The following is a 143882-nucleotide window of genomic DNA, read 5'->3' as shown; positions in this document are numbered from 1 at the left end:
TACCCACACACACCACACGGTTTATTTTTTTGAATGATATTTATATTGTGGCGGGGTAGAGGAGGTAGAGAAATCAATAGCGTTAGGTCACTTGAGAAATCAAATGCATCTACTCCCTCCCCTCTCCCCATCACAAAGATTGTAGTAGGACCATAAAGAGCCCATGCCTCTATTGAACAAGTTTTGGGTCTCTAGAGTCAATAGTGGCGACGCTATTGAAATTTTACCATTGTGGTCGTTTTCAGTTTTGCACTTTGCAGACGGTCCCTAAGGTCGCGACTGAAAGCCGACAGCTCATAGAAGCCAATGCATTTCACCGTTCGCTAAAGACGGCTCGTTTGGATGAAAACAATTTTGTAGCTGGTTCTCTAGGTTACTACACTCAATTGTGTATCAACGATGTTTCACTGATGCTCTATTGAACCGCAAACTCAGAATCTGCCAATTTATTTCCAACTTTATGGAAGTTGCTTTACTCACAGTTGTGTGAATTGACCTGGATATGAAGTGTCTGTAGCGCAAAATAACATTTGTTTCTAAACTGAGCTCTCCTCTCCGTTTATATGCTTTACTCAGGTGTGTGAATTGACCTGGATATCCGTAGCGCACGGAATGTTACATTATTTTGCGTAGCGCAAAATAACGTAATATTGGTAATCTAAAGAGCTAAGCTGCAGCTCTGCTCTTGTTAAGGTGCGTTCAGGGCAGCACTGGGTCGGGGTTAGTGAACTCATCCTGTAATCTAAAGAGCTGAGCTGCAGCTCTGCTCTTGTTAAAGGTCCCATGACATGAAAATCTCAATTTATGAGGTTTTCTAACATAAATATGAGTACCCCTAGGCTGCCTATGGTCCCCCAGTGGCTAAAACTTGCGTTTGGTGTAAAACGAGCACTAGCTGTTCTGCTCGCCTTTGAAAAAACGGAGGCTCAAGCGCGCTGATTTGGAAATCTGTGCTCATGACGTCATGAGGAATCTCAGCTCCTCCCCTTACTCTGCCTGGCCCGCCCAGAGACGTTGGCCCGCCAATGAGACTCGACCGTGCGAGCGCCACATGTGTGTGTGTGAATACACACACTGTAACGCAAGTGTTTCTTGTCGGTTCTTTGACGTGTCTTGTGTTTCCACAACGAGACTGTCGTGGGGGTTATCTGAGCCATGGTTGAGAAGGAATTGGGGGGAAAGGAACTTTGGTTTGACTCGCTGAAGTACATGAACTGCGACATGCCGCCGGTTGCCGCGAGGCACCATCGCCCGGCAGCGGGCAGCCGGCAGCAGGCAGCGCGCGGTTCAGTCGACTTCAGGTTGATGTGAAAGTGGAAGAACCAGAGACGTCGCAGAACCCGACAAAGTCGTTTGTGATTCATGATATCGTCTGGAGGCGCACACAATATGTTATATGATATAGATATCTAGGCTATGTATTATATGATATTATTTAGATATAGAGCTCCAGGACTGTAACGCAAGTGTTGTACACTTCCTTGTTATTTGGATAACCGTTCTGCTGTTGGTGTGATGGCGCATCACGTCGGACTCTCGTCTCTGGTATTTCTACAACGAGACTCGTATTGGGGGTTATCTCGGCCAAGGTTGAGAATGAATTGGGGGGAAGGAACTTTGGCTTTGACTCCCTCAAGACCATGAACCACGACAAGGAGGAGAAAGGGATCTTTGCCGGGCAGCGCTTATGCACCTCCGCCTCCGGCGGTGGTCCCTCAGCGGGGCTCAAGCGGGAGACATTCGCCGCCAACAATCCCTTTCTCCTCCATGTCGTGGTTCATGTTCTTGAGGGAGTCAAAGCCAAAGTTCCTTCCCCCCAATTCATTCTCAACCTTGGCTGAGATAACCCCCAATACGAGTCTCGTTGTAGAAATACCAGAGACGAGAGTCCGACGTGATGCGCCATCACACCAACAGCAGAACGGTTATCCAAATAACAAGGAAGTGTACAACACTTGCGTTACAGTCCTGGAGCTCTATATCTAAATAATATCATATAATACATAGATATCTATATCATATAACATATTGTGTGCGCCTCCAGACGATATTATGAATCACAAACGACTTTGTCGGGTTCTGCGACGTCTCTGGTTCTTCCACTTTCACATCAACCTGAAGTCGACTGAACCGCGCGCTGCCTGCTGCCGGCTGCCCGCTGCCGGGCGATGGTGCCTCGCGGCAACCGGCGGCATGTCGCAGTTCATGTACTTCAGCGAGTCAAACCAAAGTTCCTTTCCCCCAATTCCTTCTCAACCATGGCTCAGATAACCCCCACGACAGTCTCGTTGTGGAAATACAAGACAAGTCAAAGAACCAACAAGAAACACTTGCGTTACAGTGTGTGTATTCACATTGATGTGGACGTTGAAGAACCAGGAACGTCGGAGAACCCAACGCGGTCGTTTGAGATTCATAATATCGGCTCACACAGCTTTTGGCCGTGATAATATATATTATATGATATAGATATCTGTGTAGGCTATATGATAATATTTAGATATAGAGCTCCAGGACTCCCGTGTGTTCTAGAATATTTACAGAACACGGCTAAAGGGTGTGCGCCTCGCCATTGCGATACATCCACTGTAAACAGAGCGCATGGTGGCTGCAAGCTGCTCAGGGCCACACCCCCACCCTCCTCCTTGACACGCCCACCGAAACAGCGCATTTGGGGGAAGCTCAATGTGCGACTGGCTCGGAGTGGCTGTAACTCTGCACCACGGCTGAATTTAGGGAACGTCTTTGAATACTGTGTTAGTTGCCCACTAATACCTATATTAAAGAATACATAAAATAGCATGTCATGGGACCTTTAAGGTGCGTTCAGGGCAGCACTGGGTCGGGGTTAGTGAACTCATCCTGTAATCTAAAGAGCTGAGCTGCAGCTCTGCTCTTGTTAAGGTGCGTTCAGGGCAGCACTGGGTCGGGGTTAGTGAACTCATCCTGTAATCTAAAGAGCTGAGCTGCAGCTCTGCTCTTGTTAAGGTGCGTTCAGGGCAGCACTGGGTCGGGGTTAGTGAACTCATCCTGTAATCTAAAGAGCTGAGCTGCAGCTCTGCTCTTGTTAAGGTGCGTTCAGGGCAGCACTGGGTCGGGGTTAGTGAACTCATCCTGTAATCTAAAGAGCTGAGCTGCAGCTCTGCTCTTGTTAAGGTGCGTTCAGGGCAGCACTGGGTCGGGGTTAGTGAACTCATCCTGTAATCTAAAGAGCTGAGCTGCAGCTCTGCTCTTGTTAAGGTGCGTTCAGGGCACCACTGGGTCGGGGTTAGTGAACTCATCCTGTGTTTGATCCAGACCCCTGAGCGCCTGAGGCCCACCCCCCCCCGCGAGGCCACGGTGCGGACCCGGGCCGCCAGCCCACGCCGTGCTGAGGGACGCTACATGCTGCCCCCCCGTGTGCACCGCTCCTCTGACCCAGGCCTGGCCCCAGGTACTACACTACCCACTAGGGATGAGTCGGTTGCGACCGATTCGTTACAACGAACGAATCCCGAACGTGAACGACAAGAACTGGTTCCCCAAAACAAGAACTGGTTCTTTGATTCTTTTTTTTAAACATAAACCAAAAATATGGTCACGTAAATAAAATATACAAACGAACAGAGCTTCGTCTCCCCGCGACTTATATTGATTGAGTCAACGTTCTCAAACATTCAGCCAATGAGAGGTAGCAATGGTGTTGCAATGGCACCGGGGTAAGCCAATGACAAGGCGGTACCGTCGAATATGCGTGCTTTCTGTCTGACGTATCTTGGGTCATACCATTCGACGTGGGGCCACTCATATATCCCCCTACATTTTTTTCGAAAATAGACTTGACCTCCATCTGTTTATTGGATAAACGCATTTCCCAATCCCAGGAGTCTTTGCTCCATTCTACATCAATTTAAGAACAAACAAAGAAATTAAACTGCAGTTCGTATTTTTTATTTATGACCATACAAGTTCTGTAATGCCTGAACAATGAAGAATTAAATGTAAAGTAAAATAAAATTATAAATGTAAAACCATGAATGAAATATAGAGAGTAAGCAAGTGGTATAAATATTGGTGGGACGTTCGGTTATACTATATAGCAGGCATCTCCAAACGGCGGACCGCGGTCTTGACGGTCCTATCCGGACCCATGACCAATTAAAAAAAAATAAAATTAATAAAAAAAAGTTTTTTTAATTGTTATTTTTTTTAAGACGTAATCTGACGTAACGAACGAATCAAAACGACCGAATCAAATAAACGAATCGTTATAGTGAACTGAACTGAAAGAACTAGTTCCCGGAAAAGAATCATTTTGCCCATCCCTACTACCCACAATGCTTTGCCTTCGCCTCACTGTTTCAACAACTCCTTCACATTTATACCTCCCGCTTGCTGTGTGGGCAGTCCGTACTAGTGTGGTCAAAAATGTAGATATTTAGATAAATATGATACTTTTTTAACCTCTTAATCGTTAAATCCCGCCGGCGGGCAAGTTTTAGTTACCCCACCCCTTCCCCCCAACATGCTGGGTCAATTTTCGGCAGCATTGAGTTGAGTGAATAGTCATGTCATACACCGTTTGAAAGCTTAGAATCTCAGGAATATCATCCAATGTCAACCATTCGGTGGAATAAATATGTTTAGCGAATATAGATCAAATATATCCTAGTGTCTTGGGTCAAAATATCCCCCTCACCCTCCTCCTCCCTTGGTGCATTCTAACTTTATCGTCATTGTGGATATCCTTAGCAATGAGTTGATACTTCATGTTGGGTCTTGAACTGTTGAAGAGTCCACAGAAGTCGAATATCAATATTATTTTAGTTTAATTGCATTGTGTACATGCACAAGCCATCTTATACAAAGCAGCCGAAAAAAAGAAAATCAAAACCCTGCAATGTTTTTTTTTTGTAGAAAGCTGTGATTTAGGGTGTGAATTCCGCTATTGTCATCTGATTCATGGTATCCACTCTATTTGCCAGGGTCTCACGGTGACGTAGAGCCCTCACACATGTCTGTAAGACCAATACTTCTTTGTAAACAAGTCTTACAAGCCAATGAGGCGATCACTATCAAAACGGGCATGTTTACTTTGATTGACAGCTAAACCAGCAGACAGCAAGGGTCGGTGACGGGCCTTAGATATCCTAATAGCCAATGAAAAGACCTTTCTGACGATATCCAGCATGTCAAACACCTTCTCACGTGTAGGTGAGAAAACAACTGCTCAAGGGGTGTGCGTAAAGTAGCAGGCTCGTCGCCTTGGTGCCAGTGTGGAGCAGGTGGTTGATTTGCACGCGTGTGTGGTTTAATTTGTATTTATTTTTGTTGTGATTTGTGTGTGATTATGCCTGTCTCATTGCATATCAGAACATATGGTATGCTATCTAGATGGTTCACCAGAAAGCCCAGAGGGTAACCTTTAATTTGAGACCAAGATTATGCATCTACATAGGTGGTAGCCATAGGTCTTTTTTGGAGTCTCCAAAAGGACCCTGACCAAAATGAAAGGACGTATCATTGCATAAAAGGAGCTGGAGACTTCATCTTTTTATGCTTTGTTGATCTGCTTTTACACACAGCATCACAAGACCTAGGGCTAGGGCTAAGTAGTGTTTCCAAGGGATATGGAGTTACCTAGGATACTAGAATCAGCTTGGTTTTTGAGGTGTGTGTAACCGGCTGGAAGGTAAACAATATTGTAGCCTTCCCAGCACTGTGTCAGTACATGATACAGTTATTCTGATAATGTCTTTCCAAAGAGAACAAGCATGTGATTAGAGGTCATACTATCAAGGACCAGTGCTCTCTAGAGTAGGCGCAGTGCAAAACCGAAAAAAAATCAAAAAATGGCCCGAAGTGGTTAAACTGTTTCGATAATCATTCTCTGTAGTATCGATGCTCTCTTCTCACGGACAGTGAGTTAACACACCGCTACAGCTCCAACCTAGCCCCACCTCCTGTGACTAACTCGCAGTGCGTTCTCCCGCAGTAATTCGGCACTAGTCTCAATGCTCTGTGTGACGCTGTTATCTTAAAGTTAGCTAACACGTGTAGCCAGTTGACAGTTGACATGCAACAAGTGTGTACGACCGGTTTTGGTAGAGAAAGAAAACGGCAGGAGAGCTATTCAGAAGTACTTTGGCTTTGAGGCAAATTACCAAGGAAAGACGCAAAAGTGATGCCCTTAAGAACAAGGTTTTGTGTTTCATAATTATGCAAATGAATAAAATAAAATAAGTCATAATTCTACCTTATAAAAAGTTTCAAAGGCATGTAGTTCTTTGATTGAATATTTCTGACCTTTGTAATAAAAGGTTTTCCAACATTGAAACAAGAGATTATAGCGTAAAAAAACATCTGCAAACATGACTTTGTTCTGTTTCCGTTTTCTATCACTCCTAGTTATGCTGATTAAAGTCTCCTAATGCCTGTCACTCTGCTCTCTCTAAACCCCTCAGCCGAAGAGACAAAGGACAGATCTCTGAGGAGGCCGATTGATGAAGGTTTGCCGAGACTTGGACTTATGGCAGTGCTTCTGCTATTAACGGCTAAATGTCCCCTCTAACCCTGCAACGCAAACGGCTTCTCAGGCTATCGTCACTGCGCAAGACATGCATGGCTGCAAAATTCGCCTAGTGCTTCATGAATACGCTGCACTTCATCAGTGTGTCAGTGTGCTGCTTTAAGGAATGGCTGCACGTGTTTTGAGCTGTGATTCATGGCATCAATAAACAATGTTTTAAATGCTTGTTATTTGCAGAGCTGATGGTTCCTGTCAGTCTGGCTGCTGGGGACAGCTACAGCCATCCCCCTCCGCTGTCACGCCTCCTCTCCCCCCAGGCCGGGCAGTCACTCCCCGTCTCCCACCTGCAGATCTCCCCTTTACTGCACCCGCTGGTGGGACAGCACATCCTGTCAGTAAGACAGTTCAGCAAGGAGCAGGTACAGAGAACACGGCTCTATAGGAGGAGTACACGGCTCTATAGGAGGAGAACACAGCTCTATAGAACACAGCTCTATAGGAGGAGAACACCACAGAACACAGCTCTAAAGGAGAAGAACACAGCTCTATAGAACAGCTCTATAGGAGGAGAACACTGCTCTATAGGAGGAGAACACAGTATTGTTTTCCTCAGTTTACATTTGTTGTGTTTTTTCAGATATCCCACCTTTTCAATGTTGCTCACAATCTGCGTCTCCTGGTGCAGAAGGAGCGCAGCCTGGACATCATGAAGGTAGGGGTGTTTGGGGGGTGGACGTAACATCTGCCCGGTGTGTGCTGTCAGTGCAGCTGAGTGACTCCTGATAACGGCCTTTCTAGAATCTGATTCCACTCATAATGCTGCTGTTGCAGGGCAAGGTGATGGCGTCCATGTTCTACGAGGTCAGCACGCGCACCAGCAGCTCGTTCGCTGCGGCCATGCAGCGTCTGGGCGGCTCGGTGGTACACTTCAGCGAGGCCACCTCCTCCTCCCAGAAGGGCGAGTCCCTGGCCGACTCGGTGCAGACCATGAGCGGATACGCTGACGTCCTGGTGCTCCGGCACCCCAAGCCCGGTGCTGTTGAGGTGTGTGTCTGTGTGTGTCTATGTGTGTGTGTCTGAGTGTGAACCTGTTTATAGATGCAGTGGTTCACTATAATTCTCTTGTATTCTTTCTATTATATCTGGACCTGTCCCCCATTGCCATGACGACCAGATGGCCTCGCGTCACTGTCGCAGGCCAGTGATCAACGCGGGGGACGGGGTGGGCGAGCACCCCACCCAGGCCCTGCTGGACGTGTTCACCATCAGAGAGGAGCTGGGGACGGTCAACGGGATGACGGTAAGGCCGGCCTCAGCCTAGTGTTGGGTCCACACGCATTCATGCTCTACTAGATAGGCGTAGAAAATCTGCATTTTTTGCGTAGAGGACCATTGATTTAGATGCGTTACACGCGCTAAAGCAGCGCATTAGCCGTGTTTTTACGCACCTAACGCGCCCAACGCACCTACAAGCAGAGTTCAAAACTTTTTACGCTCCTACGGGTGACGCTTAACCGCGATAGCCAATCAGCGTTGAGCTTGACCCGACGTCACTGGCAGAGTAGTCTCGCAAAGCCAGACCAAACTACAGCAAGTACAATGGTCTGGAACCACGCTATTTAGAGCCGTCTATCCGGGGGGACACTGGGCTGGCCTGTTTTTATTTCTTTAAACCAATCACAATCATCTAGGGCGGGGCTAACCCCGGGAAGCAGCAGCGGTGTCCATCCGAAATAGTGCTAGAACATCTTTCTTCCTCAGCAAATGCTGTAAGCAAATCTTTTGCAGTTCTTTGCAATTTTCGAGGGAAATAGCCAAACATGCTAGCTTTACAGCGCCGTCAAAGTCCTCTTCCAAACTCCGAGTTTGAGGGGGAGCACAATACGGGAAAGCCAGCAACAGGAAGGGGAGGAGTAGCGGTGGAATCCGACACTAGCGATATAGACGCTGTCCATTTCCGCTCAGCCAGACTACTGGCAGAGAGACGGAGGACGCACAGAAGCAGACATGCACACAACATGGACGACCAAGTCCACGTTCTATGTTGTTATTTTGTTATACTATTTTTTAAATAAAATATTTTTATTAACACTCAATATATGATTTTAAGATCTAGCATGCACGGTCACAAATAAACATACATTTTGCTACTTAATATAACAATTTTAAAAACAATTTAGTAATAATGAAGGAATCATTGCTTTTGTTTTGTGTGGGTGGCTCTTAAAGAGCCGTTTTGGGGTTGCTTGTGCACTGCACTACATGTCGTTCTGCCACGAGACGTAGGAGATAAAGGTCTGGCGGATCCGAATTGCCTCTCTCCCGGCGTTGTTTGCAGCTTCTTTGAACCCAGTTTCTTGAACCCGTTGATGATGCTCTCTGGGGAAACTGCTTCCCATGCTTAGAGGATCAATTCACAGAGCAGACGTTCTAAAGGCTTTTGAACCTTCCAGACGGTGTGGGTTAGGTTAGGGACAGGAGCTACTCTGTGTGTCTCTTGCACAGATTATCCTTGAAGGGCTTGTTAATAAACCACATCCAACACCTGTAGCTGCCTTGTCCTCCCCGCGATGATGACTCGGTCGCCCTTCATAGCTTGCATTTGGGTTTTAACTGGCTCAGTCAAGTGTCCACAGAATGACTCCCACAGCATCATGTTCCTCTCCCTCCTGAGTCCCTCAGGCTGTCTGGGCACACCACCTTGAGCCAGTCCACTGCTGCTCAGTGTCCACCCAGCCCTTTTCCTGGGTACGTTTCATGATGACGGCAGGTATTGCCTCTTGAGGTAACGTCTTGCGTTTTAAAATCACGTACAGGGGGAGATTGGTTCAATCTGCGAGGCATGCCAACATGACGGTGGTTCAGTTCTTTTAGTTTCCGATTTACTTTACTACGTCACCTCTTTTGTCTACAGTAACATGATGGCATTTCAAAATCAACTTGTTTGATCAGCTTTACCGATCTGCTCCAGAGGCTATGATCACACAGCACTGAAGAGACAGAAGCTTTACTATGAAGTCTGAGGGGAAGCGCTTGGCAAGACTTGTCCTGCAGTCCTGGTCCACTACGCTGCATCGTTCTTCTGCTCCATTGATCAACATGATCTTAACATCGGCATGAGAGAACCTCCTCAGTGGTGGTTTGACCTGGCCTACTTTTGAGCCACTTTGTTGATTGAACATCATTCTTCTGCTTCATTGGTCAACATGATCCTAACATTGCCATGAGAGAACCTCCTCAGTGGTGGTCTCACCTGGCCTACCTTTGAGCCACTGTGTTCCAGTCTCTCAATCTTGTTGTGGTGAGGAAGCGCTTCAGTCACATGTGTTATCAGGGGCGGAGGGTCCTTTGTAGATGTGAATTTATATTGATATTAAGGCTATACCCAGAATATGAGACGACCCCATACATTTCAAGGAAAGAAATCTCGGCTTCAATGCAGTATTTTAAAGAGATGTGTTGTTATTGTGCACCCTAAAGAACCTTGTACATTAGTTTTCCACGGTCAGGATTAATAATAAGCTGATGATGACCATCTAACGTGCGTTCTGTGACCTCCAGATCACCATGGTGGGAGACCTTAAACACGGGCGCACGGTGCACTCCCTGGCCAAGCTGCTGACCCAGTACCGCATCACGCTGCGCTACGTGGCGCCCCCGAACCTCCACATGCCCGCCCAGATCCTGGACTTCGTGGCCTCCAAAGGCATCAAGCAGGTAGGACCAGAGGGAGCGTCTAAGACGTGGGGTTGGTGTTCAGGTAATAGAAGGGGGACTCTAGTCCATCACTACTTTTACATGGACACAGGAATACCAATTTGCATGGTGACCAGTTAACCCGTGTCCATAAACCCAAATGGTGTGCATGCTAATCCCTCATCTGAAAAACGACCAAATCTTCTAACCATCCTGGCTTTTCCTTTGCTAAAGTATAAAGTGGTTACTCTAGTTGTGTATGTGTGAGTGTGTGTGTGCATGTTGCTTGCTTATGTGCTACCTAAAGATTTAAAAACCAACTTTCTTTGTGCTTGTGCAGGAAGAGTTTGAGAGCATCGAAGAGGCCCTGCCTGAGACGGACGTCCTCTACATGACCCGCATCCAGAGGGAGAGATTTGCCACAGAGGAAGAGTACAAGGCTGTAAGCAACCTATCGTTTGATACTTATATTTTTTTGCAGAGAAACTATGTGAAAATTGAGCTTTCTCTTCAATGACAAATTGTAGCCAACATGCATGTCAAGAAAGATGACCCAATATAAACTACAACCTTCCTGTGGTCCACAAGATGACCCAATATAAACTACAACCTTCCTGTGGTCCACAAGATGACCCAATATAAACTACAACCTTCCTGTGGTCCACAAGATGACCCAATATAAACTACAACCTTCCTGTGGTCCACAAGATGACCCAATATAAACTACAACCTTCCTGTGGTCCACAAGATGACCCAATATAAACTACAACCTTCCTGTGGTCCACAAGATGACCTAATATAAACTACAACCTTCCTGTGGTCCACAAGATGACGATTATAAGAATTCACTTCATAATTTCCTTTAAATCAGATTGTTTGGTCCACTCACGAAAACCAACTAACTAATCTAAGGGTGGGCTGCCAAGCTAGAACAGCCAATTTTGTGGAGATCTGAATATATTTCAGATGAGCAGGTCAAAGTATGCGCAGTAATTGTGCATGTGTGCGTTCTCTGTTTCAGTGTTTTGGCCAGTTCATCCTTACCCCACACATCATGACCGCCGCTAAACGCAGGATGGTTGTCATGCATCCTCTCCCGCGAGTCAATGAGATCAGGTTGGTCTGTCGCTGCACCACTGAAATAGTCTCAACCAATTGCCACACGAGAATACTAAGGCTTACTTGAATTTGAATCCTCTGTCAATTCCTCCAACTGAATATCTTCTGTTGAACTCTCTTTAACACTATCTTTATTCCACAGTGCAGAGGTTGACTCGGACCCACGAGCAGCCTACTTCCGGCAAGCTGAAAACGGCATGTACATCCGAATGGCACTGCTAGCTACAGTTCTTGGAAGATAGACTGGGCACGTTCTAGGAGATGGGCTACAATTTGAAGAACCTTTTTTTTGTAGGTTATAGATGAAAAATACTTATAGTTCAGAAACTTACATTCCCTGTTAAATCAGTCCTGTAGTCTACTTGGTTGGAAAACAAGTTCTAGAGTATGTATAAAGGAAGTCAGGGTGTTGGGTGGAGGTCAAGTAAATGGAAAATACAAGATGTATTTTTGTTCTCTTTGTTGAACCAAATAGCTAATTTATGTATCTGAAATAAGCCCAAACACCATCTCCATGAAGACATAAGTGATTATGTTTTAAACAACGGTGGGATAGAAAAAGGGAAATGGAGAATATTTGATCATTCAGACGATGATGGGGAGGGGAGATTTTGGCCTGATCCTGGTATTGATCCTTAGGGATTAATTTGGTGCTCCTCATTTCTCATCATGACCTCAGCCCGCAAGATGGCTGATGTGCCCTTGAGTGATGGATAAGAATGTGCCACAGGAGATTAAAGCCATCGTTTTTTGTCTAAATAAAAAAAAAAAAGTCACCCGTTATACGACTTACTTTCTGTTTAGTCCAATTCAATCGCTGGTGAATGGATGAACTTCCACAATTGCATTGAAGATTGAATGTTATGTTATTCCTGCTCAGTGTACACGTGTCTGATTAGACATTCCTAAACCTTTCCATGAAAAAAATGTTGCCTAAAAGAATACGAGAATACGTCATTTTCTATCTCTGATAAGGGCTAATCTTTTTGGATTGATGCATTCATTTTACATTGAACCGATACACAACTATTCTGTTATGTATAAATTATTGCTTTGTGTAAGGTATATTAGCATTCACCAAAACACACTGTACAGTACTATATTTTTTAAATATAGTTTATTGAAGGTAATAAATTCGCAATGATGTATTTTTGTTTTTGTTAGTAAAGAAAATGAACCCATCCCCTGCTCATCCGCTCACTCTGACCTCTAGATGGCGACATATTATTTATACTGGTAATTATTTATATTGCCTTCCACCATTGTTGTTTCAGCTTCAATGAAACCCATTGTTTAGGTCAAATGACCAGCAGGGCAGTGTTCTGGTGTGTACCGGTACTGGTTAATTTACCGGCTTAATTCTTGTTTAGGCACAATGCTTAAAGTTAAGTAAAGTCCCAGGTGGGTTTATTATCAAGGTGCCTCTGTCGTTTCCTGGAGAGAATATATGACCAATCAGAGAGCTGAGCTCCGCGGCCAGATCATCTGACCAATCAGAGGGCTGACCTCCGCGGGCAGATGATCTGACCAATCAGAGGGCTAAGCTCCGCGGCCAGATGATCTAGCTAGCCAATCGGAGGACTGAGCTCCGTCAGATAACGGTACCAGTCAGACCCCGCGACACGGCGTAAACGGTGAGAATATCTGACCAATCAGGGGGCTGAGCGCGTACACGGAGAGAACATCTGACCTATCTAAGGGGGTGAGCTCCGCCGCCAGTCACCGCGCCACGGAGCTACCGGAGCCGGCTACAGGAGGCGGCAGACTGCTCTTCATGTGGACGCGGAGGCCCGTCTGAACACCAAGACCCCGCGGAACGCAGCGTTATACCGGCTCTACTCAGAAGGTGAGCTGACGACACGTTGGGATGAACATTAGATTTTTGTGTGGATAACATGAGACGAGCTAACGGCTACCGCGCTAGCTTAGCGGTGGATCTGGGTTAGCTTAGCGGTAGATCTCAGAGCGTCAGTGACCAGTGGTGTCGCTCCGCTCTGGACCACTTCCAACTGGGTTGCTCGGCCATGGATCTCAAAGCAAGGCACACATGAGTGAGCATCATGTCAGCTCCTTTTGAAATACGAAATGCGGTCAAATCCGTTCTGTCCATCGGTGTCCAGACTACCGCCTCCAGACCAGTGCCTCCCAAACCAGTGGCTGCTCACCATGCCAGAATGAAACGGGGTACCATGCCCTAGGTCCGACAGTCCTTCATCCACAGCTCCTCGGGGCACATAAAACCCTTCATGTAAAGTGCAATAAGGTGTGCCTGTGGGTAACGAGGGCAAAGAAAGGAATGCAATCCTCCCAGTGCAGAGATTAGGAAAGGATTACGTCTTCACAAGGACGTAGCATTGTGATGCTCGGTACTAATGAATGCTGCATTTATTTTCATTCAGAGCTGTACTTCATGCTCAAGGGTTCATCCTAAGACGCACATTTTCGTCAATCCTCAGGCGAATGGGCCCCAGAAGCAGAGAGCCACCACTCTGATCTGGTGGAGCAGAAACATGGACAGCATCTCATGTTTCCTTACTGACGGCTGATGCACAATGCAGTCACTGCTCCTGTCACATAGCCATGTATTACATTGAGAGGCATTTGTTTATTTAGACTACAAAGTGTCACCCGTGTATTGCAGAAGGATCTTCCAGCCCGCGACCCTGAGAGAGGGGGGGGGGGGGGGGCAGGGGCCGGCATAAAGGGGCCCTTAAAAAATAATCGTTTTCAGTTTGCGCGTGATGTGTGTGTGTACTGACTAAGGTCAATTTGTCTTGTATTATCAAACATAAATTCGCTACAATAAATGTTTGCTACACGCAAAATGTATCCTACTGGGGCCTTGGCTCTCCACCGCACCCAGGCCCTGGGGTCCTTCTCCTGGCCCCCAGGCCCGCCTCGGCTCTCTGTGGCCCCCAGGCCCGCCTCGGCTCTCCGTGGCCCCCAGGCCCCTGCACCCTTCTCCTGGCCCGCCTCGGCTCTCCGTGGCCCCCAGGCCCTGTGACCCTTCTCCTGGCCCCCAGGCCCCCCTCGGCTCTCCGTGGCCCCCAGGCCCTGGGACCCTTCTCCTGGCCCCCAGGCCCTGGGACCCTTCTCCTGGCCCCCAGGCCCCCCTCGGCTCTCCTGGCCCCCAGGCCCGCCTCGGCTCTCCGTGGCCCCCAGGCCCTCAGTGGCCCTGGGGCCCGCCTTGGCTTCCTACACTCAGAGGTTCTGTGCGCCTGTACTTGTTTCTGTCCATAGTTTACATACACATATTCACATAAGTACCAGTGTTTCCCCTATATGCATTGGTTTGAGGCACAGACATTTTCGATTTTTCTAGTATGGGTTATGGGATTTTAATGTATAGGGTGGTTTTTGATATAAAATATTTTTTGTTAAATAAATGTAAATAATGGTTTTAAAGATTATACTTGTAATATGTTCAATCTCTCCTTATTTCCCCTGCTCATTACTGTGCACAAATGTACTGTATGTATGTTGCCAGCAGACACATAGAAACCTCCCGGCAGGGTGCGCTTTGCGAGCACACAGAGAAATTTGCGCGCGAAAAACATAACATTTCACCTCCGCTGCTGCAACTCCATCCTAGGGGAAACACTGAGTACATACGCACAAATACACATGAATTAATCCTCACATGCACATAATACACACAGCAACATCACCACCTCACTCTATCATGGGAGTGGCATCATGCCACTGAAGCAAACGCCCCACCCCAGATGATCAGCCCAACAATGGGGATCCCCACCCAGATAACAGGTCAAAACACAGCTTCCTCCTGTACCGCTGGAACACCATCTGGTTAATGTCTGGACATTGCTTTAACTCCACATTCAAACCGTATAGCCTCATCCCACAAATCGATATATTGAAACCTCTCATAGTTGTTCTGTTGCTGAGCCTTTTGAAATTAAATTTCCCCCTTAAATCCTAATGCCGCTCTTTTAAGTTTAACAGTTTTTGGAATATTCCCTGGGAGCTTGCTACTTTTGTCCGGCCAAAACATTGCCTCCGGAACTACCCTTCATACCTCCGTCTGGTTTCAGCGTTATGGATGTTACGCAATAAATCCTCTAGAGGGCAGTGACTGTCGTTTCACAAATTAACGGCATTGACAATCGCAAACATGAGTAGAGATGATTTTGCTTTGTGTCATCCGAAATAGGCAAAAAAAGTGCAAAAAGTGTAGGCCTAGGCGACGGTGGCCGCCGCCGCCTAGGTCATTTAACAACAAAATGTTGTTAAATGACCAGTTACAACTCATTGCCAAAGCAGGGGAACAATAAAATAAAAAGGTCAGGTATATAGTATAATACAAGTATAAAACGTTAAATACAATATATATATATATATATATATTGTGGTAACCCGCTCCTTGAATGAGCCGGGTTCCACTGACAAAACTTGCTTGGCTGTGGGGTTTTAGCCATTTCAGGCATTTATTCAACATCAACGTAACAACAACGAAACAATCAAACGAAAGAAGGAGTCGCGGTCTCTAGGGCCTCCGTGGGCCTCTAGGCTCTCTCCTTGCCACGAGCCCTTCCTTCCTGCTCCCGACCCGTGCTGTGCTGTGCTGTGCCTCCTTTTAAAATGGCCCCCGTGCTTTCGGCCAGGTGTCCCCCAATCACCCTGATTGGGGTGCCGAAAGGGCTGCTCTCTCTCGCCGGCTGGTGGGTGGGGGTGGTACACCCCGTCCTCTACGGTACCCCGGGCCCGTCCAGGCCGGGGACCACGTGGCGGGATGCCACACTCCTCCACCCTTTGTCCAAGCCCCAGGTAGCCGAGGGACCCGCCCAGGATGGTGTCTCGCCGGGGCCGGGTGTCTCCTGCGGCGCCGGCTGCGTCCCTCGCGTCGGCTGCGTCGTCTCCGGCTGCGTCGTCTCCGGCCGCGTCGTCTCCGGCCGCGTCGTCTCCGGCCGCGTCGTCTCCGGCCGCGTCGTCTCCGGCCGCCTCGTCTCCGGCCGCCTCGTCTCCGGCCGCCTCGTCTCCGGCCGCCTCGTCTCCGGCTGCCTCGTCTCCCGCCGCTTCGTCTCCCGCCGCTTCGTCTCCCGCTGCGCCGGCGGCAGCTGCCTCTCCTGCCGCGGCGGCGACCGCATCTCTCCTGCCCCGGGACTCTAGTACCGGGTCCCACCACCGGCGGAAAGTCGGACAGTCCCTCCCGATTACCACGGGGACCGGTAGGTGGGGGACAATCCCCGCCCGGATTGTAAACACACCGTGTGTGGTGCGGACAACCACGTGACACGTGGGGTAGGTCCGGGTGTCCCCGTGGACGCAGGCCACCTCCATTGGCTCCCCTGCCTTCCCACCCGCCAGGTCGGGGCGAAGGAGGGTAACCGCACTGCCGGTGTCCAGGAGGGCCTGCGTGTCCTGGTTCATCACCCGCACCGGGATGGTCGGACTACCAGATGTTCCCTGCGCCCAGCAGGTCGCCAGCATACAGGGCCGACCCGTCCCCACGTCCGCGCCGGCCGGCGGCGCAGCCCCGTCCCGGCCTCGCGCTGCGGCCTTCTTTCGCGCTGCGGCCTTCTCTCCCGCTGCGGCGGCGGCGTCCCTTGCGGCAGCGGCGGCGTCCCTTGCGGCGGCGGCGGCGTCCCTTGCGGCGGCGGCGGCGTCCCTTGCGGCGGCGGCGAAGTCCCTTGCGGCGGCGGCGACGTCCCTTGCGGCGGCGGCGACGTCCCTTGCGGCGGCGGCAACGTCCCTTGCGGCGGCGGCAACGTCCCTTGCGGCGGCGGCGGCGGCGACGTCCCTTGCGGCGGCGGCGGCGGCGACGTCCCTTGCGGCGGCGGCGACGTCCCTTGCGGCGGCGGCGACGTCCCTTGCGGCGGCGGCGGCGTCCCTTGCGGCGGCGGCGGCGTCTCTTGCGGCGGCGGCAGCGTCTCTTGCGGCGGCAGCAGCGTCTCTTGCGGGGGGTCGTAGTGGGATCTTCTTGCCTGCATTCTCCACCATATGTGGTAACCCGCTCCTTGAATGAGCCGGGTTCCACTGACAAAACTTGCTTGGCTGTGGGGTTTTAGCCATTTCAGGCATTTATTCAACATCAACGTAACAACAACGAAACAATCAAACGAAAGAAGGAGTCGCGGTCTCTAGGGCCTCCGTGGGCCTCTAGGCTCTCTCCTTGCCACGAGCCCTTCCTTCCTGCTCCCGACCCGTGCTGTGCTGTGCCTCCTTTTAAAATGGCCCCCGTGCTTTCGGCCAGGTGTCCCCCAATCACCCTGATTGGGGTGCCGAAAGGGCTGCTCTCTCTCGCCGGCTGGTGGGTGGGGGTGGTACACCCCGTCCTCTACGGTACCCCGGGCCCGTCCAGGCCGGGGACCACGTGGCGGGATGCCACAATATATATATATATTAGGGATGGGCGTGAGGAATCGATTACTCGAGTACTCCTCGTTACAAATGAACTCGGTGGGTGGAAAGGCAAACTCGAGTTTGCATATACAAAGTTTTCTGAAGCAAATGTATCAATTTTCTGTCGGCGCCACTAACGCATGCCGTGGGCACAAAGCAAATTAAATGTATCCATTTCTGTGTGGCGCGTTCTGTGCCGTGTGCAGGCACCCCAGAATTAAAAAAGTGAAGAGATGGCGGTTAAAGCAAAGCGCAGCGAAGAATTGAAATACTTTAAAGAAATAGGAGATCATAAGGTGAAATGTAAAATATGCCAAGCGAAATCGAGCTACCAGAAAGTACTATGCGGCAACATATGCTCCTGAAACACAACGGTGAGTTCGGGAAAGCAAACCCGCAACAACAAGTGTGTCGGCTATTTTCACCGCCGCAAGACGCAGCTCTAATCCCGGCCGTGTAGAGAAGATCACAACGCTGAGTGTTTCCATAGTCCATTTGCTACCGTTTTATTTGCAGCTTTAAATTATTTGGAATGGATAGGCTACTTGTTTCGTTTTTGTTTTTTTAAACTGTTACAGGCCTTGGTTCGACGTGATTTAAATTTTGAGACGCATATTTATTTTTGTAAGGAAAATGTGTTTTGAACGTTTGCAAAAATAAATAATGAATACTCTGATAACTCTGACTGTTTTGATGGAGAATAAGCATTACATGTTTGGTTGGTAATATTGCCGTTCATCATCAGGCCTATTCCTGCTGCAGATGCGTTGCATTCTAAAAATAGATTTGATTAAACAAGTACTCGATTGATCCTCGAGGAATTCCTTTGATCACTCGAGTTTGGAATTTACTACTCGTGCCCATCCCTAATATCTATGCATATCAGATATTATACTTCTCTATCTATTTTCACGAATGGTCTGACTTTTGATACTGCCGCCTCGTTTTCCGGTGGTATTGCTCTGTTTCTCCCGGAGCACTCCGGATTCGTAAGCTCAGAGGCAACGGACCCATTGACGGACGAAACACCTCCGGGACCGGACGAAACGGTCCGTATCCGTATTTACCGTAGGGTGTGAATGGGCCTTTAGCCGATAACCCATACGCCGATAACCCATACGCCGATACCGATTATTTTTTTTTTGCTGATATTTGGAGCAGATAATACCCTGGAAATCCAGAGTTCTCGCGAGAGTACATTTGAATTTGCTCAGCGAATCACTCTGGGAACGCGCAATATACTTGTGTATATTCTGGGCCTCCCCTGGCCCTGAACATTAATCAATCACATCGATGTATCAATCAGGGGTGTGAACGATTACAAAAAATTGTAAATGGTTACACAACCCCTTTTTTTTTTTTTTTCGTGTACACGGTTAACAGTTTTTTTTTTTAATTAAAGATTTTATTTATTTTTTTAAGTGGGCGCAGTCGCACTATAGGGGATTTTTTTTTTTATCAACACGGCGGATGCGCCTGCAGAATGATCGCAAAAATAAAATTTGTTTGACCGGTTGCCATGGTTATCTCTGTGTGATTCATTTGCAGTTGCGGTGTTAATTAGGATGTTGTCAGCTTACTGATTCACTAAACTGTAATCAGAAAACGCGGTTATATGCTATAGACCAGGCCTATTCAACTAGCGGCCCGTGGGCCAAATGCGGCCCCTCTTAATTTTTTCTGGCCCGCAAGAGGTTGCATGCAAAAAATAAATAAAATAAAGGAGAAACATAGTTGCATGCAAATCAGGTTTCTGTGTGTAGCCGGTGATACTAGCCAGTATCAGTACCCCACAATCAGGAACTGGCATCACTTATTCTGACAATGTTTGGCTCAACCGATATGTATGAGTCTAGCTTTTCTCATATGAATGCCATCAGAACAAGGGCACGTTGCCCGATGACCTATGAGAAGCTGCATGAGTGTCTCAGGATGAGCCAAACTAGGCAAACAAGGCAGTGCAATCTTTCTCACTGACTCACTGGCTCAAAATTTCTCATATGTACAGTAGTTCTGTTTTGTGATGATTCAAACAACATTGTTGAATTCTAAATACGTGTCCAAAATATGTGAGAACGAAATCTTTTTTAATGATACGATTAAAAGTGAAGAAGGAAGGAATGCGTCTGATAAGTTTATTCCATGTAGTAGTACTATATATATTAAGTTAACACTACTTTAAGTACGATTTATTTGTAGCGATTCATTGACGTAGTTTTACTCTGTGTGGCCCATGAACCCCGAGTGGTTTTCCTTTTCGGCCCACTTGTTAAGGAGGTTGAATAGCCCTGCTATAGACTCTAAAGTATCTGTGGTGTAAAGGCTGGGATGAATTTCGAATTGTAAATATGTAAACTTTACGTTGAAAGTATGGACCGTCGCGGTTCCCATTGAAACAACGGCGCGGTGATTTTCTTTTCTTTTTTACGGTTTTCGTTTACAGATGTTTCCTAAACGGTTATGATTTACTAACCGGTTACACGTGTACCCGTGCACACCCCTAGTATCAATATAGGCGGGCCAAAAGCGTTGCTGTATTACCGACCGGATACGGCAAGTCTTATCTATTGGTTGGCTCCACCAGTCTGGATACGTCACCCTTTGTATTCTTCTGATTGGTCATAGTGTTATCCCATGTGTGTTATCCAGTGATATTTTGAAATGCATGCTTTGTGCCACCCCTCGAGTTGGGCCATTTTCATTACTCGTTGCCAGACCCTACAGCTTTCTAGATGTGGGTCTGGATTTCCAGGCTAAGCCTCCCTCAATTTACATTATAAAAATGACACGTTGATGATAACAAATGTTAGAATGTCTCAATTTAAAAAAAATGAACATTTATTGAACTTTCTGTAAACCCCGAAAAAAACAAAAAAATAAAATAAAAAAAATCGTCCGATACTGAAAAGAATATCGGGCGATACCGATGCATGTAAAAAAACGCAAATATCGGCCAATATGGTGAAACTAGTGAACAGTAAAGAATGTGGAGTGAGTTGTAATCCAGAAACGGTTTTGCTTTATTTATTGCTGCAATGCTCCTTGATTATTTTTGTACATTATTATTATGTGGTTTCCAATTAATTTGATCATCAATAGACACTCCAAGGAACTTTATTTTGAGAAACTCTTTCAATACCCACCCGACAAGTTTTAAGGATAATTTATTATAATCAAACCATATTTTTTATTTTATCATTTTCTTCATAATGTCATCCTGCAGTTGCTTTAAAATATTTGTATCCTCAGCAAAAAGGACTAATTTCAGTATCTTAGACACTTTGCATATATCATTGATATATGGAATAAACAGTTTAGGCCCCAACACTGACCCCTGAGGGACACCACAGGCAGTGTCCAAACATAAAGAAGCGCAATCCCCCAACTTCACAAACTGACGCCTCCTATTTAGATAACTTTTGTCCCAGGCTAGAACCACTCCCCTGATGCCATACTTTTCCAGTTTATGAATTAATATATAATGATTAATAGTATCAAATGCGTTTTTTAAATCAATAAATCCCATTGCATATTGTTTATCTATGTCATTTGTGATTTCCTCTATTGATTCTATTAATGCAAGTGTTGTTGATCTGTCTGAATGAAAACCATATTGACTTTCAGCAAGTAGTTGGCGCTTTAAATATATCTAACCTTTTATTTAAGACTTTTTCTGATATTTTTGAAAATTGTGGTAGTAGAGATGGGCCTATAGTTTGTATTACTAAATATTTATTAGTAATACAGTGAAAAGAAGGAGAAAATCACATTGGCATGTTGATTTACGGGGTGTGCCCCTAAAATGTTCTGTTTGGCGCCACAGTGCTCCTAGAGAAAAAAGTAAGTCTGGAGCCCTGCTATTGCGGGTGCTTTAATTATAATTACTGTTTTAGCGATAATGCAGGAGGGCTAGATCAATTAGGTTTAAATAGCATCCAGGAATGGTGCATCGATGAGAATGCAAGGAATGAGGAGGACGAGGAGACGTAGCTTGCTTCAGACTATATTATGTTCAGCCTTGTTTATTTAAATACTCGGTAATGTCTTTCAGTTTCGATAAAACAGTAAAATAAAAACACCTTTAGTTCTATGAAGCATAGTAAATAAATAACTACAGGCTAAACAACATATACAGTTATATAGCAAGCCTATATAAATAAATCAAACAGAGCTGCAATCACAACACAGAAAAAAGTCATACACAAAACATGCACTCAGATACCCAGGCGCAGTCGTATAGAGTTTGTTTATTTTGCCTGAGTATCTGAGCATACACCCCGTGCATGACTTCCCTCTGTACCACGACCACAGCTCTGCTTGATCTACCCATATAAATAAAGGAAACAAAGTAACAGGCACTTACATTGTCACAAACTTAATACCCTGAGTATTAACTAAGCTGCCTCATCTGTGGATGGCACGAGCCTTTTGGCCTCTGCAGTCCACTCGCCGTCAGCTGGCACAGAAAACGGCTGTCTCAAGAAGAGGAGGATGTCACCTGAGAGTTTAGGGGAGCTTTCAAATCGTTCCTTGAAGTTTTCTGCCAGGGTCGACACCAGCTCCTTCATTGCTGGATCTTCCTGTATTTTGTCCTTCTCCAAATGCTCACGCAGACGTGGGAAGTGCAACTTTCTCCCTTGAATGTCTCCAGAAGGTGCAGCTTCGACTGGAGGGCTTCAATCGCCTCGTACATGTCAGCAACAGTGTGGTTCTTGCCTTGTAGCTGCAGGTTAAGGTGATTCAGATGAGACATGATGTCACACAAAAAATTAACATCTGCCAACACCTTGGTGTCAGTTAAAAAGCCCAGAAATTCGCGGGCTTTTGGGCTCTGCAGGCTGGATAAAAATGACACAAGTTCATCACCCAGGTCGCACACCCTCTCCAACGCACGGCCTTTACTCAGCCAGCGAACATAGTTGTGCAGCAACAGATCCTTGTGCTCAGCTGACATTTCCTCGGCACCTGCTTTCATAGCTCCACAACTTTTGTTTCGATTTTTTCCTCTTGATTTAAGATTTCACCAGCCATGTGAATTGCACATTGTTTAATGAACTCTGCATCAGCAAAGGGCTTCTTAGCTTTAGCAAGCGTCCAGCAAACGTGCAATGAAGCAGCTGTTGCGCTCTCTTGTGCCGATGCCGTTTTGCATATTGTTGAGACTGACCGCTTGTATGATGTCAACATGCTTGCAATCTTTTGTTTGCGTTGCTCAGATGTTTCTGGGAAACTTCCATTAAAGCTGGCAGCATGCAAACAGTTAAAGTGCCGCTTCAGGTTGTCAGATTTAATGACAGCCACGGTCTGCTTGCATATTAAGCATGTCGGCTTTGCGTTGGCATGGTCCGGTAAAGAAAAGCAATACTTATCGGTCCATTCAGTTTTAAACTGGCGGTTCTCCTGGTCGACCTTCCTTTTCTTGGCAAATGACATGTTTCTTTCATCAATTTTCAATCCGTTGATTTTTGACAGTTGTAAGTCCCTGGGATGACAGACGGATAGCGGGAATGTGACAGCATGTGGCGGCTACTCTCTGGCGTGTGACGCTAGTGAAGTTGAAAACGCACGAAGCACGTCATTACGTATGCACGCAGTAACGTCAACGGTCAAGTGGATGGTGTGGGCTGAGGGGAAAATGTATTTTTTTTTCTTTTTTTTTTGGGACAACATGTGAATGCGCTGGGTCAGTGCGGGCCGGACATTTTGCTCTCGCGGGCCGAATCTGGCCCGCAGGCCGCTAATTGGGGTTCACTGATGTAGGAGAACCCCATTTATCCTGATACTTTTTTATTTCCAGGGTGTATGGGGTGGAGCTGGTTTATCTTTAAAGTGGTTGAAGAACTGTCTTGCCAAGGGACTTTGTTTATCTAGCACCGGATATCCTCCCCTTTCCCATGCAGAATATACTTCCGCATAAAGATATATAGCCAATATTAAAAAAAGAAAGGCTTTTTACTATGACAGTGCAGCAGTGATTCAAGGATGATCATGAAGACCTGTTGTCACCATAGAGTCCTACTGATGGATGGAGATCAAATTGCATGTAATTTTCTTTCCTAAGGAAAGAAATGATATTGTCAATGGAATTGACAATATAATTGTCAATTCCCCTCCATGTCGCTCCCTGGTATATTTCTCCCAAATGTCCTGTTGTTCGTAGAGCTGTTTAGCCGGGTGATTAGGGCTGGCCATTGGCGCTCTGAAACAGATGACGGGTAATCTGCAAGATCATCAAAATGTAATCTTCTTTAGCCAGAGACCGGGACATCGGTATTGTGCTCCACACTCTGGAAGGGCCTTCATGTTCAGCAGTCAATACCTTGAACAATCAGTAAATCCTGGAACATCGCTTGGTGCCATAGAGCAGTCATCGATCCAACTTGGGGGAGGGTTATGGAATGCCATTTAAGTCAATATTAAATAAATAAATATGCTTATGAAATATGCAACGCTTAAAATATATCCTGAAATAAATAAATTCGGCAATAAATATATATGCATTTTATATTATAATTCATTTGTATAGTTTAAAGGTATACTATTGTATTGCATCTATGTGTCAATGGGATTGATTGGCCAATGAAAACAATAAAGAAAGGTAGTTTGACGTGGTTAAGTAGCGTGGGAATATGGTAGCAGTGCCATTTAAAGCTATTCTCTCAACAGCTCTGTATGGGAGTCATCGACACCATTACCATTGTCGGGGAAAATGGATTTAACGTGTCTCAGAATAATGTTCACAGAGAGTGTGAACATTATAACATTGCTCCAAACTCGTCACCTCTCAGCAGACTCACTGATTTTACCACAAATAGGGAATCCACGTGAATTCTGTAGATCTGCTAAATAAATCCATTGGAGGGAGGGGGGGGGGGTTCTAAATTTCATCCAAGTCATCGAGTACTAGCCAATGAGAGGCAGAGTAGGGCGGGTCATGACTTTGCCATCCGTCCATCCGTGCGTCTGATAGGCCGAATCATGTCGCTCGTTTGCTTATGCAAAATGCTAGCGAGACATCCGGCACCCATAAGGTTAGCTTGTCAACTGAAAGAGCCAGTATTTCTCCTGGATTTAAAACCCATTTTCTAGATTTTTGGTTGAGAGGTTTAGGTAAAGGGGGCTTGTTAGTTTAAAGTACAGTTTTTGTAGCTAGTGAAGTTAGCTATGGAGCTTCTCCATTGACATAGAGCCGTATAAAAAAGAAATCCAAATTCCCTTAATTTCTTCCCCAAATCCGTTTTTTTCTTCAGAATTCTATGTTTCAGGATTTGTCCTAACTTTATCGTCAGAAAGAAAGTCTATTTTTGTGAATTAATAAACATCAACAATTGAATAAGATAACGGTACATTTTTAATGAGGCACCTAACATTGCGGCATTATGAACTATGGAATGATAGTTCGCTAGTTTGGGAGGCAGACTTTCACCACGGAAGCTGGTCGTTTTGGAATGGTAATAAGCATGCGGACAGGACTAATAATAATCATAACAATAATAACACATTTATTTAGCGTCTTTGAAGGTCCTAAAGGAGTCTATACACATGAAAGAAAAAATGATACATTCTCCAAATAACCATTTCTTCAATGGTTAATGGGAACAAAATCGTGCTGTATCAGCTGCTTGTAAATTAAGATCGTGTTTATAATCTCCTTTTTGGAATTTGCCTTATTAACTTTGTTTATTACAAAAAATTGCCTACACATGTAATTAAATTCATGCATCATCTGGAAGATGTGTGAGGTTGGTTTTTGGAGCTAATGCTCTGGTAATCTATATCAACGCCAATGAAATCTCGTATCAATGTAGAGTAGTGCATGTAAGAATATAATGTCACTCTCTGGGGATCTCACATTTATCTCAAAAATAAATGTGTCAGGCTTGGAATAGCTACAGTAAAACTTACTGTTTATACATTTCAAATAGTGCCTATTTCCTTAGTGTTTTTAGTTGTAACGTCTACTGCATGAATGGCCAACACAGGGTGAAGGCAGAGGAGAACCATGGCAGAGCCGAATGCCAGCCGTCCCCAGAGGAAGATGTCTACGGCCGGGGAGAGTCTGTACAAGGTGCTGGGCCTTGAGAAAGGAGCTTCTCTGGAGGACATCAAGAAGGCCTACAGGTAAACCTCATCTCAAGGTCTGTAATTGAAGACGTCCTCATAGCTGGGTTCCAGATTCCTTCGCTAGGTTGGATGTTCATGAGATAACATCTTGGTGAACAATGTTGCGTAGGAAAGATAACCATTCTTTGTTTGTCCTGACTTGCCACCCCAAAAATAAATCTCCCTAAGTAGTGAGTAGGTCAACATTTCAAACATTCAGAATAGTGCTTGATGTCAAGGAGACAAACACACACACACACACACACACACACACACACACACACACACACACACACACACACACACACACACACACCTTGTCCTTCACAATCATACTTGTCAACACACAGGAAGCTAGCATTGAAGTACCACCCGGACAAGAACCCGGACAACCCCGAGGCAGCAGACAAGTTCAAGGAGATCAACAACGCCAACTCCATCCTGAACGACGACACTAAGCGGAAGATCTACGATGAATACGGCTCCATGGGGCTGTACGTCTCCGAGCAGTTTGGAGAGGACAGTGTCAAGTACTACTTCCTCATGTCCAAATGGTGGTTCAAGGTCAGAACAAACTCTGTCTCTCTATTTCAAGGTCCGATGTTTCTTCTCTCACAAAGGTTGTGGAAGGAGACCAGATATTAGTTGATTAATTTGGCTTTGGTTGAATGTGGCTATATTGAATATTTTAAAAGTTAATGCGATTTTAATGCTTAAAATATTTGTTATTGATTTGTATTTATTTAAAAGTTATTTAATTTCACATTCAAAACGGTTGATATCCATTTATTTCTGAACTTTATCGACAAACCAAAGATGATGGAAGGAAACTTATTACCGTATATTGGTAGAATAATTTTGTTTTTTGTGCAGGAATATTAAGGGTGTGTGTGTGTGTGTGTGTGTGTGTGTGTGTGTGTGTGTGTGTGTGTGTGTGTGTGTGTGTGTGTGTGTGTGTGTGTGTGTGTGTGTGTGTGTGTGTGTGTGTGTGTGTGTGTGTGTGTGTGTGTTCAGAGTCTGGTGCTGTGCTGCACAGTGTTCTCGTGTTGCTGCTGCTGCTGCTGCTGTTGTTTCTGCTGTGGGAAATGCAAGCCGCCAGAAGACGACGGGAACTACCAGTATGTCGACCCCGAAGACCTTGAGGCCCAGATCAAAGCTGAGCAGGACGGAGGTACGGATGTTTGTGTGTGTGAAAGATGACATAGAGCAAACAGCAGCTGAAGTGGCTGTAGCAGTGTTCCCAGACCAGGTAGCAATGTGTCCCCCCCCTGGCGCTGGGTGGCATCGAGGGTCACGGTGCCGCTGCGGTCGGTCATCAGGGTGTGTGCAGCGTGTTAATATACACCTGTATGCTTATCTATTGTCACCTGCTGAGACCATTTTAAAGCTACAAGAAGCATTTGAAATTATTCCGCTCAATCTTAATTCATTGAATTGCTTAAAGCCAGTTATTTAAGCGAAGACAACTATAAAAAAAAAATGCCAAAACCCTGCCTGGTTTCATTCCTTGCCCCAACTCCATACATTACAGGGCAGGGCAGTAGAATTAGTTTGCTCATACAAATACCTGGACATTATTTTGGAGGCAAACAATAAGAATACTTAAATTGCATTACATCAAGGAGGTAATTAAAAGCAGCCCCCAAACTATTATCCAATGAGCATATTTCCAACACTTTAGATATCATCCCATACCGCCGCTCAAGTCCTCCTATCATGATCTATGAAATCCAAGACATAGACGTGAAACGCAAGCAAAAACCACCTGTTCCCTGGACCAACTGCTACTGACCTGATTATAAACTTAATACAATAAATAATCTTACAATAAATTATAGATAGTAATCATAAGTTAGAGTAGTTATATTATTTTTTTACTTGAAATAGCGTGCTACTGTTTAAATAATGATCACTATTATTAAACTGATTTATTCCTATTATTATTTGAAATAAATAATGATTAAAGTGATGTGTTACTATTAATACATGAAACTAATAATGATGGTTTAAGTGATTTATTTATATATTAAATAATTAACGATGATTAAAGGTACATTTGTAACTTTGCCCCCGTGTGTTTTAACCATCACTGATGGTTGCGAGATTCCTTAATCATCGGCATTGCAAAGTTGTATTTTCCCTGTTGCAAAATATCTAAGTGTTGCCGAATATTCTTTGTGAATAGGTCTTACTGAGTTAAGAGTCCTCTTGAGGGCTTTTAAGCTCTCCTAGACTTAGTTGCTACCTTTAGGTCTAAAATACAAAGTTAAATAAATTAGGAGTCCTAAATTTAAGGCTGACACGCCCATTATTTTGAGGAGTTTCTCTTATGAGCTAACAAGCTACTTATGAGCTAATTTTATCCCTTAGATTATTTGTGAATACGGCCCCTGTCTTTTAAGTTTCATGTTGAGAATTACTCACCATAATTGAGGTATTCTTTACCTGAATTGTTATACTGAACTCAAGACCTACCTCAACCAATATCGTGTGTGTGTGTGTGTGTGTGTGTGTGTGTGTGTGTGTGTGTGTGTGTGTGATGCCGAGATGAATGAACGGAATGATATTTATATCATTAAAATATATAAGATTATATATTTCAAAATTGTGTGGGAAAAAAACCAACTGAATCAATTTGTGGCACTCTGTTGATTCTGTGGCGCTGCGCCGCACATTGGTCTATGTATGGAAAACACTGTAGGTACAATTTTAAAATGGAGAGGAGACAGATGGATGCCTTCTGGTTGCTTATTGGCCTTTTCTCTACCACGTCTATTTCACATCTCCTACGCTTCCTAGTGTAAACAGAACCCTTCTGGTAATGCAGGATAATTTCTCAAATCAATTGAGATGGAACCAAAATGACTCACGACGACGGAGAGGAAGGATTCTTGTTGTTGCCCACCAGTCATTCATGGAGAGCGCCTATGTGGGAACAAGGGTTCACTGTTTCTGGTGTTCTGACCCCCCCCCAACAGGGAACACCGTAATCATAGTCCAGCCCCCGACTAGTCCCAGTTCAGAAGACCCAGACAGCCAGGCCCCCCCTGTCCATCCTCTGCCCATGCCCCCTCTCTCGTCGCCCACCAGCCCGGCGGGGGCAGAGAACCCCAGCGAGACGCTGCCGCAGTCCAAATGACTCGTGAGAGACACCTCGTCGTTCTGTGTTTCATCTGTCTGTGCTTTCTGTTGCCGCCTAAAGACCATCTTGCATCCCGCATTACACCGCTCAGTCCTCATTCTTTTGCCTGGCCTTTCCTCGCTCCCTGGTTGGCCTTGTTGGATGTGGCATGTGAGGCACCACATCGTTCCTGTTGTACCGTTTGCAAGTTGCATCATGTGTTTGTATTGGTGTGTTTGTTAATGAGCAATGGCATCTGCTTACATAATGACATAATGATTTGGATCCTAGAATTTCCTTCTGCTATCGTGTTCCTATACCAAGAAAACTGTTCCTCTCCCTGACCAGACAAAAGAAGCCTATGAGACGCACAATAACGGAAACTCGTACTGTATCATACACAATGTACACTATGCTGCACAAACACAGCCTCTTACCTACTCACACTACAGTAGATCGGCAAACTGGAATGGTGGCGTGCTTTTTTGCTGAAACTACTTTTAAAGGATTACTTCTTTGAATAACCAGCCTTGAACGCTATGCTGATCAAACGATCCATGTAGCCAATTTAGCAAGTACGTTTAAAAGGTAGGGATGAGGGAAGTGATCTATACATGTGTGTATCACCATTCTTTGCTTCCGCAATACCTGTTTTTTGTTCAGCCAGGGTTGTCTTTGTGCTAGGGTCCGCCCTACAGAGGCAGCTGTATGTAATCTGCTCTGTCTGTCCACATCCGGTGGAGGACACTTGAACCCCAAACCATAACATGCTGGCCCACATTTAGTTTTATCTCGTGTTGCAATATTGAGGGAGTTGCAATGCGACTCCGGTACTTTCCCTAGGTACTAGTAACCTGTGGAGGAACTTGTGTCAGTGTCTTAATCAAGTTCCGGGGACATTATTTTACCCCCAAAAATCATTTTACCTCCCTGCTTCTGGTAGCAAATTTCCAAAGTACAGGAAATTTGAGAGTGGGGTTTACAAAGATGGACATTTTTGATTAGTCGGGTTATTTTTCTTTGTTCACTTCAATATGCAGTAAATCACTCACAGTACTTATTGCATCCATAGTTAGTAAACTACATTCATATAACTAGTATTATTGGCCAGGCTGAAGGAACCCTTTATGCCCCTTTTCCTCCGACAGTGCCAGCGCAACTCGCCACGACTTGGTTTGGTTCCAGGCACATCGTGTTTCCATCTAGAAAGTACCTCTTCAACGTGGGCGGGTCGGACTCTTCATAGCACACATGCGCGAAACTGCGACACATACGCGACACATATACAGACAGGGTCACAGCGTCTCCACCTTTGTCACAGTCCACGGCGTGTTCTTGCGTGCTGATCCTGCCATATTCAATTATCAATCACTGTTGTTGACTGAACGCTGATGCTAGTATTTAAAGATGCCGGGTGTCAGGCTCGGACGTCGCGTTCATCATTATTCGTCCAGTGGCGTCACTTTGGCCAATCAGTGGCCAGCGGCCTTTTAACGTCACACAAAAGTATCATATCAGCTCTCTTGGAACCTCGACGGAGGTGAGACTAAAAAAGTACCAGGTACCTCATTTTGGCGATCGAAATGCAAAAAAAGCCGGGGCGAGTTGAGCTGGTACTGTTGTAGGGAAAGGGGCATTAGTTCTTTGAAAAGTAGTTCCAGGTACTTTAAGAAGAAGCGTGGCAGTGAATGTAGCAGAGAGAGGATTAGGTCAGGGCCATATTGGTGGAAGAAGCGCAGGGAACCTGGTAGTGTTGACATGCAGCCTGGTGGAGGAGGTGCAGGTAGCCTGGGAGTGATGACATGCAGCCTGCTTCCTCTGTGGTCCACTGGCCGCTGCCAACCATCTGTTCTGCCATTTGTCAACTGGTCTTTAGTGCCACTCTGACTGCCATGCGATGGAATTCATCCCATCCCTGTCCTATCTCAGCGATTGTGATTCCATGCTGATCTTTGTTGCTTTGCAATTCAAGCGTTTATGAAAGAAAACTGTAATGCTTGTATCACAGAAATCCCTTATTACTCCATAAAATAAATGTATGTCCTTGGATTGAGTTAAAAAATAGGTGTAATTAAATTTAGAAGAAACCATTCTTTAAAATGTACTCTTGATAGAAAAATAGATAATCGTTAAGACTTTAAAACGAGGAAAGGTTACTTGTTGCGACCAGACAGGGTGAAAGCCATCCCTGACTTGTCAAATTGGAGTTACAGTGGCTCACATTTTGACTTAATTTCGAAAATGCTTAAGTCAACGGGCAGTTTGTTCAACCATTATTATCTGTTGTTATGAGGGGCTGATTTGGTTTGTGTTTAAAATCATTTGTGATGTCCATCTCACAAAGGTCCATCAAGTGGCTTTAAAACGATTAATAAAATCATAAAGAATCCACAGCTGTTGATGGAGTGAAACAATACACATAGTTTTCCCCAAACTAGAGCTTTGAAGGTGAATAATAACCCATTTCTTTCTTGGTCAAACCGCAACATATCTGTTTGTTGTCACTCATTCATCAGCGTTTTTGTTAAGCAGCTAGATTATAGCTAAAGTACCGTACAGCCCCAGAGTCCTAGACCACCGTACAGCCCCAGAGTCCTAGACCACCGTACAGCCCCAGAGTCCTAGACCACCGTACAGCCCCAGAGTCCTAGACCACCGTACAGCCCCAGAGTCCTAGACCACCGTGCAGCCCCAGAGTCCTAGACCACCGTACAGCCCCAGAGTCCTAGACCACCGTACAGCCCCAGAGTCCTAGACCACCGTGCAGCCCCAGAGTCCTAGACCACCGTGCAGCCCCAGAGTCCTAGACCACCGTGCAGCCCCAGAGTCCTAGACCACCGTGCAGCCCCAGAGTCCTAGACCACCGTACAGCCCCAGAGTCCTAGACCCACCCGGTGTCCTAGACCCCCCCGGTGTTAGGCTAGTGTTAGGTTAGCTAGGCTTGGCTCAGTACTAGCTGAGCCAAGCCTAGCTGTGTTGTTGGCTATTTTCATTGCGCTCAACAAAAGGCTTTTTTCTTTGGTTTAATTATTCCAAATGTGTACAGTAGCACTCGAATTGATGCTGCATTACTTTATATTCTGCACCCGTTTCAGAGCCATTTGCCTTGTTGCTCCGACCTTGCATGTGGATGTAAAGTATGTGAGCCATTAAGTGGGGACAAGAACTGGGACATTGGAGTGGCAAAGCATCCGTACTGTTATTGGTCCCACTGATGACGAGTACTGGTCTCGCATCATTATTTCTTCAGAAAAAATGATGAGACATCAATATGTTAATCTTCAACCCAAGATGCTATCGTACGTTGCTCAGTAAATTAGGTATTGGATCAGTATTCTGCCTTGTGCTGAGAGTGAACGGCAGGGATAAAGCTGTATCAGTGCATGCCCAGCTGGAGCTGAATGTGCTCACAGTCCTGTGTTTGTGTGTCTTTTTGATACCGCTCTCCCTCCGGCCAACAGGAAGATGAGCGCCTGCTGGCCAGGGCAGGTAGGCTTCTGTGGTTCTTCATTATCCATAGTGCACAAATGTTTGCCACCTTATACTCATATTACATCATATTTTCCTTATGTTTAGCTTCTTCCATTTCCTTATTGTTGCCAATTAAATTGTAGTCATCAATATGCATTTTTACACTGCCAAGCCGGTACGGTCGTGGCTTGGCACAACCTGCAATTTCAATGTCTTGCCTGTGTAAAACCGAGGGGGTAAAATCCCCCGTTGTCACGGAGCCGGCTCTCTTGGTTCATTGGAGTAGGCTTCAGAATAATTTGCATACTCCAAATGTTTTTATATATTTTTTATTCAAGCCACTACATGCATGATTGAGTAGACGACATCTCAGTGTAGGCTACTATTTACAATTGCAAAAACGGCAACATATTTATTTTGCTGACCACATGTTTTTTATCCCGATAAAAGCCTTGTAAGGAAAGATCCTGTGTCTTTCTTGTAGATAACATTATCCTTCAACATCTTCTTTAAATGCAATTGCATCACCTTCTCTCCCATTATGGTCAGTCTGGTGAATTTCACCGTCCTTCCAGATAGAACTACTCCTGTTGGGATCGCTGCGTTGTCTCTGTTGTAGAGACAGCGCAGCAACACCTCTACCAAAGTCCCACCCCTGGAACCGCGAAGCTGCATTGGCATGAAAATGAAACCGCCAATGTGTGTAGGGTCCGAGAGGGTAAATTGGGGTGTGAAATCAAGCTGGTGTATTACCCCGGTCAGTCTAAACGCACGGACCTTGCCATATCTGGCGGTGTAAAAACATTTAATATTGATGATTCTGCTCAAAAGGTTTAGGACGTCATTACTTCTAGATGGGTTCTCAATGATGGCTCCCGTCTCCTCTGGAGGGACGTTGCTGGGCACAACACTGGCACTGGGGCTGCCCACACTAAACTAAAAATGTTCCTCATCCCTGTTTGAACCCATGAGGTATTACTTTGAGGTGTGTTCTGAAGAACTGGTTGATCCACCCCTGTTTCTAAATCCATGCGTCTCCTTCTCATCGGCTCTTCTCCCTGCCCTCAGGTGCGCGAGCCCCCATCGTGATCCAGCCGCCTCCCACCACCCAAAGAGGCGGCGAGCCCCCCAGGCCCAACGCCAGCCACCCTGCTGCCACCACACCCAAGACCTGATCCCTGAGCCCCGGCTGCAGAACCCCCTCGGTGGAGCTCGTCCTCGGGGTGCTTAGCCCTTCCTTCTTTTAGTTTTGATAAACAGTCTACTGTCGATATCCCCGTTGTTTCTTTAGGTTGGCTGAGACCAGACGAGTTGATGTTTTGATGGGTCTGAGCGGTGTTCAGACAAGTGGATTATACTTTTTTTAAGAAGTCTTGAGCCACCTGCTTGAGTTCAGTTCCCTAGCCTAGCAGCATGAGATGAGATGAGACACGGATCCAGCTGGGGTTACTCAGAGGCCATCTATCTTCACCCCCCCCTCCCACCTGTACCTTGGTCCTTCCTGGTTACCCCACGGGCTCAACAGCAGGACGGTGTAAGGCTGCGGGGGACCACACCGTCTACCAGGGTGCTTTCCAGTGTGTGCACTGTGTGTGACGCCCAATCATTGTCCAAACTCTGAGCCAGAAGGGGACACGAGGAGAGGAGGCCCACCTATTTGTGCATGTGTGACTTCCCTAAATGCATGCCACCTGAAAGCATGGGACTCCTTTTCATGATTCCTACTCACATACACATGCATACAAGGTATTACCTCTCCCCAAGAACCACACTGCAACAAACATTAACACCAGCCCCAAAATGTCTAACCTGTGCCATCTTTCAGTAAAGAAAATACTCAAAATATACCCGAGAAACGGCCTCAACTCTTCCAGTAATTATCGTCAGTACTAATGAAACCTGTGGGTACACAAAACAAAACGTATGAATATAACGATTCTGTACACACTTTACACTAGGGTTTTAACAGGATCAGTGCATGTTTGATTTTAAACCTTTACTCCTCTAATAATGACCCTGTAAATGTCTTTCCCTCCAACCAAAGCCTCTGCCCTGCGATGCTCCCTGGAGGAAGTAGATCTCCATGATGCTACTTGCAGGATTATTGATTTATTTTTTAGGCTATCAGGTCTATGCACTTAGGTCAACTGAGATGTGGTTATCATTTCTTGTCTTAATGATATAATTTTTGGCCACAGGAGGATTGGTAGTGTTGTAAACTGTTATTCTTCCATGTCTAGGTCTTCTTTTTTAGTGTAGCTTGTCTGTGTTGCAGGTTAAGATGACCAACGGTTGAAATGTAAGGCATTATTTATCTGTCACACCTCTGAGAAATAGAGATTTGAAGCTCTGGAAGAGGGACTTTGTGGCCATTTTAAAATGTCCCACAATGACATACACTAATTGAAATCAATAATGGTACGGTACTTGTATGTCTATCTTTTTTCCAATTGTAAGATGAACTCTGAAGGCCACTCAGAGTATGGTGTATGTGGTCCCTCTATTTTTCCCTTAACTTTCATCAGTAATGACTAGTGGCTAGTCCTTCTCCATAATGTACTGATGTTGCCTCGTCCATCAGTTTTAGCCTAGCTGCTGCAGAACCTTTCTTCAGTGTGTGTTGGGGCCAGGTGTTCGGCTATTGGTGTCCTTTTATAATGCAACGTCCGTCTGTTGGGATTTTATTTGACACCTAATTCATTCCCATGGTTTGGTCACCCATAAACACAGTCACCAAAGCTTAGAGACGTATACAACGCATCACACTCAGAGGGCTAGGAGCCAGCTGAGTGTGATGTTTGTCCTGCTGTAGCAGATGGATTTAAGCATAATTTGCATATGGGAGGCTTGTTCAATGAGCATACACACAATACAGCCCACTAAGTTGATCCATTGATGTAGTTCTGCTTCCTACCCCCTGTTTCCCTGTGGTGAATCAGCCAGTGCTGTATGCGATCTAATTTCATGTCTACATTAGCCTAATTGGTCAACAAAGAATTCAAATGAGCTACAAGAATTTCCCATCAAAAGCTAAACTTCCAAGTCTACTGTAATGACCTCATCACCTCATCATCCACAGACGTTGACATGCTATAGTCGGTATTGTTTAGTTTTTTGATAATGAAATCAAAGTAAAGAATTAATTATGTTTCATTCACATGAATTATGACCATATGGCTAAACTTCTGTCATGGTTTTTTTATAATTGTTTGATAATTGTAAATAGTTTAAGAGTGCATAGATGTATTAAAACAAGATCTTTCCAAATCCTTGTCAATAGAGGTGGTGTTGATGTTTTCTTCTCGTGTATTTATGTCCAATGAAGATAAACGGGGGTTGGGGGGGGGATTTATCATCTCTCCAAGATCAATCACTTTCATACCCCTTTGCCAATGAAAAGCATGAAAATAACGATATAAATTGTCTGAATTCTCAATTTATATAATTTTTTGGTCGTTTTTTTTTTTGAGTTTGTTGAATGAGTGAATGTGCAAGGAAGTAGGGAGACGCACTTCAATGGTGTGGAGGAATATAGTGTTGGGAACCAAGAGGTCAACGGCTCGACCACACTGAGACCGTCTGGTCGTTCTGTTTCTTGCTTTGGTTAGTACAGCTCCTGGTGGACATTATGTCGATGTATTTATATCATGAAAACCGGTCAAATAAAAGGGAGATTTTCTAAGGAAATGTCCATGCTTTGTTTTTGATTACGTGCACGTCGTCTTGTTTGCGTGTCAGTGCATAGTTCAGAGTTAACAGTACAACTACCCTGACACAGAATTTCTCTGAATGTAAAACTTACATTTGTGCTTGAATGACCTTATGTCACAATGCTTGTACTACGTTTTCAGGGTCTCATCAGAGATTAAGCATGTAGGCCTACATTGAAAGGTTATCAGAGATGAAGGTACAATATGTCACACTTGTACTGTACTAAATCATCGAAATTATTCAGTACCTTTCTATGATTGTACTAAATCATTACATCACAGTTCATTTCTGGGAGCCGATCCAGTGAGTGCTGAAGGTCACAGGCAGATGATTTCAACAGGACCATATCATCTGCAAAAAGCAGTGATGAGACGCCCAGACCACCGTACTGCAACCCATCCCTACAGCACGACTACATCTCGATATCCTGTCCATTAATATAACAGGATTGGTGACAAAGCGCGGAGGCCTACACCCAACGGAAATGAAACTGACTGGCTGCTGAGAACGCAGACTCTTCACATCCATACGGAAGGGGAAAAGGATACAAAACGATTGGTCAAAGTTTCTAATCTTAAAGATCCCCAAGAAAGGTTCCCTAAAAACTGACAACTGGCACAGTTGTCAATTCCAAACGAAATACTAGCAAAAAAAGAATTTTAGATTCAATAGACAAGCAGCTCAGAAGAGAACAAGCAGGGTTTAGGAAAGGAAGAGGGTGTGCCGACCAGATTATCACTCAGCGCAACATCATAGAGCAGTGCACAGAATGGCAAAGACAACTATATATCAGTTTTTTTGACTTTGAGAAAGCATTTAACAGCATCCACAGGGACAGTTTATGGCACATTCTACGTTTGTATGGGATTCCATAAGAAATCATCCTCATCATAAAAGGGTTTTCACACCAACTTCACATGCCAAGTAGGAATCATCAACCACACTTTTTAAGCCAAGACTGGAGTGAGGCAAGGATGCGTGAAGTGCGCATTACTCTTTGTTAAGATGTGAATGGCATCTTCACTGTTTTTAAACATGTTTTAAAAGATTCACATGCTCCTGTCTGGCTGGTTAGCCGTGATAGTCCGCAGCTGTGGCTCATAGGCTAATAATAGGCACTGCCACACCCATTCTGGTGCTCTTTAAGAGGGCCAGAGTTTTAGACTGGAGGAGCTGGAGTTGTGCAAGTGACTCGGCAGTTGTCCTGTGTTTTAAGTAAAGAGATGCTTTTTAACAACAACAATGTGCGTGAAGAAAGCTATTTTTCACACTCTTCAATACCGTCATAGACTGGGTGATGCGAAGAACAACCGTAGATCAACCTTGAGGCATCAGATGGACACTATTTACAACACTTGAAGACAGACTTTGCAGCAGCTTGTCACTGGTTTCCCATACCAACCAACATAAGCGAGAAAAAACATCGTGCCGTGGTCGCAGACTTTCTCTCCAGAACAGTCATCGGAGCCGTCCAACTGGGCCTGGATTACATCTGTATGAGCGCGGACCAGGCCTCCGATCACAGAGTCCAGATCATAAGGAATACGAATACGGGTTTGCGCCTGGCGGAGGTCGCGGTTGGTAGCTCAGACGTGAGGCTATGGTGCGTCGTCTCCACAGGCCAGCCTCGGCCGCTGGTCCCGGTGACCTGGCGCCGGCCTGTGTTTGAGGCGTTGCATGGCCTTTCCCACCCCGGCAGGAAGCCGTCGGTAAAATTGGTTTCCCAGAAGTTTGTGTGGCAGGGGCTTAGAAGGGACGTTGGTGCTTTGGTCAGCTCATGCGTTGACTGTCAACGGTCCAAGGTGCACCGCCATATTAAGGCCCCCTTTGGAGAGTTTACTGTTTACAGGTTCGACCACGTCAACGTCGACCTGGTGGGACCGCTTCCCTCCTCTCACGGGTTTACCTACCTCTTCACCATGGTCGACAGGACGACCCGCTGGCCTGAAGCTGTTCCCCTCTCCTCGAGGTCGGCTTCCGACGTGGCGCGCGCGTTCATCTGCACGTGGGTCGCACGCTTTGGGACTACTTCAGACCTCTCCTCGGACCGGGGCTCGCCGTTCACCTCGGAACTTTGGAACGCGGTGGCTAAGGGGTTGGGGGTTTTCACCGTTCCATGAAGGCGGCCCTACGAGCCAGCTTGAAGGACGGCGACTGGGTGGTTAGGCTGCCATTGGTAATGCTCGGCCTCAGGTGCGCCCCTGAGGAGAACCTGCAGTCCTCATCGACGGAGCTGGTCTACGGGCAGTCCCTACGAGTGCCGGGGGATTTTATTCCTAACACCTTGGTTCCCTGGTCGGCGGCCAGACAATGTTCCTCCCTCCTGGGAACCGCCAAGGTTTTCGCGCCCGTTCCCACGTCGCAACACGGCACCCCCGCTTTCCACATGCTCCCCGATCTGCGCGCAGTGGACTATGTTTTCATTTGCCACGACGCCCACCATGGTACCATACGCCCTCCTATAATTGGTATCATATGTATTTGATACCAATATGTATTTCATATGTATGTATATTCTGAGAACTTGCATGTATAGTAGCATACATCAGACAGGGGTAATCATTATTTTATTAGTTTAATGCCCTCAATCATATAAACATTGTCAATATGAGTACAACGGACCAAACTATAACTGCAACCATAATGGGTGGCCTGGCAGTCACCCGTGGGCCACGGTAGCTTGGCCTGGGACATATACACACACACTAAGGTTACCGTTAGTGATACCGTTAGTTATACCATTCTGAATGTGTACAGTTAGCTTGTTGAATAGACCCTAGATTAGACATTGCATCCGCCTCGTTTCTGAGAACGCTACATTGGTGTCAGAAGTCAACAAAAATTTAAAAAGAGCATCTCGCCGGTTAGTCTGCTGTGAGGATGGCTGCCGACGCCAGCATAACTCCCTCATCTGCGTTTCGCGGGGTTTCGACCACTGCAGGACGTACGTCGCTGCTCGAGATGTAAACAAACATGGTGGCGCCAATCACCCTCATGTAATAATAATAATAATAATAATTCATTTTATTTGTTGAGCACTCTTCATTCTAAGCAGAATCTCAGAGTGCTAAAGGACAAAAGGACAGTTTAAGAAAATGTATACATTTTTTAAAAAGTAGGAAATGCCTTTATGAATAAAAAGGTTTTTAGGCCAGTCTTAAAACAGTCTAGTGTCTGTGTTGCCCTTAAGTGGTCCGGGAGGCTGTTCCACAGTCGAGGGGCTGCAGCGGCGAAGGCCCGGTCGCCCATGGTGCGTAGCCTGGTGTTTGGGATCTGCAGGGACAGACTGTTATTTGATCTGAGGGGGCGGGTTGATGTTTGGGGAGTGATGAGTTCTTGCAGGTAAGGGGGGGCATGACCGTTTATGCATTGGTGGGTGAGTAGGAGGACTTTGTAGTCAACGCGGGATGAGACAGGAAGCCAGTGCAGTGAGTGTAAAATGGGGGTTATGTGGTTTTATTTCCTGACTCTCATCAGGATCCTGGCAGCGCTGTTCTGGATGTACTGCAGCTTTTGGATGTTCCTGCCAGTGATCCCAGTGAACAGTGAATTGCAGTAGTCCAGTCTTGAGGAGATGAAGGCGTGGACGAGCTTCTCAGCATCTGGCAGGGTTAAAATGGGGCGGAGCTTGGCGATGTTTTTGAGATGGTCGAAGGAGATTTTGCACAGATGCTTTATATAATCTTTGAAGGTGAGGTGAGGGTCAAACCGAACTCCTAGATTTGTTACTGTGGTGGAGAGGGGTATGACCTGACTGTCGAAGGTGAGATGAGTTATGGAGGATGACTGAACCTGGTGTGGAGTGCCAACAAGAAGGGCCTCGGTTTTGCTGCTGTTTAGCTGGAGAAAGTTGTTTCTCATCCATGCCTTTATCTCCCCAAGACAGGCAGTGAGACATGACATGGCAGCAGAGGGGCTTGGGGCAGTTTTGATGTACAGCTGTGTGTCATCGGCATGGCAGTGGAAGGACATCCCATGTCTGCTGACAACACAGCCGAGGGGGAGCATGTAGATAATAAAGAGGATAGGGCCGAGGACAGACCCTTGTGGAACACCACAGGAGACAGGGAGCTGTCTGGAATTGCATCTTCCCAGTGAGACATACTCAGTTCTGCCAGATAGGTAGGACTGGAACCACTTGAGTGCAGAGCCTGACAGTCCAATGGTGGTGTGGAGGCAATCTAGGAGGATTGTGTGATCCACTGTGTCGAATGCAGCAGTCAGATCCAGGAGGATGAGGAGTGAGGGTGATCCTGCATCGGCTGTCATCAGCAGGTCATTCGTCACCCTGAGCAAGGCGGTTTCAGTGCTGTGGGCTGAACGGAATCCTGACTGGAATTTTTCAAACAGGTTGTTGTGTTTGAGGTGGTCCTGAAGTTGAGAAGCAACTACCTTCTCTAGCACTTTGGACAGGAAGGCAAGGTTGGAGATAGGCCGGTAGTTGGCTAGGACCTCCGGGTCCAGGGTGGGCTTCTTGAGAAGGGGACGGATGACAGCGACCTTGAGAGCCGGCGAGACACAGCCTGACTCAAGGGAAAGGTTGACAATTTTGGTGATGAGAGGACTGAGAGTGGGGATGTGTAACTTGAGCAGAGCAGTGGGAATGGGGTCCAGGGTACAGGTACAGGGTTTCATTTTCCTGATGATTTCCTCAACATGGCTCTCCTGAACCTCAGCAAGATGCAGGGGAGACAGCACACTTGCAGACAGGGTGTTGGCGTCAGAGGGAAGCAGAGATGGAGAGCTGGACATCTCAGAGCGAATGCTGTCGACCTTTGATCTGAAAAAGTCGATGAAGCTGTTACATTGCTCTTCTGTAGCTTCAGTTGAGGAGGATGGTTGTGGTTTCAGGAGATGCTTTATGGTGGAAAAAAGCTGTTTAGAGTTTCCAGGGTTTTCATTTATTAGGCTGGAGTAGAACTGTGAGCGAGCATCTTTAAGGGAATTTGAATAGGCCTTTTGATGCTCACGGAAGGCCAGCTTATGGACTGTGAGCCCAGAGTGCCTGCATCGCCGTTCCAAGACACGCCCAGCTGTTTTCATTTTCCTCAGTTCATGAGTGAACCATGGAGCAGACCGTGAGAAATTAACAATACGTGATTTGACCGGGGCATGGAGATCAAAAACACTGCTCAGTGAGGTATTATAGATCTCCACCAATTCATCCGCTGATGCAGATGCTGGGCAGGTGATGAGCTGGAGATCCATGCTCATAGTGGCTGCGTCAATTATTTTCCAGTTGCGAAAAGACATTTGACGCCTAAGTGTAGTGGTAGGCAGCATAAAAGTAAAGGCCATTGAGACCACCTTGTGGTCAGATACACCAAGATCGTAGACCTGTATGTTATTAATTAGGGCAGTGTCAGTGATGACCAGATCCAGAGTGTGCCCCTTGGTGTGAGTAGGGACCTCAACATGCTGCTGCAGGCCAAGACACTCAAGCACATTCAGGAAATCTGCTGCAAACAGACAGGAGGGGTTGTCGACATGGATATTAAGATCACCAACAATGACAATGTTTGTTGAGATACTGCAGAGTGAGGTCAGCAGATCACTTATCTCTGGTAAAAAAGATGAGTTTGGCTTTGGAGGACGGTAAATGAGAAGCACTGTCATGGGGTATGGATGTTTGCATTTGAAGGCCAGACATTCCATAGAGGAAAGGTCAGGCATTTGCAGAGGAGATAGTTTTAGTTCAGCCCGGTGTATGATGGCCAGTCCACCACCACGACCAGAGCTGCGGGCTTTCTCCATGTAGTTGTATCCAGGCGGGCATGCTTCATTGAGCACGTAGTAGTCCGCTGGTTTATGCCAGGTTTCAGTTAGGCACATGAAGTCAAGCCTTTTCTCTATAATATGGTCATTTATGAGGAGAGATTTATTTGTGAGAGATTGTGTATTAAACAGCTCCATGGTGATAGGAGACAGAGCTGAGGGTGGAAGTCTCTGCAAGCTCCGTAATACGCGGCGATGCACTCCATATTTTCCACTTTGCCTAGTCTTGGGTATTTTTCTATTAGTTGTCAATGCCGGAATGGGACAGCAGAGGGCGCTAGATGCTGTAAGCTGCAGGGGGATCGTAGTTTCCACAGGAGAGGAGCGGAGGTCAGAGGCAGGAAGTCATTTCTGAGCATGGCGACTGCATCTGCATGTGTCTATGCATGTCACGGTATAGTGGATATTTGCAGCTAGCAGGCGTGAGCCTTTCGCGTTTGGGTGTAATCCAGCCCTCAAGTAGAGTGATTGTCTGTTCCAGAAAACATCGAAATTGTCAATAAAGCCCACGTTGGTTTCCCCGCAAGTGTCCCGAAGCCAAGTGTTAAGGCTCAAAAGTCTACTGAAACGCTTGTTCCTGCGCCCAATGGTAGGAATTGGACCGAGACAAATACAGATTTACCACACTGCTTAAGGTAGCTAAAGAGAGCACTGAAGTCAGTTTTTGTGAGCTCTGACTGACAACGGGCAGAGTCATTTGACCCGACATGGACGATAATCCTCAGAATTGTAGATGGGAGAGTTGGTAGCATATCCCGGAGCTCAGCCAGGACATCAGTAACCAAGGTGCCTGGCATACAACGCGTGATAACGTTGAAGAAGCGCAAATGTCTAGTGATGGAGTCGCCGATTATCAGAGTGGATGGTGGGAACAGTGGCTGAATGACTGGGATCTTGGGGCCGGGGATACAGTGTGTGGTGGCAGTGGTTCCAGAGGCTCCCTGCAGCGGCTGTTCCACCGAGGGCTGGAGAGGAGAGGCACTGTCGGGCTCCGCCTCAGGAGGCACCGTGGGAAAAGGTGCCGATCGCCTGGAGACTGCCTCCTGCAGCAGTCTTCGCCGGGATGAGGAATATCCATTTTGCTGTTGGCCTGGTTGATCGGACTGGATGGTAGATGCGGCGACGGACGGATGCTTCACCGGAGGAACCCCTGGACAGCCGTTGGTGATAACTTCAGCCCCCAGGGAGGAATCGACCGGAGGAGCAGCCCCAATCGCCGGGACACTGGCAAGCGTCCAGTGGGAAGTTGCCGGAGGTGATGACTGGGCTGGCGAGGCACGCGGTAGGTCCTGCTGTTCGTCCGACTTGGCCGGTGGAGTGATTGAAGCTTCGACTGCGGCGAGGGCCTCATACCGATTTCCGAGGGGCAGAGCAGGTATGACCGCCCTAGTGTGCCTTCTTCTTCGGTCGCAAACGATGACCTCCGTCCAGGGTTGAGGGCCAGGAGTGGAGGAGACAGGTGCTCGGATGCCTGATGGGTCCCAGAGGACCGTGTCCTGGAGGGCTGCACTGAGGGTGGAGATCTGCTTTGATTGATCGGTTGCGAGATCAGTGAAGCTGGAGAGTAAAAGTTCCTTCTCCCAGAGTTTTTCACTGAAACTGGAGAGGATCGCTTCTTTCTTTCGCAGCTCAGCAGAAAGTCTACGGATGTCATCAGTCAGGTAAGCTATCTTGTTTTGGGCGTTTTGCAGGAGGATTGAGTCCTCAGGTGATGTTGTCATTTTATGATGGGCGGCACGCGGTTATGCGACGGTGTTGCTCAGCTCCTGTCAAAACATGGCGTAAACAAACATGGCGGCGCCCATCACCGTCATGTAAACAAACATGGTGTCACCCCCAACCTGTCACAGTGGTAAAAACGACTAAGTTCTCCGGCAGGTCGGACTTTGAGGCTTTCCACGCCCAATTTGAACTATTACCCCAGCCCATGGTCGATGGAGGCTAAGCGCTGCAGCTGGCTTTGTGCCTAACGGACGATGCCCTGTCCTGCCTTCTACTGCCTAGCCCGGAGGGTAGACATATCTATAGGGCTTTAGTGGGGGCTCTTAAGAGGGGGTTTGGACAGTGTTGACAGCCTGGGCTTCTGCGAAATTAACTGAGCAATCGGTGCAGGAAGCCTGGGGAGCGTTGCTTTCATTGGCCAAGGACATGGAGAGCCTGACTCGGCGGGCGTATGCTCACATGGACCAAGGTGGGCAGAGCGAGCTGGCACGGGACCAGTTCATTAGAGCCTTATTCCCCACTGAACTACGTGTCCAGGTACAGCTGCAGCATCCACAGACTTTGCAGACGGCCTTTGAGGTGGCGGTAGAGAGGGAGATAGTGTGGGGTGGGGTTACTAAGGTCCCCCAAAAGGAGAGCTCAGCTGCTGTAAGGGCTTCGGTGGGGGTGCCCTTAGAGCCGGAGAAGCCGGCAGGGGTGGCTGAAGTGACCGTACTGCTAAGGGCTGTGTCACTGCAGACAGCCCACAAGCCCACGCCCGGGTCCCAGGGTCCGCGGGGGGTGTGGTCACGAGGGCTCAGGGAAACGGCTCAGGGACCGCACAGAGGGGGCCGTGCAGACCCCAGCTCCACCTCCAACCCCATCCCTCACCCCAATGCTACTTCCTCAAGCTGCCCTATTGACAGGAGGGGCCCAGCAGCACAGATGGGAAAGCCAGGCTCCACTTCCCCAAGAAGCAGATGACAACACATGTCTGGGGCCTGTTGTCGTGGTGGGGCGTACCTTTGTTGGGGACTCGTGTTGTGTCCCTGTCAAAGTGGATGGGGTGCTGAGCTCTTTTGTGTGTGACTTTGGTGAGAACAGATGTGGTGCCAGGCTGGACTCAGTTTGAGCCCACCACTGTGCAGCTGTGCACAGTCACGGGCGAGCTGGCGGCACCCCTGAAAAGCAAAGGCATGTTAAAGGCCCACTATGCAACTTTTTTAGCCAAAATTACATTAAGTATGCAGGTTGAGAGTTATGCTGATGGTTCTGCATCCATTTCTGGGTCGATTGGTGGGTGTGTCATTTACCCATGTCGCCTCTCCAGTGAAAAAGCGCATATGCAACTTGATCTGTTCGGACCGACACAATCCGGATGTGACGCAGCGGAAGTATCCTCGAAAATGTAGTCAGATTGTAGTTTCGAAAATGCTTTACGGCACAGACACGCACCCAAACATGGCACCGGCTAGATATAAACAGCCAGTTGCGAGGCAATTGTTCCATTCATCATGGATCAATCGACTAATGGTACGGCCACACCAACCGCGTTACTCGCGTTGGATAACGCGAGTAACGCGCCTAACGTGACGCTTGATCATTGTGTGTCACAAAAATGGTTCAACGCGCCTGTGGCTGCGCTAGAGTCCGAGGTAGGAAACCCAAACGCCGCCGTGTTTGGGTGCATGATAGAGTTTAGGGTTAGATTAAATAATCTCGGATATAAATAACGTTCTCATCTCATCTCATCGTCATCCGTTTATCCGGGGTCGGGTCGCGGGGGGAGCAGCTCAAGCAGGGGGCTCCAGACTTCCCTTTCCCGGGCCACATTGACCAGCTCTGACGGGGGGATCCCGAGGCGTTCCCAGGCCAGTGTTGAGATATAATCTCTCCACCTAGTCCTGGGTCTTCCCCGAGGTCTCCTCCCCAATGGACGTGCCTGAAACACCTCCAAAGGGAGGCGCCCAGTGGGCATCCTTGCCAGATGCCCGAACCACCTCAGCTGACTCCTTTCTAAGTAAAGGAGCAGCGGCTCTAATCCGAGTTCCTCACGGATGACTGAGCTTCTCACCCTATCCCTAAGGGAGACGCCAGCCACCCTTCTGAGAAAACTCATCTCGGCCGCTTTTACCCGCGATCTCGTCCTTTCGGTCATCACCCAACCCTCATGACCATAGGTGAGGATAGGAACGAAGATCGACCGGTAGATCGAGAGCTTTGCCTTGCGGCTCAGCTCTCTTTTCGTTACAACGGTGCGGTAAAGCGAACGCAATACCGCCCCCGCTGCTCCGATTCTCCGGCCAATCTCACGCTCCATAGTCCCTCACTCGCGAACAAGACCCCGAGGTACTTGAACTCCTTCACTTGGGCTAAGGACTCATAAATAACGATAATCGGGTTAAATAACTTCACATGGTGTGTCTGGTGTGTTTCCAACATTCGTAGTGTTGATCAGCAGAGAAATAGTCTGCCAAGACGTTGAGGTTGCTTTGCAACCAGAGACTCTGTCCATGCAAGTGAACGGAGCGTCCACTCTTCGTCATAACTATCAAACCAAACATCCTTCACATTCACAGAGCGAACATTATGAAAGTAAAATGCACATTTCTCGCTAAAAATGTTTCCATAAACGCATTTAATGGCGTAACTATGTTACTATTTCCACCCAGAATAAAGAAAGATGTCGGCTGTATGCTTCTGTGCAAGGGTCACTACAGTAACGAATTGCTTTACGGCACAGACCCCCAAACACGGAACCGGCTCGATATAAACGCAAGTAACTAAGGGATTGTTATATTCATCATGGATCAGCCGACTAAAAAGAGACAGAGAAACCCAATGTCGGAGGAACAGAAGAAGAGAAAAGGGAGACTGACCGACAGAGAGGCCAGACACGAGTAAACGTTGGGCAAGCTTTTTAGGAATAGCGTGAACTGAAAGAAAAAGAAGACTGCAAATCAGACGCCGACTCGGCTGTGTTGCTTTTGAAATTGAAAGTACCCTTGGGTGAACTTTGTCTTCGTGGTATTCTTGATTCTGATAGTCTCTGTACAAATGTGTTTGCTCAACCTGAGCCCTGTAAAAATTGTTTTCTCGACCGTTTTGTTGTGAGCCCTGTATGATTCTAGCTTGCTTGGTTGCAACCATATAAACACCTTTGTTTCCATGGGTGTTTTGCTGTTCGTCTGTCTCGTCCCCCAGATACAGACTGAATCCCTGAATCCAGGTTCTTGTTTATTTTTATGTTTTATGTGATTATTATGTTGGCCAAACCTCTTACACTGATTGTTCTGTTCAACCTAAGATAAAACAATTATAACCTAGGGTATAAATTCTCCCCGTCAACTATAAAAAAGGATGGATTTATGTTTATTGCAATGCAAATACACCATTTTAAAAATGTATAACCTTGCCTACACTTTATGAACATCTACTTCGGACATGGTTCCACGCATTTGCCGGTTTCTTTGAAAACAAATGCACATGGCTCGCGTAGAAGTGCATGGGGAAGGGACGTCAACGAGTTGTTACGACAGTGTTGTGAAATATCTACTACGAAGCTGTAGGGGGCGCTGTGTAGAGAAATGTGCGTGCCAAAACCAAGAAAACAGCGAAGAAATGCCCGAAGTTGCATAGTGGGCCTTTAACTGTGACTGGGAGAGAGGTCTCTGTGTCATCCGGTGTGGATAGCTGCTGTACAGGACCTGTGTATCCTGGGGTTGGACTTTGTGAAGGCTACGGGCTATCAGCTGGATCTGGAGAAGGGCACGGTGAGCTACCAGGGGGTCACTATGGCCCCCAGTTGAAACCCCCGCCATGCCTCCAGTCCGTCTTATCCCTCCAAAAGTACGTACCGCAGAGAATGCTTTCAGCAATCCCCCCTCCTTGTTCCTCCCCCTGTGACCTTTTCCTTGCCACCTCCAGCACCGGTCCCTTCACCATCAAGGGCCACTCAACCCCGGCCCTGCTATCCCAGACGGGGGATGAGGGGCTCTGTCTGCAGTGAGGGAGGTATGGAGGAAGAACTGTGACAGTCTGGACCCCCAGCAGCAGGGACAGCTGTGGCACATGCTGCTGTAGTTCCAAGGCAGTTTTGCCATGAGTGAGGAGGAGATGGGGAGGACCCATCTAGTGCAGCATGACATTGACACAGGGAACGCACGGCCCATCAAGTGTCGTCTTCGCCGCCTCCCTCTGGCCCGTCAACAGGCATGTGGCCGAGCTCTGTGGAACATGCTGCAGGCAGATATCATCGAGCCCTCCGACAGCCCCTGGACATCAGCAGTCGTCATTGGTCCCCAAGAAAACCGGTGGCTGGCGGCTCTGCTCAGACTAGAGGCCGGGGAATGGGGTCACCAGGAAAGATTCCTATCCCCTGCCATGCATCGACATGTCCCTGGACTTGGTCTCGGGGTCCTCCTGGTTCTCCTCCTTGGATCTTCCCTGTGGATGTTATCAGGTACCTCTTTCCCCAGAGGCAAGACCCAAGACAGCCTTCTGCACCAGACAGGGGCTGTGGCAGTTCAAGGTACTAAGTTTTGGACTTTGCAATGCCCCTGCCATATTTGCGAGGTTAATGGACAAGGTACTTTCTAGTATTCCCCGAGAGCAGTGCCTGGTATACCTCGATGACATCCTGCTGCATGGCAGCTCCTTCGAGGCTGCCTTTGGGTCCCTGTGGCAGGTGCTGGAGAAGCTGCAGGCCTGAAGCTTCACCCCAAGAAATGCCATTAATGCAGAGGGAAGTATCCTTCTTGGGGCATAGGGTGGGGGCCGAGGGCATCGGCACCATGGAGGAGATGGTGCGGGCTGTCACAGACTGGCCCACCCCCAGCGACCAGAAGCAGCTGAAGAGCTTCCTAGGCTTGGCCTCGTACTACAGGAGGTTTGTACGGGGTTTCTCTGGCACGGCTGCCCCTCTGTATCAACTGCTACAGAAAGATCGGGACTTTATGTGGACTGGGTAGTGTCAGGGGGCTTTCAGTAGCCTTCAGCGTGCCCTGAGTGAGGCCCCGGTGCTCTCCTCAGCCGACCCTACCTTGCCCTTCATCCTTGACATAGACGCTAGCAGTGTTGGTGTGGGAGGGGTGCTTTTCCAGGTGGGGCGGCAGGGTGAGAGAGTGTTGGCCTACTTCAGTCGGGGGTTAGACAGGGTTGAGCGTCGCTACTGTGTCACCCGCAGGGAGCTCCTGGCAGTGGTTCTGCCAATAAGGCACTTCAAGTTCTACCTGTGTGGCTTGCCCTTCACCTGAGGACTGACCAATCTGCTCTTCAATGACTCATGAAGAGCAGACTTTCAGGGAACCAGAGTGGCAGGTCGCCAGGTGGTTGGAGGAGGTCAAGGCTTCCCAATTCGAGGTGGAGCACAGGGCTTGGGCACGCCACAGCAATGCAGACGCCCTCTCATGCCGCCCATGTGCCACCAACGGGTGCTGTTACTGTGAGCGGAGGGAGACCCGTGAGCGAGAGCTGCTTGAAGAGGAGAAGGAGGAGGACTGTGATGCAGTGCGACAGGTAGAGGTGTTCCTCTGCCAGGAGCTGCAGGCAGTGGATATGGCGGAGTGGAGACAGCAGCAGGAGCAGAAAACCGACTTACAGCCTGTACTGCTGTGGGTGGAGGTACAGCATCAACCACCGTTGGAAGAGGTGGCCGTGCTTTCAACGACGATCAAGAGGCTGTGGTCTAAGTTTGGGGCCCTACGTCTGCATGAGGGTGTGCTGCAGCAGGCGTTGAAGGAGCCAGCCACTGACGGCTGAGGGGCGTGGCAGGTAGTGGTCCCCAAGGGCCTGCAGGAGGTGCTGCTTCAGGCCGTGCATGGAGCAGCAGGGTCTGGGCATTTTGGAGTCACTAAGACACTCCTCCGCCAGAGATTCTGCTGGGGTCAGTTCAGGAGGGACATTGTGGATTTTTGCCGCCTCTGCAATCCCTGTACAGCACGTAAGGGTCCCCCTCTACGTTCACATGCTCGGCTTCAGCAGTTTCCAGTGGGGGCACCAATTGAAAAAGTGGCAGTGGATGTAGTGGTTCCGTTGCCTCGCTCAGACAGTGGTAACCCCTAAGTCCTCTCCGCTATGGACTATTTCACAAAATGGCCAGAGGCGTACACAATCCCAGACAGACAATCCCAGGAGGCAGAGACCATAGTAGATGCCCTGGTAGAGGGAATGTTCAGCCGCTTGGGAGTGCCAGAGAGCACACACAGTGACCAGAAGAGGAACTTTCGCCGTCGCAGATTCCGTCGCACCTTGGGCCAGCAGCTGGCTCACCTCTCGGCACCAGCGAGTCTGGGACAACCATATACCCATGGTGCTCCTGGTGTGTCGCTCTGCGTTCCAGGAGTACACAGCATGCACGCCTGCCCTTCTCATGCTGGGGAGAGAACTCCGCAACCCAGCAGAGTTGACGTTTGGTCGGCCGCCTGATTCCCTTGCCATTCCCCGGTCCTGAAGCCAGGAGGCTTCAGGACCGCCTCGAGTCAGCCCACGCTCCGGTGGGAGGTAAAAGCGTAACTACAAGGGGAGGACCCAGGGAAGGATGAAAAGCTGGAGAGCTAGTTTGGGTCTACAACCCCCAGCGGAAGAAGGGCCTGGCGCTGAGCTCGACCGTCAGTGGCTGGGTCCCTGCAGAGCACTGGAGGGGTTAGGGGAGGTGGTTTACAGGGTGCAGAGGCCTCCCCGGTGAAAGAAGGCGGCGCTACATAGAGACAGACTAGCTCTTAACAGAGGGGTCTCTTCCCCACATCCACCGAGGACGCCGTTATCACCTCCCCAACCCTCCTACTCACGCCCTGCCCTCTCCCCTGTTCCCCGTGGTGACAGCTTCCTGCCAGAGACCTATTTCCCCGTCCCCTTGTCTTCTTCCCCTCCTCCAGTGGCTGAATCCCCTCCATCTGTTCCCTCGTCCCCAGTACTCCAGGAAACTCACCCACGGAGGCAGAGAAGGCCTCCAGGTCGCTTCAGAGACTTTGTTTGTTCCCTTTGGGACAAGGAACTTTCTGGTGGGGGGGTAGGAGGGGGGGGGGGGGGGGGGGGGGGGGGGGGGGTAGTGTAGTGATCCTATTTATATGGGGGTTCTGGGTTCGTGGGGTTGGCCGTCAATCACCCCGCTCTCTGTCAACCACAAGTATGCATTTAATGTTCGTGCTTATGTGCACTTGTGGTTGGTGGAGCAGCAGGGGGCGGAGGAAGCTGGCCGCGTTGCTACGGTGCAGTTTATGTTTTATGTTTGTGTTGTAACGTTAATTTGCATCGCAAGATAAGTGCATTCCTATTTGGATTAAAGTAGGCTCCTCGGGGCTTCCGTAGTTCGAGTTGGACTTCCTGCTATGACCAGCAGATGTATGCCGTGATATGTGCCATACCTATAAAGTTATTAATGGTCACTACGCCTCGAGTATTCTTCCTTTGCAACCCGGCAGCCCGCCTGTATTGGGCAGAAGTTACCACAGTTTGGGTGTAATGGCCGTTTCTGTTTTTTGTTAAGCTCACTTCGACCTGTGATTTGTATACGCCTACCTAGGCACAGGTGCGGGTGATTTTAGGTCACGCCCGCCGCTCTAGCATAGTTGGAAAGTAATGTCGGGCGGCGTGGCATGGTTTTGGGCGAGATAAAAAGATTTTACCACACCTAATGCAAGCATTTTGGATAATGGAAATGGAAAACCTTTGTTAGAACTTCATGCAAAGAAAACCGTTGGAATAAACCGAACCCTTTTTTGGAAACTTGTGTTTGTGCGTAAACTTGAAGCCGAATCCAGGTCACCCACGGCCTTTAGTTTGGAACATTGGAAAATAGAAAAAAGGCCGTTACATTGGGTCTCGCAGAGTGAGATACATTGTTCGCTTTTTGAGGTTACCATTAGGAGTGTCAGTTAGTTGTACCGTTAGTTATACCGTTCTGAATGTGTACATGTCGTGTTCTTTCAGAAAAGGATCGTTGAATCTGGATTGCTTTTAACTCACTTAATTTGGTAAAGTTTCGGTATGATTACTATGAAAATAAAGGAGGGGAATTGTGTAGCATATGCATGCTAGGAAGTATGCTTAGCTGGTCACCTAGGGCAGCGGTCCCCAACCCCCGGTCCGTGGGTAATTTGGTACCGGTCCGCAGAGAAAGATTATTTATTTATTTTAATAAAAAATTTAATTCATGCAAAATGCATGCACACTTAATAAACTCAATTTACTTCGCAATACTGTCACTCTTTTACATGCCATAAGTTTATATGCAGTTGTTAGATTGCATATAACATGTTTGCATTTTTGGCAACCTCTGCGCATCATTATTATAAAATGAATGGCAGCCATGTTTGATTTATAGCAAAAGCAGTGTCCATAGGAACCACCATATAATGATAAAAAACTTAGTATAATAAACTAATTCGTAATAACTTACAAACTAAACATCATATACAATCACTGAACGATTATTATGAAGATAAAATACAAATTACACGCTAGAAATTATATCAAAACCCATTTTAATGCCAAATCTATATTAATATGTTCAATTTACAGAAACACCTTTGATATATTTTAGTACTCATACATTATGCATTCTATGAATACCATATTGATAATCTATAGGCCTATTCATTAAGTATGCATTCTGTATTTGCTTAAGGACAAGGACACAACATTTTACCATGTTAGTGTTTTATTACAAAAAATAACTGGTTAGAGCTTGTTGAGGTCAACTGCTAAAGTTACGTTGCGTCCAACAATACGATAGATGATTAAAAACATGCCTTTTTGTTGTGTTTTTCTTGAAAGCCACGCATGCTGCAGAAGGAACAGGCTACAGACAATAGTGAGCTCTTTAAAACCAATAATCAACTAAAGGTGGAAAAATAAAGACAAGGAAAATATGAAATAAAATAGTAGCCTGCCTTCCTTTCACTTCCTTCCAACTTTTCCCTTAAAAACAATGTCCCAGTTGCAACCAACAGAAAACTAGTGGTCCAAGCAGGGACGTGCACAGGAATTTTGAGGGGCAGTTGCTCTGACCTGAAAAAAGGGCACCCCCCCCTCCCACCAAAAAAAAAAAACTCACAGGCTATATGAAGGACTGAGAATAACAGGGTCTTTATAATATATTAATACAAATAAGTAAAACACTGAAATTACTACTACTAACGATAATGCAGAAAAACATGACTAGAAGAAGAACATAACATGAACACAAACATAATTAAACAACATCCTATCAAGTCACTGATAAGTTTCTCCAAATTGACATTTAAAAAATGCAAAGCTTCAAAAGAGAAGCCTTCAGAACCTCTTCTTTGTCGATTGGTATGTCCTTCTCTATGGACAGCAGGAGGAGGTCAGACAGCCGCTCTTGACCACACTGATTTCGAATTGGCTGCCTCCTTTAGATGTCTCTCTCTCTCCTGAATCCTCCTTTTTTCACTGGGCATTTCGGCTTCACTTAACAATAACAAACAATACCCAAAATAGTGATAAGATTTAGGCATGAACCATTTTGAATGAAAGAATTCATGTGATGCATTACTTCCATCATTTATTCTTCTTTTTAAAATGAAATGTTAGAAACTAACTATCAGCAGACATGTAGCTTAGTTTGCCTACCAAAAAATGTGTAGACTATGTGATAACGGGCTGCTTGTCTGCAAGCTAGCTAGCTGTCTGATTATTTAGGCTAAACGTTACGTGGCATACTGAGCCTGGATTTATGAAGATTGTAATTCATTTCATAAAACGTGATGATGATTATTTGTTTGTTATACATCTCAAATTCACCTTTTCCGAGAACATCAAGGCAGTCGTCTCACAGGTGCCAGTGTTCCGGTCGCGTGCAGCGCTGCAGCCACGTAAAGCAGCTTTCACACGCCGCGCGGCAACTCGCCGCCTCCATTCATTTCAATGGGGGAAGGGCGGCAGCGGGGAGGCGGCAAAAGCGGCTGTTGCCGCGCGGCAGAGTTTGCCCTCCCCCTACTGACTTTCACTCTCCCGAACGGAATTGAATGAGGCTACGCTTACTTTATGAAATGTTTCGAGTGGCGATTTTTATTATCTAGGCCTACATGAAATTCTGCATCCATCAAATGATTAAAAAATAATCTATATATATTTTTTTTTTTCTCGGAAAGGCAACCTGAGTCGAGGAGGGCATATGGGCAGTTGCCCAAGCAACCTGAGCAACCCCCCTGTGCACGTCCCTGGGTCCAAGTTGATAATCAGAATAACACATTGGGTCTGGAACAACATCCGTCATGATTTTGATGTTCAAATTAACATCTAAACAGCGTTGGGGTCATTTTCGGCAGACTGTTCAATCTAGTTTAACAAGCCTCCTTGAACAATTCATGTTTCAATAAATCCTACAAATCACCACATAAAAACCACATCATGCATTCTCAACAACCTATCTGCAACACTGTGGTGAATTTAAGCAGGTTAGAACATGTATGACCAGTAGAGTACTGACAGTAGCTATACACTCCCTCAAAAGGTCTTTATTTGAAGTATATCTTGATCAAATAAAACATATTTTTTTATCGTAATATTTTAATATTGAAGTGCTGGAGAAGTTCAGTTTAAAATATTCAGTGAGATTTAATCCTTTTCAAATCTTTACTTATTGTCATTCTTAAATCTAAATATTTTTTCAAGGATGAACTTGTCCCAGAACACTACGTATATTATCCTCCTCATGATCCGTTAGACTTCGTGAGTCTTCAGCTGAGTTTGAAAAGGACACTGGCAGTAAGGAGTTATTCTGAGCACTAGTTACCCCTAGCAGGAGCTGAGAGGCGCTCAATGGTGAGTCTGCGCTGTTCGTTTCCATGCATCTAAAACCATTTTCTAAACATAGTTTCTAAAACCGACACTGCTTATGCGTGAATGCAGGCTGAAGGCAGATATAGGCCTACTCAACGATGGCAAAATAAATAAAAAATAACTTGAAAGAACATATTGATAGTATAGCTTGTTTCTCCCCATGTTCACCGGGTCTGTCACTTCCCCACCTCATCTAAGAAGTGTCGGTTCATCTCCGCCTGCTCCTTCTCCCTCTCCACCCTCGCCATGTGGATCATGTGTCTGAGCATGTGGAAGGTGAGGTCGATGGAGATCGGCGGCTCCTCGCTCCTCTTGGACAGCCCCCCCAGGTCGTCCACACGGTTCTTCTCGGGCTCACCCTCCATCCCGGGCGCGCGCAGCTCTGTCTCCAAGGTCGCCACAGCACGCGCCAGGTGAAAGAGGGCTGTAGCGTCCATCTGCGCTGCTATCGAGAGCTCCTCGTTGTCGGACCCAAGGGAAAGACTGACCCCCGGACTGGTCCTCTGGATGACGCGCAGCAGCGTGTCGCCGAGGAGGTCCGAGACGGCGCTGAGGAGCGCCTCGTCCCGGGCGGGGAGCGTCCGGACGGCGGAGGGGCGGCCGTGGGAGGCCAGCAGGACAGATGCGAGGAGCAGGATGAACGGGACGGGCTTCATGGTGACCAGACGTCCTGAAACGCACCGGTTAACATCATATATCTCAGTTTGATGTGCACATTTAATATGTACAAACAAACCCATGCTCCATGAGGCGCGATGGAGCGCCGGACATGTCGTGGTCTGACATGATTTACGAAATAGTTACAAGTCTGAAAAATCATTTCCTCAAGGAACCAGATCGCTCCGATCATGGAGTCTTTTGTTTTATTATGTTTTTTAAGCGCGCAAAGTGAAGCGTGAGGTGAACGTGAATCTCATTGCAGCCTCATGAAGAACCGGTCACCTGCTATTCTCTGTAAAAGAAATACGTGCAATTAAATACACTGAGGAATACGCCAAAGTGAAAAATAAAGCGGTCTGTAGCCTATATACCTTGCACAGTAAGCCCCAGTAATCCGCTCTGTGGCCCCTGGTGAAGCAGCCCGTCCGGAGTCCCTCGAGTGACGGTGGGAGGACCCCATAGACCTTATATATGTCCAGCACTGGTCTGTTGACGTCAGTGAAGGGCTGAGGGGCAACAGACAGACAGAAATCTGAAAGGCCATGTGTGTTCAGGGAAGGCTGAGGACAACGCATGATGATGAGTTGAGTGCTGCATGCAGCGCTCAACTATTGTTCTTCTTAGGCTTTATTCTTTCTTTATTCTTCTCTGCAAACTTTGGGACCCTACCCATTCCACAATTTTTCACCTAGACTAATACTCAATTTTTAAATGTTCAGATTATCTTGGAAAGAAAATCGTATTTCTTAAATAGCCTATTCTGCACGATTATTTAGGCCCATTCGCCGACCCTTATGGGGTGTTCCAGATGCCTCGCACACCACCCGAACGAGTTGCAAGTGGGGAAATCTCCCAGCTTTCTTGCGGGATTCCACGGAGGAACGACCCCTTTTTTGTCGGTCCAACACGGAATTCTGAGAGCATACCAAGTTCAGTGAGGCTGACCGTAGGCCTACGACTCGAAAACAAAGCTGCACCCAGAAAGAGATTTATTTCCTTGTATTGTATTTGTACCACGGTTGTCATTTTATGTCGATTTTAAATGTTTTTTTAAATGGTACTAGCACATTTTTTGCTACTTTATTCCGGTCACCAATTTATGCATTGCACCATCGTGCTGTGCGTGCAATACAATGCTAGGTTGTGTTGTTTGTTTTTGAGCTGGATTGCTAAAGAGGCAAATGTAGCTAACATTACCATGACTTGCAATGACATGACACAATCACAAAGAAATCAATACACATCCTCAATGACAGATTATTGATATCATTTATAGTTCTATCAGAATCAGTTTAACAGTTTTATTTCATACCGGCATCGTATATTTTCAGTTGTCTCATTGACTTCCGTTCAGGCTAGAGCGTGAGGACGCTCTAGAGATGACGCTCTAGCCCAAGGTGGCAAAAATCACAAATGCTAACCATTGCAGACGTGGCAGGGACACAATGTCAAGCTTAAACAGTTACGTTATTCCTTGTTACACTGGCGCTAAAAAGAGTAATCGATTGGAAGTATGACTTTTTTATATTGGGTGTTTGTGTGTGTGGACCCTCATTTATATGGCTAGAGGCTAGGTGCTTGATACGTATGCGGTTTACACCCGGTAGAAGCTAAATGCTAATAACAATGCTTAAACAATCCATTTAACGTCATGCTATGTACAAAAACGATATACCATATGAAAGCTGAGACTCAAAGTAGGGCTGGATATGGACCAAAAGTCATATCTCGATATTTTCAAGCAGAATGTCGATATAGATATATATTTGTTGTTGACGCAATAATGGTGCGTTTCCACCGGAGGTTGCGGGTCGGTTCAGTCCGCAAAGGTTCGGCACAGGTTGCGTTTCCACCGCGAAAAGTGGACGTGATCCGGACTGAGCCGTATTACTCCTCCGTTGGGGTACAGAGGCGCCTTAAAGGTTGCCGGCAAGTTCGAGCTAACACGCCGTCCATTGATTGGTTAACAGAATCGCCCTTCCGTGCGACAGGGGGATAATAACAAACCAACACATTATCCGCAAGGTATTTCTGGACAATGGCGAAAGCTTTGTTTATTGAAGAAAATGTCCCGCAAAAGTTTTCCGTCCTTCTTGGACGTCCTACATTATTGATCTTTGTTTATTGTGTCGCGTACTTCTTTTTCCTTGGACTTATTAGCAGGCTACACTGTGTCGGGCTGCTACGAGGTCAGGATGCTAACGTAACCGGATGGCCATTCCCCTCCGGTTTAAACCCTAGCATAAGGGTACTGTCGGCGGTGGAAACGCGAGCCGTAACTGGGCTGCGCCGAACCGCCATTCACTACCCCGCCAAGCCGCACCCACCGGTTGAAATGTGCCAATAGTTGTCATTGCCGCGCTCCAACTCGTCATTCTACATCGGGGCGCCGCTGTGCTTTCATTTCCCGCTGCTTGCGTTGCTGTGCTCGTTACCCTGCCTTGCTGGTTGCAAACTCAGTCCTAAATTTGGGTGTAGGCCAGGGACGGCCAGGGTAGCTAACCATTTTAAAATTAGTCAGTCAAAAACAGTCGGAGCAAGATGTGGCAAATGCGTTTGGAGAGTTAAGCAGAGCAGAGCCTGCACCGGTGTTATTCTGCAAACCCGCACCCGTCCGTAGGCCTACTCACAAGTTTCTCAACTTTTTGACGTAGGCCCTGGAGCCGAATGGACGGACGGACTCACAATGCATTCGCTTGTTCACACTACATGCGTCCGTCGACGGATGACCAAGGGCGTGTCTGACATATGGGGACTAGTTTTTGTGTACGCATGCTGCAGCCAATCAAATTGCTTCCCGCTACAAAGCTGATGTGTGGATATAAATACAAAAGATGACACAAACAGGTGAATAAAAACAATCCTATCATTCCACATTTCTGAAAAAAAATATAACGGCTGGATTTTTCCTACTTCTTCCTGCTTGTTATTGAAAAATGGATCCAGTAGACGAGTGGAGTGTATTTGCATAACCGCAATCTGATTGGCCGACGGATCCGGTGCTGCCTGAAAAGTTGAACATTTCTCAACTTTTTGACGGAGGCCACTGAGCCGAATGGACAGACGGACCCACAATGCATTTCGCGAGCGCCCAATGCAAAGTCAATGAGATCCATCGACGGACGGAGGTACATGCCCACTGCACCGTCAGTCAACGGACGTGGGAAGGCGTGGCTGACGGATGGGGGTGTAGTCTTTGCAGATGCATCCGTCAGCCAATCAAATCGCTTCGCCGGGTTCTTCCCGCTTCTTCCTGCTTGTTGCGATGCAAGATGACCCGCTTTCCAGTATTGTCAGAGCCCGAGTCGCGTCACAGTGCTTAAATTTGCATACGCGATCTGATTGGATGACGGATCCGTCGCTGCCGAAAAAGTTGAACATTTTTCAACTTTTTGACGGAGCCGAAGGCTCCAACTGAACGGACGGATCCACAACCAACTGAACGGACGGATCCACAATGCATTGCGCGTCCGTCCCCATTCAAAGTCAATGGGGATCAGTCAACGGACGGAGGTAGTGGGCACGAGGCGTCCCTACATGCCCACTGCACCGTCACCCTACATGCCCACTGCACCGTCAGTCAACGGACGTGGGAAGGCGTTGCTGACTGATGGGGGAGTAGTCTTTGCAGAGGCATCCGTCAGCCAATCAAATCGCTTAGCCGGGTTCTTCCCTCTTCTTAGTGCTTGTTGCGATGCAAGATGACCCGCTTTCCCGCTTTCCAGTATCGTCAGAGCCCGAGTCGCGTCACAGTGCTTAAATTTGCATACGCGATTGTTACGTCCCCCGCTAGGGGAAGGGGTGGCAACATAAAACCAGATGTCTTTGGTTAACTGGAAGTTGTTTATTTAGCCCAGAGCATGGGATAATCAATTTAACACAAACAGAGGAGGCAAAACTACAAAAGGAAAAGGACCATTGGGTGCTGTCCAAATCAAAGAAATGAATATAACCAAGAAGAAGCTCCCAAAATACATGAGTGGAACAGCACCCCTGCGTCTAGTGTTTTTAACAAAAGTATAGCTGCGAGTCGGTGTTCGATAACCTCTAACAAAACTCTGGCCCAGTTCCCGTGTAGCAATTAACAAGAACCTCGATCAACCAACAAATAACCATTCGAAGACCCAATATTTCAAGCTGCATATCCAAGGCCAGCTGCCGTGAATGTTGAGCTCGCCCGTGCTTTATCCTCCCGGATCCTCGGCCCTCCGATGCAGCAGCCAATCATGTCCGGGGACAGGCACATCAAAATTAACATAATGGTCAACAAATCACACGCGGGGAAAACACATGATCATTACGCCCCGTGCCCACTACCTCCTTCAGTCAACGGAGGTGGGAAGGCGTTGCTGACTGATGGGGGAGTAGTCTTTGCAGAGGCATTCGTCAGCAAATCAAATCGCTTCGCCGGGTTCTTCCCGCTACTTCCTGCTTGTTGCGATGCAAGATGACCCGCTTTCCCGCTTTCCAGTATCGTCAGAGCCCGAGTCGCGTCACAGTGCTTAAATTTGCAGACGCGATCTGATTGGATGACGGATCAGTCGCTGCCGAAAAAGTTGAACATTTTTCAACTTCTTGACTGAGCCGAAGGCTCCAACGGAACGGACGGATCCACAATGCATTGCGCGTCCGTCCCCATTAAAGTCAATGGGGATCACGCAACGGACGGAGGTAGTGGGCACGGGGCGTTAGCATGAGTATCGACAAACTGAGGATTTTACCCATGAGGGCGGGGCGTCAATCCACAACCGTACAGCGATCTGATTGGATGACGGATCCGTCGCTGCCGAAAAGTTGAAAATTTTTCAACTGTCTGACGGAGCCGAAGGCTCCAATGGAACGGACGGATCCACAATGCATTGCGCTTCCGTCCCCATTCAAAGTCAATGGGGATCAGTCAACGGACGGAGGTAGTGGGCACGAGGCGTGACCCTACATGCCCATTGCACCGTCAGTCAACGGACGTGGGAAGGCGTGGCTGACTGATGGGGGAGTAGTCTTTGCAGAGGCATCCGTCAGCCAATCAAATCGCTTCGCCGGGTTCTTCCCGCTTCTTCCTGCTTGTTGCGATGCAAGATGACCCGCTTTCCCGCTTTCCAGTATCGTCAGAGTCTTTCTGACGGCGCCGAAGGCTCCAACGAAACGGACGGATCCACAATGCATTGCGCGTCCGTCCCCATTCAAAGTCAATGGAGATCAGTCAACGGACGGAGGTAGTGGGCACGAGGCCTGAGTCAACAAGTTGTTGCGATGCAAGATGACCCGCTTTCCCGCTTTCCAGTATCGTCAGAGCCCGAGTCGCGTCACAGTGCTTAAATTAGCATACGCAATCTGATTGGATGACGGATCCGTCGCTGCCGAAAAAGTTGAAATTTTTTCAACTTTTTGACGGAGCCGAAGGCTCCAACGGAACGGACGGATCCACAATGCATTGCGCGTCCATCCCCATTCAAAGTCAATGGGGATCAGTCAACGGACGGAGGTAGTGGGCACGGGGCGTGAATGAGGCCTGAGCATGGATGGTGAGGATAAATCTGTCAATCTGAGCAATATTGCGAAATGAACGACCGTGCTCTCCCCACCACGATAACACACCAAAAGAGTCATCTTTAATCTTTTTGTAATCAATGAAAGCAGCAACTTCATCTTGATACTGCGGAGCCTTTTCACTGGAATCGTCTACGTCCAAAAGTGTACTAACCCCACTGACACGCGAGCTCGCTTCTTGGCCGGGGGCACTTCCATATGTATCACTGATAATGATTTTTTCATTTGCATGTGAGGCCTTGAAAATTCCAATCGCAGAACCCGCGACCGACCCGTGCTGTTCAGCCGTCCGTACATTATCCCCCCGACCCCCCGTTTCATTCAAATTGTGTGGGTCACCCGTCCGGTACCCAAACCCGTGCAGGACTCTGAAGCAGAGTGAGGAAAGAGCAGGCGGCAGGGGCGCCTCGGAAAGGCTTTTTCTGGAGCAAATGCGCTGTAATTTCAACGCAAATGAACTATAGGCTATCGATGTTGACGATAGCGTCTCGTTACATATGTCGTTATATTATTGATACATAAAAATATTGATACATCTCAAATATCGATATACCGCCCAGCCCTAACTCAAAGGAGACAAACTGTATAAGCCTCGTCATTCTACTAGATGTGAAGGACAATAATATACTTTTCCAAGTTACACACACACAAACAAACACACAGAACAGCTCAGCTATTCTATATTTTATCTCAAATGTGTTCAAACTTGATCACATGTTTGTTCGTCGTCACTTTATGCGTGCAATGGTGTGCATGTTTTCTCCATTTACTTCAAATCCCTACACTTGATTTAAGCCATTTTACATTTCTTCGCGTATTAAACTAAGTGTCTTTAATATAACATATTTTGCATTCACAATTTCTCCAGGAAATGCATTTTCTAGTTCATATCAAGTTTTCCTAATTACATAACCTGCTTATGTTTGAGAGATTAACGAGTCAGGCAATGGCAGATTAATGTGTAATTTAAGCAGTTGAATTCTATCAACACACTAGTTATCATGAAAGATTGTAGTCTGCAAATTTATTTATTCTGTGTCTTATTTAGACCGCATGATATCCAAGCAAACATCAGAACCTCATTAGACCACACATTTGAAGCGCTAACACCCCTCCTGAATAGCGTCTTCTTCTACAGAGTGGTCAACACAACAGCATAGTTTTATTGGTTTGAGATAAGTCGGACCCTACGAGCATGGCCTCGGCCAAGACAGACTGAGGTTTTCCTGGGTCAATTAGAATGTTAGCGTGGCTGATGTACCACTCTGTCCATTACCAATATAATCAGAATATTTACCTGTTGTTCATGACCACCTGCAGAGTGCCAGCTCCTGACCTCTCCATCGACCGCACCTTCCACCATTGTGTCTCTGAATAAACCATGTGTTGAACATTTACCTCTCAGAGTTGTACTAAGCCAAAGAACAACAATGCCAAAAAAGATTAAATTACGTTTCAAGTCCTTCAATTTTGCTGAGCTTGTCCTCCGTCTAGCAGTAGGATAAAGGTATGCGTTCAGAGTGGCATGCACCCACCTCACCTCCTGCTAATCATCTCAGCAGATCGCTTTAAAAGAAGGGGATCACAGTTCTTTGTGTTGGTAAATTAAGTTGCCTTATATAGCTTTGGTATGTTTGTGTGGGAAACAAGTTTTTATAAAATGGTTAATTTGGTTGACAGCCATGCATGGCATTTCCCCAACAATCCTCTATCACCATCATTCTGATAGAACTAAGAGTACACAACCCCAACCCCTATATCACAATCATCATCTGATAGAAATAAGACTACACAACCCCAATATCACCATCATCATCTGATAGAAATAAGACTACACAACCCAAGCCCAATACAATTATGCAATGCATGCCAAAGTATTTCACATCCTCAATATTTAAGCCCTTTATTATTAAATTGTGTTTTTAAGTAAGTTAGGTTGCAATCACAAGGACCTATGATAGCATATCATAATTGTAAGGTTTTCTTCAATGTATGTGTTATGTATGTTTCCCGGTGTTAGTGATTTGTGTGTTGCCGGAGTGGTGGCAAATCTAATTAGCATGGAGAACAAACTTTCACACTAGTGCAATGCAAGGTTGACTTTCAAGTGTGAATTTGTCACTTTGGGCGGAACATTCCCCCGCAACCTTTACAAAATGACTCAATCACAACATGTCAAGAGTTTCAGGACTGGAATAGAAAAAGAGCAAGTCAACAATATATCACAGCACACATCCCACGACATCACTAGTAATGCTGAAGGTCTTCAGATCTGATTGGCTTTCCAGGAGAGGTAGGAGTTCCAAGAGACGGCTACAACCTGCACAACAGCCAGTCTGCAGAACAAGGAGCGGTGGATTAAATGAGAACCAGAGTCATGGATGTGGCTGATCAAGCTCATCCATGTGGAGCTACAACCAAAAAAGAGGAGTAGCAAAATTTCACACAGAGATTGCAGGACAGGAAAATAAAGAAAAATACATTACAAAACAAATGGATAAGCTCTGAGCTCCCTGAACTGACTAAGTACCCCTCAACTGAGCTCTGACGACCCAGAGCTTCTTACCTGTGATGCAGAGGGACAAAATAAAAGTTGGCAATCTGGACTGGTGGCCACAGCTGAAACAGGGAGCAGAACATGTCAGTAGGTTAGGTCAGTGCTTAACCTTTACGCGGTAAGAACCCACTTTCCAGAGAAAAAAAAAAATTGCATTTCCACCATAAAGAAAATTTGTCATTAATCGCTAACTTACATAGTAGTTTGAGATCAATGCATCAGCATAATCCTGAAAGAAAAAGGTGAAACAGGAAGATGTAAACACGTTAATGCCCTCTACAGTGAGTATAAACCATAATTTAAACGTATAATTGTATCCTCAGTAAAGACTAGCAGGCAAACCCTACCTATAGTTCTCAGTGTAGAGCAAGATGATGAGGAAAAAGACAATCAATCTAAAAACGTTAAGCAATATTTTACCTTTAATTGGACACACACACACACACACACACACACACACACACACACACACACACACACACACACACACACACACACACACACACACACACACACACTTTGAAGGTCAACCTGACATGTTTTGACTTATAAAAACAGAGCAATTTTGCCATTTTCTTTTTGGTTGTCGTTTGCTTTCTGGACTGTGACCACTTTCTAATTAAGGGCAAACAAGGCCTTGTGCTACAGGGGGGAGACAGACACCTGCCAACATGGCCAAATGCTAATGTTGGCCTAATACTTAAAAAAACAAAACAAATTCTACTTGTAAGATGTCATTGTCAAAAGAAGAAAAGTTAATTACTTTTAAGATTTTTCGAAGTATAAATATGTATTCACTTAGTTGATGGAAATTTGTATTTTTTTGTAGTTGTAGACTGGACAGCGGCCAGTCTACAACTGCTGGCAGAGTCTTTGTTGCTTGTTAGACAGCCGGTGAGACGCCCTGTTCACCAGATCTTTATTATAATCTCAAACCTCATTACTGGGACCAAGGGTATATAAACTAAAGAAAAGGTATGGATCCCATTCATTCCGAGTTTAATCCAACCCAGTATTGGGATCTAGTGGTGTTTCAACCGTCATCGCTTCTTCATTAATAAAGCAGGCCTTTAGATATTAAAGAATAACATAAAAACAACTTATCTGACATCTGACTCACTGAGTGATTACAATAAGCTGTGTTTGGTACAGTCCATGGTTTGAAATGTTTGGGTATTTAATGTTAAATCCCCTGACTCCCATAGACGAACCTAAGCCTTAGTGAAGTTTGGATTTACATTTTTTTAAGAAATGTTGAAGTGGGTGTTCTGAAACAGGTTTGTATGAGAGGTCATTCAGAATTTGTGGTGACTCCATTCAGAAGTATCTCAGGAGAGGCTCAGGAGGTAAAGTGGGTTGTCTGACAACTGGAAGGTTGCTGGTTCGAACCCCAGCTCCTCCAAGTTAAGGGTCGCGATGTCCCTGAGCAGACAAGTCACACTATCTGCCCCTGACCAGCTGCCTGAAGAGACTGGGTGGGTGATTTAGGGCAATCATAGAACAGCGCTTTAAGGTGGCCACCGTTTTGAAACGCGCGCCATCAATCTAGTCCACTAACAATTCAACTTACTTAACCTAATACTAGGGCTGTAACGATACATCAACTCACGATTCGGTTTGTATCACGATTTTTGACCCACGGTTGTGACGGTTCGATACATCCCACGATTTCTTTAAATTTAAAAAGCATTCTATTTAAACAACACTTATGTAACAATTAAATTAATGTGACATTTAATAACAAATTATTTGTTATTAAATGAACAGATTTGAACAGAAAGAATACTATTAAAGTATAGCTAAGTTAATAAATAAATAACCAAAGATTGCAGTTGGAGTATGCTTGCAGGTAGGCAAATACCGTATTTTCCGGACTATACGTCGCTCCCGAGTATTAGTCGCATCAGTCAAAAAATGCTCCATGACGAGGAAAAAAACATATATACGTCGCATCGGTGTATAAGTCGCATTTATTTTTCAACATTTAAACAAGAACGTTTAGTCTGGAGAGACTGAATAAAATTGCAATAGCAATATAGGCTATATATAAACATAACAAGTGATATTCATCTCCTTGGCAACTACCTGGGCATGGAGACGCAACTGCACCGTTGATAAGCCCCGGCCAGCAGCACGCTGTTCAATGACCCATCTGTGGACTCGTTCCTCCAGCTCTGGCCATCGGGCTTTCAGCCCCCGGTTAGCTTTCTTTGTTTTTTTCATCGCAATTAGAGTTTCCTTGGCTTTTCGCCAGTCCCGGACAAGTTTTTCACTCACCCCAAACTTTCTTTCTGTTGCTCGATTGCCGTTTTCGGCTGCATACTTTATAATCTGCAGTTTAAATTGTGCAGTATAGCTTTTTCTTTTTGGCAGCATTTTATTTTGTGTTCTCTTTTGTTTTGTCTACGGTCTAGTTTATTTATAATTTATTCGGTGGTGCAGTAGGCTTGCAGCGTTCAGTTATAGGCCTAATGAATGACGGTGCCATCTTGCGGCCGAAGATTATGTACGCACAATTTTGGCATATAAGTCGCTTCGAAATATAAGTCGCAGGGCAAGCCAAACTACAAAAAAACCGCGACTTATAGTCCGGAAAATACGGTACCCTCAACTAGTTTGGTTGGTTTGGTCAAATAATAATAATAATAGATTCAATTTATATAGCGCTTTTCTCACACTCAAAGCGCTTCTTATTAGGCTATGTAGCTTAAATAATGACATAATCAGGCCGTATAGAATGCAACATGTTTAATAGCCTAACTTTCAAAAGATGGGAAAAAACATGAACGTCATGAACGTCGCAATAACGAGGCATAGCGTTACGAGTAGCGTATGTGTGTGCGCGAGAATGGCAGTGTGCGTATGGTTGCGTGTGAGTGACGTCAGCAAGTGAGTGGACGAGCGAGGAGAGAGAGTGGACGAGCGAGGAGAGCGAGCAGTGGCGTGTGTGTCTAGTGAAGAAGCGAACGAGTCCGGTAGAATAAAGTACCCATCCTGTCAATAATGGGTGGCCGCTTCATTCCGACCTATAAGCAGACCAACTGCCGGTCAAATCACACAAAACAATAGAGACAGGGATCACACAGGCATTTTTTTTCCGCTTGGGCCACTCTGGATAAATGTCGCTCATATCACAAATGAGGACTTCGACGGCTGTGGAGAAGTCCAATCCTCCGTAGCCACGGAGAGCTGTCATCACAGAGAGGGCATCTCGTCGCATACTTATGGCATCGATAAGAGGGGGCGGTGTCAGCAGACTATTATTTAGACAAATTATTAGCAAATTTCAATCAGACAATTTGACCGGAGAGTTAGATAGGGCGTATCGCGCTTCTGCCTTCTCACACCGCGAGACAGGTTTGTGGCTTTGAGTATCGCGATTTCGGTTTCGATACGTGTATCGTTACAGCCCTACCCAATACCATTACACCATAATATCATGATTTACCTTTTCAACTGAAATCCAAACCTAATTAGCTAATAGCTGAAGAGACAGGTGATATCTCTGAACAGACGTATAGATGATATAGCTGAAGAGACCTATAGATGATATAGCTGAAGAGACAGGTGATATAGCTGAACAGACGTATAGATGATATAGCTGAAGAGACCTATAGATGATATAGCTGAAGAGACAGGTGATATAGCTGAACAGACGTATAGATGATATAGCTGAAGAGACCTATAGATGATATAGCTGAAGAGACAGGTGATGTAGCTGAACAGACCTATAGATGATATAGGGGTCTTACCCGTTTCAGCTTGGCAGCGTTCTGCTCCATTGTCAGTCCATTCAGAGCCCCTGAGAGACCAAGGAACGCTCCAAGGAAGCAAGGGGCGAAAGCCAGCTAGAAGTGTGGACACACAAACACACAGCAGTCAATCAACATGGTCAATATAGAAACAAGACAATGGATGGAGGGGTATATGTAGGGTACAGGTAGAATTGTGTTTGTATCTAAAAGGATGTTATGCACACACAAGTGTGCTTACTGTATGGCTACAGGTTGAACACACTGCAGCAAAAACTGATTTTCTTTTGCTCTTGTGTGGGGGCTGTTAGTCTGCTATGTGGGGGCTGTTAGTCGGATGTCTGGGGGCTATTCACACCAAGCTTGAGGAAGGATTACATAAAGGCGCTGGAATAAGTGTAAACCTTGAACACAGATATGACGCAGGTGCACCACCGATGGATTCTTTTTATGGCACTATAGTCACCGTGGGTTGACCTGCTCAGGCGTAGAAGCAGACACTTTAGCTCTGCTCAATATTTCATACACCCCGTGAGAAACACTGCTGCTTGTGGGACAAAATAGAAGGCACTCGCGAGGCTGCTGTGACTTCCGGCGCCCTGTCGGAGAGCCTCCTCAGCTGAGCAATACTGCTCCGTCTGGAAATGCATTTCCACATCAATGAAACGCTTTGTAAAGAGGAAGGTATTCCTCCAGATGGACCACCATAAATGCAATACTGGCATTCCGTTTTGTTGAAGGCTCTTTATGAGCTTCAGCTCCCAGAAGCCCCAGATGAACACCTGTCGTACACAACGATAGACTGGGTTTCAGGTTGTGGCTTGGTTCTTCTGAAAGACCAGTCCCTGGAGGTCTATGAAGGTCCATCTTACTCTCACACACACAACATTGAGAGGGAGCACATCATCCAATATGGCAGATTTGGAGGAAGGCATCATTAAGGTGTATTGGTTGGTTCCATGCGACCAAAACATCCTCAAGCATTCCAACTTCTTGAGGAGTGTTGATAGCAACATTTAAAGAATAATCTGTTTGTATTTGGCACTGGTGAAACATTACAGGCAATTGCATATACCAGGGGTTTTCAAAGTGTGAGAGAGTGAGCCCCCCCTCAGAGAAAAAAATTCAGCTGAGCGCCCCCCCCCCCCCCCCCAAAAAGTTCTAAATACCTGTGTTTTGAAAGCTATTTTAATTATTTTACACGTTTTAAACATCTCTGATCATAATTTTAAAACATTTGAAACATTTTTTTTTAGGGTCTAGGGTTGTCCCAGACTCTTAATAATCTGAGTAGAATCAGATCTGCCTTTTCAGTCCGGAGATTCGACTATTCGGCGGAGTTTGTTTACCGGCGTTGCTATGGTGACCTAAATTATTATAAGCAACTAAAAACGATGCCGGTTTGAAACTAAAACTGTGATTCTGAAAAAAGTATAAATGCTATCAAAATTCCGTTTCGATAGCATTGAAGATACAAGTGTGTAGATTTGTTTGAACGATTGTAAACGGTTGAAATTTGATTTAGTTATGTTACTTCTACAGTTGAAGTACGACTGATGATTTGAATCATCGACTTTCAGGTTTTTTTTCGGGTTTATTTTTTTCTCACGTCGCGTCCCCCCTGAAGAACTCTGGCGCGCCCCACAGTTTGAAAACCACTGGCATATACCATGCATTAACTCCTCCACCTTAAACAAGTTGAATGAACTCATTGGTTGTCCATTTGGTTTTTGAACACTTTGGCTCAGATGTTTAGTTTATAATACTGAGCAGCTTATGTGTATTTGATGTGTATTTTGGGAAGTACACATCCTGATCATCTCTTACCTGATCTATCAGCATCTTCTTCATAGCAGCACTTTTACTTCCCCCAACAACCAGCCTGTCCAGCACCTTGTACCAGCCACCTATCACTGGACCCTAGAGACAACACACACAACCACATACAGTGAACCCTCTTAAGGCTGTCCTGCACATACAGGACTGTCCTCCTGCTACTGGATGAATAATGTGTTATTACAGTGTATACAGGTCATACTCAGAAAATTAGAATATCGTGCAAAAGTTCATTTATTTCAGTAAATCAACTTAAAAGGCCAAACTAATACATTATGTAGACTCATTACATGCAAAGTGAGATATTCCAAGGCTTTATTTGTTATAATTTTGAAGATTATTGCTTACAATTTAAGAAAACCCCAAAATCAAAAAAATAAAAATCTCAGAAAATTTGAATATTGTGAAAAGGTTCCATATTGTAGGCTCAAAGTGTCACATTCTAATCAGCTAATTAAACCAAAACACCTCAAAAGAGTTCCTGAGCCTTTTCTCTCAGCCTGCTTCAGTAGGATTCACAATCATGGGGAAGACTGCTGACCTGACAGTTGTGCAGAAAACCATCATTGACACCCTCAACAAGGAGGGAAAGCCTCAGAAGGTAATTGCAAAATAAGTTTGATGTTCACAAAGTGCTGTATCAAAGCACATTGATAGAAAGTTAAGTGGAAGGGCAAAGTGTGGAAGAAAAATGTGCACAAGCAGCAGGGATGACCACAGCCTGGAAAGGATTGTGCGCAAAAGGCCTTTCAAAAGTGTTGGGAGAGCTTCACAAGGACTGGACTGAGGCTTGGGTGCATCAAGAGCCACCACACACAGACGAATTTGTGAAATGGGCTTTCGTATTCCTCTTGTCAAGCCGCTCCTGAACAAAAAACAACGTCAGAAGCGTCTTACCTGGGCTAAAGAAAAAAATAACTGGTCTGTTGATCAAAGTCCTCTTTTCGGATGAGAGCAAATTTTGCATCTCATTTGGAAACCAAGGTCCCAGAGTCTGGAGAAAGATTGGAGAGGCACAGAATGCAAGAGGCTTGAAGTCCAGTGTGAAGTTTCCACAGTCTGCGTTGGTTTGGGGAGCCATGTCATCTGCTGGTGTTGGTCCACTGTGCTTTATTAAGACCAGAGTCAACGCAGCCGTCTAACAGGACATTTTAGAGCACTTCATGCTTTCTTCAGCGGACCATCTTTATGGGGATGCTGACTTCATTTTCCAGCAGGACTTGGCACCTGCCCACACTGCCAAAACTACAAAAACCTGGTTCAATGACCATGCGATTACTTTCCTTGATTGGCCAGCAAACTCGCCTGACCTGCACCCCATAGAGAATCTATGGTGCATTGCCAAGAGAAAGATGAAAGACATGATGAGACCGAACAATGCCAAAGAGCTGAAGGCCGCTATTGAAGCATCCTGGTCATCCATAACACCTCAGCAGTGCTACAGGCTGATCCATGTCATGCCGCATTAAGGCAGTAATTCATGCAAAAGGGGCCTAAACCAGTACATGAGTACATATGCATGTGTATACTTTTCATAGGGCCAACATTTCTTTATTTAAAATCCTTTTTTTATTGATTTCATGCAATATTCTAATTTTCTGAGATTTTGAATTTTGGGTTTTCATAAACTGTAAGCCATAATCTTCAAAATTATAACAAATAAAGGCTTGGAATATCTCACTTTGCATGTAATGAGTCTACATAATGTATTAGTATGACATTTTGAATTACTGAAATAAATGAACTTTCGCACAATATTCTAATTTTCTGAGTATGACATGTATATCAGGAGGAACAATGCGTTATTCACCACAAAGCAGAAACCAATGGCCATCATCCGGACCGTCCGCCGCCCGCTGTGATTGGCCAACCCTCTTCTCTCAATCAGCTGCTGGGAAATGACATCACCGGCACCAACCAATGAGCCTGGGGAACATAAATTCACATGCCTAAGTCATCTAAAATCATTTTCTAATTGTACGGCCAAGTATGACCAGGTATCTGGGGATACGAGCTATATATGATGTTAAACAGGGATTATTGTGTCCCTTCCTCAAACAGTATACAAAGGCCCATTGACATTACCAAGTGGAAGAGTGGAACAATCAGTATCAGTTTGGCCAAGACACAGGATCACAGGACCAAAAACACAGGACCTTCTCCTGTTCCTGGATTTCACGTCCACAAAACGGAAGCCCGGGCGCAGGACTCTGGCTGTGGATGTTTGCATGGCATTTTCGGTCTCGTTTTCAGAACCGTTAAAAATATTCAAGTTAAATGCACCCTCTGCCCAGGCGAAAGGTGTCTTTCAACTTTTGCCAATTTTTGCTCATTTGTCAATGAGCAACCTGTCCAAGTATTTGTCAGCCCAGCATCGCAATACAAAACTTGTGGCGAAAGATCATGCTCTCCGGTGACCGGTCATCTGAAGGAGTTGATCAGCAACCGACCACGCCTAAACAGGCAAAGCTTTTTTCTAGTGTTGGAGCGCAGGTAACACAGAAAGACATTAACAGGCTGGTTGCAGGGTTCATTGTAGAATACATGCTTCCCCTGTCAACTATTGAATCGCACAGATTTAGAAAGATACCGGTACTTGATAAAATGCCTGCGACTCGCAAGCCAAAATCCGACAGGAAAACAACACTAACCCTCCAGTTACCTGAAGTAATCAAACTTACTTTCAATTCCCTGGATCATGTTTCCACCACATTTGGTCCGCCAACAACAAAAGCTACCTGGGAATGACGGTGCACTGGATAGACAGCATTAGTTTTAAACAGGAGAAGGCTGCTCTTGCCTGCAAAAGGGTGAGAGGAAGACACACTTACGATGTCATAGCTAGCGAAATACAACAGGTTAATTCAGCCTTTGGACTATCACATAAAGTAACAGCAAGTGTCACCGATAAAGGCAGCAATTTTGTAGAAGCCTTTAGAATGTTTGAATCCCATCCTGATGATGGGTCTGACTCTGACGAGCCATCTGATGATCATGACTCGGAGGTCACTTTTACGGATGTTGCCGAAGCACTCTCCACAGGATCAGATGAGACCTTTTCACTGCCACCTCATCTGCGCTGGTCATCACATACATTAAACCTGATCTCAATAGATGACCTGGAGAAATGGCTGACCAGTAACAATGACTGTAAAGCAGTTTACAGAAGTGCTCTCGCCAAGTGTACAGCTCTCTGGACCAACACTAGTCGCTCTACTGTGGCTTCAGACCAGGTTGAGGATGTGCTTAAAAGAAAGCTCATCATACCAAATGCTACACGCTGGAAAACGACTCATGACGCCTTGTCTCTGATCACAGAAATCCCAGTCAGAGATTTAAACATAATTTTTCTAGACTGGGAGTTAAAAGGCATATTGTACGATTTTCAGTGATATGCACTTTTTAATATGTTGTTGAAATTGGTTTATACATCCAGACAGCAATAAATAACTTATGGGCAATGAAAAAGAAGCGAAAAAAAAACGAATTCTGTATCTGCTATAAACCTGTTAAAATGCTTACCAATCGGAGACATTGTACCCGAATCTAAAGAACCAATCACAAGCCTGCGCGTTCTCTCCCCTCTGTGTACGAGCCTGAGCCGGCCTGAGCGCGTTCACGGAGGGCAAAGAAAGCGTTGTTATCATAGTAGTTCATGACAGTGGACTAGACCTAGTGAGCCTACAACGTTAACCACTGCCACCGTTACTTGCCCCGGTTCATCCTTTTAAAAAGGCAAGAAAAGGAAAGACAGAAAATGAAAAGGCAGCAACAAAAAAAAAGTTGGAGAATGCTCGAGGAAAAACGAGAATAAATATTGGATTCGCTTTTCAGCGATGGCGACAGCTGAGGGAGTTGAATGGCCTGAAAAGTGACGCAATGGTTGCCGTTGAAGTAAGCCGTAAGCAGCATTAGCGCTCGTGCACGGCTCTGTGTCGAGGGGTTGGGGCAGGGAGTCCTGAAGGGTGGGGGAGGAGTTAAACGGAACTCCGAAGAGAAGCTAATTTCAAATCATGCTAGCTCTCTCACATCGTACAGTATAGCTTTAAGGGCATCACTGAGCGAGAGTTTCAGTTCCTGAAGGAATATTGTGCAGTGTGAAGACCTCTTGATGGCGCATTAGATATACTACAAGGAGAAGATGATTGCTACTATGGCCCCCTCCTGCCAACCTTTGGAGATTCTCATGTCAAAGTTGCTTGCGTTGAAGGATGGCCTTTCCCAGTGGACAGCTGGCATGCCTGGTGCTATTGTACAGGTAAACACATATTGAATAATAAAATGAATAGGCCCTACCCCTTACATAATAGCTTGCAGTGTAGTCTATAGGCCGACAATTTAATATAGCTGATATAGCCCAAATGTATGAGGCTGTAAAAGCTGTTAATTGAACTGTTTATGTTTGTCTAATGTAGCCTACTATTTCATATCACAGACGATCAAACACAGATTTGCTTCCATCTTGGATAGCAAGGATGCTCTAATGGCTGCAGCCTGCTACCACAATACCCAAATTCAAGGTCCGATTTTTGAATAACCACCCCAACACTAACACAAACCCTGCAGGGTATTCCTAAAGCAATAAGACTCCATTCGGAGAGAAGGGCTGGAAGTGATTATTGTGTTCATCTCACTCAAAATACCTCGTAGTTTAGGCCAGTATTTCCCAGCCTGATGTCTGAGGCAGGGCGGGAGATTGCTGACTTGTAAGCACTAGATATTTGATTCTGCATATGTCAGAAAAAATGGAAATGTTTGAAAGGTCTTGTAAACATCCTGTCTCAAACGGTCTGCCTCATAGGCAAGAGCAAACCACTAGTCTCAATGTGGTGCCATGTTGGTTGGAAGTTGGTAACAACAATTTTCTGAACTAAAAATGGGATCAGAGACCAGAAATGCAACAACCTGGCTGTGTGAAAATGATTAAACCACTAACTGGCCAAGATACATTCATGGCTGTGTGTTGTTAATTTGTATGCGCTTGGCGAGATTAGTGGCTTATTGAGGTGCAGACCTGCAGCCAGACACGACGATCACGCCGCTCACGTCCCGAAGAGCGACAACCAAGCGGAGCTCATGGGCCCAGCTGGACAATTGTCAGATAACCTTTCCAGGAAATGTCAAACGGAGATGATAAAGATAACACATAAAACACACAAACACCCTCTTAGGGCAGAGCAAATGTCAGGCATACACACCTTAAAGAGGCAACGTCTTTTGGTTACAAAATCGCTGTTAAAGTAAGACAAGACAGAGATGGAAGAGCACAACGGATAAACTCCTGTTTTCCCTAAATTATTCATAAAGAAATAGAAAAATTAATCGTAACTATAATATTCTAGGGGGGAGCTGCTTGAGCTGCTCCCCCCGCGACCCGACCCCGGATAAGCGGACGAAAATGAGATGAGATAATATTCAATTATAAACAAATGACAAAACGTATGTATATCATTTCTAGGTTATTGAAAAGGAATTTGTATACATTCTCCCTGAACCTAGACATGTCTCCGTTCCTCCCTCTACTTGAAAGGTAGTAAGATAGTTTGCAATTGCATTGCCATTGTAGCCACGAAGTCTGATACTGAGACCATATCAATCTACTGACTACTTTGTTGTGTAGAGTCCTTTAGCTGTCTTGCAGACGTGTCCATTTCCCCAAAAGTGTATGAAAGATTCACTTGGTTTCTCTACCCATGGCTGACTTCAATCATGACCAATCCTTATCCCTCCACAATGGTCACTCCCCTTCTCCTTCTGTTCCTTTGTTGTTACTGACCAACATTTGAAAGTTTTCCTATAAGAATCACGTAAACCTATAGTCTCATTGAATGGATGCTGGGTGGTTTTGCTGCCTGTATCTTCCCATCATCAGGATCAACATTTTAGACCCATGAAGAATAACTTCTAAGTATTTGATTTAATTTTAGACTCTATAATTAAATCAAATACTTAGAAGTTATTCTTCATCAAGTGATAAAATGGCATAGTTTACTAAGTTGACAATCATATAAATCATAGCACAACGTAAGTTTTTGAAATAATTATGGAGGTTTTTCAAGTAGGCTACACTATCTAGTCTTCTCCTTATGGGCTTGCCCCGTGCTCACACTCGCGTGCACAAAAAAACTCAGCAATGCACCAATCAACGTGGGCACCGCCCAATTTCCCCATGGTATCGTGTAAATAACGTGGCCCACAGCAGCGCTTGCCTCCCTTTTCCTTCAGCAATTGCTTAAACCAGCGGTCTACCAAGTCTACCACTATGACCATCCACGATGAAGGCATGCAGCGGCGGCGTGACGGAGCCCACAGCCCTACTGCTCATCCTGCCCGGCGGCACTTCCACCAGGCCATGAGAGGGCCTTGTGCCTTGTTGTCTGGGTGGAGCCACGCCGTCCGCTCATCGACTCAGCAGTCTGCTCGCCCCCTCTCCAAGCACAATGCGTGTTCACAATCATGGTGGGATAACCAGCTGAGGTAGGGACCGCTAAGTTACAGGACCCCATTGCGAGCACGGCTCTGCAGTGGAGATGGCTCAGCTCCTCGGAGACCAGCCCATTCTGGATCTTGCGTTTCCAACCAATCAGTTCCACCAGACGGCGCTCCGAGAGGGCTTACCTGGGCTGAAGCCCCGGGGCCCACGACCATCAGGGGCCCACGACCATCGGGGGCCCACGACCATCGGGGGCCCACGACCATCGGGGGCCCACGACCATCAGGGGCCTACGAACATCAGGGGTCTAGCATGAGCTGCAGTCAAAAAATAGAATAAGTTGACTATGAACAACTATTGAAGTTTAACATTTTGTTCAGCAAATTTGACAACGGCAGTGAAAACCGCAAAATTCTGAGTGTACATTAATGGGCAGATTTAGAATCATTTGTTGCAAAATGTTGCAAATTGTATTCTCTATGCATAGCGTATAGCATATTCTCTATGCATCACGTCGATATTGCTGTTTAGTGCTGCTCTAGTTTGCACAGATTATATGTTCGGTTCTTTTGTTCATTAGTTTAGTACACAGTGGTTCCTATCCTTTTTTTGGATACTCTAAGTAACCCTTGCATATGTTGAGGTCCTCAGGAACCCCCACCCCCTCTATTATATGTAAAGTTACTGGAAACTAGGGATGCACCGAATTTTCGGCCACCAACATTTTTCGGCCGAAAATTGCCCAAAAGCGCATTTACTGTTTTGGCCGAAATACTTTTATCACCGAAACACGGCCGAAACAGAAATTTGTGATGACATTTGTGATGATGCAAACAAAAAGCGCGGCCAGCACACACATGTCTGGATAAGCGCCAATATGTCTGCGGTGTGGACGTTTTTCAATGTTTCTGAGAAAGACCCACGTATAGCGATTTGCAAAAATTGCAATGTCTTGATTTTAATGAAGTTAGTACACAGTCATAAACGCAATGGTACTAGGGTTGCCTCGGTGTGGACATTGTCACACCGAGTACTACACTCGTGTCAACACCGGTATTACGAGTATAATCGGTATTTGAAACTAGGTCAACCGCCATCTTCTCCGTCAACTCTCCTCTCACACTCTGTGACAGCTTCTGGCAGCGCGCCAATTCTCGGTGACGGCGTTCTATATATAATAGAATATAATTTTATAGATAATATCACGGCCAAAAGCTCTGTGCGCCTCCGGATGGCCAATCCCTACGCGGGGAGCTCTCGTAGGGATTGGGCTTTGAGGGGTTTGTTTACAGGCATTGCTATGGTTACCGGTCTTGTGCATTCCAACGCTTTATTAGGTAGCCTATCTATTAGGTTTGTATTTTTTTTTATTTTTTATGAAAAAACGTATCAACAATAAAACAGTGCAAAGACAAACTGCCCAACTGCCAACCGTATACCGCGGCAACCCAAAATGGTACTAATAATTGTCACAATAATTTCTTTCTGTGTTTCGGTTTTCGGCCTTGGTTTCCTCATTTTCGGTTTTCGGTTTCGGCCAAGAACTTTCATTTCGGTGCATCCCTACTGGAAACCATGTGGTACATGTGTACCACATGGTTCACTGAGTACGTCCATTACACTTTTTTATTTCATGATCCCCTTGCAATTACACTAGGGACCTCTATTTGAGAACACCTGGTGTAGTATATTTGTTCTTTTGTTTAGTATTTTTCAGGATTGAATACATGACAGTAAACTTATTAATTATTTATTTCACGTTATTTTATTTAAGATTGCTTACTTTGTTTGACACTTGCCCATAGCTGTATGAAGAGTCGAGACACTGACTGAAATATAAGAAAGAATTTTAAGGATATTTTGGTTGATAAAAAATTTAAAAGATATTATGAATTAAAGACTGCGTCGGGTTCTCGGGCGTCTCTGGTACTACGATAGAAACTCTTAGTGGGGTTATCTCGGCCATGGTGGAGAAGGAATTGAGGGGGTGGAACTTGTGTGACGGATAGAGGAGCAACCTTTGATACAGTCCACTGGGTAGGCTGGTAGGCTGATCTATCCTCACACATCTAGGTGGACACGCCCACCTGTGATGTCCTAAGGGGCAGATTTCCAAAACGGTTTGTAACGGCTAATCTCACCACACCTGGTGTCATGCCATGGGACCTTTAAGTGAATATAAAACAAAGGAAAAGAAAGCGCTCATCTACCGGTCACACCAGTCACACTCTCTATATGGTTTATACCGTACCCCACTAACATAAGAGACACTCCTCAAGGGGTCCTTTCTCTGTACAAATTGGGTCATATTTCATGACTTGGGTATTGATGAGGCTGCTGAAACTGTTACTGATTATATTCAACTCTGTGTAAACCTTGTAGTCACTAAAAAATAAATCCCAGTGTATCCCAACAACAAGCCCTATATACTAGGGAGATAGGCTGTATTAACTGTAAGAAACTGGCTTTTAAAAATAATGACGAATGCGCATAAATCCGTACAGAAGGAACTTAATCACATGTTGAGGGAAGCAAGGAGAAAACACAAGGACATTATTGAACAGAATTTTACCTCCAGGAACTCTAAAATGCTATGGGACTCTCTGAAGGATCAGCACTGGTGCACCCCAAGGCTGTGTTAGCTCACCACATCTTTTTACTTTGTAAACAAATTATTGTATCCGCAGCCACCCAGATTATTTTATTTTTAAGTTCTCAGACGACACTGCCATCCTGAGCCTTCAGTATCAGCACACTGTCCCCTCACCATATTTTTCTGAAATACAGAGTTTTGTTAAGTGGTGTGATGAGAATCACCTCACCTCACAAGACAGAGGAAATGGTGCTGGGCCCGAAATCAATAGGGGATCATACTCCACTGTGTATATCCATGGGGGAAAGAAAATCAACCAAGTCAACTCCTACAGGTATCTCGGCATCCATCTTGATAACCTTTTCAGTTGGAAGGCTCATGTTGATTACCTGTGTTCTCGTCTCCAGCAAAGACTGTACTTCCTGAGTAGACTCAGGGTGTTTCGGCTTGGTACGGTAACCTTCCTGTCCAGCCGAAATCAAAAATTGGGCACCTGCTTCAATCCGCTATGAAGGTGATGGGGAGGTCTGAAAACCTCCCCTTGCAGTCCATATACAAGCAGACTGTGCTCAGACCAGCTGAGAAAATGTTATCTGATCAGACACATGTTCTGCACACAGAATACCAGTTTCTACCATCAGGTAGACGCTACAGAGTCCCCACTTGCAGCCTGAACCACTTTAAGAATTAATTTGTGCCCACCTCAATAAAGATCCTAAATGCCCCCAGGGCCAATTTTTTTCTGCAATAGTACTGATCATGACCCATGGTGCAATACAGAGTGTGTGTGTGTGTGTGTGTGTGTGTGTGTGTGTGTGTGTGTGTGTGTGTGTGTGTGTGTGTGTGTGTGTGTGTGTGTGTGTGTGAGAGAATTGCACTGTTTCTTGTATGTTGTATGATATATGTGGCCCTTGTCCTATATGTATGCATTGACTGCATTTGTATTGTTATTTATTTTATGCAAAGCAGCTATTTGTGACTGCATTGGAGTCCAAGACAAATGTCCCTCTAAGGGTTATAAGTGTATCTTATCTTATCTAGTGGGGTTTTAGTATATACGTATAATAACTGTACTTACAACAAAGTCCTCAAAAAAACTTCAATATGTCCAGAACTCAGCTGCACGCCTCCTCACTGGTACCCGCTCCAGAGAACACATCATACCTGTCCTCCGTGAACTCCATTGGCTTCCAATTAAACACAGAATCAACTACAAAATCTTACTCATCACCTACAAGGCCCTCAACAGCCTAGCCCCCCCCTACCTTGCCGACCTCCTCCATCATCACTCCCGATTCCTCAGGTCCAATTCTGCCAACCTGCTACAAGTTCCACGGACTGAGCGACGGACTTGGGGTGATCGGGCCTTCTCAGTTGCTGCCCCCACCCTTTGGAATTCACTCCCCTCCCACATTAAAGTCTCTCCAACCCTCTCTTCTTTCAAATCTGCCCTCAAAACATACCTTTTCACACTAGCCTTCCCCACCTAACTCCCACCTTATTCTTCATGTTTAACCTCTGTTTTTCTTTTATTCCTAGTCTGACATAGTTTTGATAGGGCAATATGTAAAGCGTCTTAAGAGTACCATATTAAGCGCTATATACATTTTATTTATTATTATCATTACTTTATTTGCGCCACTGGAACGTGTATAGGACTGGTACCATCATGTATTAAGCACAAAGACCTTCTTGACATAAAGACATCCCTTTATGTATGTCAGGTTCAGAACAACTCTTTTACATTATAGTACAGGGGCTGCATGGTTGGGTATTGGTACTAAGCCAGGGGTCGGAAACCAAGATTGGCCTAGGGCCAATTTTTGTTCCAGCCAGTAGGTGGCGGGCCAGAACATTATCAAAGGCTAGTTTGATTAAGGAAAGTGCATCTGGAACTGCAACGCAGGCCCGTCAGCTGGCCCCAGAAAGTGTACTGGAAACGCCAGCCAAAGCCCGCCGTGAGAAACAGACGTCTGAGCATAGAGTAAGTGTTTGTTTTTTTACTGACACATTGGCTACAATAGTTTTGAGTCCCGGGGAACGTGACAATGTAGTTATCCGAAAGTAGCCGATCTTATTGGCAGAGCATAGGCTACGTTACGTTAGCTTGAAGTCTGTGTAATGCTGCATAGGCTACTCAAGGCATAATTTATCTTGCTTTGCTAATGTTGTTCTTTCTTTCTTAGACAGCATTGCCTTCCTATGTTGTCCAGGCCATCAGAGCTAATTACCCACAAGATGGGCAGTACCATGGCTACCGGGAGACAATAGATGCCCAAGATGAGCTGTGACTATTTTGACTCTAGCACCGTGTTTCTTAAACTAGGGGTCGCGACCCCAATTTGGGTCCCTAAAAACTTCCGTGGGGTCGCCAATTATTTTCTGTATTCGGTCCGAAATTATTATTATGCCAGGTGAAACAAAGGAAAATAATATTGGGGAAGAAAATCGGCCTTTTTCTTATTTACACGCAGTTAAGTCGAGAAGAGAGAAAATATGTTTTCGTCTTTCGTCCTTAGCGTTGCATTTTAAGTAAAACAAAATAAAAAGACATAGGTAGCCTACTAGCCAAAATCGTTAAAAAAATCGAACAAAAGCTCGGAAGTGCCAGCTACCAGTGCGTCTACTCCTCCGCGATCCTCAGATGGGACAAGTCTACAGGCCGGTGAGAATAAAAAGGAACAAACGAGGCGTTGGCCTTATCAGAAAGAATTTCTGAAATATGGATTCACTTGCCAAGTAAAAGATAACCTCGACCACCCACAATGTGTGATTTGCGGCGATGTTCTGGCAAATTAGTGCTTAAAACCTGTCAAAATGAAACAACATCTCGAAACCCGCCATTCTGAGGACGCTACGAAACCAATGACTTTCTTTCCGCGAAAAGAAGCTGCCCTGCAAGGGCAGAAGACCGCAGTGCATGGGCAAGCTACCTTGCCCACCAAAGCCTTGGCAGCTTCCTACGAAGTGGCCCACCTTGTGGCAAAAGAACAGAAGCCACAAACAATTGCCGAAAGCCTCATCCTCCCTGCAGCAATTGCGATGACCACCGCAATGCATGGTGGAAAGATTGCAAGTGCGCTCAAGCAAATCCCCCTCTCCAATGATACAGTGTCCAAGCGCATTATCGAGATCGCTGACGACATGAAATTTCAGAGAATCGAGAGAGTAAAAAACTGCAGGTTTTCTTTACAGTTAGATGAGTCTACTGACGTGATGAGTCTACTGACGAGGACATGCTGTTCTGCTCTCCGATGGAAGGAAGGTGTACCGGCAGTGACATTTTTAATTGTCTCAATGGTTGGATGGAAGACGCAGGGCTGCAATGGGCCAACTGCCTAAGCATATGCACAGATGGTGCGGCAAAGCAAAGCAAAGGTCCTTAGCGTTGCACCACATGTCCTTAGCGTTGCACCACATGCCAAGTTCACCCATTGCATTATCCACAGAGAGGCCCTGGCATCCAAGACACTTGAGCCCGAGCTTAACAATGTTCTCCAGACAGCAATTAAAATGGTGAATTTCAACAAATCTCGCCCACTCAATACTAGACTCTTCACCCTTCTCTGTCAGGAAATGGGGTCTACACACAAATCCCTTCTTTCCCATTCTGAAGTTAGGTGGCTTTCACGGGGCAAGGTCCTGACACGCCTGTTTGAGTTGCGAAGCGAGGTGCGCACCTTCCTCTCAGACGCAAACTCCGCTTTTTTTTTTTGACTCGGAAAGGAGAGCCCGTCTTGCTTATTTGTCATGCATATTCGACAAATCAAATATGCTCAACGTGTCACTACAAGGCCTTAATCCTGACCCTCTCGGACAAAGTGAATGCTTTCACAAAAAAGCTTCAGCGTTGGGCAGTCCGTGCGGAGAGTGGGGATTTTGAGATGTTTTCGGAGCTGCATGACTTTTTGGAGGAGGAAGACGTGAATGTCAATTCATTGAAGGCCTCAATCTTCTCATCTCCAAAGCCTCCTCGAAAAATTCCATCAATATTTTCCGACGGGAAATGTGGAGAATTATGATGGATACGACAACCATTCACCAGCTGCTCTTCAAACGATCTGTCATCTGAGCTCGAAGATGCGCTGCTTGAGCTATCCAGTGACCGAATCATACAGACATCGTTTGCCTCAAAATCACTGTCTGTTGCGCAGGAATACCCCGGATTGTCCAAGGCTGCCATGGACATTCTAAATCCTTTTGGGTCGACCTATCAGTGCGAGAAGACATTTTCGTCCATCGCATATATAAAAAATAAATACAGATGTCGGCTCAGCACTGTGGAGGAAAATCTCTGTGTCGCCGTATGCAGCATTCCTCCTAGATTTAACTTGCTATGTTCCCGGAAGCAGGCCCACCCTTCCCATTGAAATTGTTAAAGATAGTAAACCAGAAAAGCGAAATAAAAAAATACCGTTATTGTTATCGTCATAAATATAATTCATGTAACGTTGTAAGCCCAATGCTGTGTGTGTGTGTGTGTGTGTGTGTGTGTGTGTACGCACCACGCACATAGCGTTCTGATCTGATAGTATCGGAGATTAATCGAGATTTAAAACACTTAGACTAATTTAAGAGAGAGAGTAAAATGAAAACGAGGGGTCCGGAGCAAGAATTGACAAAAGACTTTATCGTTCAGAAAAACAACAACGACAACAGCCTGAGTGGGTCTGCAGAGTCACTGCTTGAACTTCGGTCCCAGCCTTACTTTATACACATACAGGAATTTCTTTACTACAATGGAGGTTCCCTTTGACCCAATGGGGTTTCCGCCTAGTCAATCTTCGTCTCAGCGTGTTATCAACCGTGCCCTGGTCTGAGGTCCGCATAGATTATCCTTGTTAGCCAAGATGACCCAAGGCTGAGAGGCGGAGGTCAACATGACTTGACCCCGCAGTTCCCAGGACATTTCTGTGCACCTACCATCTGCTCTGAACCCAGACTCAGGCATCATGTGCTTTCCACTATTTAAAATATAAAGCCTATTAATAATCATGGTTTACTATAGAATATACTCACTAATTTCTACCACAATAGCGGCAGCCTACACTTGTTTAATCCTGATTGTTTGGTTTTCTCGGTTGTTCATATGGAATAAATAAAACGAATTACTTTGCTTAATATTTATTGCTTGATTTAGTTGTTAACGTTTGAGGGGGTACACTTGTTTAATCGTGATTGTTTGGTTTTCTCGGTTGTTCGTATGGAATAAATAAAACAAATTACTTTGCTTACTATTTATTGCTTGATTTAGTTAACGTTTGAGGGGGTATTTTGAGTAAGGACTTAGAATGGGTTTGGGGAAAGGGGGGTCGTCAGACCTTACCATACTTTTTTGTGGGGTCGCCAGACAAAAAGTTTAAGAACCACTGCTCTAGCAAACGCACCCTACACGTATTATTTTTTTAAATAGTAAATAGTTTTTCATGAATAAAACCTCAATCATGTTGGTTGTTGTGATTTGTTTACTAACCCAAGTGCTGTTATACTAAAGTAGGCCTACTGTATAAGATAAACACTTATTTCTGTAATCTGTAACTGTAATTAGAAAAAAGAATTATGCTGTACAGTAATATACAAATGATGCGTTTGAAAAAACGATTGCAGAAGTCTAAACTAGTCAACGTATCACAGGGAAATGTTTACACAAAGTTTGCTCGAGCTGCCATCGCACTAGGACCATGGGTCCTTCCCCCTCCAAACGGAAACAGGTGGGCGGTGCAGCGAGCGCAATGCACTGTGGTAGTTGGAGGATTTCTTACTTTTGAGCCACAGAGACACTTTCTGCCTTTTCTCAGGCTAGGATGAACCGGTTTCAATTTTTTTTTCATATAACCTTCATATCTCCACCGGTGAAGTATCCCTTTAATAATCCCACATAATTTGAGTTACATGAATCAAGCACCTCATAAAGCATGAAGGAACACAAAGGGCGGGACTGCACCATGTTCACAAGGCCAAGATGGGCCGGCGTCTCCTCAAGGGTACGCGCCCCAACCGTCCATCCCTTCAGGTAAGATAAACGGTGACAAGGCTAACATAAGCAGCCCTGCTGTAGTTGCCCAAGATACAACTGACCATGCTTAGTGCATTGGTTACTTGCCGGTAGCTTTAGCTTCAGTAGCAGCTAAACATGTTTAGTTAATGCTTTTGCTATGCTTTCGGAAAGCTTGCTATAATAAGTAACATTAATTACATACGATCTATAGACTAACCTAAGCACTTAGCTGGATTGATCATCTTGACAGTAGATCAGTGGAGATTAATACGTTTATAGATACCCAGTGGAAAAAATATTATACTTCAACTACACTTTTGAAAGGATGTACTAAGTACATTTTTAGTATGTAGCTGTATTTTGTTCTTTTTTCGTCGCATTCAAGTATACTTAAGTGTATTCAAGTAGTCCTTAAGAACTACTTTAGTAGTACTTGAGTATACTTTAAGTGTAAATAGTATGCCAAATTGGCACAACTTTGAAAAACTTGTGAAAAGTATGATTTCTAGCATTCGAATAACACTTGCAGTACAATTGCATTATCCCCAGTGGTTTCGAAATATACTTAAAAAGACATTGCAGTTCAATTGATAGTACGATAGAAGTGTATATTAAACACACTATAATGTCATATTTCAAGTGATCTTGATTTTTTTCTGTTTTTATGTTGATACTTTCATAGACTGCTGGGACTAGTCATGTCCGCCTCGGCACCGGGGGAGCTGTTCACTGAGGAGGACCTGGCCCTTAAAAACATCAGGCAGTGCAACTCCTTGACCGAACAGAGAAGGCACGGAAGCAGCTTGAAGACTACAGAGGTCTACCTGCATAGCAGCCCTCTACGGTCCTGCTGGGTGGTGGTGGGAGAGGAGAGGGGCCTTCCCCATCTTGTTTGACCTGGCCAGTATTTATACACGTCCCCTGGCATCCTCCACTCCAGAGGAACAAATATGTTCAACTCCAGGAAACAGCAAGCCTTGCCTAAGAATTATAATTTTTCTTCAGAACTTTTGACTGCCTGAATAACACTTCATTGTACAGTGTTGTACTTATTTAATAAATATGTTAATAATTTGAATACTTTCTAAATGTTAGTGTAAAAGAATTTGGATGGGAGGCATTCTGTCCTTATACGCAAATGATTCCTTCTATTCATATAATGACCATAATGGGTCAATCTACTAAGGATTTTGACATTACAAGTACCGCATTTTTATCAGTATAATGCAAGTATTAAATAGTGCCAATTTAGCATACTATTTGCACTAAAAGTGTATTCAAGTATTTCTGAAGTAGTACTTAAGGACTAATTTAGTACATTTTGGTATCCTTGAATGAGACACAATTAGTACAAAATACAGTTACATTCTAAAAGTGTACTTACGACATCCTTTCAAAGTATAGTTGAAGTATAATATTTTTTTCACCTGGGCCTATAGGCTACTTTGGGAAATAGGATGATCAATACATTACTGCCAGTGGTCCAAGCCTGGGACTGAGCCAATACACAGAGGTCCTTTGGACTTAAAACGAAGTACATTGAACTTAATGGTTCACAGCCGTCCACTTTCATTCCAACCAGTGTGCTTTTGGACCAACAATCACATCATTACTGCGTTTCATGTAATACATGAATCCTTCTGAACCTGTAGACTAACCAGGCGGACTGACCACATCCCGTGGGGTTCTTGTGACGGGCATTTGACATAAATTAGGACATTTTATAGACTAAATGTAAAAAGAAAATGACTCATTCCATTATTATATCAACCATGGAAAGTAATCAGGCCTACATTGGTCAGGGCGCACACACACACACACACGTTTATCAAGTGTAATGTCTTGTACCTGCAGTCAGTATCTGGACGGACCAGGGGTGCCTGGTCATCAGCGCCTGGTAGGACCTCCACACACCCGCCATGCTGAGGACGCATGCGCGTCAGGATAGGGAACATGTGACTACGGTAATTAGATGTTGCTGATATGACGGCTGTCTGCAGTGTTGTCAGACAACCCTAGCTGTCTGATTAAATGGAGGAATTTCTTCGATAGCAAGCCAAGTAATTTCTTAGTTTTGCTATTTATTTGAACTTAACTAGCCTACTATCGTGAACGTTTCAAAGATATCATTATGGTTTAACATCAACCAACGATTACAGAAGTTGGGGATATCAACAGCATTTTATCCCTGATGGAGTTGTCATCGTAACGTTACTTTATGAGGAGCAAACAACAAGCATCTACTTATAAAGCCGGATGAGTTATAAAATAAACAGACAAGCTACTCGATAAAGTCAACTATTTCAATGACTGAAAGAAAAGTACAACATACCTCCAATCTCACAGGCACAGATCTGTGTATGGCTGTGCCTACAGATACGTCACTTCCATTGTAAACATAGGTGCCTCTAATGCCACCAAGCGGCCGTTCTCTACGACGCACGGGCTGTTTCCCAAAGTGAAGGCTGCAGCCTTGCTAGGACGCGTCCTTGCTAGTCGCGTCCTATGGAGATGAGACTAGAGTGCTAGCTCGAGTGCTTCCTAGCGTTTGTAACGTCGGACTTTGGGAACGACTTGGTAGTGTGGAAGCGCTTCCGCTTCCGCTTTTTAATACTGCGTGTCCGCTTGTAAACACATGTGCGCTTATGAATAAAACATGGCAGCAATCAAGCTGATCGATATTTATTTGACTTTTGTCTGTTATGAATGCGGTCATGTCTCCTTCGCATGGAGCCTCTTTGGGGAAGTCACAAAAGCTTTGTTGTGGTTGATCGAATTGTCTTTATTAAAAGGAAAATCCATTCAATTTTTATAAAACTAAGTGAAATTGTCTGAGAACTTAATTCATGCATCACATTTACAGTACGGTTGATTACTATTATGCAGGGGGAAAAAGACAAAGAAAGAGATGATAAACGTGTATTTATTTGGATATATTATTTAACTGATCTGATTCATTCATTCATATATGCCTACAATCTACCAGTGCTTTGAACACATACGTATATCATATAAAATACAATTATATACGTTCATTAAAAATTACAAACATTGCAAATGATCGGTTGTGCATTCATTTTACCATATTGGATAGTGGCACTATCCCTTCCACCGGTAAACAAATGTTTGTGCGCCACCCTAAGGCGCACAAAAGCCTCCGTTTGCTGGGCTGACCCTAAAAAAAACCGATTCAACACAAACATAAATAGGTATACATAAATAATGTAATCTTGTGAGCTAGTAAATTGACATTGGTGACAGTGGTGTTTAACACCAGCTACGTCCATGCAAAATATAGCAACGTATCATTAAGTTGCAAAAACGTTTGAAAAGTGGCACAGGTCTTTAGGCTTGATTATTTGCATTAACATGATGAATCTATAAAAAGCAATACGGCACAAAATATTTCTGAAAACTAATATAACTTCACTTCGTTTCAACTTCACTGATTTAATTATTGTGTTAACTTCAGATTTACTTAATGGAACACCCAGCTGTATATCCTGTTTCAGTGCCTTTTTTGCCAACATGTCGACAACCTCATTGCCTTCTACTTCAGCATGGGATGGGACCCATAAAAAGCCTGAAGAACCTCATAAACTAGATCAGGCCTACAGGTAGATTTTCCATTTGAAATGCTGATTAGAGCTGCCATTGAGTCTGAGCAAATGATGCATCTACTTGACCTTCCCTCTTCTATCCACCAGAGAGACAATAAAATGGCTAACAGCTCCACTGTGAATACTGCTAAATGATCTGACGTTCTTTTGATAATTGATACATTAAACTGTGGTATGTGTACTGCTGCCCCTGTCCTACCTGTGTCTGGATCTTTTGACCCGTCTGTAAAAATTTGAATTGACCCGTTATACTTATCACTTATATACTGTTGTATCAAACTATTCATCCCTCCAAATTCATTACATTGTTTTGATTTCTTAATAATTTCAAGATCTACTGTAGGCATGGGGAAAAGCCACGGGGGAGTTGCTGGTAGTGGTACTGTACAGCTATGTGTTAAATTGGATATCCCTAACTCCCTGGCAGAGCTATCTCCTACCCATCCAAAACTATTTAGCTTTGTACGCCCATGCTCCCAGCATGGCTCTAGAACTGATTTGGTTGGATGATCTTGTTTGTGTCCTTGCAAATTAGTCCAGTATACCATGGACAACTGCATACGCCTCAAATATAATGGTAACTCTCCAACCTCCACCTGTAGAGCAGCAACTGATGAAGTCTTGAATGCCCCACAACACAGCCGGATGGCCTGTGCCTGTATTACATCACATTTGGTGAGATGTGACTTTGCAGCTGAACCATATGCAATACACGCATAGTCTAATGCTGATCTGATTATGGCAATGTACATTTGCTTAAGAGATTTCATACTGGCGCCCCAGCTACTTCCAGCTAAGCGCCTCATTACATTGATTGCCTTTTTGCATCTCATCACTCCTCTCTGGATATGCTCTCCAAAGGTCAGCTTACTATCCATCCAGACTCCCAGAAACCGAATAACTTGTACTTCCTTTACCATTTGTCCATAGAGTACGATTCGTAAGATTGGATTTTCCCTCTTCCTGGAAAAGCATATCACTTGAGTCTTCTCAACTGAGAAACGGAAGCCCCACTTATTACCCCATTTCTCTACTGTGCTTACAGCTGCCTGTAGCTTCTTTTCAGCAAACGTACCATTACAGCCTTTAACCCACAACGCCCCATCATCTGCATACAGAGACCTTCCAAGACTAGCATCAACCTCTGAGAAAATGTCATTAATCATAACACTAAAGAGTAATGGACTGCACACTCCCTTGTGGGACTCCATTCTCTGTAGGATAGACCCTAGAATGGGTTGCCCCCACCCTCACTTCCATAGTTCTATCCTTAAGGAAATCCAATACCCAATTAAACATCCTCCCACCTATTCCCATGCTTTCAAGCTTAATAAGGAGACCATCCCGCCACAACATGTCATACGCCTTTTCAACATCAAAAAGGATGGCGTCTACCATCTCCTTATTTGCCTGGGCCTTTCTAACTATATTCTCCAAACACAGCACAGGGTCCATGGTCGTCCTCCCTCTACGGAAACCACTCTGACTTGGACTAATCATGCTCCTGCTTTCTACTATGTAGGTTAATCAATCCGTAACCATACGCTCCATTACCTTACACATGTTAGAGGTCAGGGCTATTGGCCTATAGCTAGTCACTTCACTCTTATCTTTTCCTGGTTTCCCAACTGGGATAACCACAGAGTGTTTCCATGCCAATGGTAGTGTCCCTGATTCCCAAACCCTATTGAAAAGCTGCAGGATCACCATCTGTGCTTGAGGAGTTAAATTGACCACCATTTTATAACATGTCTCATCCTTACCAGGGGATGTATTTCTAACACCTGCTAAAGCTTGTTTCAACTCAAACAAGGAAAAACAAACATTTGATGCCTCTGCAGTGTCATTCTTTTTCCTTACTGTGTTGGGATGTACCCTAATCACTTCATCCCTACCTGCTCTTGCCTCCTGGGTCAGATTAGCAGGGCTATGTATTTTAGCGAATGATTTAGCCAAAGCTTCTGCCTTGTCTTTGTTAGTCACCATGATTTCACCATTATACCTAATTGCTGGTAGGGCATATTCCCTCCTGATACCACCCATCCTTCGAATCATGCCCCACACATCACTGATCTTGGTATCTCTTCCAATAGTGTTAGAGAATTGCTGCCACTGGTTTCGCTTGGCCTGCCTTATCACTCGTCTAACTACTGCCACTGTCATTAAAGGAAAATTAAGCTTTAACCTTCTTAAAAGCTTTGTTTCTTGCCTGTACAGCCTTTTTACATTCATCTGTCCACCAGGGAACCATGTGACGTTGTCCTGATCCACTTCCTTTCCCTATTATTTCTACTGCAGTTGACTGCATGGCTTCTGTTAGACGCACTGGCTTCAATCAATGACCTATTAATATATAAAGAAGGCTTCAATACCAATGACCGACCATAGCATTAAAGGCCGTGTTGCAGGGTTTATTTTCCAATGAATTTGTGCAATTTGCTTGTTGGTAATAAAGATTTAAACTGATATCCATTGTATTTAATGTTGTTAGGTTGGTATCACAAAACAGAATGTAATACGAAAAAGTAGGTACTGTTTTGGCGGTTTGCTATTGATTCTCATTTCCCCCAGAATGCATTGCATGACGTCACGTTTGGGAGACAAGGACCAAAGATCCGAATATTCTGCATATAACATGAACATGTATTAAATGCAGGATATATGCGTGGATGTTACAGAAAATGAAATAATGGCCATAGGTTTATAAGAAGTGAACATGGATGTATACGATAACTGTGGGAAAGGGGAGGGGGCGGTCGATGGCAACCACCATAGGATTGTTGTTTTGATGAATCCTGCGCAGCCCGCTGCCCCTTCTGAAGCCAAACTAATCTCCCAATTGAAATGCATTGCTTTCATATTGAATTAATTAGTAGACCATGTAGCTAATATCGTTATAACAAGATCTCTATCTGACCATTGACAATCCACATACACCAATCCCATCAACGAAGAGGGTTGTAACACCAAGTAACACAGTGTAGCCTACTTTTTCCATGGGGAATGTGGTTCAGGTATGACAGTATTTAAATATTTATAATGTAAAAAACTAGCCTATACGTAGGCCTACAGCACATTATACATTTGACATATAGAGTTAGACTATTTATATGTATAAGGTTATCGGCTGAATTCGGTTAAAATGCAGCCTCTGCTGGCCCACAACCAGATCGTCTCGTTGTCTCGTTATATGCTTTATAAGTAATTATATTTAAATTATAATAACCATGTAGCCTTTATTTTCTTGGCGTTATCATTACATCCTTCCTCGTTACATCGATATAAATTATGGTTATAACGAGATCTGTATCTGACCATTGACCATCCTCTCGGAAATGAATGAAATGCATATTGACGGTATGGCACTATATCCCTATTCTCGCCGGCCCTTCTTGAAATTAATTTCTGGTGATCTTCGTATAGATAAATATATATATATAAATATGTATGTATGTAAATAGGTATATGCATACCTATTTATTTATAGATATTAATTTATTTATTAAATACGTAGACCACCAGACCTCCTCGAAGCAACAAAATAAATATATAGGCCTATGTATAAATATGCATGTACATATATACATATATATATATATATATAAATACACACCTGTCACAAACTAATTATAGATATTTATTTATTTCGTTATACATAGATGTTTATTTATTTATTTATTTATTTATTTATTATGTACGGAGACCACCAGACCTCATTGAAGCAACGAAAATGGTATATTAAATTCAAGATAGGTGCATGGGCGAGAACAGGGATATAGTGCCATACTGTCAATATGAATTTCATTCATCTATATACAGTGGGAGACCAGGTTGACTCGGTCGTTGAGACGGGGATCTGTGTGAGTGCCACGGAATTTGAGTGTCATTAACTTGCATTGGAGCAAAGTCCGTGGCCATAACACGGAAATTGGGGTGTTTCCGTGAGGATTCCACAGATTTTGAGTTAAGTGTCCGTGGTCATTTCACGGATTCCTGTGAGACCAGGTTGATTTATGCATACCGGTCTCCCAAAATAAAATTAAGGACGGCACGAACTAAAACGAAATAGAACATGCAAATAAACACCTCACTCATGAAAATTAAAACAAACCCATGACAATGACGACAACACAAACTTCACTGGTAAAATTGCACCATGACTTTTAATGTCAATTTGTGGAGGTAAATTATGACCTTAGGTATTTCAACACATCAATAAATATACCAGGCTTTGTTGAGACAGGGAGGGATGCAGTTTACACAAAACTTACAATTAGGAGACATTTACATACAAAACTTCAAGTATTGAATTGAACCTGTATGAATGGCTGATGTTAAACCGCCAGCAGCAAATACAGGCTTCCCTCCTGAGGGAGAAAGTTCATTCATATCTGACTACATACATTAATATGAGTCATATCATATGCAAAGATTGTATCCTTGCAAGTAAAGATAGTGCATGTTAAAGCAACACTAATATCTGCCAGCAACAGAATGAGATGCAGAGATAGATTGTGACGCTAGACTTGTAGTGTCAAACGTTAGTATCAAGGACAACTCTCATACTGAATGGGGCACTCAGTGTGAAGAGCCAAAGGAAGAAATATTAAAATGACCTTAAAGACCTAAACCTCAGTCTTCAACACAGTCTATTATGGTAGGTACTGCCTGGCTCCTGTAGCTGGAGATTGGCTAGTCAAATACGAGGGCAAATAATACATGAGCTGGCAGATTGGTCTGGATCCAGGCTATGACCTCTGGATCCCAAGATATGACCTCTGGATCCAGGGTGTGACCTCTGGATCCAGGGTCTGACCTCTGGATCCCAAGATACGACGTCTGGATCCAAGGCTATGACCACTGGATCCCAAGCTATGACTTCTGGATCCAGTCAGCAATTTGTTTTAAACTCAATGATGCATGTATGCATTTAGATTGGGAAAGTTTTGCCGATGGTTGATTATGCAGGCTCATCGTGAATATCAAGAAGCCAACCAAAGAAATCAAACCTGACCTTTGGACTATCATGACAAAGAAAACAGTGAATAGAACCCAGTTTTAATAGATATCTGAGTCTTGTCATTGAGCACCTTGAATTGGTTCAGATACACTCCTTCTGGAGCGGTTGAAACACCTGAAAGACATTTACAATATAGAGAAGAGGGTATTCAGCAGCAAGCGTTGTACAAACCTGCTGCATAACAGCATGTCAGGGGGCAACCAGCATGTCAGGGGGCAACCAGCTATCCAAGCGGACTTCTGTCAGCTTGACACAAGCATGGCACATTAAATACCACCAACACTTTGACCTGTTTGATTCCAGATTTCCCATTTTTTACTGAGTTTGAATTCAAATGTACTTTTTAATTCCAGGTGACTTCAAATTGCGGTGACGTCACATAATAACTGTTAACTCCAGTAGATGCCATGGTTAAAGTAGGGGTACCGTGTTTCACACTGCTTCTACTCAGTAGTCCATCCATTGGTCACTTTCATACTAGTCCAAAGGGGCGTCCGTCCCAAAGTAGCGGTCACCGAAGTTACCTGGAGGAAAGAGCAGAGAGTGGAGAGAGAGCACAGAGGAGAGAGGACAGCAGAGGAGAGAGTGGAAAGAGCAGAGAGCAGAGAGGAGAGGACAGCAGAGGAGTGAGTGGAGAGAGCAGCGAGGAGAGAGGAGAGAGGAGAGGACAGCAGAGCAGAGAGGACAGCAGAGGAGAGAGGAGAGAGCAGAGAGGAGAGGAGAGAGGAGAGAGCAGAGAGGAGAGAGGACAGCAGAGGAGAGAGGAGAGGACAGCAGAGGAGAGAGAGCAGAGAGTGGAGAGAGCAGAGAGGAGAGGAGAGTAGAGAGGAGATAGAGGATAGCCGAGAGGAGAGAGCAGAGAGGAGGAGAGAGAGCAGAGCAGAGAGGACAGCAGAGCAGAGAGGACAGCAGAGGAGAGAGATGAGAGAGTGGAGAGAGCCGAGAGGAGAGGGTTTAGGTTCATGAATGAGCGATGAGAACCGTCTGGCTTGGTCTTGGGGAAGAAAAGGTAAACTTTAAAATGCATTTCCTGCAGAAAATCCGGTGAGTGCTGCAATTCAAAGTGAGATGGAAAATATGTTTTAGTAAAGCCACATAAATTAAGATGTGAAGAAATGCTGAATGGCTTAAATCAAGTGAAAAGATTTGAACTCAAAGAGGTCAAAAGTCTAAATGGAGTAAACAATGTAAACCATTTAATAAATGTGGTTTGGAAACAAAGTAAAGAGTTATACAAATAGCTAAAGTGATAAAGTTTGATTACATTGAGATAAAATATAGAAACGCTGAGCTGTTTAAGCTGCTAAAGTTTGAAATGGTTGAATCAAGTCAGTGTAACAGTCAAGTGTGTGTTTGTGTGTGTGTCATCACCTAATAACCAGGAAAAGTTATTAGTCGAGTGCTCTGTGCAGCTCTTAACTATTGTTCTTCTTGGCTTTATTCTTTCTTTATTATTCTCTACAACTTTGGGACCCTACTCCTTCCACTGGAATTGCACGCTTCCATTCAGATTTATTTTATATTTTAAACTATTTAAGATATTCTACTTTCAAAATATTATTAAAAATAGTTGAGCGCTGCATGCAGCACTGAACTAACTACCGGTAAGTTCTGCTACAAGTCACTTATACACTCACCTTACATAAGACCTTAAATACATGAATACATTAAAAAAAAGACGATATGAATAACCTGACATAAACCTAAAGGTAGATTGTGGTGAGGGGGTTCTAATGAACAGCTTGCTTCGCCTCACCGATGCCCGGGATGATGTGGAACTGCTCGTTGACCTCCTTGTCCACGGCCGTGGTAATGATGCGGACCCCCGGGAAGGCGTACGCCACGGAGTGGACGCCCATCTCTGCCATGAGGAGGGAGAGCAGGAAGATCCTTTCCTCTGGCACGTCGTGGTCCTGGGACACATACACCGACACAGCCGTTACTACCAGTAGCTTCACTGATGGCTCTGAAGTGGTGGGTGTTACGTGGATCTGAGCGCCGTGTTCATAAAGCCAAAGAAATAAAGAACCAATGAATCCACCTCCAAAGGGCAGAACCGTCTGTCTGTGGGTCCTGGGTCAGAACCAGACGTACTGTACGGACGTCACTGTACAGTACACAAGGAGCGGGTGTGCATGCTGTGTGTGCTGCGTCTACACGTGTCTGGATCTACGTCTATGTCTGCATGTGTGTGCGTATGTGTGTTTGTGTGCATGCATACGTGTGTACACGCAGAAACACGTGTGTGTGTGTGTGGGCTGCACATGTGTGTATGCGTGTGTGTGCATTTGTTTATGTGTGTGTGCGCATGTGTCTGCGTCTACATGAGTGTGTTTGTATGTGTGTGTGTGAATGCGGACCCACCAGCAGCACCCTGATGGCCATGAGGGCGGCGGCCCCGGTGGACACGGTGCTGTCCATCAAGATGACGTAATCCTCACTGATCTCCTTGGGAAGGCGCAGGTAGTGCAGCTGGACACACAACACACAGGCTAGGACTGACCCTGGGTCAGGTCAGTACTGGTTGAGGGTCAGGTGAGTACTGGTCCTCCTGGATCAGTTTAATCATACTGACCCTGGATCAGGTTAACATACTGGTCCTGGATCAGGTTAATCATACTGACCCTGGATCAGGTTAATCATACTGACCCTGGTTCAGGTTAACATACTGACCCTGGATCAGGTTAAACATACTGACCCTGGATCAGGTCAAACATACTGATCTTGGATCAGGTTAAACATACTGACCCTGGATCAGGTTAAACATACTGATCCTGGATCAGGTTAAACATACTGACCCTGGATCAGGTTAAACATACTGATCCTGGATAAGCTTAAACATACTGATCCTGGATCAGCTTAAACATACTGATCCTGGATCAGGTTAAACATACTGATCCTGGATCAGATTAAACATACTGACCCTGGATCAGATTAAACATACTGACCCTGGATCAGGTTGAATATCAGATTCCTCTCTGCTGCCTCCTTGAGGAGCAGAAGAACATTAGAGAGGCTTGAAACACACCGGGCTGCCCCTGTCCTCTTACACACACACAAGCTCCCTGTGTCATGGTAGACACACACAAACACACCCACCTCTGGCTCCCCTGTGTCGTGACCCCACCCCCCCCCACCTCGGGCTCCCTTGTGTGGTGGTTGGTCTACCCCCCCCTGTGTGGTGGTGGTTGGTCTAACCCCCCCCCCCCCCACCTCGGGCTCCCCTGTGTGGTGGTTGGTCTACCCCCCCCACCCCCACCCCCCCACCTCGGGCTCCCCTGTGTGGTGGTTGGTCTACCCCCCCCCCCCCCCCCCCCCCACCTCGGGCTCCCCTGTGTGGTGGTTGGTCTACCCCCCCCACCTCGGGCTCCCCTGTGTGGTGGTTGGTCTACCCCCCCCACCCCCCCACCCCCCCACCTCGGGCTCCCCTGTGTGGTGGTTGGTCTACCCCCCCCACCTCGGGCTCCCCTGTGTGGTGGTTGGTCTACCCCCCCCACCCCCCCACCTCGGGCTCCCCTGTGTGGTGGTTGGTCTACCCCCCCCACCCCCCCACCTCGGGCTCCCCTGTGTGGTGGTTGGTCTGGATCAGGATCTTCCCCAGCCGGATGTCTTTGCACACGGCTGTCAGAGCCTGCTCCATGGTCTCCCCGGCCCTCAGGATGGACACGCCTGTGATCTGCACACACACGCACACACACACACATGGACCAAGACATTCCAACACGCATGCACAATGAGGGACAAACACACACACACACAAGGAAACAGACACACACAACGAGGGACCCCCAAACACACAACCAGACATGCACACAGTTATGCCTGGTTAATTGTAGTCGTTTTGGAAAAACATTATTCACACAAAAGTAATAATATTATATATGAATATATGATATGTATTGTTTTAAACCAGAGTAATGCAGAAAGGATGGATTTGCGGACACGAAAATACTACGGACACGTAATTAGGGATCGACCGATATATCGGTCGGCCGATATTATCGGCCGATATTCGTGTTTTTTACGTGTATCGTATCGGCCGATACGCGGCTGATTTTCGCCGATTTATTTTATTTTATTATTTTTTTTATTTTTTTTTACTTGTTCTACCTCACCTGTTTTTAATATTTGTTAAATATCGTTCATCTACTTGTTCTTACTTGTTCTACCTCACCTGTTTTTACTATTTGTTAAATATTGTTCATCTACTTGTTCTTACTTGTTCTACTTCACCTGTTTTTACTATTTGTTAAATATTGTTTTTTATATTGAAGTTCAATAAATGTTTCTTTAAAAAACAAAAACAAAAAAAAAAACGGCTCAAGAAAGTCCGTATCGGCGTATCGGCTAAGGCTGATGAAAAAATATCGGTATCGGTATCGGCCCTAAAAAAACGGTATCGGTCGATCCCTACACGTAATGTAACGAGAATACACGTCTATTAAAGTATACTAAAGTATTCTTGTTACACATATTCACACACTTGAAAACAAGTGAACAGTTGCTGTGACAGTAGGAGCATGCGTTAAACAGCTCCCACTTCCTGGAGGAACCAGGTACCCCTATAAAACCCTTATGGATCTGTTAGAGACACTACCGTCTCTCTAGAACCTGGATGGATTTGGTGGACAGACAGACGCTACTGCAGGGTTTCCCACACCTTACAGCTTAGGCGGCCGCCTAAATTTATAGTATAAAATATTCATTCACTCTCTGTGCAAAGATAAGGCTGCAGGGCAACAGTCTGACATCCTGCAGGATAATAAGAATGAATGGTCCCCTGTAAAGGAGTGCGAACCTGGGCAGGGTCCAGATTAAGGAGCTCCTGTTCCAGAGGAAGGTTCCAGATTAAGGAGCTCCTGTTCCAGAGGAAGGTTCCAGATTAAGGAGCTCCTGTTCCAGAGGAAGGTTCCTGTTCCGGAGGACAGGTTCCAGATTAAGGAGCTCCTGTTCCGGAGGACAGGTTCCAGATTAAGGAGCTCCTGTTCCGGAGGACAGGTTCCAGATTAAGGAGCTCCTGTTCCGGAGGACAGGTTCCAGATTAAGGATCTCCTGTTCCGGAGGACAGGTTCCAGATTAAGGAGCTCCTGTTCCGGAGGACAGGTTCCAGATTAAGGAGCTCCTGTTCCGGAGGACAGGTTCCAGATTAAGGAGCTCCTGTTCCTGAGGACAGGTTCCAGATTAAGGAGCTCCTGTTCCTGAGGACAGGTTCCAGATTAAGGAGCTCCTGTTCCGGAGGACAGGTTCCAGATTAAGGAGCTCCTGTTCCGGAGGACAGGTTCCAGATTAAGGAGTTCCTCTCGGTTGGCCTCCATAAATGTAGAGCGAGCAAACCAATCTCAAGACTTAAATACTCGAGACGTGTTTGAATCGGGGACTCTTTATTTTAATGAGCAAACAATGTCAATTCAGCTTAATTTGTTTGTTTTTTCAACAACTTCTGGCAACAGGACAGGTTCTGTTAAAGGTGGCTCCCCTCAGTCCACGGATGTTATTGCTCTACTTAAGATGCTCTACTGCCGTTAGGCCTCTTAAAGGGTCGACTTACTCTACTGAGCCTTTTAAAGGGACACTCTAGTGAGCCTCTTAAAGGGTCGACTTACTCTACTGAGCCTCTTAAAGGGATACTCTACTGAGTCTCTTAAAGGGATACTCTACTGAGCCTCTTAAAGGGATACATCCGGCCTACCATAAAGGGTACTGTCGGCGGTGGAAACGCGACCTCGGAAATGAGCTGGGCTATACCGCCCCCTCCCTACCGGACTGAGGCGAACCGACCCGTACCGCACCCTGCAGTGGAAACGGGGCATTAAAGGGTCGACCTACTCTACTGAGCCTCTTAAAGGGTCGACTTACTCTACTGAGCCTCTTAAAGGGTCGAATTACTCTACTGAGCCTCTTAAAGGGTCGACTTACTCTACTGAGCCTCTTAAAGGGTCGAATTACTCTACTGAGCCTCTTAAAGGGTCGACTTACTCTACTGAGCCTCTTTAAGGGTCGACTTACTCTACTGAGCCGCTTAAAGGGTTACTCTATTGAGCCTCTTAAAGGGATACTCTACTGAGCCTCTTAAAGGGATACTCTACTGAGCCTCTTAAAGGGATACTCTACTGAGCCTCTTAAAGGGATACTCTACTGAGCCTCTTAAAGGGATACTCTACTGAGTCAATTAAAGGGATACTCTACTGAGCCTCTTAAAGGGATACTCTACTGAGCCTCTTAAAGGGATACTCTACTGAGCCTCTTAAAGGGATACTCTACTGAGCCTCTTAAAGGGATACTCTACTGAGTCTATTAAAGGGATACTTTACTGAGCCTCTTCAAGGGATACTCTACTGAGCCGCTTAAAGGGTCGACTTACTCTACTGAGCCTCTTAAAGGGAGACTCTACTGAGCCTCTTAAAGGGATACTCTACTGAGCCTCTTAAAGGGATACTCTACTGAGCCTCTTAAAGGGAGACTCTACTGAGCCTCTTAAAGGGATACTCTACTGAGCCTCTTAAAGGGATACTCTACTGAGCCTCTTAAAGGGATACTCTACTGAGCCTCTTAAAGGGATACTCTACTCAGCCTCTTGAAGGGTCGACTTACTCTACTGCCGCTGAGCCTCTTGCCCTCGTAAAGTGCTCCCTGTGGCGTCTCCACCAACACTGGCTAAGAAAAAAGAAAATGCAAAGTTATCAGTGTGTGATAAAAAAACGATAAGTATCTAAATATAATGATTCTAAATACAAATATAGAGGCAAATTTGACAATGGTTGATACAATTATGTTCAGTGGTTTTGTTGCATGCAAGAAAATGTCCCTTAAAACAAGGCCAACAAAAAGGCAATCCTCACAGGTCAACGGATGAGTCCACACAACCATAGCCACCTCATCACTTCACCAATAATCCAGAAAAAAAAGCAAAACCAGTACAACCATTTATTATTTTATGTATATATATATATATAGAGGGATGGAACGGTTCAAATAAAGATTAGAATGGTTGGGTTCGCTAGTCACGGTTTGGTTCCTTTGGTTCAAAAAAGGTTTTGTGCCGTAATAACGGTAACCAGTGAACCTCCTCAGTCTGGAGTGATGTGTAGTCGGCGTCGCGGCCCTGGAAGGACTCAAGACATTGTTTGACTGGTGGCTTAGGAGTGCTTTTACACAGCAGTGTTGAAGGGAACGTATTCTCCATGTTTGGAGTTACAGAGTTACAGAGGAGACTGATATGGTGAACATGTAAATAAAAAACAAATAGGTTGTCCATAGGATACCAATCCGTAATAATTAAATAAACAATTGTTGGCTTTTCAACTAGAATTCCCAAAAGCCAGCAGTTGAGTGTATTCCGTTCCCTAGGTGGATGATGTATAACCACATCCTTTAGGGATTTAACGATGAAGAATTTGCATCATCAGTGTGAACAGTAATACTGTTCACAATGTTTGGCAGATGCGTTTGTGCACTTGTATATATATATATATATATATTGCAACCTCAAATATATTTAAAGTTTAATCTTGTCATGCATCCAGATCAAGATGATAACAGAGAACACACTCACCTTCAGAGGTAGGAACGAGAGGGCGTGCTCTATTAATAGTCTCATTAACCTCTTGGAATAGAAGATGAACTCATCGCGATTCGTTTCCTTGTTCCTACAAACACAAAGACAAATGGTTGGTTCAAAGTCTACAGTATGTATGTGTGCATGAGGTGTGTGTGCGCGTGCGTGCGTGCGATCACCTGATGATGGTGTGCATTCCCCGGACCTGTGGCGTGGCCAGCATCAGGCTGAGGGTCTTGGGGAGGGGCTGACCCTGGTGGGCTGAGGCCAGGGCTGACCTGAGACACACACACGTGCTCAGTGAGGGACAACGCTGACAACGCCCCCCCCGTGTAAAAGGGTCCTACTGCCGTTACATTGCATCAGATCCAACTAACAGCCTCAGCCTGTCCATCGTGACCACACAGCAACCCCACAGCAGTCTGAAATTAGTTTCTATTGCTGAGGTTACATTCATATCACAGAATAAGGAATTATATGGAATAATGTTTCGGTCATCATTGATTTGGGTGCGGCCAAGATGGAGAAGCTGTCCTGCTTTCAGAGCAGCAGTAGGGAAGGGGAGAGTGTTATTTGGGCTCAGTAGCCCTAATGCTAGAGGCTAATGCCAGGCATGAAGTAGGAACCAACCAACTTAGCAGGGGCAGGCAGGAAACAAACCCCTTATTATGTATGATTATCAAAGCTAAGTATTTAGAAAAACACTAATTTTGTTATAATAATCCTAATAATAAATTAATATGAATTGTTAAGAGGATAATATCCACATAAAGGCATAACATTCACATAAGATAATATAATGACTTAATTCAAATCTACATTCTTTAAAAACAACAATGGATGCAAATTGCACAATTGTGTTCTCACATATCCCCGGGAGCTCCCCCTGGAGAGGTGACGGGCGAGGGTACGACGAGCAAAGAGTCACGGGAGGGACAGGAAACAAAGAGGACCAGGAACACAAACATTGATACAAAGAAGATAGAGTGAAGAAAACCATTAAGAAGTGTGAAACCCCCATGGAAGAACTTACCACCTGCAGTGGTACTTTGCCTGTGTGTTTAAAAAGACGCTACAGTTGGTTTACTCATTAATTAATCCTGCTGCTATTAAGTCATTCTACATATTCGTCCTGCCCAGTTCTTGTTGAGTAAAGCGGAGGAGAGTGAGCGAGAGCGAGAGAGAGCGAGAGCCTATGACAGATACATCCTTGTCTGAGCTTGTGGTGATTGGTGGCAGGGATGATAATTGAGGTGTTAAGATTCATTCTCACTCAATTTATCTATGCATTACAAAACACCTTTTTCTAGCTTTGACTTGTGCCCAATGTGGACCGGAGCAACACTTAAAGGCACTTGCTTTGAACATGATCAGAATTGTTTTATTTGTATAGGCCATACCCATACACACTGTAACATATGGGTACAGTTAGTGTTTGTTTAGGCCATACATACACTGTAACATATTGGTCCAGTTAGTGTTTGTTTAGGCCATACCCATACACACTGTAACATATAGGTCCAGTTATTGTTTGTTTAGGCCATACATACACTGTAACATATTGGTCCAGTTAGTGTTTGTTTAGGCCAGGGGTTCTCAAAGTTTTGACAACTGAGGGCCAATTTAGGAACCCAAAATTTGACTGAGGGCCGCCAAAGGAAAACATTTTTTGGCGGTAAACGCCGTCAGCATCCCAGTGGTGAAAAAAAACATTGCACCCGCACCGTGGACCTCTGGGAGTGAGGTCAAGTGAGGTCTAAATCATGAAACTGAGGTTCACCCTTTCAAAGTAATGTACAGCCGGATTAAAACTAAAAAATGTAAAAGGATTTAATTGAAAGCTAGAGAGAGTCGAATTTTCTCTTTATATTTATTTAAATTAATATTGATTCAAAAAAATAATAATAATTATTATTTTTTTTATAACTTACAGAATTATGTATGTCATTGCGGGCCGCCAGGAATGATTCCGCGGGCCGCACTTTGAGAACCAATGGTTTAGGCCATACATACACTGCAACATATAGGTCCAGTTGGTGTTTGTTAAGGTCATACACTAACATATAGGTCCAGTTATGTTTGTATGGTTGTGTGAGAATGGCTCCTCGATAGGGGAGTCGTGTGTTGCAGGGGGCTTCTTTGTGAACTGTCAATTATGTTATCATTCATTTTGCGTCTATTGTGTGCACAGCTAATGACTATCAGGCCAAAATCGTTTTTGATGCATGATCCAATTTCAGTCACATGGGAGAACGACCACGGACGTCTAAGCTCAGAGCCCACAGAAACACACGCACACTTCCTCTTGCAGATGTTTTGATATAGCAGCAACAATGACCAAAGAAAAGGGACCAGTTGAGGGGCACACTGCAGGAGTAGCAATGGCTGCGGTGAAGACGGACTCTCCACTCCCATCGGATGTCAAGGTTCAGAAATGTCAACAGGAACAGGAAAGAAAAAGAAGGAAGGGAGGATAAGGAGGAGGGAGGATGGAGGAGCTCATACCTTACTGTGATCTCCCGCTGGAACATTGCAGATGGGGGGGACATACGTAGAAACAGTACACAACAAGAAGAATCTCATTAAACAGCACTGTACGTTTCTCTAGTCTGAATTCTTTGTTAGGATGCTTAATCGTAAAATGTATTAATAGGTGTCCGACCAGCCAAGCTGCTTGGTCCCCTATTGTTTCTGTTACGTTTTTTACCCCTCAAATTCTGTAAAAGTCATACTGCAGCCTATACTGTGAGTCGAAAACTCTTGAAATTGTCAGGTATGGTTACCAATAACCCCCACTACCCATAAACCCAAACATATTTCTCCTCACCAGATTGACCTGGACTCAAAATTCTTTCAGAATATGAATATCTAGAATCAGATGCATTTATAAAACCCTAAAAATGTTTACTTTCCCACAATTAAAAACTAAACATGATAAAAAGATTCACAGGCTTCAAAAATAATCAAGAATACACCAAAATCGCCACATAAAATCTTTAGACCAAACCTCACAAAAATTTTCGAACAGAATTTTTTTATTTAGTTCCATTTGAGAAATATTGTCCAATAAAGTTGGAGAAGTTAGACCATTTTGTTATTGCATAAAAAAAAAACCATACGACTATTAGGTGGATACCAATACCTATGGAGGTAGATTTGTGTCTTTATTATGCAATCAAAAAAAAAAAATATTAATGGGAATCCAAAAGTTTTGTTTGCAAACCCAAAAGTTTTGTTTGCAAACCCAAAAGTTTTGTTTGCAAATCCAAAAGTTTTGTTTGCGAATCCAAAAGTTTTGTTTGCGAATCAAAAAGCTTTGTTTGCGAATCCTAAAGTTTTGCTTGCAAATCCAAAAGCTTTGCTTGCTGTTGAGCTGAATCTCGTGGGCGGGACCTACGCCGAAAGATGTAAGACACGTCTCTATTGGCCAGTCTCGATCGGAGTGACAGCTTGGCAACATCCGAAAAGCCGCTGCCCCCCGACCGCCTCCAGAAGCAGATTGTCGGCCTGACGGACAGGGTGTTCGTTTGTGCCTCTCAATCCGCGGCGGCGGTCAACAACATCGCCCTGCTCTCCTCTGCCATGGTCTCCTTGTCGGCTGACAGGGAGGCCTACGGAATTTTCAGGGCGCGCAATCGCGCGCACGGGACAAGCCCATAAGGCGAAGCCTAGACGGCGTAGCCTACATGAAATAGAACTCCCTCTCTCGTTACTAACTGTGGATGTTGCCAAGCTGTCACTCCGATCGAGACTGGCCAATAGAGACGTGTCTTACATCTTAGGTCCCGCCCACGAGATTCAGCTCAACAGCAAGCAAAGCTTTTGGATTCGCAAGCAAAACTTTTGGATTCGCAAACAAAGCTTTTGGATTTGCAAACAAAACTTTTGGGTTTGCAAACAAAACTTTTGGATTCCCATTAATATTTTTTTTTGATTGCAGTGTCGATAGATTTGCTCTCAAATCTATTTTTTGATTGCAGTGTGGAAAGTTTTGCTCTCAAACCTATTTTTTGATTGCAGTGTGGAAAGTTTTGCTCTCAAACCTATTATTTTTTATTGCATAATAAAGACACAAATCTACCTCCATAAATACCCCCCCCTACCCATAAACGCAAATTGTGGTACTGCACCCAAAGGTGGCAGTATTTAAAACAATTATGAACTAGCCTTATTTCTCCTTACTAGATTGACCTGGACTCAAAATTCTTTCATCCTATTAATCTCTAAAATCAGATGCATCTTTTTCACCCTGGTCTTCTGCTATAAAAATGTTCACTTTTCCCACAATTTCATAGAAAACCCGAACGACCACAGTCTCAACCCATTTCGCCTATGTGACCATTTTGTTATTGTATAACTAGCATACAGCTATCATCAGGTCATCGCTCTCTATCATGCACATTTTCAGATCTGGTACTCTTTTAAGAAAGCCCTTAATTCTCTTGTAAAATGTGTGCTTGGGAGTTTTCTTGATGTTGTGTGCTTATCAATCGACATTTTCACTATGTGAATGAGGCTTTATGCAGTTCAGGAATGTCAGTGGCTCAACGGGATAATGCTGTGTACTGGTGATCCTTAGGTTGAGAGTTCAGTGTGTTCTTGAATTTTTATTTTGCTCGGACCCCGTTAATCACCGGTTGCGGTTATATTTGTACTTGTTTTTCGTGGGGGGTTTTGCAAAAAACAACTTTGAATACTAGTCCTCGGTAACTCAGTGAAAAACTATTAGCTGTATGATTTGAAAGGAAACAGGAGAGTTGCAGACAAGGGCTGACAAGAGCACCTCCCCTCTCCATTTCAACGATCGGAGTCCACCGGCACCAACACATCTGACCCTCTGGGTGCCAGATATAAAAACAAGAGGGGCCAGAAGACTGCTTACCTTCTCCAACTGGCTGTGGACATGCTGGACTATGAGGTCCAGCGCTACGAAGTTGTCCCCCCCTGGGTTAAAACAAGGAGATGGACAGACTGACACCTAGCAGACACCCAGACAACCACTTCATCTAAATCAAGAGCAACATGCAGGGGGGCTCGTCCCCTCATCCATGTAGCCAACAACGATTCAATCCATGTAAAAATATCTGATGAAGTAAATATTTAAGACTTGATTCGTTCAAAAAAAAGTAAAACTGATGGTTTATCAACGCTATTGTGACTACATGGCCTCTCATGCCAGCTGTTAGATCCATGTGGTTGGTCTTTATTATTCACATACTGCCTGCAGTACTGCACTACGACCACGAATGTACATGAAGTGACTTACAAATATGTAAAGAATCACAAGCATTTCCCAACACATAGACTATTTCTATATCATACCAACATAGAAATGGCTTCAGCGTAAGATGATGTGCAATGACTCACCTCTGGGCACCACCATGTCAGCCAGCTGGACCTCTGTACAGTGACTCACCTCTGGGCACCACGATGTCAGCCAGCTAGACCTCTGTACAGTGACTCACCTCTGGGCACCACCATGTCAGCCAGCTGTACCTCTGTACAGTGACTCACCTCTGGGCACCACCATGTCAGCCAGCTGTACCTCTGTACAGTGACTCACCTCTGGGCACCACCATGTCAGCCAGCTGGACCTCTGTACAGTGACTCACCTCTGGGCACCACGATGTCAGCCAGCTAGACCTCTGTACAGTGACTCACCTCTGGGCACCACAATGTCAGCCAGCTAGACCTCTGTACAGTGACTCACCTCTGGGCACCACGATGTCAGCCAGCGGGACCGTGGGTTCGATGTACTGCTCAAAGGCCGGCTTTACGAATCGATTGTACTGCCGGATTACGCCGCCGATGTCCCGGCCGCGGGCCGTGATGTCCCTCTTCAGCCGCCGCACCAGACGGATGTCCGAGTCGGTATCCACAAAGACCTTCATGTCTAACAGCTGAGGGCAGAGGAATAGTCTTATTAAAGGACAATTCCGTAATTTTGAACATTGAGCCCCCTTTCTGATTTGTCTAGGATGAAATATAGTGGTTAACTTCGAATGGCCCCTGCCTGCTTCACAATGGCTGGCTAAGTGAATTCATAAACACACCTAAACTTTCGTTTTCAGAAATGTGTCACTCAGCGAGTGGTTAGTGTTGTTCGTTGATGTTCTTAATCAAGTATCGTAGCGAAATACAGTTTCTGTCATGTTTTATTTGGCATTTTATAAATCTGCATTTTGTAAATGAAACGGAAGGGGTTGTAGTCTTCTAGCCCTACTGTTGATACGGAGAACTGAGCGAAAAGACTACAGGACAGGACCGGAACAGGTTCCGGTTCCGGTTCCGGTCCTGTTTCCTTTTCATTATACTAAATAAAACATGGCAGAAACTGTATTTCGCTACGATACTTGATTAGGAACATCAACGATTTGAAATAAGCCAAATACTCGAGACAGGACCAATATTCAGAATTTCGGCGTCACACTCTATTTCATCCTAGACAAACCAGAAAGGGGGCTCAATGTTCAAAATACTGGAATTGCCCTTTAACCCCTAGGGAAACAATCAGTCACTCTGCTTCAGATAGATGCCGGAGCATCAAAAGATACCATCAAAAACCTTCTAAGTTTAAACCAACAATGAAAAGGCGTCTCGGGACGTTTCTGTACACAGGCTTCGATTTCTCCATGCTGACGTTTTACAGGCCCAAAAGAAGGACATGGATATTTATTTTCTATGCAGCAGACCTACTGGGCATTGCATGCAACATCGTATCAAACCTAAGGGATGAGTTTGAAGATACCAAAAAGCACAGGGACTTGCAGCTAGCTGTCATTTAACTCAGAGACGCTTACAAAGAGACATTTTGATGAGATCTGTGAGGACCAGCGCCTCACAAGTCCAGAAGAACGTCTCAAATAAGGCGTCTTTAACGTGTGCATTGATACTGTTGTTCCTGAAACATTGATTCAGAGGGATGGATGCAATTGACATGAGATTCCAATGTCTGCATCAGTGTTTCCGCTAGAATAAATTGGTGCTATAATATTTCTGTTTATGGCATAGATTTCTCCTCAGATAAGGCCAATAAAGCAATGATTGGGTCTTGCCGGGTCGGGTCAATCAAAACCCTCATTGTTTTACAATTGGCTAACCAATGACAACTGTAGCATATTTAAACCAGTGTTTCCCCCACGTTCATTCAGCAGCGGCGCGCCGCCGCTGCTGAATTTTCTCCGCCGCTGCAATAAAAATCCTTCTAATTTTATTTTATTTATTTTTTAGAAAATGTACAGCGCGTAACGTCAATTGCGCAGCACGCGGCACATCGTCACGTAACCAACATCAAAGAAGAAAAATACACAGCGAGTGTGGCAGTTGTTGGCAGTAGGCTACCCTACACGGTTGCAAAGTTACATTGATTCTAGCAGTAGCGAGTGAAGCGGAAGATCGAAGAAAGAAGGAAAGAGAGACAGACAGAGAGAGAGAGAGAGAGAAAGTAAGTTGCTAAAATCTGTCGCTACATGACCACCAGTGTTAAAAACCCTCTGAGCCCAATCATTTTATTGTATCTATAAACCGCAACCTCCGTGCCGTTTTTCCTCTAGTATTGTGTGTGTGTGTAGGCCTATGTGTGTGTGTGCGTGTTGTCGCTCTTTTTGGGATCACTCATAGCCTTTACAGGAGCTTATATCCAGTCAGGAATTTATAGCCTAGGTATTTTCGGGAACTTTGAAAAATGAATCCATACTGTTAGATCCGATGTTGTTCTTTATTGCCATATAAAATCCGTTTTCATCGCGTATTTTAGTTAGCGATTTATGCTAATCGCCTGTAAGCATGTGGTCATTAGCATAAATGCAGGGAAAAAACCTAAGGACTTCTTAAAAGATCATGAATAGTTTCTACTATGTATAACTTATATTTATTTTATAATTTTCTCATCACTTTTTGACTCCCAAGACAGCATCTGGCGACTTGTTTGAGAGTCAGCATCAATGGCCCCCCCACCACCAAATTCCCCTACAGAAGAGCCCTGGAGCTCTTCTTTAAAAAGCCCAGGAGAATTAAATGCTCCCAGGCTGGATGTAGCCTTTGTGGATGAGCAAAAACTTCACAGTTCTCCGTCTGTTGTCTTCTTTGTCCTCATCCTCCTGTCGCTCTCTTGTCCTCTTCCCCTGACTCTCACTGTCTCACAAAGGAGCTGAGCTCACCTGAGGTCTATTTGTAGTGCTAAGGCTCACACTGATTGGTATTCAATTGGCTTTATTTTTTATTTTTCATGTGTGTGAGTCTGTGTTCTTTTCAAATTTTAGTTAGGTTTATAATTTAAAAAGATGTGTTTTGCCCATTGTTGCAGGAGATTTCATTTTTGAACAAAGTGTCTTATGTAAAAAACAGTTATGCTTTGGGCATAGCAACCATGTTTAGTGTTTAAGCATTAGGCAAAAATCTGTAAATAAATTGTGCAAATTATATTTGCGTTGTGGCATTTTTTGTTTAAATATTACTATACAAAAATATAAAAATCTGTAAATTGAGACACAAAAGGCAAAGTTACAACACCAATGATCCCATCTACAGTAATACACAGGACTGTTTGAATAGGATTTAAGTGCATATTCTCCTCTCAAAGTGCACCAGATTCATGCATTCCAATGTAAAGGGTACAAAAACATTTGGGCCGGGGGGGCATGCCCCCGGACCCCCCTAGAGGGTTCGGGGACCACACCACCGCTGCTGAAAAAAATCCTGCGGGAAACACTGTAAACACAATTCAAATTGTGCAGAGGGATTTATTTCCATTGGTCATTCTGACCGGAGACATTTATAATTTCCGTTCCTCCTGGCAGTAGCTCAGGAGGTAGAGCGGGTTGGCTGGTAACCTGAAGGTTGTTGGTTCGATCCCCGGCTCCTCCTAGCTGTGTGAGTGTCCTTGAGGTGTCCTTGAGCAAGGCACCTAACCTTAACTGCTCCCAACGAGCTGGCTGTCGCCTAGCATGGTTGACTCCGCCGTCGTTGTGTGAATGTGGGTGTGAATGGTGAATGTGAGGCAATATTGTAAAGCGCTTTGGGTGGCCAATGGTTAGAAAAGCGCTATATAAATACAGTCCATCTACATTTACAACGGAAACTCTGGTCTGCATCCCAGTGAACTCATACAGGCAAACAATGATGCGATGCACGCATCCGCAGAGACACTGGCCCTTCTCTTCTCTAAAGCAAGCGTGCCCGCCAAATGGATTAACCAAAAACTCTATGTCCACAGAGGAGAGCAAGGAGAAAAATATGTTTTGAACATTGTTAAAGAAAGAAAACATTTGATTTAGGGGGAATCAAATGACCTCAGGTTAAACTGTTAGCCTCGCATTTAGGCCTATTTCTATTTTCTTTGGTCTGTGCACGATTCTCTCGGACGGTCCACTTGAATCTTGTGTTGGTTCTGTGCTGGATACGATATACATATTTGGTCTATGTTGAGTTAGTTTGCACACGTTGTCATGGTAGCGGTTGTTTGTGGCTTGCCCGCGCTGTATATTAATAAGCGCTACATGGTTTGCTTGAAGGACTTTATTTGACGTTGAATAATCGGAAGATGACATTACTGCTATCCTACCGAGCTTGAAATAGAACTAAACATTTTATTTTGATCCGTTTACTGTAGCCCAAGTCACGTCGTTGTTACATGCAGCGTTAATGAAACGTTTTCTTAATTTTCTTTGAACTTGACGTTAAAAGTCAGTCATGCCTGCTTCCTTTACCTTTGCCTGCCTCCAGGTATTGCCTCTGGGGAATAAATAAATGCACATAAGTGCAGTTTTCTTACTGCAGTTAACTCAGTTATCAAAGCCTCTCAGTTATCAAAATGCAGTGTGGAACGCCTTGTGGTTTCTGGTGTATTGTTCATTTTGCTGGCGTCTCTACAACCGCACCTCCATTGTCAAAGACCCCAAACCCCATTCCTAACCCCAGGGGGTTTTATGATGCGCTGCTGGGTCCTGGTAGACAGTTCTATCTCATCAAAAAGTGACTAAGGATTGAATATAATTGAGTTTGGGCCAAAGACTGGTGAGAGGTGACCATCCTAGTCCCGCTCTCAATGGGCCAAATATAGAGGATTCTGCTGCTGGTTGTTCAAATCCCAAACAGTAGCGACGTCTAGAAGGAAAATCGACACCCTAAAGTGGTGGTGTTAAACAACGGATGATGTTACGGACGCTACAGTCTATGGTTGTAGTGGATAGTTTCTCCCCCAGGGATCAGCTGTTATAGACTGTGATTGTATGGAGTGATTGATGAATACAGACATGAAGCTGCTTTGTCCTGTATACAAGGGGAGGGAAATCAGCTCTGGAGGGGTGGGGTTCAGGGAGTGGGGTGGGCCTTATCGCTTCAGTCCAGCGGACGCTGAATTACAAAAGGCGTGAAGAGATAAATCAATATGCTAGAGGTGGATAGGAGGAAAGCACTATAGTAAGCGTCACAAACACACACAGGCATGCAAGCACCAACACACATACCAGACCCCCCAAACAAGGCACTGCGGGTAGAGTAAGGCAGAAGGCGCCATCCTCAACAAACATGGCCCCTCTTTGGCTCTTATTTATCTTACGCTAACTGGACATGTGCGTGTGTCTTGTGCACTCCAACACACACATCTAGCTGATGTAATTTCCCTTGGGGAAATTGGTAAAAAGGTACAGAATGAGCATTACTTTTTCCTCCCTGTGTTCTGGCACACTTAATTAATCACCCTGATTCATAGTTAATGAATTACGCTGGACAAGCCAAACAGATGAGCAAAGGACCCTCCGGAAAACATAGTCCAAATAATTAGTTATTACAATATTTTGAAGTCTCACTATAATAGGAAAAGAATGCTTACTCATGAAACTTCAGTGTATCTACTCATCTTTTTGCATTAAAATCCTTACAAATCACAATAGCTTATTATGATACAAAACCTATGATTTGCACAGGCCTATTGGAATGCAGCAGACGTTTGAACTTACCTTTAGCAGCTCCTTGTTGGCGAAGGCCAGAATGCCCTCGAAGATGACGACGTTGGCCCCGTAAACAGTTTTCTGTCAGATGAGGAGTAAACAACAACACAAACATCCTCAGATAACATAGCCATCAAAAGGCATCGACGTGGCACTGAAGAACCTAAACAAGTAGCTCACCAGACATCCAAACATTCTTAGAGAATTCTTCACCACCTAAACATGTTTCACTAATGAAGGGTTTCAAGCATTTGCTGAAATGCTGTGTAAAAACATTTATACTCAAGTGGATTGATATATTGTTACCGTATTGCCACGGTGTGGTACGCACCACGGTAAAGGCCTCACGGTACATCAGCTACAGTAGGGTACCACCACGGTACGGTCAGCTACAGTAGGGTACCACCACGGTACATCAGCTACAGTAGGGTACCACGGTACATCAGCTACAGTAGGGTACCACCACAGTACATCAGCTACAGTAGGGTACCACCACAGTACATCAGCTACAGTAGGGTACCACGGTACATCAGCTACAGTAGGGTACCACCACGGTACATCAGCTACAGTAGGGTACCACCACGGTACATCAGCTATAGTAGGGTACCACCACGGTACATCAGCTACAGTAGGGTACCACGGTACATCAGCTACAGTAGGGTACCACCACGGTACATCAGCTACAGTAGAGTACCACAACGGTACGGTCAGCTAAAGTAGGGTACCACCACGGTACGGTCAGCTAAAGTAGGGTACCACGGTACATCAGCTACAGTAGGGTACCACCACGGTACGGTCAGCTACAGTAGGGTACCACCACGGTACGGTCAGCTACAGTAGGGTACCACCATGGTACATCAGCTACAGTAGGGTACCACCACGGTACGGTCAGCTACAGTAGGGTACCACCACGGTACGGTCAGCTAAAGTAGGGTACCACGGTACATCAGCTACAGTAGGGTACCACCACGGTACATCAGCTACAGTAGGGTACCACCACGGTACGGTCAGCTACAGTAGGGTACCACCACGGTACGGTCAGCTAAAGTAGGGTACCACGGTACATCAGCTACAGTAGGGTACCACCACGGTACATCAGCTACAGTAGGGTACCACGGTACATCAGCTACAGTAGGGTACCACCACGGTACATCAGCTACAGTAGGGTACCACCACGGTACGGTCAGCTACAGTAGGGTACCACCACGGTACGGTCAGCTACAGTAGGGTACCACGGTACATCAGCTACAGTAGGGTACCACCACGGTACGGTCAGCTACAGTAGGGTACCACCACGGTACGGTCAGCTACAGTAGATTGGGCTTGTGGTACGTAGCGCAGTACTGGGCTACTGTTACTGGACAACGGTACGTAGCACGGTACTGGGCCAACGTCACGTAGCGCGGTACGTAGCGTGGTACTGGGCTAATGGTACGTATTGCAGTACCTAGCATGGTACTGGGCTAATGGTTCGTAGCGCGGTTCCTAGAGCGGCACTGGGCTACTGGTCCGTAGCGCGGTAATAATAATAATAATGCATTTTATTTATGGGCGCCTTTCTTGACACTCAAGATCACCTTACAAAATCAAACATCCATAATAGCAAACAAATAACAACAACATAATAAAACAGTGTACAAGAGAAAAACAGTGTGGTCATTCTAGTCCCAAGAATGCAACTGACTAAAAGGGAGTAGGCTTGGCTGAGTAGATACGTTTTCAGGTGAGATTTGAAAGTGATAATGGAACTGGAAGTTGGATGTCATGAGGCTCTTGAACCCATGGTAACCAGACGTGCTGGTGGGAGGGTGAGCTGGATGGAGGAAGTCGATCTCAGAGAACGGTTGGGTGTCTTGATATGGAGGACGTCGGTAAGATACTGAGGGGCAAGATTGTTGATGGCCTTGAAAGTGAGAAGCAGGATCTTGTAAATGATGCGATATTTGATTGGGAGCCACTGGAGTTGCTGCAGGACAGGTGTAATGTGACTGATGGAGTTTTTTTTAGTAATGATACGGGCTGCAGAGTTTTGTACCAGTTGTAATTTATGTATGGACTTAGCAGGTAAACCAAAGAGGAGAGAGTTGCAGTAGTCCAGACGCTATGCGACCAGGGTGTGAACCAGAATTTCAGCACTGTTGGGGGAGAGAGATGGGCACAGGCGAGAGATGTCACGTAGGTGGAAGTATGCTGACCGAGTGACATTATTGATATGGGACTGAGATGATAGGGTGCTATCCAGGATGACACCCAGACTCTTGACCTGGGGAGAGGGTTGTCAATGGAGATGGAGAAGTTATTTATTTTGGAGAGGGTGGATTTGGTGCCAATAAGGAGGATTTCAGTTTTATCACAGTTGAGTTTGAGAAAGTTTTGGGAGAACCAGGATCTGATTTCCTGGAGGCAATCAGAGAGGGAAGTGGGAGGGAGGGTTGTGGTGGGTGTGGTGGACAAGTAGAGCTGGGTATCATCTGCATAACAATGGAACTGAACATTATATTTATGGAAAAAATGGCCAAGAGGGAGGAGATAGATAATGAACAGGAGGGGTCCAAGGACAGAACCTCTGGGGTACACCAGAGGATAGGGGGGAAGAATGGGATCTACATTTTTTGAGTTGGACAAACTGAGTACGTCCAGACAGATATGATTTAAACCAGTCCAGAGGTGTGTCAGATATTCCACGAGAGGCTAATCGGTCGATGAGGATGGTCTGGGAAATGCTGTCAAAAGCTGCACTCAGGTCCAGGAGGATCAGGATGGTGAGTAGTCCAGCGTCCGCAGCCATGAGGAGGTCATTGGTTATTTTAACAGGAGCTGGTGCTATGAAGTGGGCGAAAGCCTGATTGGAACTGTTCGTAAAGAGTATTGTGAGAGAGGTGATCATGAATCTGAGAGGCAACTGTTTTTTCCAGAATTTTTGAAAGGAAGGGGAGGTTGGAGATTGGGCGGAGGTTGTTGAAGTTGCTAGGGTCAGCACCGGGTTTCTTGAGAATAGGGGTTATTGCAGCTGATTTGAGGGGTGACGGAACAGTACCAGAGATGAGAGAGGAATGGATAATTGCAGTTATAAGAGGGGTCAGGGATTGAATGCAACCTTTAACCAGTATCGTAGGGAGAGGATCAATTTGGCAAGTGGATGGTTTAGATTTGCAGACAAGGTAGGAAATTTCAGCATCAGAGGGGAGGTTAAAGTCAGAGAATGGATGGGAGAAAAACCTTTTGAAAGTCAGGGGAGGGTAGGATGGTTAAGATCAGGGGGGCTAACTGCTGATGAATTTGGTCAATTTTAGTATTAAAAAATGTCCTAATGGAATTACAGGAGTCAGTGGAGTAAAAATGGGGAGGGAGAGAGTCCGGTGGGCGTAGCGTTTTGTGAACCAGGGAGAATAGTGCTCGAGAGTTTCCAGTACCTAACCTGATTATTTCTGGGCTAATGGTCCGTAGCGCGGTACTGGGCTAAGGGTCCGTAGCGCGGTACTGGGCTAACGGTCCGTAGCGCGGTACTGGGCTAAGGGTCCGTAGCGCGGTACTGGGCTAAGGGTCCGTAGCGCGGTACTGGGCTAACGGTCCGTAGCGCGGTACTGGGCTAACTGTCTGTAGCGCGGTACTGGGCTAACTGTCTGTAGCGCGGTACTGGGCTAACGGTCCGTAGGGCGGTACTGGGCTCACGGTCCGTAGCGCGGTAATGGGCTAAGGGTCCGTAGCGCGGTACTGGGCTAATGGTCCGTAGCAAAAAAGAGAGGGACAGAAAAAGAGAGACGAGGCCTTAAATGTTGCCATGGCGCTGTGGGAGACGGCTGCCTCTCCAGTAGCTCTCCCGTTTTTTTAACTTCTTTCTACTTATTGTGTGTTTAATATATATACTGTACTATACTAAACTATATACTATATACTATAGATACTTCTATTCTATTTCTTTCTAAAAATGCAACCAAGAGCCAGCTCTCTCACTTACTCAAGAGAGGAACTACTGGCTTTGCAAACAAACGGACAAACGGACAAAACAAACAACAAACAAACAAACGGACGGGCTGGGATACGACACCCAATCCCAGCGGAGCTGAGGAGGAGACCCAGGGGCTGCAAGGCTGGAGCTAAGATAAAGGCTGAGCTAGCGGATAATCGTAGGCGCTACAAACCATCTATTCCCTCCGTAATCATGGGGAATGTGAACTCGCTGCCGAACAAGATCGACGAGCTGTCCGCGCTGAACAACCAACGGATCTACCGTGACAGCAGCTTGTTCATCTTTACGGAGACATGGCTCAACCACCTTGTACCGGATGCTAACGTGGACCTGCTGGGATTCACTGCCGTGAGAGCCGACAGAGACACTAAAGCGAGCGGAAAAAGCAAAGGTGGGGGTCTCATCATGTATGTCAACAACCGCTGGTGTAACCCAGGACATATCTCCGTAAGACAGTCTCATGTTGCCGGGACCTCGAGCTGCTTGCTGTTAGCCTGCGGCCATATTATCTGCCGAGGGATTTTAGTCATGTGATCACCGTCTGTGTTTACATTCCTCCGAGAGCGGACGCAGCCACTGCCTGTGAGAAGATACACTCCGTCACAGCAAGGCTGCAGACACAGCACCCTGAGGCATTTATGATCATCTCTGGGGACTTTAATCACGTAACTTTGGATTCTACTTTGGCAGTTTTTCACCAGGTTGTAGACTGTACTACCAGAAACAACAGGACAATTGATCTCCTCTATGCTAATTTGAGGGATGCATATAGAGCGAGTCCCCTCCCCCCACTAGGGAAGTCTGATCACAACCTGGTTCACCTACAGCCACTGTACATCCCACTGGTCCAAAGACAGCCGGTGACAACTCGCACCATCAGGAGGTGGTCCCCTGAGATGGAAAGTGCCCTGAGAGACTGTTTCGATACCACAGTATGGGATGTGTTGATCGACCCGCATGGTGAGGACATAGAGGTGATGACACACTGTCTGACGGAGTACCTCAACTTCTGCGCAGACGTGGTCTCCCCTGTCAGGACTGTCCGCTGCTACCCTAATAACAAGCCATGGGTAACGCGGGAAGTCAAGGCTGTCCTCAACAAGAAGAAGGCTGCCTTCAGGAGCAGGGACAGGGAGGCCATGAAGGCAGCACAGAAGGAGGTGAAACACTGTGTGAGGGAAGCTAAGGACAGCTATAGGAGAAAGGTGGAGCAGAAGCTGAGGGAGAACAACATGAGGGAGGTCTGGGAAGGTGTGAGGACCATCACAGGTCACAACACAAAGACCAGAGCTACAGGGGGAACAATGCAGACAACGGAGAGGGCGAACGAGCTGAATGACTTCTTCAACAGGTTCAACCAGCCCTCGTCCCCCCCACCACCACCACCACCACCCCCACCCTCACCACAGCCATCTCTCCTTCTTCCCTCTACACACCTCCCCCCAGACAACACAACATCCCCCTCCTCCCCCCCCACCTCAACACAATCCCCGCCTCACATCACCATAGACCAGGTCAGAGGACAGCTGAGGAAGCTCCAGCCCAGGAAAGCAGCAGGACCAGACAAAGTGTGTCCGAGACTGCTGAAGACCTGCGCTGCAGAACTGGGAGAGCCGCTACAACGGATCTTCAACCTTAGCCTGCGGCTAGGGAGAGTGCCCACGATCTGGAAGACATCCTGCATCGTTCCGGTTCCGAAGAAGAACAGGACCAGCGAGCTGAATGACTTCCGACCGGTGGCACTCACTTCACACCTGATGAAGACGTTGGAGCGGCTCATCCTCAACCTCCTCAGACCCCAGGTACAACACGCCCAGGACCGCCTGCAGTTTGCGTACCAGCCAGATGTTGGTGTGGAGGATGCCATCCTCTACATGCTACACCGAGTCCACTCCCATCTGGATAAGGGAAGCGGCACAGTGAGGATTCTCTTCTTGGACTTCTCCAGTGCCTTTAACACCATCCAGCCCCCTATGCTTCAGGACAAACTGAACAGGATGGGAGTGGAACCCTATCTGGTGAACTGGATTGATGATTACCTCACTGACAGGCCACAATACGTCAGGCTGAAGGACATCACGTCTGACACTGTGGTCAGCAGCACTGGAGCCCCCCAGGGTACAGTGCTGGCCCCTCTTCTCTTCACCCTGTACAACTCAGACTTTTGCTACAACTCTGAGCTGTGTCATCTACAGAAGTACGCCGATGACACAGCCATCGTCGGGTGTATTAGGGGTGACAGAGAGGAGGAGTATCGGAGTCTGGTGGGGGACTTTGCTCTCTGGTGCCACACTAACCGGCTACAGCTCAACACCTCTAAGACAAAAGAGCTGGTCATTGACTTTGGAAGATCCAGACCAAGTCCGAAACCAGTCCTGCTAGACGGAGCTGAGGTGGAGGCTGTGAATTCCTACAAATACCTCGGGGTCTGGCTGGATAACAAACTGGACTGGAAAACACACACCAGCTACCTGTATGGGAAGACACAAAGCAGGTTGTACTTCCTGAGGAGATTGCGGTCATTCAACATCTGCAGCAAATTGCTGTGGATGTTTGTGGTTCAGTCTGTGGTTGCCAGCGTCCTCTTCTACACTGTGGTGTGCTGGGGAGGCAGCATAAACAAGAGGGACACCTCCAGACTGGATAAACTGATCAGGCGGGCTGGCTCTGTGGTCGGCATGGAGCTGGAACCACTGGTGACGGTGGCAGAGAGGAGGACACTGGACAAACTGCTGGACATTATTGACAATGCCAGCCACCCCTTGCACACTGTCATCAGCAACCAGAGGAGCCTGTTCAGTGGAAGGCTGCTCCTTCCCAAAGTTAGGACCAACAGACTAAAGAACTCCTTTGTCCCTCATGCCATCACACTATACAACTCCTCACTCTGAGGGAAGTAGGAGGAAATAGAATAGAAGTAATAGAGTAAAGAGGAGAGATATAACCTATTCCACTGCTTAATTTTAACTGCTAATTTATTTTATTTTATTTAACTGTCAGCCACCCCTTGCTCACCGTCATTTCATATATGATATATTTATCCACAATGCCGTATGTGTATGTGTGTATGTATGTGTATGTATGTGTATGTATGTATATATATGTGTATGTATATATGTATATGTGTATATATGTATATGTGTGTGCATGTGTATATGTATATATATATATATATACCTTGGGTGTCTTGAAAGGCGCCTCTAAATTAAATTAAATGTATTATTATTATTATATATATGTTTACATTTATTTATTTATATATATATATTTATTTATTTATATTTATATTAATCCTCTATACAGTTCTCTACATTTATCTTTTATTTTACTTGAATCCTGTTTTACTTATATTAATATCTCTACTTTCTATATTAGCTAAGAGTTTATTGTTTACTGTTTACTGTTTTTTTGTTTACTTTTTATAGTTAGGTAGTTAGTTAAGAGTTTATTGTTTATCTTATATTATTATTATAATTATTGTTTACTGTTTACTTTTTTATTTTACTTTTTATAGTTATCTAAGAGTGTATTGTTTATCTTATATTGTATATAATTTAATATTGTGTTTCTTTCTGTAAACTACTGGACAATCAATTTCCTTGAGGGAGTCATCCCAAAAGGATCAATAAAGCCTAATCTAATCTAATCTAAATCATCAATTAGATGTTCAGCAACCTTGGACCTGACATTTGGATAAGACCAGAATCCTGGTCTTCCATAAAAGGAATCGGAAATGTGTAGGGCTGCCCCCGACCAATGATTTTGCTAGTCGACTAGTAGTCGTTAGTACATGCCATTAGTCGAATAATCGTTACATGTTTTTTTTTTGGGGCATCAGAAAATGGTTCTGCTAATATACCAGTCCCGACATCTCGTACCTGCAATGACTAAGCAACCCAGCCATAGAATCTTTCAAGAGACTACGGGCCCCTGTATCCTACAGCTCAACGTTGAAGGACTTACACGTTCCAAATGTGAAGTGATTGAACGCCTTGCTACAAAGCACTCAGCCCAAGTCCTCCTTCTACAAGAAACCCACACTAAGGAGGACAAGGAGATTAAGATCTACGGCTACCACCTTGCAGCTTCAATTCACTCTCAACATCATGGAATAGCCACGCTAGTGAAAAATGGACACACCTACTCCATACTGGATTCCTCGCATAGCAGCGATCAACAATGGATTGCTGTATCAATCGGAGATACCACAGTGGTAAATGTATACAAACCACCAAAAACAAGTTTCTCCAACCTGCCGGTCTACGACCATCCTGTTATCTACTCTGGCGACTTTAACTGCCAAAACGAACAATGGGGTTACAAATACACAACACCAGACGGAGAAGCACTTGCAAACTGGGCATCCACCAACAACTTAACACTCCTCTACGACAGCAAACAACCATGCTCCTTTACCTCTGGCCGATGGCAAACCGGCACCAACCCTGACCTGGCCTTCTGCAGCTCCCAAGATCGCTCTACAGCACAGCGTACTGTTATCAGTAAGTTCCCACGCTCACAGCATAGACCTTCTCTCATCACCCACCCAGCTCTTGTAACTCCAACTACATCAATGCCACAGTCTAGATGGAATTTCAAAAAAGCAAACTGGGACATTTTCAGAGAAGAACTTAACAAACACCCCCCACTAGAACTAGCAGAACAAGACCAAGATACTACCTACAAGCACTTTAGCAACTCCATCATAAACGCAGCAAAAGCAAGCATACCTCGTGGCCACCGCAGAGTATATGTTCCTGGCTGGGATGAAGAATGTGAAACATATGCTCTTCTCCATGACAATGCAACCTCCTACGAGGAATCCCAAGAAGCTGCCACCGCTCTCCTCAACCATCTTGACAACCGACGCAGAGAGAAATGGATAGAAGAAACGGAAGATATTAAATCCACACATTCCAGCAGACAAGCGTGGAGCAAACTGAACAGGCTAATTGGAAATGTCAAACCTTTCACCTCACAAGCTCCAGTTAAGGCCAATGACATAGCTAACAACCTGATAAATAATGGGAAGTTCAATACACCAAACAAGACTTTACCTTCAAGATCAATAGACACTTGAAAGAAGCATGGAACGCACCATCAGCTGACCAAGATCTGTGCTCTGACTTCTCCATGGCTGAGGTCAAAGCAGCCATTGCCACACTCAAACAAAACAAAGCTCCAGGACCAGACTCCCTACACCCGGAATTCTACCAACACCTCCCAGAATTGACCCTACTATGGCTGAAGAACTTTTTCAACACGTGTCTCAGGACAGTGAAGATCCCAAAGATCTGGCGCACCGCCAAAATAGTTGCCATTAGGGCTGGGATAAACGATTATTTTTTAAACGATTAATCTAGCGATTATTTTTTCGATGCATCGATTCATCTAACGATTCATTTTTTCAGTCCGATTCGATTTCGATTCGATTCGATTCTCGATTATCTCCCCATTAATTGACTAATAGCAATTTATACATGTTGATTTACATATCTGAATTCCTTAACATTTCAATACATGTTTATTGCCTTTAAATTCCAAAATAAAAGTGCAAAGTAATGCATTCTTAGAATTCTACGGTGCTCAGTCATCTGCAGCTGCTACCGGGTGACGCCTCTTCAGGTGCTGGTGAATTGCCGTGGTGCTAGAATGGAAAGTCATCTCCATTTTGCAAAGACGACATATCACGGAATCGTTTCATTTCACATTAAAGAATTCCCATACTTTAGAGGAACGAGTGCGTGGCGCCTTGCACTTATGAAAGTCTGAGGAGCCACTCGCGTTGCAACTACGCTCCGGCGCCGCCCATCTTTTTTTTTTCTTTTTTAAATCGACGCGCATTTTTCGCGTCGCGCGACGTCGTCGATTACGTCGACGCGTCGTCCCAGCCCTAGTTGCCATACTCAAACCAAACAAACCAGCTGAAAATCTAAAAAGCTACCGACCAATTAGCCTACTCTGCATCAGCTTCAAACTCCTTGAAAGACTGATCCTCAACCGCATCTATGACACCGTTGATGAGAACCTCCCTAAGGAACAAGCCGGTTTCAGAAAAGGCTACTCTACCCCTGACCAAGTTGCCCGACTTACTGAGGATATCACAACTGCATTTCAATGCAAAGAAAAGGCTGGTGCAGTATTTGTAGACCTGAGTGCTGCATATGACACCATATGGCATCGTGGCCTTGCCTTGAAGCTGCTACAAACAATACCAAGCAAACACATGGTAAAACTTAACATGCAGATGACGACAAACAGAAGCTTCACACTGCACATCGACCATCAAAAAACCAAAAAGAAAATGCTAAAGAATGGCGTGCCCCAGGGATCTGTTCTAGCTCCAATCTGCTTCAACATCTATACCTCGGATTTACCAAAAACAAGCAGCAAAAAATACACCTATGCAGACGACATCGCACTCCTAACTACCGGAACTTCCTTTAGCTCACTAAATGACACCTTAACTGATGATCTTACTAATCTGAACAAATACTTTATCAACTGGCGACTGAAAATGAATGAAACAAAAACTGTCAGCAGCACCTTCCATCTTGCCAACCGACTAGCCAACATCCAACTAGAAGTCAAATGTGCAGGAAACATCATCCCATTTGAAAAGTCACCAAAAAACTTGGGTGTTACTCTGGATAGAACCCTAACCTATAAACAACACCTCCAGCAAGTCAGAGCCAAGGTGGAAGCAAGAAACTGCCTCATTCACCGTCTCTGCGGAACCTCGTGGGGAGCAAGTTTCCCTGTACTCTGGACTGCTACTCTAGCACTGGCCTACTCAACAGCAGAATACTGTGCACCTAATTGGTTCAAATCCACTCACACCTCCAAGCTTGACACAGCCCTCAACCACAGCATGCGGATAGTTTCAGGATGCATAAAATCTACACCAACCTCATACTTACCAATCCTCAGCGGAATCCCACCACCAGCAATCCGTCGTGAAGCAGCCTGCCTTAACCTTGCACAGAGAGCTAAACGCAGAGCCAGCCACCTACTCCACCACGACATCAACTCAAACGACCCACCACCACGCCTACCGTCGAGGGAACCAATCTCTGCAAGACTCCGGGGCCTGCTGCATGAGGCAAATGGCCAGCCACCTGGGTCCTGGACCATCACACAATGGACCAAACAGTGGGGCCAAGCCAACACCAAGCTACATGGCTACATCGAAACACCGTCCACAAGGCCTGCAGGACACAACCTCAACCAAAAATCCTGGGTACGACTTAACAGATGCCGGACAGGACATGGACGCTTCAGAGCCAACATGCACAGGATGAACCTTTGTGATGCCCCTGACTGCCCCTGTGGAGCCCCAGAGCAAACGGCTGATCACATCATAAACGACTGCACCAAGTACCAGTGCCCTGGTCTCCAGGCACTGTCTACCCTGAACAGCGAAGCACTGGCATGGCTAGAGGACACAAGCTTAGTCACTTAACAGTATTGAGATGTACTTTGTGACATACGAATATATATATATATATAGAAAATGGTTTGAGTCCAGGGCTGAGAAATGTGCTACTCATCACGATCAACTTAAATATTGCTGCAGCGATGCATCATATATCCGTTGCATCCACAACATCCGCATCGATCGATGAAAGATTGGAGCATGAGTTAGACAAATAGAAGAAACGACGAAGAAGAGGCATTGCGAACGACTGCGTTACTGGAGAAAGAGCGTCTTTTCTTGCTTCAATTCACATCTAACAAACACTGAGACAAATGTAGTCGATTTCTGTGTTTAACTGAGAAAACAGGGGGTGTAAGGCCGGAACCCTATAATGTTCCGCTAACTGTTGTCAATAATAATTGTTACGAGAGTAGCGTATGTGTGTGCGATTTTATACATTAAAAATAAAGATTTTAATCTTTATTTTGTTAGTAATTCAATTTACCTAGGGGCTATATTTAAAGCTACAAAAATAACACAATTGAAATGAAACCAAAGGGGGGGGATGACGTCATTGTTTGCGTATCTGGCGTCCACACGAATCCGAACACGAAAACGCAAAGGGACGTTTTATCCACCCTGGGACCTGGTTGCAAAAAAGTGCGTTTTCGGGAGAGAAGACGACAGCCTTCATGTGGCCTCTCCTGCGAGTAATGAGAAATGGTGCAAGACTAACTCATGTAACGAATGACGCGGAAGAATCATCGAGCTGGCAGACCAAGGTACAAGCCAAGGTCAAGACCAAGGCAGAGAACGTCCTCAACAGGACGGGCGGACACCCCTACCATCGAAAACCAAGGCCTGTCAGTGCTCCAACTCAACGTCGAGGGCCTTACCATCGCCAAACTCGAAGTAATCAGGCATCACGCCGTTTCCATTAAAGTGGCATTAGTCCTCCTGCAAGAGACACACTGGGTTTCTGAGAACAACCTCAAGCTGCCTGGGTTACTCCTCGCTGGGTCCATCCACAGCAAGACGCATGGAATGGCAACCCTTGTCCGGGAAGGATTAAGCTGGACAGCCACCAGCCAATCTTCACCTGGCTGCAACATGGAGTGGCTGGTCACCAAAATCCAAGAAACATCTGTCGTGAATGTATACAAGCCCCCACCAACAGCGCTGACTTTATCATCACTTCCACCTGTGCCAGCTCCCGCCATCTATGCAGGTGACTTCAACTGCCAACATACAGATTGGGGTTACAACCACACTTCCCAGGATGGCGAAGCGCTGAGTGAATGGGCTTCTAACATTGAAGCACTGCTGCTATTCGACGCAAAAGAGCCTCCAAGCTTCTTTTCTGCACGCTGGAACTCGTACACCAACCCAGACTTGACCTTCGCCATATGCCGCAGAAACGACCTGAAACCGGAGAAACGTGTCTTGGACAGGTTCCCTCGTTCACACCACCGGCCATCCATCATCACAGTACCATCGCTAGTACAGCCGGTAGCTGGAAAACCGGTCAGGAGATGGAATTTTAGGAAGGCGAACTGGCGGTTGTTTATGGCAGAAACGGAAAGAACTGCTGGACTGCGAGAACCAGAAGCAGCTGATGTGGACGCTGCATACGCCGCATAGGTCCAGGTGGACTGCAGTAGTGGAATCTATCGACTTCACCCACTCTAGCCGGAAGGCGTGGCAGACCATCAACCTGCCTTCAGGGAGAAAAACAACACCCAGCAGGTGTCCAGTGACAACAGATGCCATTGCTTCCCAGCTCCTGAAAAATGGCCGCTTCCCAGATGCAGACAAAAACTTCACACGACTGACCTCGTGCGAGGTATCTTCTCTCTCCAGAGCAGCCAGCGCCGATGCTAACCTCTCGGGAGACTTCACAGACTTCACAGCTGAAACTCTTGAAGACAATCCCGGACCGGCACATGGTGAGGTTCATCATGGAGATGCTATCGAACCGCAGCTTCACTCTACGGACCAGCGATGGCCAGACCAGCAGGCTTCGTAGGCTGAAGAACGGTGTTCCGCAAGGCTCCATCCTCTCACCAATCTTATTCAACATCTACATTCACGACCTGCCGGATACAACATCTGCCAAGTACGGCTATGCGGACGATTTAACCATCATGCTTCGACGTCCAACAAGGAAGGCGATGGAAGATGGTCTCAACCGAGACATGGGCATCTTGGCAGATTACCTCCATAAGTGGCACCTTCAGCTCAGCATGGGCAAGACAGAGTCTGCAGCATACCACCTCAACAATCGGGACGCAAGAAGGGAACTGGGGTCACACTTTTCGGTGGGTCGCAGAATTAGGTGTAACACCGGATTCGTCTGGAAGGTCGGCCCAAACGCACGTTTTCACACCAAAAAAGATCTGTGTGGACGGGGCCTGAGTATACATCTGAGTGTAGGCTACAAACACGATTAACTATTTACAAGTGCAAAAACACCAACATATTCTTTATTTTGCTCACCAGTTGTTGAGCAAAAAAGCCTCGTAAGGACAGTTCCTCTGCGTCTTTCTTGTAGATCGCACCATCTTTCAACGTCTTTGTTTAATGCGACTGCATCACCTTCTCTCCCATGATGGTCAGCAGCTTGCGGATTTCACCGTCCCTCCAGGTAAAACTACTCAAGTTGATATCGCTGCGTTGTCTCTGTTGTAGAGACAGCGCAGCAACACCTCTACCCAAGTCCAACCCCTGGAACCGTGGAGCCGTCTAATCGCATTTACATCAAAATGAAACCGCCAATGTGTGTAGGGTCCGGGAGGGTAAATTGGGGTGCTAGCTCAAGCAGGCAATTTACCTCGGGCAGAGTAAACGCGCAGACCATGACACACATGAGATAAGACGGGCATATTTGGCAGTTTAAAAACGCTGAGAGAGAGAGAGAGAGAGAGAGAGAGAGAGAGAGAGAGAGAATGTTTTAAGCCAACCATCATGGTGTCAGCGACTCACCCAGTCTTTTCTCCTGCTGTGGGAGGTGAAGTCGTAGACCGGAACTTTGATGCTCTTGCCTTTCTTCAGCTTCCTCAGCACAGTGACCAGCAGCTCAAAGTCAAAGGCATCGGGGTGGTCGAAGTTGTACTCGTTCTTACCGGCCAACTCCTGCTCTTCTTTATTCAATACCTGGCTCGTGCGCACACACACACACACACACACACACACACACACACACACAGTTTAGTTACAGTGAAGGTAGGTCTACTACAGAAATTGATCTAATGATAACTAGGTGTTGGGAGTGTTTACAATGCTTACTCGGCAAGGCAAAAAGAGCCGATGGAAAAACCCCTCTAAAAAGGCATGTCGCCAAGTTTGCATCTTTCTTGTGCTACATTTGAAGATGGCGTGCATATGGCCCATGCCCTAACTTCTAATGGTGCCATTTACCAGTCAATAGAGAGGTCATTTTCAATACAAAAGTATAAACAACGATAAATGAAACCGTGTCGGACAGAAGACTTTAATATTCTTGGAACTTCTGCTGATTGAAAAGAAGACGCTTCACTGAATGAATGGTCAATGGGTCGCATTCAACGACACAATCCCGGAGTTTAAGCCGCGTTTCCAACGGACGAACTTCCCCAAGGATCAGACAGTGCTACGGCAGCAACGGGGCAGACGGCACAGATTCTGGGCCTCAACCACACAGGGCGAGGGTCGGAGATGAGCAGAGTTTCCAGTTTGTGAAGGATACATTCTTGCAAGATGAATTCATTCACAAGTGGTATATACTAGAATACTAGAATTTGAAAAGGTTTGTTTTATGCTTTTATGATTTTTCCCTTTCCTCCAGCTTTTGCTAATCTGCTTTAAAATAATGTTTACCTAATGCCAATGGTCATCAGATCACAGGATGTTGAATATGGTTCAAGTGGATAGGATTTCTAATTATAGAAGCTGTAATGTTTAGATGGAGATAGTAACATAGGTTAATTGAACATACTCTGAGCCACTGCTCTCCTATCATATGGCGACTTCTCTTAGCTCTGTTAAGTTGAGGCCGTTCTCTATATCCCCAACAGTGTAGCGGTTCCGCAGGTAGTGCTATGTGTGATAAAAGGATTATGTATTGCTGTGTACTCTTGCGTATGTGTGGTCAAGCTTTCTTCTCAGGTGTTTTTACTAAAGGCTGTGGAACTCTATTGTGGGCCAACTCTGCTAGAAAGGAGACTGGTGCATGCATACATTAAATAGGCATTTACTGACAACTATTGTGTTTCTTCCATTTTGAAGTGTCATCTGTCCTAGACGCAGTGTCTCAAAGTAATTGCCACAACATCCACAAAGCCAATAAAAACAGTTCCACTTTGTACATTTTTATTAAACATAATGAAATAATTAATAATTCAAATAATTATGGGAAAACTTGACATATTTAGGAGGATTCAGAAAAGTTATTTCTTTAAAAACACAATACTTTTTTAATGCAATATTGTAGAACTTCTGTGGACAAGCAGATGACACTGCTCTTTGACAAGGCGTTTGGGGATCCAACTCTTCATGTCGAGGGGTTTAAGACCCACACCCCAGAACACGTCAGTATGAGGGACCATCAAATGAGGTGGTTCCCAGCCATGCCTCTTCAGTAAAGGGGCGTCAGAAGCCAAAAAACTGTCTTGTCAGATCAGGAAATGCCTGGCGTCTCCGCAATACCCCAGATGACAGCCCTGACATTCCTTCCTAGGCAGCCCCAGCTGTTTGTTTACATTTGCAAAAAGTTATTTTGAGAAAAAACGTTGCTTCTAATTTCTTCAAATTATTTTGGTACTGAGGTATATTGAACATCACTGTAGTGATTATATTTTATACAGTTGTTTATTTAATTCTATGCTTCAAAGGGTCCATAGTCAGCTTTATACATTTTGTGAAACTTTAAATTATTAAAGTTAATTCAAATAGACAGATAATATAAAACATTACCTTATCAGGATCATGTACAGCGAAAAGGCTAATGGAGGAACCAAGCTGAAGGCTGTAGTAATGTAGTTATCAATAAGACCTACTGTGGGCTTCCTTTGGTTTCTTTGCAGCAGACGTTTTCAACTTCCATTAGCATTCTAGCACATTTTACAGTAGTGCACCGAAATAAGGATGACAATAAATCCACAGCCACGCAACTTGAACGTCTCCTAGTTAAGTTTTACCAGTGCAAGCCGTTATATATTCAAGTGGTGCTGTATTATCAGTGATTACTGTATCTGCGACTAATCACATCACCTATACTATGCAGACATGTTTCATCAAATGTGCATTTTATCATTGAAGCATGTGAACCTATTCAAGTAGTACCCACAAATTAAATGATTAACCAAGAAAATAGGTAATTTATGACATTTAAGGAAGAAGCCCAGGTTGTAGTTTCAGATTCAGACAACTTTATTTATCCCAAGAAGGGCAATTCATTTGCAGCTTACCCAGTCCATTCACACACCTTAAGAGACTTAAAAACTCAGACAAGATAGTTATGTCAAAGGCAGGAGATCAGCGTACATAGGTCAGTACAAAGAACCAACCAGCAGCAGTAAATAAAATAAAACATTTGTTATGGTTCATGGTTGCCAGGTTATGTTACTTATATATTTAAAAAGGTTTTCCAGAATGTAGTGGCTATGTGATGCAACCTAAAACACTACCGGTAAAAAGTTTGGGGTCACCCAGAGAATTTCATGTCTTCCATGAAAACTCACACTTTTATTCAACAGTTTTCAGCTGTGCTAACCTAAATGCAAAAGGGTTTTCTGATTATCAATTAGCCTTTTAACACGATTAGCTAAACAATATACCATTAGAACACAGGTGGTTGGTGGAATGGACCTCGGTACACCTATGTAGATATTCCATAAAAAATCTGCAGTTTCAGGCTAGAATAGTAATTTACCACATTAACAATGTCTAGACTGTATTTCTGATTAATTTAATGTTATCTTCATTAAAATAAACATTGCTTTTCTTTAAAAAATAATGACATTTCTGTCTCCTTGGAAATTTTGAACCAGGTGGTAGTTGCTATGTTATCAGTGTTTTCCCCAGTGAGAGTTTCAGTTCGCAGTAGTATACACAACCATCTGGTGCTGCCGTTTCGATTCCATTCAAAAAGCGTTATGGCACGACTCTTGAACCGTACTACCGATGCATTATTAATCTTTATTTTTTGGTACTTGATGGGAGTATGTTTTCTTTCCCTCCGAGAGTTTTGTACTTCGTTGATTAGAGAAAAAGCTTTTGTCACAAATATGACTTTCTATGAACAATGCTTCCTATGAACAATGCAATAATTACAACACAACATGGAAGAATGTAAAAAATAGGTTTCAGTTTTCTTTTTTCTAATCTTTATTTTCTATGTCATTAAAGCAAAAGCTGTTCTTGTGTCTGGCTGTGAGTTTGCGTGCATGCTATGCGTAGATCGTGTCAAAACAAATCAGATTGGCCAATACACACTGAAGATAAATTTAATAATTTCAAAATTACAAAAGTTATCCCTCTCTGGCGAACAGAATGTTTCAGCAGGCGAACGAATTAAAAAAAGTTTATTTTTTTATTCTGATTATTAATTTATCTGCATCGAGACGGAATCGTTCTAGAGAGAATCGCGATGCATCGTAGCATCGATTATTTTTCCCACCCCTAGTTATGCAGATATTATATGATGATTAAGGAGGTAGTCTCTATGTGATAGAGACTAGATAGGTGGTACCTTGTAAAAGGAGTCCATTGAGAGAAGAACCACCCAGGGAACATCCAGCGCCTCAATGATCTTATTGGCCACAGTGGTTTTCCCAGAAGCACTCCCTCCACAGAGGCCTATGGGACACAAAGAGGAGCTGCTGGGTTATTTTTAACTATACACAACTGCATAGGAAGGCCTTTACCATACACAGTGGCCCGGACTGTGTGTAGAAATATGAGAAAATGTGAAGGAGCATTAGTATGGCCAGTCGAGTACATAGGTAGACATTATATTACATCTGACGACCGATAACATTTCCATTTGATTGGAAAACATATGCTTACTCAAATGGAAATTGATATTGATATTATGAAAAAAAGAACACATTCAATACAAGTTTCAGTGATCCAATGAAATAATCCAAAGTGTGAAATATTGTCGTATGCCCAGTCTTCAGACAAAGACTAATCTGAAAGAAGTCGATGCTATTTTAACAAGCAATTAATTACGCGTTAACGCAATCTGATTTTAACGTGGTTAATACAAAATCGACGCACCTTTTTTTCCCTTTCTCTGATTTTGAAAGGTTTTGCCTACAAAATGTCAACATTCATATGTGGTGATCACCAAGTTTCATATTCAGCCCACACTGAGTGAGTCAATAAAAGTCCCTCAAGATCACTTGGTCTAGTTTTTTTTGCTTATTAAGTACATTTGGTATGATAATGTGTCATTCCATTTGATAATCTCATTTAACGTCAATTGGAGTCGTTTAAAATATCATTTGAAAGTGCGATTAATCGCGAGATAACTCACCAATACTATGGGAATAATTGCAAACTTTTAATCTTTGCCCATGCACTTATCGTTATATTTAAAAGAAAAAATAAATTGTTCACTCCGATAGCATGTAGCATGTTGCCCAACTCCTTTTTCTGAACAATAATGTCAATTTTCCTAATTCAATTTAACATTTTGGTTGATGATCTTGCAGCCAACTGAACTGGACTCTAGCAGTACACATTTGGTTATTTTTCTCAATTTGATTGAAGCTCTGAGTTACTCTTATTTATATGATTATTCACAGGTTTATGTTACTCTATTATGTTTGCTTTATGTTACTCTATTGCATTTCAATAATTTGAAGTTCTGGAAGCTCAGTGAGAGGTCTCCTATTCAGAGAATAATTACTAATGCCGCGTTTCCACCGTCAGGTTCGGTACGAATAGGTGCAGCATGGTTTGCGTTTCCACCGCCAAATGTGGGCGGAGTCCGGACTTAGACGTGATTACCATCAGGGTACTGTCGGCGGTGGAAACCCAAGCCGTAGCTGTACTGGGTCAAACCGCACCTTCAATACTAGGCTAAGGCGTTCTGGGCCAAAGCGCATCGTCGCTGGCAACGCGCCATAAGGTCCTGTGTCCTGAATGTTCATGGACTAGTTTTTGCACTAACCTCCTACGTCTTTTGCACTTCAGTTAATGTGAAGAAGATAATGTTGCACACAGAATTAAATGTGACATTTCAAGTGAGATAGGCGGTCTTATTTTCCTAATTTTTTGTAATGCCTTTGAATATTATGGGGGACATTAATCGCAATATATATATATATATATATATATATATATATATATATATATATATATATATATTGCAGTGGGGTCGGGCAGCTCTGGATCTTCATTCATTTGTAACCATAAACACCGGTCAGCCAAACGCTCTGTGAACATATCTGTTCTAGTTGACCGTCTCTGTATGAGCACATTTCAAATTTAGACAACTGCTCACTGATTTCTGACCAATAAGGGTGCCTGATTACTTCAGAGATTCCATCTTACCAGTCAATCACAGGCGAATGAATGCATCACTTTTGGACGGTGGGCAGGGAGAGAGCAGATGGAGGCTACGTTTCGCGCTCTCTTTACGTGTCTCAAATCGTACCCACAGCACCTTTAAATGACACAGCTGCATGGTCTAAATGATAATGGTGATAATATACAGCAAACGCTTTGAATTTTATTCCACTGTATATTTTTTGCAAAGGTACAACTCTGTAGGTTTTAGATAACAACTTTCTGGCCCAATCACTAGAACAGTGTCAATGTAAAAGTCTTTAAGACATACGAGGGTGTGCTCTCACCGATGACAAACGCCTCTGTAAAGGTGGTCCCCGCAACGTTGTACCAGGGTGGTCTCCCGGCTGTGTAGATGGTCCTCTTACTGGTTCTCAGCAAAGGGGGCTCTGTTTTGGATTGGCTGGTTGTCCGTTTCCGTGGGGAAAGCGAAGGGGTCAGAAGACATCGCTGAGCGTGGCCCGGCAGGCTGTCCATGGAATCATCACTGCTCCCACTGGGGGGAAAAGAAATGTCCACTTGACATAGTGTAGTTATTAATTTGACAATGCTGGATGAATGAGTGCAGAGTGAACGAGTGACCATCAGAAGTGCCTAGTGAGCTCATGACCTGTCCCAACGCCACTACCATGTGTTTCAGGCATTCAGACAAGAATGAACATGAGAACTGTTCTGCCGAGAGAGAAGAGACTGAATCCAAAATCTCTGAATCCAGTCTACGGAGTTCTCTTGCAGTGTTATTGTGTGTGTGGTTGAGGGGGGTGCTGGGAGATCTTGCCAGTCTCCCCAGGAAAAACACAGCTGCCCTGGACACACCTGGGCGCTGGGACAGTCTCTCGCATGAGTAAGGTTGTCATCACGTGGCCGTTACTACTGAAGATAGATCAAATACTTGTTTCTTTACGATTAAAAGCATACTACAGTGAACCAAAATCCATTAAAACATTTCCACTATCTAAAGAATCACCAAAAATAAGCAATCATAGAAGACGCCATGCTAGTTTTTGCAAAGCATCTTAATAGAGACAACATGTTCACAACCACTTCTTTGGTTGTTCCAGAGAAGTAGACCGAGAATTTATGCTACCCTTAAGACAAGAGCTTCTCATAGCTTTAGGACAGAGATGTGAGGCTATCTTTAAGACAGATGTTAGGCTATCTTTAAGACAGATGTTAGGCTATCTTTAAGACAGATGTTAGGCTATCTTTAAGACAGATGTTAGGCTAGCTTTAAGAGAGATGTTAGGCTTAGCTTTAAGACCGATGTTAAGCTAGCTTTAAGACTGATGTTAGGCTAGCTTTAAGAGGAGAGGTTAGGCTAGCTTTAAGACGAGATATTAGGCTAGCTTTAAGACAGTTAGCCCGTCAGCTAACATCAGAAGAGCTGCTCATTGAGCGGTTAGGTGTGGACTATTACTAGACGCATTCTCCTTGTGATACCTGTCAGGTCTTGGCGCAGGCCGGTCTTCCTCTACCCCTTCATCCTTGTGTATCATGGTCATGTCTTCCTCTGGGCTGGTGTAAGTCGCCATGTTTCCATGTCGAGGAAAAGCGGCGCGTGTACACGCAGGAGAGGCTTGATGACGTCAGCCTCTGTGTACAATACGGCGCAGAGCATTACACGCACACACACACACACACACACACACACACACACACACACACACACACACACACACACACACACACACACACACACACACACACACACACACACACACACACACACACACACACACACACACACACACACACACACACACACACACACACACGTGTGTGAAGGACTGATTAAACATTGACATTAATATCCATACCATATAGTACCATCAATGAAGGGTCTCATTTGGCATATTTAGTAAGGCCCGTGCTAGTAGGCACCATGTTAACCAAACCAGAACCCAACTATAAATTAAGCAGATCCGGGGTATCCAAAGCGATTTACAACTAAGGCTAAGAACATTGGAAGAATAAAATAAAATAAAAAATTGAGTGGGTATACGGCTTTGATTTATCTTTTTGTTTTTATTTGCTCATTCTATATTTTATAAAATGAATAAAAAGCACACAAACAATTCTTGCAGTGGATCTAGGCATAAACCCAGATATTGGCAAATATACATTGAAATCTAGCTATACAACAGGCAAATGTATTAATATGTAACTATTATTAGTATTATTTATTATTAGTAGGCCTATTATTAAAATAAAAATGTCATTAAAAACGTATAATTAATATGACAAAATACATAAAGTTAGCTGCCATAAACTGCAATTACCTCTGTTGTACATCTCAACAGCAGGTGATGTTGTCTATTGTCTATTTGTATATTTGATGTTGAACTCTTGTTGACATGTTCGACCTTATAGTTATGGTTATTTGCCTTTGATTAAGAAATGAAAATGAATAAATAAATACAATTAAAACTAAATGAAAAATTAAGAATTACTGCAGAGGCATAATAGAGCAGGCATCTCCAAACGGCGGACCGCGGTCCGGGTCCGGACCTATGGTGATGGTCCTATCCGGACCCATTTCACTATACAAAGCATGATTATGTTAATAAAGAAATTTCTCACTGAAATACTAAATGAAAGGCAGAATAGTCCGTAGAACAGTATAAAAACAGCAAAAAGCAATGATCTTCACAGAGCGAAGATCATGCACTCACCGAAATCCCCCCCCCCCCCCCTTTCCGTCTGTAACGGCATCTACGTAATAGCGTCACTCACAAAATAGCCAATCAAATTGATTGCTTACCGGAAGAGCGATTTGGAATGAGAAAATGGCTTGCTCGAAAATTAGGAAAGTAGACCACGAAAACAGACATTTTAAAGATGAATGGACTGACCAATAGATGTTCATTCTCCCGCAAGGCAGTACTAATCCTTTGCTGTGTCTTTTATGTGTTGATATCGTGGCGCTGATAAAAAGCGGGAAGATTAAGCGGCATTACGAATCCAAACACAGATCCTTTGAGGAAAAGTATCCTTTTAAGTAAGAGCGTGGAAAATATCCGAGCTGAGAGCTCAGTATGAGAGGTCTACGCGATTGTTCACACACTCATTTACAGGCCATCAACGTGCAAATTAATGCTCACTTAAGATTGCATGGATTTTGGGGCAACATGAAAAAACTTTCAGTGACGCGACTGTTGTGAAGGAGCGCTTGAACGCCGCTGCCGAGACGTTACTTGAATGTAAACAAAGGGATGAAAGGGATGAAAAGCAAAGCAAATCCCAATGTCAACTGCAACGAAAATCTGAAATGTTATCAGATGACGCACTGTCACAGCTTGATGTGGCTGTTCAGAGTGCCCCATCCTTAGCCATTGATGAGTCTTCAGATGTAACTGATAATGCCTAGCTTTTGGTGTATGTGCGATTTTTTCATCAAGGCAAGAAAGAGATCTGTGAGGATCTGTTGGGTCTAACACCACTTGAGACACACACAAGACGAGAAGATATTTATGAGGCTATTAAGGCGATGCAGTCAAAGAGGGGGATTGAACTAACAAAGGTTGTCTCAGTCACGACAGATGGGGTACCTGTTTTGCTTACTTGAAATGTAGGCCTAGTGTACCTCTTTTGCTTACTTGAAATGTAGGCCTACTAGTGTACCTGTTTTGCTTACTTGAAATGAAGGCCTAATGCTCTTTTTGTGTTTATTTGAAATGTAGGCCTGGTGTACCTGTTTTGCTTACTTGAAATGTAGGCCTAATGCACTTTGTGTTTATTTGAAGTGTCGGCCTAGTGTTCCTGTTCTGCTTACTTGACATGTAGGCCTTATGCACTTTTATGTTTACTTGAAATGCAGGCCTAGCGTATCTGTTTTGTTTACTTGAAATGTTAATATGCGTTACTTTGTCTTACTTGTTTTTCATGGTTAAAAGTAAGCTATTAAGAAATTGAAGATAAATACAACTGAAATTATAAGGAAATATGCCGTGTTGATTGTATTTGACAAAAGTAGGCTATTCGGACGTGGTAGGTTAGAAGTTCGGACCTTTCTTGGAAGGAATTTTTAGTAACCTTGTCCAATTTAAATTGAAGACATTTTGAACAGCTCTCTTGGCTCGTATTCCAGTTGCGTACACAACGATTACTAAAAAACAATTGTAGTGCTGTATCTTTTTTTTTGCATATCATATGTTGTATATCAACGTATTTTTCAACGGGTAGAGCGCATTTCCTTTACAGCTTTTACAACAGCTCTCTAACTTTCCATAAATCGTAACAGAGTGGCGAAGTCACACCCCTTCCAGTAGAGCCCCTGGGACCTATGAGATCGAAAAATATGGATGGGTTTCAATGAGAGAGAAAGTCATTATCTTCTGATCCCAGTCTTTATATGCCCCGGATTACACATATGTTGTTTGTGGATTTAAATGATAATTTTTCATGTCAAGAGTTTGATCGTTTACTGTGCAATTATTCAGTTAAAGGCTGTAGAGAAAACACAACGAGAAAGACTACATGTCTCGTATGTGCTGTCACGCTCCCTCCCAGCGACTGGCGTGGACAAGACCAACAATCTCCCCATCGGCATAACTGAAACTCTCCACATGCCCCAACTTATAATGGTTGTCACCACTTTTATCCTCCCCTTGGAAAAAAAACTAACATTATCAAACTTCCTCACGAAAATGTTTAGTTTTCTTTGCATGAAAATTTATCTTTTAAATCCACAAACAACATATTCTCGTCGAACCAAAGGGTTGGGGCGAGTATTATACAAAAAGGGGATATATGAATAACACGAAAACAGACGCACTCTCAGCACTGATAAGGCATCTGGCCCTGGCTATGTCCCGGAGGACCAGGTCGGTTCAACCTTGTTGAGACATAACAATGGCAGAACACCTTGTCAGTATGAGAGGCCCTGGCTTGTCCCTAGACTAGAAATGTGAACAACAGAGAGACACTAAAATACACCAACATTCTACAGGGCATATAAAGACTGGGACCAGAAAATAATTATTTTCTCTCCATTGACACCCATTCATATTTTTTCGATCTCATAGGTCCCATGAGCTCTACCGGAAGGGGCGTGACTTCGCCACTCTATAAGCGATCGATTTCAGTAGCAGTCGCTAGCCGGTGATTGACTCGGCTGTCAGATCGACTCGGCGCTTACAGATGACGTATCGACACTTGACGTATCGACACAAGCCAACGGTGTATAGATAAAATAGATCTATACACCGAGAAATAGAAAATAGATGGAAATAAAATAAGTACAAACTAAATAAGTGAAAAGGAGCGATTGGATAAAGTGGTATTAGTGGTAATAGTGGTAAAGTGATAAAGTGATAAATATTATAGCAGCAATTGTTGGCAGCATAAATTAACTAAAGTGATGAAGTGAAAATTGGGTAAAAATAAATAAATAAATTGGGTAAAAAAAATTAAAATAAAGTACAAATAAATAAATAAATAAAGTGACATTGGTCTCAGGGCATAGTGTCTCCACGGTCCCTTCTTCAGCCGGAGGTAGATGCGTTAAACAGTCTGATGGCCACAGGAAGAAAATACTTCCTCTGGCGTTCTGCGTTACACCGGGGGAGGATGAGTCTGTTGCTGAAGGTGCTTCTGCTCGAGGTCAGCACCTGGTGGAGAGGGTGAGCATTGTTGACCAGGATATTGTGCAGTATACACAGCATCCTCCTCTCAGACACCACCACCAAAGAGTCCAGCTGGACCCCCAGGATGGAGCCAGCCTTCCTGATGATCCTACTGATCTTCCTGGCATCTGCTGCCCTCAGCCTGCTACCCCAGCACACAACTGCAAAAAAGATGGCACTGGCTATCATCGACTGGTAGAACATCCTCAGCATGATGTTACATACTTTGAATGACCGGAGATTCCTCAAGAAATAGAGTAGACTCTGGCCCTTCTTGTACACAGCCTCGGTGTTCTTGGCCCAGTCCAGTTTGTTATCCAGGTATACTCCAAGGTATTTGTAATCCTGGACAACATCCACAGTCACACCGTTGATGGAGATGGGTGTAGGTGCAGATTTCCTCCTGCGGAAATCCACCACCAGCTCCTTAGTCTTGGTGGGGTTGATAAGCAGGTTATTTGCACACCACTCGATAAAGGAGTCCACAACGCTCCTGTACTCCTCCTCCTTCCCCTCACTAACACAGCCAACAATTGCAGAGTCATCCGCAAACTTCTGCAGGTGGCAGGACTCAGAGAGGAACTGAAAGTCTGAGGTGTACAGGGAGAACAGAAAGGGGGAAAGAACAGTTCCCTGAGGAGCCCCAGTGCTGCTGACCACAGTATCAGACACACCGTCCTGCAGTCTGACATACTGCGGTCGACCTGTTAAATAGTCCGTAATCCAGGAAACCAGGGGAGGGTCCACCTGCATCGCCGTCAGCTTACTCCCCAGCAGAGCAGGCCGGATGGTGTTGAACGCACTGGAGAAGTCCAAGAACAGGATTCTCACAGTGCTTCCCGGACTGTCCAGGTGGGCGCAGGCACGGTGGAGCAGGAAGATGATGGCGTCCTCCACTCCTAGTCTCGGCTGGTAAGCAAACTGAAGAGGGTCCAATGATGAGCTGGCCAAGGGCCGAAGAAGTGACAGGACCAGCCTCTCCAGGGACTTCATCAGGTGAGACGTCAGTGCCACCGGTCTGTAGTCGTTGAGGATGCTGGGACGCGACTTCTTCGGTACAGGTACCAGGCAGGATGTCTTCCACAGTACAGGGACCCTCTCCAGACTCAGGCTCAGGTTGAAGATGTGCTGCAGAACTCCACTCAGCTGGGTTGCACATGTTTTGAGGACCCTTGGGCTGACATCGTCGGGTCCTGCTGCCTTGCCTGGGCGGAGTCTGCACAGCTCCTTCCTCACCTGCTCTGCAGTGAAGGTCTGTCTGCCGTGTGTGTTGAAGGTAGGGGTGTAACGGTGCACAAAAATCTCGGTTTGGTACGTACCTCGGTTTTGAGGTCACGGTTCGGTTCATTTTCGGTACAGTAAGAAATCAAAATGCTAAATAATATAAATGTGCTTCATAACATGTGCTTCAAGTTGTTCATAACACACTTTTGTGCTTTTTACAATAGGAACATTAGACAATACAAAAATAGAATTCTGCTCAAAAATATAAAGATTCTGAAATGTAGAAATAAAAATAAATAACATGACACGACAGTTTTTTTTTAAAATACATTATCTAATGTGCAACAATGAACAATTGCAACACTAAACAGTTTCAATTTGTTGCTCAGATTAAATAACATGAATAAGGCTCAGACTGTTTCTTTAAAAACAAATCTTTTCTCAATCTAATGTGCAACAATGAACAATTGCAACACTAAACAGTTTCAAGTTGTTGCTCAGATTAATTTTTACTCCCCCCCCCCCCCAATCTTTAGCCCTGATGACTTTCACTCAATCTATCTGTTTTTTGCCAGAAAAATCTCCTTATCCACATTATCTGCAGGATAATAATACCCAAGATTTGGGTGTACATACGATGTACTCCACATGTTACTCCCGTATGCCACAATGCAATGCGGTCGTATTTTTCCGGAGGAGAAGAAGAAGCTGAATAACCGCGAAAACGAATATATTTAATGATGGAGTCTGCGGCTTTCGTTTAGAAATGTCAACAATTTATTTGGGATTTAAAGGGACTCTCACCTTTGTTGTATTTGAGAATTACAGCACATTCAAATCATCCCGCCTTCCTCCAATGCCCCACCCCCTAAGCGTTATTCTTTAGAGTACAAAACTAAGCGTAGCGAGTACTGTAACGACCTCGCCGGTGACATAATGATGTCGAGTCATTAGTAGTTGAAGGTAGTTTTAATGGTCCAAAACCAGGTCACTGAAACCCGTAACATTGTAACCAACGGCAGAAAACCGACACTAAACAAACCCCGGTTACCCCGGCAACCCCCAACACGGTCTCACTCGCGTGCAGGCCCCCACCCTCCTGTTCTTCCAAGGCCCTCCCCCAGCTGACCTAATGATTCGCCCCCACGCTGATTGACAAGAACATTACAATACATGCACATAGAACTGGCATAACGGACAACGAAATATAATGTAACACATAACACACAAAGTATTTAACTGTCCCAGGGTCGCTACAGTACAAAAGTTCTAGACTCCCATGGGTTAAAAGACTCCCAGGCAGGGTCATAATATCTACCATCATGGAGCTCCAGATTAGCGGGACAACGTCGCGTCTGAGCCCGAAATGGGTCCCGTAATCGGACTGAGTGTGGCGGTTGGTTGCCAACGGTCTGGAGGTCTTCCTGGAGCTCCAGAGTAGCGGGACAACGTCGCGTCTGAGTCCGAAATGGGTCCCGTAATCGGACTGAGTGTGGCGGTTGGTTGCCAACGGTCTGGAGGTCTTCCTGGAGCTCCAGAGTAGCGGGACAACTTCGCGTCTGAGTCCGAAACGGGTCCCCTAATCGGACTGAGTGGTGCGGTTGGTTGCCAACGGTCTGGAGGTCCTGAGAATCATCCAGGGGAGCGGGACCACTTGGCTTCTGAGGCGGAATCGGGTCCCCTTGTCGGACTGAATGGTGCAGTTGGTGGCCAACAGTCTGGAGGTCTTCCTGAGGCTCCAGAGGAGGGTAACTCTGTGAGTCTGAGTCCGAGATGAGTCCCCTAATCGGACTGAATGGTGCAGTTTCAGTACGCCGTGGACCACTTTGGTCTGCCATCGTCAGTCGCTACGGTCGCTACTCGCTACTGTCTGCCGTGGAATCAAAACAAACCCTCTAGTTGAGGACGCGCCTTGATGACGCGGGCCCGAATGCGCCACAAGAAGCAGACGGAAAACCTTATATATCCATGCAGCAAGCAGACAGGTCTGTCGGCCAATAAGGTCATTCGGTCCGAAGAATTTTATTGGTTGAAGTTTTCACTAAATATTATGAGAGTAAAATAATTGTTTGTTTTTACTCCTGGTGGGTCTGTCTTGCATATTAGAGTGTTATTACCTTATTAATACCAATTTAACCGTATCCAAAAAAAGTGTAAAAATGCAACAAAGGTAAGAGTCCCTTTAACATAGAATATTTAACATTCAAAATTAATTAAAAAAAAACTTGAACAAGGAAATGTAACATTCAACATCAATACAACCAGAGAATGTCTAATATGAGAGACGGGCTCTGATACAACCTCCAGCTTTCCTCGTTCCTTGTTTACATGACGTGGGCGCATCTGTCTGCGTCACACAAATACCCGGCGCATTTACTGACGCAAATGACGTTTAGAAATGTTCAGCGTAGTGTCAGAATTCTCGTTTGTTCGTTCCCTAAATAGTGCACTATATCATGAACACTGGAATAGTGAGTGAGTGAGTGAATAGGGAACGATTTCGAACACAGCTACGTTGTGCGCAACTGTGCATGTGCGGCCGCAGCATGTTCCACACATGCGGTCCTCTACTTAATATGTCCGTATTGAAACTCGTTCAGTACGCCTCCGCACCGAACCGAGCACCCCGTACCGAAACGGTTCAATACAAATACATGTACCGTTACACCCCTAGTTGAAGGGGGTGGGGAGAGGTGATGGTGGGGGGGAGAGAACAGGTAGGGCGTAGTCAGGAAGGAATGGAGGGTGGGCAGCAGGGCTGGAGGTTTGGAGGTGGATGGTTGTAGAGGAGCTGGGGGAGGGGTAGTTCGGAGCCCTCTATTCAAACCTATTGAAAAACAGGTTCAACTCGTTGGCTCGTTCAGTACCACCTCCTATTGTTTGGCTGCCCGATGGTTTGTAGCCAGTGATGCTCCTCATGCCGCTCCACACGTCCTTCAGGTTGTTCTGCTGGAGTTTGCGCTCCAGCTTCCTCCTGTAGCTGTCCTTACCCTGTTGGATCCTCTCCTTAAGCTTCCTCTGTACCCGCTTCATCTGCTCCCTGTCCCTATCTCTGAAGGCCCTCTTCTTCTCATTCAGCAGGACCTTGATGTCTCTGGTGACCCACGGCTTGTTATTGGGGAAACAGCGTACAGTCACTGTAGGAACAACACTGTCCACACAGAAGTTGATGTACCCTGTTATGCGGTCCGTGAGATCCTCAAGGTCCTCTCCATGCGAATCACAGAGCAACTCCCAGTCTGTTAGTTCAAAGCAGCCCTGCAAAGCTTCATCGGTCTCCTGTGACCATCCTCTCACTGTCCTGGTGGTCACAGGTAGCCGCTGGACTTGGGGCTTATACAGGGGCTGCATGTGGATGAGGTTGTGGTCTGATTTTCCAAGAGGAGGAAGGGCAGTGGAGCTGTAAGCATCCTTAACATTTGCATACAACAGGTCCAGTGTCTAGTTTTCCATGGTAGGACAGTCCACAAACTGCTTGAAAGTGGGCAGTGTTGCAGCCAGAGTGATGTGATTGCTCGTCCGTCTTATTAGCCAGCGACCTCACATTCCCCATGGTGATGGAAGGGAGAGATGGTTTATATCTCCGCTTCTTTTCTCTGTGTTTACGTCCAGCCTTACATCCCCTGAACTTCCTCCTCAGTTCTCTGGGGATTTCAGGTCTCTCCCGCATCAGCGCCGATGGTTGTAGCGACAACAGCTGATCTCGGGTGTAAACAATAGATACGCCGCATTGTTGCGCCCCGACGGAGACGCGGTCGGGAAAAATTGTCCCAAGAATGAGACACACGGACAAAAAACACGAAAAAAAGTTAGTACAACAACTTACTGAAGAAAAAAACGGTAATAGAAAACAATAAATATGAATTCTGGCATTCCTGTGGGAGTTGGGGGCATTGAGCCGGAGTGGGCGGTGTTCAAAGCCTCCATTGCTGAAGCTGCGGTGGCTAGCTGTGGCCTCAGGGTCTTAGGCTCCTCAAGGGGCGGTAACCCTCGGACACCGTAGTGGACACCGGTGGTCAGGGAAGCCGTCCGATTGAAGAAGGAGGCCTTCCGGGATATGATATCCTGGAGGACTCCTGACTTGGTTGCAGGGTACCGACAGGCTCGAAGGGCTGCAGCTGCTGCCGTGTCGGATGCTAAGCAGCGGGTGTGGGAGAAGTCGGAGAGGCCATGGAGAAGGACTTTCGGTCGGCACCAAAGTGTTTCTGGAAGACTATCCGGCACCTCAGGAGGGGGAAACAGGGAACCATCCAAGCTGTGTACAGTAAAGATGGGACTCTGTTGACCTCTACTGAGGAGGTCGTCGGACGGTGGAAGGAACACTTTGAGGAACTCCTGAATCCGAATAACACGGCCTCTATGTTGGAGGCCGAGCTCGAGGTTGATGGTGTTTCGTCGTCAATTTCCCTGGTGGAGGTCAGTCAAACATCTCCGCAGTGGCAAAGCCCCAGGGATTGATGAGATCCAGCCAGAAATGCTAAAGGCTCTGGGTGTTGAGGGGCTGTCATGGTTGACATGCCTATTCAACATCGCGTGGGAGTCAGGTACAGTGCCAAAGGAGTGGCAAACCGGGGTGGTGGTTCCCCTGTTCAAAAAGGGGGATCAGAGAGTGTGTGCCAATTACCGGGGTATCACACTTCTCAGCCTCCCTGGTAAAGTCTACTCCAAGGTGCTGGAAAGGAGGGTTCGGCCGATCGTCGAACCTCAGATTGAAGAGGAACAATGCAGTTTTCGCCCCGGACGTGGAACTACGGACATGCTCTTCACTCTTGCAAGGATCGAAAGGAGACAGCTGAGGTGGTTCGGGCATCTGGTAAGGATGCCCACTGGGCGCCTCCCTTGGGAGGTGTTTCAGGCACGTCCAGTTGGGAGGAGACCTCGGGGAAGACCCAGGACTAGGTGGAGAGATTATATCTCAACACTGGCCTGGGGACGCCTCGGGATCCCCCCGTCAGAGCTGGTCAATGTGGCCCGGGAAAGGTAAGTCTGGGGCCCCCTGCTTGAGCTGCTCCCCCCGCGACCCGACCCCGGATAAGCGGACGAAGATGAGAGAAATATTAAACAAATAGCTAAAAGTGAAGAAAAATCAGAGAGCAACTGTTGCTCCCGGGATGCGGAAGCATCCATGATGCGGAAGCATCACGGGAGCCTAGCCACGCCCTAGTTCATGACGTACCGGATGCAGAAATATTCTTGTTTTTTAGCATTGTTAGCATTGTAGCATCATAAGCGAGAGGTCTGAACGATCGCAGTCGCTTTGTTTACCGACCATGGAAGTATAAGTTAACTTCATAAATATGAAAGATTGCTCCATATAACATATAATACCAACAACATAGTAAATGCATGTAGGCTTAGAAAACAATACAGTTCAATGTTATTGCTTAAGAAACAGATTCCATCCAACTATTTACGAAAAATGCTATCATTAATTGATATACAAATAAATGGTTACATATGGCCTATGGCCTTTAACCTGCCCCCCCCCCCCCTGTGTACACCTCTTGTAAAGCGACCTTGGGTACCTTGAAAGGGGTTATATAAATTGAATTTATTATTATTATTATTATTATTATTATTATTATTATCGATCAGCAACGATGTTGGAGTAGCCTACCCACATAAATACTTGTAATAGGCCTACACCAACATTGTTAACTGTCATACATAGCTAAACAAGCAAATGAAAAATTAAATACTAACACAACTGAAATGTTTATTAGGCTATTAATGCACCCGTTCTTTGTCTTTGGATCTTTTGGATAAATGCATCAATAAATGGTGAATCGCAAAGATCGCAAGCCGAGGAATGTGAGAGTCATTGAGCAGCAGCTGAACCAGTCTACAAATCCCTTTATCACTAAAACACTTTTGGTGATAAAAAGTCACCACAGTGCCTTAAAACCATCAACGTCATTCATGTTAAGTAAAAGGAAAAACCACGGACACGAGGCCCTCTCGAATGCCGGGCCGAACAGCATTTGTTTCACTACGACTCCTTTCAGCTGCCCACCCTTCCTTCTGCAGCAAAAAAATAATAACATAAAACGGCTAATAAAACGCTTGAGGTGGCGTTTTGAAAAGAGAAAAAAAAATTTTAGTACATGGCATAAAGATAATTATGAGCCTTGGATTGATATCCAGTCATTTTTTGCGGAGACAAATTCCTGTTCCCCACTTGTATTGGAGTGAACGGAGATATC

At 45.2% G+C, this 143882-nt stretch overlaps 5 protein-coding genes and 3 long non-coding RNA genes across 17 annotated transcripts in view; 3 read left to right on the top strand and 5 right to left on the bottom strand.

The window, feature by feature from the left end:
* Positions 1 to 12267, top strand: part of cad (carbamoyl-phosphate synthetase 2, aspartate transcarbamylase, and dihydroorotase) — a 46613-nt gene extending 34346 nt beyond the window's left edge. The window contains exons 36-45 of one of the 2 annotated variants that reach the window (XM_060042080.1): positions 3298 to 3433; positions 6444 to 6488; positions 6746 to 6927; positions 7146 to 7220; positions 7340 to 7552; positions 7683 to 7808; positions 10070 to 10225; positions 10545 to 10646; positions 11226 to 11320; positions 11466 to 12267. In XM_060042080.1, the coding sequence (XP_059898063.1) occupies positions 3298 to 3433; positions 6444 to 6488; positions 6746 to 6927; positions 7146 to 7220; positions 7340 to 7552; positions 7683 to 7808; positions 10070 to 10225; positions 10545 to 10646; positions 11226 to 11320; positions 11466 to 11565 (1230 nt within the window). In that variant the 3' untranslated portion in view covers positions 11566 to 12267. The remainder of the gene's footprint in view (positions 1 to 3297; positions 3434 to 6443; positions 6489 to 6745; positions 6928 to 7145; positions 7221 to 7339; positions 7553 to 7682; positions 7809 to 10069; positions 10226 to 10544; positions 10647 to 11225; positions 11321 to 11465) is intronic. The other variant, XM_060042081.1, reaches the window with a different exon arrangement.
* Positions 12268 to 12933: 666 nt separating this feature from the next.
* dnajc5ga (DnaJ (Hsp40) homolog, subfamily C, member 5 gamma a) lies at positions 12934 to 36065 on the top strand. 5 transcript variants are annotated; one of them, XM_060042082.1, is made up of 7 exons: positions 12935 to 13169; positions 25666 to 25804; positions 26137 to 26350; positions 26801 to 26957; positions 28765 to 28928; positions 32369 to 32396; positions 33447 to 36065. In XM_060042082.1, the coding sequence occupies exons 2-5, from the start codon at positions 25686 to 25688 to the stop codon at positions 28923 to 28925; spliced, it is 651 nt and encodes a 216-aa protein (XP_059898065.1). In that variant the 5' UTR covers positions 12935 to 13169; positions 25666 to 25685; the 3' UTR covers positions 28926 to 28928; positions 32369 to 32396; positions 33447 to 36065. The 5 variants fall into 5 exon arrangements, with proteins under 5 accessions (XP_059898067.1, XP_059898065.1, XP_059898066.1 ...); XM_060042083.1 differs by lacking the exon at positions 32369 to 32396; XM_060042086.1 differs by lacking the exon at positions 28765 to 28928 and having other exon boundaries at positions 12941 to 13169.
* A 17469-nt stretch (positions 36066 to 53534) lies between these two features.
* uts1 (urotensin 1) lies at positions 53535 to 57951 on the bottom strand. The gene is made up of 2 exons (XM_060041223.1): positions 55403 to 57951; positions 53535 to 55041 (listed from the first exon to the last, which is right to left on the bottom strand). Exon 2 carries the CDS (start codon positions 55025 to 55027, stop codon positions 54548 to 54550), a length of 480 nt encoding a protein of 159 aa, XP_059897206.1. The 5' UTR covers positions 55028 to 55041; positions 55403 to 57951; the 3' UTR covers positions 53535 to 54547.
* Positions 57952 to 62467: 4516 nt separating this feature from the next.
* On the bottom strand, positions 62468 to 86181 carry mpv17 (mitochondrial inner membrane protein MPV17). 2 transcript variants are annotated; one of them, XM_060041221.1, is made up of 8 exons: positions 86080 to 86181; positions 85596 to 85669; positions 70534 to 70649; positions 68715 to 68807; positions 66888 to 66983; positions 63332 to 63364; positions 63145 to 63197; positions 62468 to 62914 (listed from the first exon to the last, which is right to left on the bottom strand). In XM_060041221.1, exons 2-8 carry the CDS (start codon positions 85666 to 85668, stop codon positions 62845 to 62847), a joined length of 534 nt encoding a protein of 177 aa, XP_059897204.1. In that variant the 5' UTR covers position 85669; positions 86080 to 86181; the 3' UTR covers positions 62468 to 62844. The 2 variants fall into 2 exon arrangements, with proteins under 2 accessions (XP_059897204.1, XP_059897205.1); XM_060041222.1 differs by lacking the exons at positions 85596 to 85669; positions 86080 to 86181 and adding an exon at positions 75342 to 75432.
* Positions 83202 to 84825, top strand: LOC132449537 (uncharacterized). Its single transcript, XR_009523600.1, has 2 exons — positions 83202 to 83762; positions 84430 to 84825. It is a non-coding gene; the product is annotated as an uncharacterized LOC132449537 (long non-coding RNA).
* Positions 86182 to 91511: 5330 nt separating the features above from the next.
* si:ch211-243j20.2 (uridine-cytidine kinase-like 1) lies at positions 91512 to 132440 on the bottom strand. Of its 4 annotated transcripts, none has more exons than XR_009523792.1 (16): positions 132272 to 132440; positions 131119 to 131327; positions 129006 to 129112; positions 125261 to 125431; positions 110901 to 110972; positions 105653 to 105842; positions 104825 to 104886; positions 102448 to 102464; positions 100122 to 100220; positions 99940 to 100033; positions 98979 to 99041; positions 95941 to 96063; positions 94752 to 94859; positions 94144 to 94378; positions 92814 to 92911; positions 91512 to 92501 (listed from the first exon to the last, which is right to left on the bottom strand). XR_009523792.1 is itself a non-coding variant. In XM_060042109.1 (15 exons), the coding sequence occupies exons 1-15, from the start codon at positions 132361 to 132363 to the stop codon at positions 92865 to 92867; spliced, it is 1689 nt and encodes a 562-aa protein (XP_059898092.1). In that variant the 5' UTR covers positions 132364 to 132439; the 3' UTR covers positions 91512 to 92864. The 4 variants fall into 4 exon arrangements, 2 of the variants coding, with proteins under 2 accessions (XP_059898092.1, XP_059898093.1); XR_009523791.1 differs by having other exon boundaries at positions 91512 to 92122; positions 92164 to 92911; positions 132272 to 132439; XM_060042109.1 differs by having other exon boundaries at positions 91512 to 92911; positions 132272 to 132439.
* LOC132450130 (uncharacterized) lies at positions 103046 to 104818 on the bottom strand. Its single transcript, XR_009523796.1, has 2 exons — positions 104036 to 104818; positions 103046 to 103084 (listed from the first exon to the last, which is right to left on the bottom strand). It is a non-coding gene; the product is annotated as an uncharacterized LOC132450130 (long non-coding RNA).
* Positions 132441 to 133553: 1113 nt separating the features above from the next.
* On the bottom strand, positions 133554 to 134912 carry LOC132450067 (uncharacterized). Its single transcript, XR_009523779.1, has 3 exons — positions 134523 to 134912; positions 134089 to 134414; positions 133554 to 133983 (listed from the first exon to the last, which is right to left on the bottom strand). It is a non-coding gene; the product is annotated as an uncharacterized LOC132450067 (long non-coding RNA).
* Positions 134913 to 143882: the final 8970 nt, after the last annotated feature.

This window comes from Gadus macrocephalus, chromosome 21, assembly GCF_031168955.1.
Source record: "Gadus macrocephalus chromosome 21, ASM3116895v1".
Lineage (NCBI taxonomy): Eukaryota > Metazoa > Chordata > Actinopteri > Gadiformes > Gadidae > Gadus > Gadus macrocephalus.
The sequence above is the reverse complement of the archived record's forward strand: the minus strand, read 5'-3'. Positions and strand labels throughout refer to the sequence as shown.

What these genes read in the sequence shown, in the direction of transcription:
- dnajc5ga (XM_060042083.1), top strand. Translation starts at nt 25,686, where the DNA reads ATGGCAGAGCCGAATGCCAGCCGTCCCCAGAGGAAGATGTCTACGGCC. An exon ending in TGTCCAAATGGTGGTTCAAG is followed by an intron (nt 26,351 to 26,800) that starts GTCAGAACAAAC and finishes GTGTGTGTTCAG; the next exon opens with AGTCTGGTGCTGTGCTGCAC. An exon ending in CAAAGCTGAGCAGGACGGAG is followed by an intron (nt 26,958 to 28,764) that starts GTACGGATGTTT and finishes CCCCCCCAACAG; the next exon opens with GGAACACCGTAATCATAGTC.
- uts1 (XM_060041223.1), bottom strand. Translation starts at nt 55,027, where the DNA reads ATGAAGCCCGTCCCGTTCATCCTGCTCCTCGCATCTGTCCTGCTGGCC.
- mpv17 (XM_060041221.1), bottom strand. Translation starts at nt 85,668, where the DNA reads ATGGCGGGTGTGTGGAGGTCCTACCAGGCGCTGATGACCAGGCACCCC. An exon ending in ACGCTGCCAAGCTGAAACGG is followed by an intron (nt 63,365 to 66,887) that starts GTAAGACCCCTA and finishes TTTTTCTTTCAG; the next exon opens with GATTATGCTGATGCATTGAT. An exon ending in TTTGTCCCTCTGCATCACAG is followed by an intron (nt 62,915 to 63,144) that starts GTAAGAAGCTCT and finishes CTTGTTCTGCAG; the next exon opens with ACTGGCTGTTGTGCAGGTTG.
- si:ch211-243j20.2 (XM_060042109.1), bottom strand. Translation starts at nt 132,363, where the DNA reads ATGGCGACTTACACCAGCCCAGAGGAAGACATGACCATGATACACAAG. An exon ending in TACAGAGGCGTTTGTCATCG is followed by an intron (nt 129,113 to 131,118) that starts GTGAGAGCACAC and finishes TGTGTCCCATAG; the next exon opens with GCCTCTGTGGAGGGAGTGCT. An exon ending in ACCACACAGGGGAGCCCGAG is followed by an intron (nt 94,860 to 95,940) that starts GTGGGGGGGTGG and finishes TTGTGTGTCCAG; the next exon opens with CTGCACTACCTGCGCCTTCC.